The sequence below is a fragment of the Bos indicus x Bos taurus genome, chromosome 10, assembly GCF_003369695.1.
Source record: "Bos indicus x Bos taurus breed Angus x Brahman F1 hybrid chromosome 10, Bos_hybrid_MaternalHap_v2.0, whole genome shotgun sequence".
Classification (NCBI taxonomy): domain Eukaryota; kingdom Metazoa; phylum Chordata; class Mammalia; order Artiodactyla; family Bovidae; genus Bos; species Bos indicus x Bos taurus.
This window is the reverse complement of record NC_040085.1, coordinates 59,480,580-59,600,113: the sequence shown is the minus strand read 5'-3', so window position 1 is coordinate 59,600,113 and position 119,534 is coordinate 59,480,580. Positions and strand designations below refer to the sequence as shown.

The window sequence follows — 119,534 nt, the reverse complement described above, 5'->3', positions numbered from 1 at the left end:
GCACTGATTACCTTCAGATATTTCCTCAAAAAATAAGGATTAGACTCCATCACTGAAACTAAACTGGGAAATTAAGGCTTGTCAGGTGGTCTGGCATTCCCATCTCTTTCAGAATTTTCCATAGTTTATTGTGATCCATACAGTCAAAGGCTTTGGCATAGTCAATAAAACAGAAATAGATGTTTTTCTGGAACTCTCTTGCTTTTTTTGATGATCCAGCAGATGTTGGCAATTTGATCTCTGGTTCTTCTGCCTTTTTTTAAACCAGCTTAAACATCTGGAAGTTCACAGTTCATGTATTGCTGAAGCCTGGCTTGGAGAATTTTAAGCATCACTTTACTAGCGTGTGAGATGAGTGCAATTGTGCGGTAGTTTGAGCATTCCTTGGCATTGTCTTTCTTTGGAACTGGAATGAAAACTGACCTTTTCCAGTCCTGTGGCCACTGCTGAGTTTTCCAAATTTGCTGGCCTATTGAGTACAGCACTTTCACAGCATCATCTTTTAGTATTTGAAATAGCTCAACTGGAATTCCATCACCTCCAATAACGTTGTTTGTAGTGATGCTTCCTAAGGCCCACTTGACTTCACATTCCAGGATGTCTGGCTCTAAGTGAGTGATCATACCATCATGATTATCCTGGTCATGAAGATCTTTTTTGTACAGTTCTTCTGTGTATTCTTGCCACCTCTTCTTAATATCTTCTGCTTCTGTTAGGTCCCTACTATTTCTGTCCTTTATTGAGCCCATCTTTGCATGAAATGTTCTCTTGGTATCTCTAATTTTCTTGAAGAGATCTCTAGTCTTTCCCATTCTATTGTTTTCCTCTATTTCTTTGAATTGATTGCTGAGGAAGGCTTTCTTATCCCTCCTTGCTATTCTTTGGAACTCTGCATTCAAATGGGTATATCTTTCCTTTTCTCCTTTGCTTTTTGCTTCCCTTTTTTCACAGCTATTTGTAAGGCCTCCTCAGAAACCTGTATGCAGGTCAGGAAGCAACAGTTAGAACTGGACATGGAACAACAGGCTGGTTCCAAATAGGAAAAGGAGTACATCAAGGTTACATATTGTCAACTTGCTTATTTAACTTATATGCAGAGTACATCATGAGAAACGCTGGGCTGGAAGAAGCATAAGCTGGAATCAAGATTGCCAGGAGAAATATTAATAACCTCAGATATGCAGATGACACCACCCTTATGGCAGAAAGTGAAGAGGAACTAAAAAGCCTCTTGATGAAAGTGAAAGAGGAGAGTGAAATCCGTTGTCTTAAACCTCAACATTCAGAAAACTAAGATCATGGCATCTGGTCCCATCACTTCATGGCAAATAGATGGGGAAACAGTGGCTGACTTAATTTTTCTGAGCTCCAAAATCACTGCAGATTTCCTAAAGGAGATCAGTCCTGGGTGTTCATTGGAAGGACTGATGTTGAAGCTGAAACTCCAATACTTTGGCCACCTGATGCGAAGAGCTGACTCATTTGAAAAGACCCTGATGCTGGGAAAGATTGAGGGCAGGAAGAGAAGGGGACGACAGAGGATGAGATGGTTGGATGGCATCACTGACTCAATGGAAATGGGTTGGAGTGGACTCCAGGAGTTGGTGATGGACAAGGAGGCCTGGCGTGCTGCGGTTCATGGGGTTTCAAAGAGTCGGACATGACTGAGCGACTGAACTGAACTGAAGGCTTGTCAGGTGACAGGGACTCTACATGGAGGTGCTGTCACCCTGTGCCCTGGATTGATGTAAGTCTCACTTGAAGAAACCTAATAACGATAAATAACATTTTCCTTCCTGGCTCACCATGTGAGCCTCCAGGAATGTAATTCTTGTGCAGGAGCCAGGCATTAACTTGCCTCTCTCAAAATCAGGATGACTTTGCTCCTGAGGGGTGGTCATAAGACACCTTCAGGTTTTTAAGGAAATATCATCAGTTGATCATGTAGCCTTCAGATGATTATGAAGATCAGTCCAAAAAGAGGCTGCCCTGGATTACTGGGAGGGGTCTCCCCCGGAGTCAACGGACTCACTATTTATGTGCATCCTTGCAGGTATTATCCCTATAAGGGATATCATTGAATTAGAAAAGGCTGTGTAAAATTTGTCCTAGAATTTAGCTACACGCTGGGGTTGAAATTGAGCTGTAGTTGCAGGTAGACCTCTATGGCCTGTGCTCTTTCAATGTAGAATGCTGCTGCTGACCTTGCTGGCATGAGGTTGTGTGCTAGGCAGTCTGACCTTATTATGGCAGGTCTGGGATAACATCACAACAGGTTAGTTTAGGAAGTCCAGGTGGGAATAGAGAGAGCTGGAGGTACAGGTTCACAAAGTTGGCCAACTAATAGTGGTCCAGGGCACTTCCCTGAAGGTCCAGTGGTTAAGAATCCACCTTGCTATGCAGCGGATGTGGGTCCAATCCCTGGTCAGGGGTGCAAGATCCCACATGCCTCTGAGCAATTAAGCAAGCCCATATGCTGCAAATAAGACCTGATTCAGCCAAATAAACAAATAATTTTTAAAAAAGGAAACAACTAGTAATGAGCCCAGGACTCTTTCTTTTGCCCTGTAGCAAGGCCAAGCACAGTGAATATGTTGAAACCTTGCCCCCTGACCTGGCTGTCCTCCTACAGACTGTGTTTATATGCTAAGGCTGAATAGCTCTCTGAGTCTGCCTTTAGGTATTTGTAGATATGCAACTCATCACGCGGTGGCTGGATACTTGAGAAAAGAGACTAGAAACATAGGAATGCAATCTATAGTTTTAGTAAAGGCATTTGTTCTAAGGTATAGAGAGAATTAGATAGTGGGTGAATTCAATGGGCCAGGAAGTAAGGAGTACACAGGCATTCCTCTAGTATGTGGTTAAATCCATTCTTCTATAGCAACTGGACTAGAGGAGTTATGGTAAAAGAGTAGACATGTATTTGGGAAAACTTGAAACTGATCTCCGAAACATGGCTACAGATTAGAGATCCTGGTCTGAGATGATGGACTTGGGGGAACCAGTGAGTTGGAAGATCTTTGACAAGATCCATCTGTGTTATCGAGAAGTTATAGGGATCTTAAGCAATAGATGTGGCCATTTGGCAGAGAAAGCAATGGCACCCCACTCCAGTACTCTTGCCTGGAAAATCCCATGGACGGAGGAGCCGGTAGGCTGCAGTCCTTGGTGTCGATAAGAGTCGGGGACGACTGAGCGACTTCATTTTCACTTTTCACTTTCATGCATTGGAGAAGGAAATGGCAACCCACTCCAGTATTCTTGCCTGGAGAATCCCAGGGACAGAGGAGCCTAGTGGGCTGCCATCTATGGGGTTGCACAGAGTCGGACACGACTGAAATGACTTAGCAGCAGCAGTGGCCATTTGGATGCTATTAACCAAAACCAGGTTGGCATTGTGGCCCTGGCCTGGGCAAAGTGAACAGAGAATACTTGTTTTCTTCTTCTCTCTGGAAATCTGTTGGAAGGTCACCTCAGAAAGTTCTCAGCACCAAGGAGGTCATTGCAGTAGAAATTAGTAGGCAGAAAGTAGAACCTGACAGAATACTTCCTGGAAGCCCCCATCCTACACCCAAGAGGGCTGTGAAAAAAATTCTGAACGTTATTATTTCCAAGCAGGGAGCTGGAAGTGAGAGCAGGGACTGCCATGGCTCATGTGTTGCATGGTGAGGGGACACTATAGCTAAGGCTGCAAAGGGCAGGCCCAAACCCAGGACCAGGCTGAAGTACGAGGAGGGCCAGGGCTACCCAGTTAGCTGAGGAAGACTGACAGCCTTCCCTTAAATAGTCTTGCTGCATTGCCAAGTCTTGCTGCATTGAAGATACAGACAAGTATACAAGCAGTCACTTCAGTTGTGTCTGACTCTTTGCAATCCTATGGAATATAGCCCACCAACCTCCTCAGCCCATGAGATTCTCCAGGCAATAATACTGGAGTGAGTTGCCATACCCTCTTCCAGGGGATCTTCCCAACCCAGGGATTGAACCCACGTCTCTTTTGTCTCCTGCACTGCAGGTGATTCTTTACTTCTTAGCCGCTGGGGAAGCCCTTCTTGGCCACCCTGATCATCCTTTTTAAAACGAAGGTCCTCCCACCCCCTGAGCCCCCGACATGCTTCAGCCTGCTCTAGCTTTTCCGTGGCAGTTTTCACCTTCCAACATACTATGTCATCTACTTCTTTATGGGGAATATGGTTAACAGTCCATCTGCTCACTCCCCTAGAGCAGGAAACTTTTTTTTTCACTGATGTATCCGAAACACCTGGTACATCATCAGTTCAGTTCAGTTGCTCAGTCGTGTCCGACTCTTTGCGACCCCATGAATCGCAGTACGCCAGGCCTCCCTGTCCATCACCAACTCCCGGAGTTCACTCAAACTCACGTCCATCAAGTCAGTGATGCCATCCAGCCATCTCATCCTCTGTTGTCCCCTTCTCCTCCTGCCCCCAATCCCTCCCAGCATCAGAGTCTTTTCCAATGAGTCAACTCTTTGCATGAGGTGGCCAAAGTACTGGAGTTTCAGCTTTAGCATCATTCCCTCATAGGTGCTTTAAAAATATCTGTTGAACAAGTAAGGAACTTTAAAAAAATACTTGACTTGTCCAAGCCCATCCAGGCTGCTATAACAAAATATCACAGACTAAATTGGTTATAAACAACAGAAATTTATTGTTCACAGTTCCAGGGCCTGGAAGCCCGAGACCAGAGGGCCAGTATGTCTCAGTGAGGGCCTTCTTCTGATGACAGAATTGTAGTTGTGTCCTCACACGGCCTGAGGGACAAGGGCGCTCTCTCAGGCCTTTTTTATATGAGTATTAATTTCATTCACAAGGGCTCTGCCTTCATGACCTGCTCACCTCCCAAATGCCCCAACTCCTAATACTATCACTTTGGGGGTTTGACATTTCAACATATGAATTGAGGCGGGGGCAGGGAGCACAAACATTCAGAGTACAGCATGGTTCATGTTGTTCGGTCCCAGTCGTGTCTGACTCTTTGAGACCCTGTGGACTGCAGCATGCCAGGCTCCTCTGTCCGCCACTGTCTCCCTTTGCTCAAGTTCACATCCATTGAGTTGGTAATGCTATCTAACCATCTCATCCTCTGCCACCCCATTCTCCTTTTGCCTTCCAACTTTCCTGGCATCAGGGTTGTCAGTGCTATATAAGTGTTAGTTCTCAAGGGAAATAAAGTCCTAGAGGAAAAGAAAGAAGAAAAAATAAATTTTGAACATAAATATAAAATTCTCGTTGTTAAATTAGCAGACCTAACCCTTCCTTAATTCACTTTAATTTAGGAGAAGCCAGTTGGTAAAGTTATATTTTCACACAATTGAAGAGTTTTGTTTCTTACAAGCATAAACAGCAATTCATTTAACAGAATGTCTAGACAGCAGTTCCTCTGGATCTGCTTTAATGACATATTTTAATTAGTAGATACTGGCATATAAACAAGAACAGAGTCAAAGCCCTTCATCACATTCCTTTTCAGATACAGAGGGAAAGCAGATACCTTAAAAACATCATCTCTACAGCAACACAAATTGTGTTAGTTTGCTAGGGCTGCCATAGCAATGCAGCACAGATTGAGTGGCTTAAACAGGAATGTCTTTCTTACAATTCTGGAAGCCAAAGTCTGAGATCAAGGTGTCATCCAGGTTAGTTTCTTTTGAGGCTTTTCTTCTTGGCTTGTAAGTGGCTGTCTTCTCCCTGTCTTCACATGAGCTTTCTTCATGTGTGTCTGGTTTCAGATTTCCTCTTGTAAGGATACCAGTCATACTGGATTAGGACCCACTCTCATTTTAACTTAATTACCCACTTAAAAGACTATCTCCAGGTACAGTCCTATTCTGAGGTACTGCAGGTTAGGGATTCAACATATAAATTTGGGAAGGGCATAGCTCATAACAATAGTAAAATTTAAAAAGAAAAATATTTGTATTGACAAAGGATAAAATTAAGCAAGATCTTTCCTTTGCTAAGCTTAATTGGGCAAAGAATATAAGATATCATGCAGGTCTCTTTTGAAATCTGTTCAAGGTAGTCAACTTCAAAGTACATATTTGGAACAAACTGAAAAATTTCTCCAATGTTTTTTGCCTATAACTGTACACTGTACCTGATGCTGCTGCTGCTAAGTCACTTTAGTCGTGTCCAACTCTGTGTGACCCCATAGACGTCAGCCCACCAGGCTCCCCCGTCCCTGGGATTCTCCAGGCAAGAACACTGGAGTGGGTTGCCATTTCTTTCTCCAATGCATAAAAGTGAAAGTGAAAGGGAAGTCGCTCAGTCGTGTCCAACTCTTAGCGACCCCATGGACTGCAGCCTACCAGGCTCCTCCATCCATGGGATTTTCCAGACAGGAGTGCTGGAGTGGGGTGCCATTGCCTTCTCCTAAGCAATGCTAATTTTTAGGAGCATTATTTGAGCAGCTTCTGAAATTTTAAAGGAAGGACTGTCATTTGAGGAAGAGAATGCTTTTTGTAAATGCCATATAGCTTTTTCTCTATTAAAAAAAATAAAGAAAATAGATGATTTTCAAATATCTCTGTTTCCAGAATTTATACACTTTCATAAGAAATCAGACATTTTTAAGTTATTTTTTGATTCAAGAATTGTGGTTGTCTTTTTTAAAGTCATTATTAGTAAGTAGCATATATTTTGGAGAAGGCAATGGCACCCCGATCCAGTACTCTTGTCTGGAAAATCCCATGGATGGAGGAGCCTGGTGGGCTGCAGTCCATGGGGTCGCTAGGAGTCAGACACGACTGAGCGACTTCACTTTCACTTTTCACTTTCAAGCATTGGAGAAGGAAATGGCAACCCACTCCAGTGTTCTTGCCTGGAGAATCCCAGGGATGGGGGAGCCTGTTGGGCTGCTGTCTATGGGGTTGCACAGAGTCGGACACGACTGAAGCGACTTAGCAGCAGCAGCAGCAGCATATATTTAGCTCTCTAACCATTAGAGGTCTGTAATCTCTAGAGTAATTGTGTATACCTCCCAAAGATAAAAGGAAATGACATAATAACTATACAATGACAGTAAATCCCTATTTGATCTGTCTGCCCTATCCAGTCCCCTCTCTGGGAATTGTCCTTTTCCCCACTTCATATGGTTACATAGGGAGCAATTGCCAGTGTTGCTCCATCATCTGAAATATTGACACCTGTGCAAATTGACCCAGTGATCTGGCATCCAGATCAAAGTCTATACAGGTGTCAAGAAACAAAAAGACAATCCCATAATAGGAGAAAATATTTGCAAATCATATATCTGACACAAGGGGCTTGTATCCAAAATATATAAGGAGCTCTCATAATCAACAAATGTCCCATGGGAAATAGAGTTGAATAGAGATTTCTTCAAAGAAGTTGTTCAAATAGCCAATAAACACATGAAAAAATATCAAACATCATTAGCCATCAGGGAAATGCAAGTCAAAACCACAAAGAAATGCCATTTCACACCCACCAGTATGACTGTAATAAAAAAGACAACAAATAATAAGAGTTAGCAAGGATGTGGAGAAATTGGAACCCTTGTAAATTGCTGGTGGGATTGAAAAATGGTGCAGCCACTCAGGAAAACATGGATGAACCTCAAAAACATGATACTAACTGAAAGAACCAAGACACAAAAGGTCATATATGATTCTATTTATACAAAACATCCAGATTAGGCAGATTTTAGAGACAGAAACAGATTAGTGGTTGCAAGGAGCTGGGCGTAGAGAGGAATGACTACTAATGGGTATAAGGTTTCCTTTTGGAATTATGAGAATGTTCTGCAATTAGATATTGGTGACTGAGGTATAATTTTGTGAATATACAATAGATTCTCCTTTTTTGTGGTAGTTCTATTCTGTAAAGTTGCCACAAACACTGGATTAGTGACTACTGAGTATTGCTCGTAAGGGAAATATAGGATTGAGTTCCCAAAGTTTCTGGTCATAACATTTTCATCTATTAGTCTTACAAAAGCTTGTTTTGTGTGTGTTTCTGCTTAAAGACACCTTACTTAATATAGATTTCTTATAATTAATTTTATTTAATATTCGGAGAAGGCAATGGCACCCCATTCCAGTACTCTTGCCTGGAAAATCCCATGGATGGAGGAGCCTTATTTAATATTACTTTATACTAAAACATTGGCCAGGAAGAGTTTAACATTTTCTTCACCCTGGATAATGTGACAGTCCATTTCTTTGGCTTTCCATGTCACAACTATGCTACCTAATATAGTTTGTGCTTTTTTTAAAGTTGGTTATCATCTCACGAATCTACCAATTTGGCCACTTTTCTGTCACCTCATCACACACTATAAGTGTTACATCAGTACTTGGCAGATTTCCTCTTCCTTTGTCTGGAGGTACAGCATTGTTGTTTAATTAACATTGACCTCATAACCAAGAGCACTATAACTCATGCCTGAAAAACAATTATCTAACACGTGTTTTCTCTGTCATCTCCCTCCCAGCCTTCCTGTGTTTAGAAACACTAGCCAGCACGTCAGCACTTTGAGCACTCCATAGCTGAAGGCCATTCTAAACAGCAATATCACCAAAAAAAGCACAAAAGTGTTAAAAATGTGCCCTCAATAGACTACAGGAAAGGTACTTGGCTTCTAGTATGAGAGTGTGTGTTCAGCAATTCAGATTTTTCACCATTCTTCTCAGGTCCATGAATGAGCAACTAGATCAAAAACCACCGAGTTTTACACTTTAAAAGTGAACTTGACAGTATTGTTGAACCCAAGTTTACATGCCTGAAGCATGGTAAACCCAAATAAACCAAAGCATCAGAGTTTGGAGCAGAGAAAGGTTTATTGCAGGGCCAAACAAGAAGACTGGGTAGGTCAGGCTCAAAAAGCCCAAACTCCCCAGTGGTTTTCAGGGAAGATTTATAGGGAAAACTTGTGGGGATGTCTGCAGGATGTGTTATCTTTCTCTGATTGGCAGGCTGGTGAGGAGGTAAAGAGCCATATTCCAGGAATCTCTATCATCATCCTTCTGGTTCCTAGCAGTCTGGGGTCCAAAGCTTGTGTGTTCAGCCTGAGGTTACAATCCTCAATCTGGGTGGGGGCCTTAGTTCCTGTAGAAGAACTCAAAGATACGAATCAGATGGTTATGTGCATTTCTTGAGGAAGAATCAGGACCCTGCCTCATCACTGTACTATGGTGTCATGTATGGATGTGAGAGTTGGACCATGAAGAAGGCTGAGCCCCAAAGAACTGATGCTTTCAAACTGTGGTGCTGGAGAAGACTCTTGAGAGTCCCTTGGACTGCAAGGAGATCCAACCAGTCCATTCTGAAGATCAGCCCTGGGATTTCTTTGGAAGGTATGATGCTAAAGCTGAAACGCCAATACTTTGGCCACCTGATGCAAAGAGCTGACTCATTTGAAAAACCCTGATGCTGGGAAAGATTGAAGGTGAGAGGAAAAGGGGACGACAGAAGATGAGATTGTTGGATGGCATCACTGACCCAATGGACATGGGTTTGGGTGGACTCCAGGAGATAGGAAAGGACAGGGAAGCCTGGCATGCTGCAGTCCATGGGGTTGCAGAGTCGGACATGACTTAGCAACTGAACAACAACAAAAAATTGTTTCTTGACTACCTTTCCTTTGTTTTTGCATTTCCTCACTCCCCTAATTACCAACTTCTTGAATCTGCCTTTGGAACTCAGGAAGGTTGAAGCCTCTCCCTACAAACAAATAACAGGGAATATGAAAAGGCTTTTGTACAGTAAGTCCCCTACATACAAATAAGTTCCATTCCGAGAGTGAATTTATAGGTTCAATTTGTTTGTAAATCCTTCAAAGTTAGTCTAGGTACTCAACTAACACAATTGGCTATATAGTACTGTATTGTAATAGGTTTATAATATTTTCACACATATGATACACAAAAAACAAATAAATACAAAAAATAAAGAAAACATTTTTAACCTCACAGTGCAACACCTTGAAAAGTACAGTAGTACAGTACAACAGCTGGTATACAGGAGCCAGCATCTAGTGAACAGGAAAGAAGAGTTACTGACTGAGGGAGAGGAGTCAGGAGATGGTAGAGTTGAAGGATTGTCAGCAATAGAAGATGGAAGATAGACTGCAATTTCACTCATACCTGATGCTGATGGAATGCACGTTCACATCTTTGAAAGCTTGCAACTTGAAGTTTCATGTGTAGGGGACTTACTGTACCTGGGAGGGCCCGATAGGGTCCTGCTCAGCTTCAATAATATGTGAATTTTAAAGTTATGTCTCATTAAAGCTGTTTTGTCTTGATTTTTTTACTTAAAAAAATACCAAGTATGTAAGTGGGCAGTTCTACACATAACACATAGAACTCATGATATATAGCTTTTTTTTTCTCCCATGTATCCTGTGAAACAGAAAAATACCATTCTATTCCATAAAAAAAGAATGAGATTGACTAGCAGAGAGAAATAGACAAAAAAGAAACCCAGAAAGAGGACTTTCTGGGCTGTTTACAGTGCTCCAGACCCTGATTTCTATTCTTTGGAGGCCTGCTTGCCCAGTTCTTTCTTTGATCCCACTGTAAGCAATGCTCCCTTCTTCCTTAAGCTGGCTCAGGTAGATTCTATTTCTTGAAACCAAAATAATTCAAATTAATATAATAACTTTTTTAGAGTTTGTATATATAGTTTATTGTTCTTATTCAATCACTAAGTTGTGTCCAACTCTGCGACCCCATGAACTGCAGCATACCAGGCTTCTGTCCTTCACTATCTCCCGGAGTTTGCTCAAGCTCATGTTCTTTGAGTTGGTGATGCCATCCAACCATCTCATCCTCTGTTGCCCCCTTCTCCTCCTGCCCTCAGTCTTTCCCAGCAACAGGGTCTTTTCCAATGAGTCAACTCTTCACATCAGGTGGCCAAATTATTGGAGCTTCAGCTTCAGCATCAGTCCTTCCAATGAATATTCAGGGTTGATTTCCTTTATGACTGACTGGTTTAATCTCCTTTCTGTTCAAGGGACTCTCAAGAGTCTATATAGTATATATATATAGTTTTTTAGAGTTTATATATAGTATTAGAGTTTATATATATGATATATTATTTATAAATAATAATTTTTCTGGAATCTTTTGATCAAATGATGAGTGAGTTTAATTAGGTCAACTAGAACTTGAATGAATATTGAGATGGCTGTGAACCATAAGACTGAAATTCATGAGAGCAAGCTGGCATCTTGGTTTGGTCTATTCAGTCTAGTCCTACCATCCATTCCCTGTATGAGAAATGTTGAATACTGTAAGGTATTCCTGGCACCGCAGTGTATTAGGATCCCTAGAACAAGCTCTCTTCAGGAGAAGTAACAACTTGATTTGTGGTCCTGACTCTATCACAATGAGACATCAGTAAAAGGAGGCAATCAGAAAAACAATCAGTCCTTAAGGCCTCTTGCAGCTCTGATATTTTTTGTTATATAAATTAAACGTACTTCTTAAAATAGTTCACACACTATAGATTATCTTACTAAACCCTCCTTTATGGCCATCACAGAAGGTAAATGTCAACTCAGGCTGACTCAGCCCAGCGCATCCAGATCAAGTTACAGTGTCCAAACAAGCTCTATTCCAGCTCTCAGCTGAGTTAACAAATCCCTATAAAAGATTATAACTGATAATTTAAGTGATATTTTTGCAGAGAGACCTTGGGGCATTTTAATCTTAATAATACAAGAAAGGGATTGTAAGCCTCTTTTCCCCTCTCTCCTCACAAATATTCAAACTCTTCACTGTCCAAGAGCCCAAATGAGATTTCCCAGGTGATTTGAACCATTAGTATACAGCAACCTGGGAGGGTCTGGGTGGAGCAGTGGTTCTCAGAGTTTCAGTTCAGTTCAGTCACTCAGTCGTGTCTGACTCTGTGCGACCCCGTGGACTGCAGCACGCCAGGCCTCCCTGTCCATCACCAACTCCCGGAGTCTACCCAAACTCAGGTCCATTGAGTCAATGATGCCATCCAACCATCTCATCCTCTGTTGTCCCCTTTTTCTCCCACCTCAATCTTTCCCAGCATCAGGATCTTTTCAAATGAGTCAGCTCTTCGCATTAGGTGGCCAAAGTATTGGAGTTTCAGCTTCAACATTAGTCCTTCCAAGGAACACCCAGGACTGATTTCCTTTAGGATAGACTGGTTGGATCTCCTTGTAGTCTGAGGGACTCTCAAGAGTCTTCTCCAACACCACAGTTCAAAAGCATCAATTCTTGGGCGCTCAGCTTTCTTTATAGTCCAACTCTCACATCCATACATGACCATTGGAAAAACCATAGCCTTGACTAGACGGACCTTTGTTGGCAAAGTAATGTCTCTGCTTTTTAATATGCTGTCTAGGTTGGTCATAGCTTTCCTGCCAAGGAGCAAGCATCTTTTAATTTCGTGGCTGCAGTCACCATCCGCAGTGATTTTGGAGCCCCACAAAATTAAGTCTGTTGCTGTTTTCGCTGTTTCCCCATCTATTTGCCATGAAGTGACAGGACCAGATGCCATGATCTTAGTTTTCTGAATGTTGAGCTTTAAGCCAACTTTTTCACTCTCCACTTTCACTTTCATCTAGAAGCTCTTTAGTTCTTCACTTTCTGCCATAAGGGTGGTGTCATCTGCATATCTGAGGTTATTGATATTTCTCCCACAATCTTGATTCCAGCTTGTGCTTCATCCAGTCCAGTGTTTCTCATGATGTACTCTGCATATAAGTTAAATATGACAATATACAGCCTTGATGTACTCCTTTTCCTATTTGGAACCAGTCTGTTGTTCCATGTCCAGTTCTAACTGTTGCTTCCTGACCTGCATACAGGTTTCTCAAGAGGCAGGTGGTCTGGTATTCCCATCTCTTTCAGAATTTTCCACAGTTGATTGTGGTCCACACAGTCAAAGGCTTTGGCATTGTCAATAAAGCAGAAATAGATGTTTTTCTGGAACTCTCTTGCTTTTTTGATGATCCACTAATATTGGCAACTTGATCTCTGGTTCCTCTACCTTTTCTAAAACCAGCTTGAACATCTGGAAGTTCACGGTTCACGTATTGCTGAAGCCTGGCTTGGAGAATTTTGAGCATTACTTTGCTAGTGAGTGAGATGAGTGCAATTGTGCGGTAGTTTCAGTGTTCTTTGGCATTGCCTTTCTTGCAGCTCTCAGAGTTTAGCCTGTAGCAGAATACCCTGGAGAGCTTGTTAAAAAACAGATTGCTAGGCTCCACCCCAGAGTCTCTGATTCAGCAGGTCCCAGAAGGGTCAGAAATTTTACATTTCTAGCCGGTTCCCAAGCAACATGGAGTCTAGGTTATTAGTTCAGAAACAAACTTTGAGAACCATGGAGGAAAAATTCTCACAGAGGCGATGTTTGGAGTCAGATGTTTTTGCCCCTGAGAGGTTGTCAATTTGGGGAATTGTTGTAACAGACATTTCAGAGCCTCCATGTTGGTTTTCACTTGACCTTCATCTTTCCTGTTTTTAGCTTTCCTTGTGCCTCAGCTGGTAAAGAATCTGCCCCCAGTGTGGGAGACCTGGGTCCGATCCTTGGGTTGGGAAGATCCCCTGGAGAAGGTAAAGGCTAACCACTCCAGTATTCTGTCCTAGAGAATTCCATGGACTGTATAGTCCATGGAGCTGCAAAGAGTCAGACACAACTGAGAGACTTTCACTTCACTTCATCTTTCCTATTTTTAGCTTTTCTAGAGAGATAGGGAGCTTCTCTTAAGAGCTTTCTAAAGCATTATGTATATCTCCTGTCAAAGTCCCATGACATGACATTCCTGAAGCATCTGCCTGATTGATAAGTAATGTGAGAATAGTTCCTTAATGAAATTGGTACATTCAAGCCTTACATGAATATTTTATGCTGTATCCTTTATCAAGGGTGACTTATCTTAGAGATGCAATTTTCTGGTACTCCTTGATGAGTGCCTAATATGCACAAGGTACCAGATTAAGGGCTATGAATGCATGCCTACATGTACTGGCCACAATGTACTTATCATGGCTCTGTAGAACTCAGGGTACAAAGTAGAAGATGGCCTGTGGCATTAAGAGAGCCTGGGCAAAATTCTATCAAGGTCTAGAAGTGATCTCAACTGGTTTGGGTTTGGTTTTTCTTAAGGTTGTGAGCTTCTGGAAATTTGTCACTCTGTCACTTTAGTGCTTTTATGTCTAGTGCTTTTGTGGTACTATGAGGGCTTCCAGGTGGCTCAGTGGATGATGAATCCACCTGCAATGTAGGAGGCATGAATTCAATCCCTGGGTTGGGACGATCCCCTAGAGGAGGGCATGGAAACCCACTCCAGTATTCTTGCCTGGAGAATCCCATGGACAGAGGAGCCTGGTTGTCTACAGTCATAAGGTCGCAAAGAGTTGGACCCAACTGAAGCAACTGAGCACACACGTACATGGTACTATGAATGATTACTCTAACATTAGTGGTATAACATTGTCTCTCTAAAAAATATAGAGATGGCAGCATAGGACCAAAGAAAACAAAGGGCCACTTATGGAATAAGAACCAGGAAGTGCTAGTAAGGTGACTGGCCACCCTTAATGGTTCAGTGGAACTCCCTTCCCTAACCTTGTCTCTTCTTCTTCCATCTCTCTCTCTCACACACCTCCAACCACACTGTCCCTTTTCAGCCTACCCATGGGCTAACCAAGCTGGACAATTTGCAGTTTTAGAAAGGACAGAGAAAAAGAGCACGAAAATAGCTCGCTCACCTTATCATTTGCAGCTGTTGGAACAAACATCCTTGAAATTCCACTGGGATCTGCATTTATTTTTAGTCTTAGAATCAGGTGGTCTGGTATTCCCATCTCTTTCAGAATTTTCCACAGTTTATTATGATCCACACAGTCAAAGGCTTTGGCATAGTCAATAAAGCAGAAATAGATGTTTTTCTGGAACTCTCTTGCTTTTTTGATGATCCAGCAGATGCTGGCAATTTGATCTCTGGTTCCTCTGCCTTTTCTAATTCCAGCTTGAATATCTGGGAGTTCACGGTTCACGTATTGCTGAAGCCTGGCTTGGAGAATTTTGAGCATTACTTTGCTAGCGTGTGAGATGAGTGCAATTGTGCGGTAGTTTGAGCATTTTTGGCATTGCCTTTCTTTGGGATTGGAATAAAAACTGACCTTTTCCAGTCCTGTGGCCACTGCTGAGTTTTCCAAATTTGCAGACATATGTGGATCACAATAAACTGTGGAAAATTCTGAAAGAGATGGGAATACCAGACCACCTGACCTGCCTCTTGAGAAACCTGTATGCAGGTCAGGAAGCAACAGTTAGAAGCGGACATGGAACAACAGACTGGTTCCAAATAGGAAAAGGAGTACATCAAGGCTGTATATTGTCACCCTGCTTATTTAACTTATATGCAGAGTACATCATGAGAAACGATGGGCTGGAAGAAGCACAAGCGGGAATCAAGAATGCCGGGAGAAATCTCAATAACCTCAGATATGCAGATGACACCACCCTTATGGCAGAAAGTGAAGAAGAACTAAAGAGCTTCTTGATAAAAGTGAAAGAGGAGAGTGAAAAAGTTGGCTTAAAGCTCAACATTCAGAAAACTAAGATCATGGCATCTGGTCCCGTCATTTCATGGCAAATAGGTGGGGGAACAGTGGAAACAGTGGCTGACTTTATTTTTCTGGGCTCCAAAATCACTGCAGATGGTGACTGCAGCCATGAAATTAAAAGATGCTTGCTCCTTGGAAGGAAAGTTATGACCAACCTAAACAGCATATTAAATAGCAGAGACATCACTTTGTCAACAAAAGTCTGTCTAATCAAGGGTATGGTTTTTCCAGTGGTCATGTATGGATGTGAGACTTGGACTATAAAGAAAGCTGAGTACCAAAGAATTGATACTTTTGAACTGTGGTGTTGGAGAAGACTCTTGAGAGTCCCTTGGACTACAAGGAGATCCAACCAGTCTATCCTAAAGGAAATCAGTCCTGGGTGTTCCTTGGAAGGACTGATGTTGAAGCTGAAACTCCAATACTTTGGCCACCTGATGCGAAGAGCTGACTCATTTGAAAAGACCCTGATGCTGGGAAAGATTGAGGGCAGGAGGAGAAGGGGATGACAGAGGATGAGATGATTGGATGGCATCACCAACTCAATGGACATGGGTTTGGATGGACCCCGGGAGTTGGTGATGGACAGGGAGGCCTGGCATGCTGCAGTTCATGGGGTTGCAAAGAGTCAAACACAACTGAGCAACTGAACTTAACTGAACTGAAATAACTTTATGCAAAGCAATCTCTAGAGTATTTCAAAACATATAAATGAGAATGTGTGTGAAATCCAAACTGTGACATAACTTTCTACTCAATATGTATTTAGTTAGGTTAGATACAAGTTTCTGCTCATACTTAAAATTGAGTTGGAAGATATCTTAAACTTTTAAAATTAAAATATAACTGACATAAAATTATCTTAGTTTCAGGTATACAAATAATGATTCAATGTAGGTATAGATTGCAAAATGATCATGGCAGTAAGTCTAGTTAATACACATCACCACACATTTTTTTCTTGTGTTGAGAACTTTAAAGACTTGCTTAGTTACTTTCAAATATACCATACAGCATTATTAACTATAGTCACCATGCTATACATTACATCCCCAGCATTTACTTATTTTGTAACTGGAATTTTATACCTTTGACCCTCTTCACCTCTTCTGCCCATCCCCCACTCCTACCTCCAGAAACCACCAATCTGTCCTCTATAATCTAAGAGTTAGTTGGGTTTTTTTGTTTTTTCAGATTCCACATAAAAGTAAGATCATATGGAATTTGTCTTTCTTTTTCTGACTTACCTCATGAAAAGTATCTTAAATTTTTAGCAGCAAGTGGGGAACAAAATGTACCTATATCCAAATTATTATAATAATAAAGAAAAATTTAAATGTATTCTCAATACATGTGCACGCATGCTCAGTCATGTCCAACTCTTTGTGACCCCCTGAACTGTAGCCCACCAGGTTCCTCTGTCCATGGGAGTTTTCAGGTAAGAATGCTAGAGTGCATTGCCATTTCCTTCTCCACTCAATACACAAGGCTATGATTTTGTTTTCTAAAAAAGATTTATTCTAAGTATATTTCTTTTCAAAAGTCAGAGCAAAAGAGACTGTGATAAATACTATTAGTCTTTTTTTTTTCCAGCCATGCCTGCAGCTGGTGGGATCTTTGTTCCTAGATTAGGGATTGAACCCAGGTCCCAGAAGTGGAAGTGCCAAGTCCTAATGACTGGACTGTCAGAGAATTCTCTGTTTTATTTTTTAAACCAAGTGAATGATCTTTCAGTTTCCTTTTAATTCTAAATCCTGAGAGACTGCACCAATGTACCCCTAACCTTTTATCTAAATGATTTTTTGAGGCATTTATGATCTTACCTCCTAACTGCTGCTGTTGATTAGGCATACTGTTCCATTCAGAGCTAAGTTTCCCTCTTATACAAGATCTAAGAAAAAATATATTGAAATTATTTATAGAGCTGTGTCAATGGATTTGAGGCTATAGTAACATTAGCTGAAATATGTGTGATATAATAGAAAGCACAATAGTAAGTTCTGGTATTAACTAGCTGTAAGACTTTGAAGAGCTAGCTTACTTCAAATCTCTGGGTTTTAGTCTCTTCATCTATGAAATAGAGTGACTGGACTTGATAAGTAGCTCTGAACTAGAATCACCTAGGAGCTTCTCAAAAGCGTCCATGCCCAACCCCCATGCCTAAGCTCTTATACTCCAGACCACCCCAGCCAAAGCCCAGCAGGTATGTTCTGAAAAAGCTTTCAAGGTCATTTGGGATGGTCTTCTGGATCCTCCCTCTTCTAAAGATTCTCCAAGGCTATAAAATATCTTTTTTTTATCACTTTATCTCTAAGCGAAGCCAAGTAAGAGAAACACTTAAAGCCCCTCAATAAAAATTTGGATATTTATTAATATTTTAAAAGATGACTTCCTGTCTTATTTTGATTGAAACCTTAGAATTTCAAGCTCCCAGAAACCATTATAAATGTAGCTACCCCCATAGCTTTAAAAATGAGACTGGATTCTATATTGTTCTAAAACTGCCCAAACTTTATTGACCTCAACGTTTGGCTTATTTTCATACTGGAAAGTCCTCTCTCCCTCTTTTTTTCTTAACTTTGTTAGGAAAAAGGGAAAAAAGAAGTATCCTTTCTAGCTTAGAGTCATTTAATTATAATCAAAACATTTGTTAAGTACCTTTTGTGTCTGATATAATGCTAGAAGATACATGCTGCTGCTGCTGCTGCTAAGTCCCTTCAGTCGTGTCCGACTCTGTGCGACCCCATAGATGGCAGCCCACCAGGCTCCCCCGTCCCTGGGTCTCCAGGCAAGAACACTGGAGTGGGTTGCCATTTCCTTCGCCAATGCATGAAAGTGAAAAGTGAAAGTAAAGTCGCTCAGTCGTGCCCGACTCTTGGCGACCCCATGACTGCAGCCTACCAGACTCCTCCATCCATGGGATTTTCCAGGCAAGAGTACTGGAGTGGGGTGCCATTGTATTCTCCTAGAAGATACATAAAGCAAGTTAAAAAGAAATCATTGCTGCTCTCTGAAAATACATTCCAAAATCAGTAGCATTAAAAGCAAACTGTTAAGGTTTATGGTTTCATGACTCAAGGTATAGAATATTCTCTTGATCCATCATGTACTTCTTATTTTGTAAAATACTTGTGTCTTTTTTGCCACATACTCAGAATGCATTTTCATTCTGATTCAATAAATAAACTAAAAAACAGACTGGATCCCTTGTCTTCTGAAGCACCTTGAGTTCAGGAAATGTGGATAATCATTGTAGTTTCAGTGCCTAGCACCCTGCCAAGCACAAAGTAGATGCCCAATAAATGCTGGACTACATGAATAAATGGATGTGTTACCTCCTTCCTCGGGCCAATTCTCCAAGGCAAGGGTAGAAAAAGCAACTGAGGTGGCAGGTTGCCTCGACTACTCTGAATCTTCACACAGGGCACTGGGAGAGTGAGCGGCCATCTTTCCTGGATCTAAGTTTCTCATTTCTGAAGTTTCCTTCCTAAGAGTTATGTGGTGCGAAGACCCTGTGAGACACTGTGGCTACACAACCACATGATTGATTATTTTCATTGACTTTGTCTTTTAATTCTTTAATTAATTGCCTCCTGATTTTTGAGGCTGCCTCAACCTTGCTTGTTTTGTTTTTTAAATATTGAAGTTTATTTATTATTATGAGAATTAAAAAAAAATAATTCTAGGGGTTACTTTACAATGTTGTGTTAGTTTCTGCTATCAGATCAGATCAGATCAGGTCAGTTGCTCAGTCGTGTCCGACTCTTTGCAACCCCATGAATTGCAGGACGCCAGGCCTCCCTGTCCATCACCAACTCCCGGAGTTCACCCAGACTCACATCCATCAAGTCAGTGATGCCATCCAGCCATCTCATCCTCTGTCGTCCCCTTCTCCTCTTGCCCCTAATCCCTCCCAGCATCAGAGTCTTTTCCAATGAGTCAACTCTTTGCATGAGGTGGCCAAAGTACTGGAGTTTCAGCTTTAGCATCATTCCTTCCAAAGAAATCCCAGGGCTGAACTCATTCAGAATGGACTGGTTGGGTCTCCTTGCAGTCCAAGGGACTCTCAAGAGTCTTCTCCAACACCACAGTTCAAAAGCATCAATTCTTTGGCGCTCAGCCTTCTTCACAGTCCAACTCTCACATCCATACATGACCACAGGAAAAACCATAGCCTTGACTAGACGGACCTTTGTTGGCAAAGTAATGTCTCTGCTTTTGAATATGCTATCTAGGTTGGTCATAACTTTCCTTCCAAGGAGTAAGCGTCTTTTAATTTCACGGCTGCAGTCACCATCTGCAGTGATTTTGGAGCCCAGAAAAATAAAGTCTGACACTGTTTCCACTGTTTCCCCATCTATTTGCCATGAAGTGATGGGACCGGATGCCATGATCTTTGTTTTCTGAATGCTGAGCTTTAAGCCAACTTTTTCACTCTCCACTTTCACTTTCATCAAGAGGCTTTTGAGTTCCTCCTCACTTTCTGCCATAAGGGTGGTTTCATCTGCATATCTGAGGTTATTGAGATTTCTCCTGGCATTCTTGATTCCAGCTTGTGTTTCTTCCAGTCCAGTGTTTCTCATGATGTACTCTGCATATAAGTTAAATAAGCAGGGTGACAATATACAGCCTTGACGAACTCCTTTTCCTATTTGGAACCAGTCTGTTGTTCCATGTCCACTTCTAACTGTTGCTTCCTCACCTCATACAAATTTCTCAAGAGGCAGATCAGGTGGTCTGGTATTCCCATCTCTTTCAGAATTTTCCACAGTTGATTGTGATCCACACAGTCAAAGGCTTTGGCATAGTCAATAAAGCAGAAATAGATGTTCTTCTGGAACTCTCTTGCTTTTTCCATGATCCAGTGGGTGTTGGCAATTTGATTACTCAGCCATAAAAAAGAATGAAAATTGAGTCATTTGTAGAGACATGGATAGACCTAGAATCCATCCTATGGAGTGAAGTAAGTCAGAAAAACAATTAATCATATATTAACGCATATGTGCTATATATATGAAATCTATAAAAATGGTGTTGATGAACCTATTTGCAAGGCAGGAATAGAAACATGGACGTAGAGACCGGAGTGTGGACACAAGGGTGGGGAAAGGGCAATGAATGGGGAGATTGGGATTGACATATATACACTACCATGTGTAAAATAGACAGCTAGTGGGAACTTGCTCTATAGCACAGGGAGCTCAGCCTGGTGCTGTGTGGTAAACATGCTTAGTTTTATAGCAACTGCAGTGGTGACAGCTTCCAAACAGTTCATCGCTGCTAACTGCTGTTCACACTTACTCAGCTTTGTATACCTGGCATCTCACAGAACACCTGCATTGAGGATCAGTAGGGTTCATTGCAGAGGCTGCTGTATCTAAAAAATACACATGCTTGGGTCCCAGCTAAATCAGGTTCTGATTTAATTGGTCTTGAGAGCCACCTCACATCAGAGTGTCTAAAATTTTGACAGTTGATCAGAAGGTGCAGCCAAGCACCTATGGGACAGACTTCACACACTTATTCACTGCCCTTATTAAGAGGGAGATGAGTTGTTCATCAGAAACCATGAGGTGGCTAGAATTTTTCCTAGCTTCCTTCTAGGATCTTTCCCTTTGATGGAGTCAGAATTCAAAGTGTAGAAATAGGGGTTGCTACAGCGAGAAATGGGCTTTTCTTGTGGCCCAGATGGTAAAGAATCTGCCGGGATTATGGGAGACCTGGGTTCGATCCTTGGGTCAGGAAGATCCCCTGGAGAAGGGAATGGCAACCCACTCCAGTATTCTTGCCTGGAGAATTCCATGGACAGAGGAGCCTGGCTGGCTACAGTCCACGGGGTTGCAAAGTGTCAGACACGACTGAGTGACTAACACAAAGAGAAATGGGCACCATTGTCACCCCTTTATGCACACCGCTCAATGGCTCACGTTGATCCTGAAGTAAGACTCAAAATTCTTATACTGTCATGCAAATCCCCTACCAGGACCCCACCCTGGCTTTCTCACCTCAACTGGTGCTCCCTCACCTTCTCTAGAGCAGCCTTCTTTCAGCTCTCAACTGCCATGCCTCTCCTCACTTCAGACCATCCCAGCTGTTGTACCCTCTTCCTGGAATACTGCCCACTCCTCATCCTGACTCCCAGCCAACCCATTCACTCATCCATTTGCCTCAATAACTCATATGCAGTGTTGAGGCTCACGATTAAATGTTCCTTGGTCAGGGGAGAATGTTTTCTTTGACCTTCAGACCAGAGATTATTCTCAGCACATAGGATGACACTCTTAAGGCTATCATCAATTATTTATTTGGTTAATTGTTCAATTTCTGTCTTCTCTCTGCAGGGATGGGATGGAATCTGGCTGGCTCACCCTTCAGGGGCTCTGTGATCAAATCATTCTGTAACCCTTGGCATATTATTTAACCTCGCCAAGCTTCAAGTTTCTAATTAGTGAAGTGTTTATGTCAATAGCGCCCATGTCATAGGACTGTATAGGAATTAAATGAGGTCGTTCATGCAGAGGCTAGTGATCTGATGCCAATCACATAATAAATGATAAGAAAAATGTTAAGTATGTTTATTTTGTGGGGAAGATGTCGGGCTTTCCCGGTGACTCAGATGGTAAAGAATCTGCCTGCAAAGAGGGAGACCCAGGTTCGATCCCTGGGTCGGGAAGATCCCCTGGAAAGGGAATGGCTACCCACTTCAGTATTCTTGCCTGGAGAATTCCATGGAGAAAGGAGCCTGGTGGGCAGAAGCCTGATAGGCTGCAGTCCATGGGGTTGCAAAGAGTCAGACACAACTGAGTGACTTTCATACTTTTTAGCTTAGATATGGTTCCACATGACCTCTTAGGGTTCCTTCCAAATCTCCTCTTACAATTGTGTGATATCACACAGTTTTGGAGTTTGTGCTGTGCTGTGCTAAGTTGATTCAGTCATGTCCAACTCTGTTGTACCCTTTGGACTGTAGCCCACCAGGCTCCTCTATGGGATTCTCCAGGTAAGAATACTGGAGTGGGTTGCCATTCCCTACTCCAGGGGATCTTCCTGACCCAGGGATAGAAACCACATCTCTTATGTCTCCTGCATTGGCAGGCGGGTTCTTTACCACTAGTGCCCCCTGGGAAGCCCCGTTGGCATTTAGGGACTAAATAAGAGCTCTTTTCCTCCTTTCCAAAATATGCAACCAAATAAGAAAGAAAACATGAGATAGAAAAATAAACACCTGTTAACTTTATAACAGGCAAAGCAGATGGGACAAGGTGATTTTAGCTGCAAAGCCAAAGGAGTTTATAAGACCCTTCCCAAAATCCATTCATGCCAACTCTGAAATAGCAGACCTCATCTTAGGTGCAGAGCTGCCTCAGTGAGCAGACCACAGAGAAGAGCAGAAGATACGGGTGTCCCAGAGACAGACTGGCCCAGAAAGATAAAACCCCAAAGGGCCAGAGCCAAGCCCAGTCACCAATCAGGTTAAGTTATCCAATCTCCCTGGGAGAGGGGAGGATGGGGGACAAAGATAAAAGGAGTCCTGACGTACCTATTCCTCCTGACGAGGAAGTGGACCAACCATCCCTGCATGGAAACATGAGGCATGGGAAATAAATACTGTCTCTTTCACAACATAGAATTTTTTAAAGCTCGTTTTTTAAAATAATATTTATTTTTATTTACTTATTTATTTTGCTGTTCTAGGTCTTAGTTGTGGTGTGCAGAATCTTTTTTTTTTTTTTTTTTCGGTAACTTTAAATGTTTTATTTTGTATTGGGTTATAGCCAATTAACAATGTTGTGGTAGTTTTAGGTGAACAGTGAAGGGACTCAGCCATACATACACATGTATCCATTCCCCCAAACCCCTTCCCAAGGAATTTTTTTTTTCACTTCTGGTGTGAAAACTCTTAGTTGCAGCACGGAGGCTATAGTTCCTTGACCAGGGATAGAACCTAGGCCTCCTGCGTTAGCAGCACAAAGTATTAAACCACCGAACCACCAGGGGGGTCCTCAGTGCTAGTTGAATGACATTTTCCACAAAATAATTGGAAACTTTACTTTGAAAAAAGTCAGTTCCTAGTGCACTACAGGAGGCATGTAAAAAGAAGTTTGGTGAATAACTGGTTTTGGTTGTCTTTTAACTAAGTTGGTGTTTCTGCGTATCTATAGATATAACATTATTTGAAGACAGCATCAAAAGTCTAAAGTTGAGGCCTTTCATGAAGTTCAGGCCCAAGCAGATGCTGCACCGTTACTCTTGCCCCTTCTTTGAGAGAGAACCTGATTTTCAGATGAATGCAAATCTGTGACAAGGTTTTCACCTGTTAATATCAAAATAGGAAAAATAAGTTATATAACTTTTTTTTCCACTAAAATTAAATGCTTGTGAGACCTTATCAAGACTTATCACATAGTTTTGAAAATCATAGACTCTAAAGAAATGAATTCAAACTGTACCCTTACTGTGTTACTTTGGATACATTACCTCTTTGTACCTCAATATCCTCATCCATAAAATGGGAATAATAATAGTATCTATCCCACAAGGTTGTATGAACAAAATAGTACATTCAAATGGCTGAAAACAGTACCTTGCATATAATATGTTCAATAGTTTCATTGACTGTTATTCACTTTGAAAGATCAGTCTTTATTCTGAAATTATATCCACTCTTTTATTTTGGTATTCAAATGTCTTTATTCATGAAATGATAGCAATAGTTTGTAGTCAATCTCTTTTTCAATTTTCTTACTTGACAAATTTGCAAAAAAGTTGGCAATCTTATATTAGTCCTTCCAATCTTGTTTTTAAATTTAACTGACTCGTGAAAAAAAATCTAGAAATCACTAAACTATAGTACCCTGACTCCACTTTCCTTTTTTGAAGTCCTTAGAAAGCATCACTACAAACAAAGCTAGTGGAGGTGATGGAATTCCAGTTGAGCTATTTCAAATCCTGAAAGATGATGCTGTGAAAGTGCTGCACTCAATATGCCAGCAAATTTGGAAAACTCAGCAGTGGCCACAGGACTGGGAAAGGTCAGTTTTCATTCCAATCCCAAAGAAAGGCAATGCCAAAGATGCTCAAACTACCACACAATTGCACTCATCTCACACGCTAGTAAAGTAATGCTCAAAATTCTCCAAGACAGGCTTCAGCAATACGTGAACCGTGAACTTCCAGATGTTCAAGCTGGTTTTAGAAAAGGCAGAGGAAGCAGAGATCAAATTGCCAACATCTGCTGGATCATGGAAAAAACAAGAGAGTTCCAGAAAAACATCTATTTCTGCTTTATTGACTATGCCAAAGCCTTTGACTGTGTGGATCATAATAAACTGTGGAAAATTCTGAAAGAGATGGGAATACCAGACCACCTGATCTGCCTCTTGAGAAATTTGTATGCAGGTGAGGAAGCAACAGTTAGAACTGGACATGGAACAACAGACAGGCTCCAAATAGGAAAAGGAGTACGTCAAGGCTGTATATTATCACCCTGCTTATTTAACTTATACGCAGAGTACATCATGAGAAATGCTGGGCTGGAAGAAACACAAGCTGGAATCAAGAATGCCAGGAGAAATCTCAATAACCTCAGATATGCAGATGACACCACCCTTATGGCAGAAAGTGAAGAGGAACTAAAAAGCCTCAAAGTGAAAGAGGAGAGTGAAAAAGTTGGCTTAAAGCTCAACATTCAGAAAACTAAGATCATGGCATCCGGTCCCATCACTTCATGGCAAATAGATGGGGAAACAGTGAAAACAGTGACAGACTTTATTTTTTTTGGGCTCCAAAATCACTGCAGATGGTGACTGCAGCCATGAAATTGAAAGGCGCTTACTCCTTGGAAGGAAAGTTATGACCAACCTAGATAGCATATTCAAAAGCAGAGACATTACTTTGCCAACAAAGGTTCGTCTAGTCAAGGCTATGGTTTTTCCTGTGGTCATGTATGGATGTGAGAGTTGGACTGTGAAGAAGGCTGAACGCCGAAGAATTGATGCTTTTGAACTGTGGTGTTGGAGAAGACTCTTGAGAGTCCCTTGGACTGCAAGGGGATCCAACCAGTCCATTATAAAGGAGATCAGCCCTGGATGCTCTTTGGAAGGAATGATGCTAAAGCTGAAACTCCAGTACTTTGGCCACCTCATGCGAAGAGTTGACTCATTGGAAAAGCCCCTGATGCTGGGAGGGATTAGGGGCAGGAGGAGAAGGGGACGACAGAGGATGAGATGGCTGGATGAAATCACTGACTTGATGGATGTGAGTCTGGGTGAACTCTGGGAGTTGGTGATGGACAGGGAGGCCTGGCGTCCTGCAATTCATGGGGTTGCAAAGAGTCGCACACGACTGAGCGACTGAACTGAAGGTAAAAGGATAGAGAAATATATTTTTAAATTAAATAACAGAATATTACCAACTCTCCTGCCCCTTTATCTACATAACTTATCTTTGTTGCAAATTACCAAAGACCCATTGCATATTACCCAAAGGTCTGTGAAATTGTCTGTGTGTTTAACAGGCTTAACTCATGGACAATTATTTTGCCTATCTGTGTTGCTTGGCAACACGCAGAGGTGAATTTATGATAAACACTACTCAGTGTTGATGATGTCTGTGGAAATAGTGATTCTCAAGTTTTCTGTCACCCAATCTGAGGCAGTGGAGGCACTGAATGAACAAACTCCTCATAAGCAAATTGACTGAAAGACAGCAGAAGATACCAAGTGAAAACAAACCTCATTTCTCTCCAGGCCTGACTTTATGAAATTGCCATCACCATAATGCTCACTGCTGCTGCTGCTGCTGCTAAGTCACTTCAGTCGTGTCCGACTCTGTGCGAACCTAGTGGGAGGTAAACTCTTTTTTTGTTTGTTTTTCCTCCAGTATTATTGAGATATAATTGACATACAACACTGTATAAATTTAAGAGGTACAGCATAATGATTTGATTTCCATACATCATGAAGTGATTATCCCAGTAAGGTTAATGAACATCTATCATCTCATGTCCCTAGCTCAGTTGGTAAAGAATCTGCCTGCAATGCAGGAGACCTGGGTTCGATTCCTGGGTTGGGAAGATCCCCTGGAGAAGGAAATGGCAACCCACTCCAGTATTCTTGCCTGGAGAATCCCATGGACAGAGGAGCCTGGGAGGCTATAGTCCATGGGGTTGCAAAGAGTCAGACACAACTTAGCGACTAAACCACCAACCATCATCTCATATGGATATCTTAGCAATCCTCTCTTAAATTTTGTCTCTGATGCATTCTTTTTCTTTTCTAAGGGATTGTTATTGTTCAATCACTAAGTTGTGTCTGATTACTTGCAACCCCATAGACTACAGCATGCCAGACTTCTCTGTCCTTCACTACCTCTTGCAGTTTGCTCATACTCATGTCCATTGAGTTGGTAATGCCATCCAACCATCTCAACCTCTGTCCCCCTTCTCCTCCTGCCCTCAATCCTTCTAGCATCACGGTCTTTTCCATTGAGTTGGCTCTTCACATCAGGTGAACAAAGTATTAGAGCTTCAGCATCACTACATTCAATGAGTATTCAGCGTTGATTTCCTTTAGACTTGGCTGGCTTGCTCTCCTTGCTGTCCAAGTGACTCTCAAGAGTCTTCTCCAGCACCACAATTCAAAAGCATCAATTCTTTGGGACTCAGCCTTCTTTATGGTCCAACTCTCACATCATACATGACTACTGGAAAAACCATAGCTTTAGGGAAAACCCCATCAAAAATTTAGATCTTCTCACACAAAAACACAAATATTGTATGATTCCACAATGTGCATGTGTGCATGCTAAGTTGCTTCAGTTGTGCCCAACTCTTTGCGACCCTATGGACTGTAGCCTGCCAGGCTTATCTGTCCATGGGATTCTCTGGGCAAGAATACTGGAGTGGGTTACCATGTCCTCCTCCAGGGGATATTTCAAACCCAAGGATCAAACCCGTGTCTCTTACATCTCCTGCATTGGCAGGTGTGTTCTTTACCACTGCTGCCACCTGGAAGCCCATGATTCCACAATAGAGGTAGTCAAGTTCATAGAGACTAAACTCTTATTCTGAAATAAGTTGGTAATTAAATAAGGGAAGGAGAGCCTATTTAGTATGGAAGTGAGAATCCATGTCAGCAATAACACCCAGAAGTTCTATAAATTCTCTTGAGATAAATTTGCGAAGTTCAGGACACTTTCCCAAGACCCCCTATTTGCTTACACTGCAGCACTACAGCTTAAAACTGTGATTGATCCTAGCCATAACCACACTTAAGGAGTAATGTTTATTACAAACATAGAAGCCTTTCCTCAAAACCAATGTGTGAAAATTTCCATTTGTATGAAAATAAGCTGGTTTCCTCCAGCGAACTCTGGGCATCTGGCACATCTTCACCAGTGGGCAGAGGATGATGCCAAAGCAGCAGCCTCTTGTCGGAACTCTTGATCTGCCTCCCCAGATGGCCTTCTTGGAGAGGAAAAGAGAGATAAGGGAGATACCTGACTTCTGAGAATATGACAAGTGACAGTTTCTATCAGTATTTATTGCTACTTGGCAAAATAAGGGAAGTCTAAATGCAGGCTTCTGTGAAACATGCTGGCAATCATAGACCATCCTGAGCTGTGCCTTTGAATCCAGGAAAGTAAGCATTTCATCTCTCATAGCCAGATAACAAGCCTTATGAGCTATTGGAATTTGAACCTTCCTTCCCTGAAATAAGGGCTTCCCTGCTGGCTCAGTCAATAAAGAATTTGCCTGCAATGTGGGAGACCTGGGTTTGATCCCTGGGTGGGGAAGATCCCCTGGAGAAGGGAAAGGCTACCCACTCCAGTATTCTGGACTGGAGAATCCCACGGACAGAGGAGCCTGGTAGGCTATAGTCCATGGGGTCGCAAAGAGCTGGACACGACTGAGAGACTAACACTTCACTGAAATAAAAGCTATCATTTATTGACCAAAAGATTTATATGCATTGTCTTTAATTGTTACAATTACCTTTCAGATGAGTATTGCTACCTCTGTTTTCTGTCTGAAGGAAACCAAAGCTGAGGAAGATTTGGTCATCTTGCATAAGAGCACACAGCTGGTAAACCAAGGGCTCAAAACCTCAACTCAGGGGTGTCTGGCTCCAAGGCTCAGGCTCTGGCCGCTGAGCTAATGGACTGCTTGCTCTCTTAGCAAGTCTGGGTAAAGTAAGGTTGCTCTCTTCAAGACTGGACCGGGACCATGTTTGTGAACCTTTCTAATTAACCTCTGTTCTGAAATGTTTCTCAGAAAGGACAACACCATTCTTAAGTATTTGGCCAGCTTGTTTCTTCCTGTCATTTTCCCCAAATCTAAAGCTTGGAATGATGTGTTTTTATTTCCATTTCCTCTTTGGTCTGAAGTTGATTCATCTTCAGTTCAGTTCAGTTCAGTTGCTCAGTCGTGTCCGACTCTTTGTGACCCCATGAATCGCAGCACGCCAGGCCTCCCTGTCCATCACCAACTCCCGGAGTTCACCCAGACTCATGTCCATTGAGTCAGTGATGCCATCCAGCCATCTCATCCTCTGTCATCCGCTTTTCCTCCTGCCCCCAATCCCTCCCAGCATCAGAGTCTTTTCCAATGAGTCAACTCTTCACATGAGGTGGCCAAAGTACTGGAGTTTCAGCTTTAGCTTCATTCCTTCCAAAGAGCACCCAGGGATGATCTCCTTTAGAATGGACTGGTTGGGTCTCCTTGCAGTCCAAGGGACTCTCAAGAGTCTTCTCCAACACCACAGTTCAAAAGCATCAATTCTTCAGCGTTCAGCTTTCTTCACAGTCCAACTCTCACATCCATACATGACTACTAGAAAAACCATAGCCTTGACTAGACGGACCTTTGTTGGCAAAGTAATGTCTCTGCTTTTGAATATGCTATCTAGGTTGGTCATAACTTTCCTTCCAAGGAGTAAGCGTCTTTTAATTTCGTGGCTGCAGTCACCATCTGCAGTGATTTTGGAGCCCAAAAAAATAAAGTCTGCCACTGTTTTCACTGTTTCCCCATCTATTTCCCATGAAGTGATGGGACCGGATGCCATGATCTTAGTTTTCTGAATGTTGAGCTTTAAGCCAACTTTTTCACTCTCCTCTTTCACTTTCATCAAGAGGCTTTTCAGTTCCTCTTCACTTTCTCTCACTAAAGTGAGTGATAGAGTGACTTACTTGGGAGAGCCTTCCAAGCAAGTTTTGTCAGTTTTCAGTCAACAATCATTTTTGCTAATAATTCTTAAGAAGCACCTGATTCTAAATGTGTGTTCTTCTGACAATCACCTGGAAAAATGGAGGTGAAAAAATTGTTTTATTTCAATGAACTAACCATCTGTGATGGTGTGTGCTTGGTCATGTCCTAATCTTTGCAACCCCGTGGACTGGAGCCTGCCAGGCTCCTCTGTCCATGAGACTTCCCAGGCAAGAATAACTGGAGTGGGTTGCCATTTTCTACTCCAGGGGATCTTCCTGGCCCAGGGATTTAATTTGTGTCTCCTGCATTTCCTGCATTGGCAGGCAGATTCTTTACCACAGCACCACCTTGGAAGCCCAACCATCAGTGATGACATGACTACAAATAAACTATTGAAAAGAGGTTTTTATAGAATTACAATTAGTACCCCAAATATAGCATCTTTTTCAATATATAAAGACAAGTAGAGGAAATTCAATTAGCTTAAATGTCTTTATTTGGTTTCTGCTCTCAATCCTGACCTCCATCACTGTAACAAACTCAGTCAAGGTCCTTGTGTCTGGACAACAATATATCAAAGGGAGGTCCTAGGGCTCAACACACACATCCAGAATCTGACCAAGGGTAAAGACCTGAGATCAGGAAAGCTAGAGACTGGTGCCAAAGTTCAGAATAATAGCCAATCAGCTGAGGGTTGACTAAGCCAATGCAGAGGTGTTGGGACAAGCTAAGTCACATAAGGAGACACTAATCAGGTGTAGGCAGATCAGGCAAAACAGTGGGAGCCAGAGAACATTCTAGGTGTGTACTGAGAACATTGCCTGTGTACTGACCCTGACCCAAGAAACTGGGCCAAAGGTTGAAGGGAAGGATCCAACTATGATGGAAGATCTTAGAGGTAAGACCGTGTTCTGGACTGAATGTTTATGTCCCCCTAAAATTCATATGTTGAGATTCTGATCCCTAAAGTGATCATATTAGGAGATGGTGGTACGTGATTAGGTCATGAAGGTAGAGCCCTAGTGAATGGGATTAGTGCCCTTATAAAAGAGGCCCAAGAGGGACTTCCCTGGTGGTCCAATGCAATGCACAAGATGCAGGTTCAATTCTTGATTAGAGAACTAAGACTCCACAGGCCTCAGAGCAACTAAGCCCATGAGCTGCAGCTAGAGAGTCTGTGCGCCACAATGAAAGATCCCACATGATGCAAGAGTTCCCTCATGTCTCAACTAAGACTTGACACAGCCAAATGAATTAATTACTTCTTAAAAAAAGGAAACAAGAAAATAGGGCAAAAGTTTCAGAAGGATAGAAGCAAAAATTGAGAGCCTCTGTCTCATGACACATAAGTCACATGGGCTTGGATGCCATGTAGAAGAACTGTCTTTCGGGACCCCAGTACCTGGAACTCCTGCTGGGGCAGTGCCCCCTACCCTTATCCTCCAGAGGCTTTGCCAATGTGAACCGATGCATGAAGTTGGCCAGGATTGTATTTCATTTAGCAAGAGCTACAATATAACATTTCTTTCAGACTCTTAAATTCTGAAAATTCCTTTTCAAGAACACTAAAGCCTGAACACTGGAAAGGAAAGAGTCAGAGCAGCTGGAAGTGTAATATAAAACATAGTAAGATAAGAGAAGAATGAAAAAATGAGAGACGCATAGAGATAATAATTAAGATCATGTAAGCAGTCACTAAGCCATATCCAATATCTCCCTAGCCCTCAGGACACTCTCACTGTTTCAATAGCTTTAGTTCCCTCTGGGTTAACGTAACAGATCAGTTTAATTGCTTACATCATGGTTAGTGCTAACAATGGCTGGCCAGATGCCCTCCATTCGGCAAAAGAGTCAAAAATCTTACATAGTCACAGATATCAAATTTGGGAATAGGTAAATTAATCACAGAGGATCATAGTGAGACACAACCTTAGCTCATTTTCCTCCTATTGCAGATGAGAAAAGTCAGACCCTGTGAGGCTGAAAGGGTTGCCAGAGGTCACAGGTCTAGTTAGTGGCAGATCTGAGTCTAAAATCCCAGTTGTTTTCTAATTTCTTGTCCCATACTTATTCCACTCTTTCATTCCCACATGCTATCATTCGCTCCACATCTTGGAATACACATGCTTTCCCTGATCTCTGTCAGTAGTACCAACTTTTATCCTTCCATTTCTGTGAAGGACCCTCCTAAGGACTGCTGGGATCCACAAGGCCGACTGCACCCACCTACAAAAAGAAAGAGGAAGTTGCTATAGCCCAAATACTACTTTTGCACACCTAGCACTCTGCCTGGAAAAGTTCTGAAAAATACTTCCATGTAATAGTAATAAACAATAATAATAAAACAGTCAATTAGCTCTCCAGTCATTTGAGTACAGCTGTCGGGCCAGATGACAGCAGGGTAAAGGGTAAGCCATCATTGCATAACCACGTCCATGGTAAGCTGTAGAGAACATGGTTAAAGCATAGGAAGTAAACAGAAGAAATCTGAGCAGGAAAATGGGCTTTGCTCAATATTATTGCCCATCAAATTGAATTGCTTTTCAGTTAATTCTGTGAAAGAAGGAATAATATTTATGTTCATTTGGAGAAAGTCATCTAAGAGGTTGCAATATCTTTTAAAATATGTATCTGAAAACTCTTTGTTCTTGGAGTAAAGCCAAACTTCACGAACTCTCATTAAGGTAGGCTATCTTTGCAATGAAGCAGGACCATTAAAAATGGATAGCATTGACATTTTAAGGAGGCTGAGAAAAATTGTTCCTCATGGGTCATAAACATTGAGAAAAAAAAATGCAAAGCACTTTCTGAAAATGGAAATGCCCTAATTCTTGATGCTGGTGCCTCCTAGCTTTTGTGGAAAGACAACATTTCTTTAGAAGGACACCTTTGCTCAATTTGAGAAATGTGTTCGGGGCTGCTCTCTTGTGATATCCACTTACACAGAGCCTCATGATACATTAGCATCACTGATCAAGCAACGAGGTCTACTGAGAGACGGTATAATGGATGGAAGCAGTCGGTACATAATTCAGTCCTTCCTCATGGGTTTTTCCAGAGTTAGATTTCCAACAACATACCAGCACACACCATCTTTGGAACTGTTCCCTCGTCTTTACAATTGTTGTAGACAATCTCATCTTCTTTAATCCATCCTTTTCCCCAATTTTATTTTTTTTTATGCAAAATCTAATTTTATTTTATTTTTAAACTTTACAATATTGTATTGGTTTTGCCAAATATCAAAATGAATCTGCCACAGGTATACATGTGTTCCCCATCAAGGAGTGGGCTGAAATGATGTTACTCTTCTGCTGAAAAAAATATTCTATCAGTGTGTTCCTAGTATTACAGAATAAATTCTAGCCACACAAGGACAGTACTTGAGAGCCTCTATGATCTAGCACAAACAAACTTTGCTTGGCACAAAGTGGAAAGTAGTTATTGTTTTACCTTATATTTGGTTTTGTTAATGTGCCAAATGAAACTTTTATCCAATTCTTTTAAGCATTTTTAAGCTTTTATTCCCCCTTCAGCTAATTTTCTGTTCGTAGATTTTGCCCAGTTTTTTGATGGGAGCTTATTAGCTTTTCCAATCTACAAATAGGAACTCTTTATATGATTTATAACCTCATGTCAGTCATCTTTATGACAACTTTTCCAGTTTGTTGATGATATTAACTTATGGGTGAATTTAGAGAGTCAAAGCATTTACTGCTTAATTGATAGGGCCAGAGTTTGTCTTCCACACAACTCATGTCTAGAATCTCTTTTTGGAAACTTCCTCTCTCACCTTCTGTCCTTCCTGTTTTCTACCAGATTTATATGGGAACTACTATGGAGTATTTTCTGGCTCCAGACCTTTCATACACTGACATTGATTGGTCTTATGAGTTTCAACTCTTTGTGCCTTTACCAATTTGATAAACTATTGTAAATTTATAGAGTTAATGGGGGAAAAGTTATCCTTTTTCCTTCTGGATGGTAGAGCTTCCTCTGTGCCCACAATGCCCTAGCTGGGCCTGGGTCCTACTATTTTTCAACCCTAGATTATTAGTGTGATATAGTAGAAAATATGGTCTCTGCCCACTCTCCCCCTTGCCCCCTGCCTCAGTTCCTGGCACTGAGCTCCTGAAACCCTTGTAATCTCCTGGGTGATAGAAGTGCCTTTTGCTTTAATAAAGAGATTGTGATTCAGCTCCTGGGTGTCTTCTGGATGAGGCCTGGCTACCCTAAAAACTGAGTCTTAATTAGAAGTTTAGTGTTTTCAGACCTGCCCCTACCCCTTCATTCTCTTGAGAAGAGAGAAGGAATGAAAATGGAGTTAGTGATTGATCTTGCCTCTGTGGTGATGTCTCCATAAAATCCCAAATGTACAGGATTAAGAGAGCTTCCCAGTTGGTGAACACATGGAGATGCAGGGAGAGGGCGTGGGAGCTCCAGGCCCCTTGCCACATCCCTTGCCCTTTGTTTCTCTTCATCTGTTCGCTTGTATCCTTTGTCATATCCTTTAATAAACTGGTAAACGTTTCCTTGAGTTCTATGAGCCATTCGAGCAAATCAATCAAAATCAAGGGGGAACTTCCCTGGTGGTCCAGTAGTGAAGAATCCACCTTGCAGTGCAGAAGACTCAGGTTCATTCCTTGGTCAGGGAACTAAGATCTCACGTGTTGCAGAGCAACTAAGCCCGTGCACCGAGACAACTGAGTCTGCAAGCTCCAGATCCCATGCCACAACTAGAGAGTCTGTGCACCGCAAGGAAAAATCCTGCATAATGCAAGGAAGATCCTGTGTGCTGCAACTAAGACCCAACAAGGCCAAAATAAAATAAATAAATATATCTTTAAAAAAAAAACAAAACAAGGAGCAATTGTAAGAATCTCAGATTTGAAGCCAAATTAGACAGAAGTGGTGAATGCCCTGGAGACCGGCTTCTTGCAGTCTGCATCTGAAGTGTGGGGGGTGGGACATCTTGTGGGATGGAGCTCTTAACTTGCAGGATCTGACACTATCTCCAGGTAGAGAGTGTCAGAACTGAGTTAAAGTGTCACCCAACTGGTGTCATGGAGAATTTCTCGGTGTGGGGGAAAACCTCCATACATTCAGGGGCCAGAAGTGCCTAAAGTGAAGTTTCTGTGTGAAGATAAAGGGGACACAGTGGGGAGAAAGGCAGTAGGGAAGAACTGGGTTTTTCCCTACATAAGAGGAAGGGGCAAGTTGAGGGCTTTCCTATGTGGTGAGAAAGTTGTCATTTAAGAGTTGCAGTTTCTTTTGTACCCAGAAATGAGACTTCTTTCTTTGCCTTTGTAGGAGACTATTCCTTTGTTCTTGGGAGAAACCATTAAGATACTTGACCTTTTTAGTATATTAACTTGACCACAGATGCTAGATGTTCTGATCACATACTGTTCTGTGCTAGTGGATTCTAAGCTTTATCTTCCTCTTATGTGTTGGGAAGGGGAAAGACAGGGAGAAGAGGGGAGCTGACAGTTGTCCTTGGGGACTGGAAATTAAAGGGAGAGAATGAAGGGGAAGTTTTGTGACTCTAGGCAGAGTCTTTAAGTTGCAGGTGGAAGGTGTGGCTCAGAGCCCGGAAGAGGGCTGATATCTCCTCCCCCTAATTCAGCCCCACGCTGTTCTCGGACCTGAATGGTGGAGGCTCTGGAAGAGTCCAAAGACAATGACTTGGTAAAGCTACCACCAATAATCAGGAAGGGACAGAACATTAGCAAGGTGACAATAAGGTCCCTTCAAGATTCCTGGAGGTCAGTAAGGGCATGTGGGTAGACACAGTGTTACCAGAGCAGTTGAAATGGAACATGGTGGGCGAGGATGATTATTGCAGTGGACAGAACAAATTGTAAGCAGATGTAAGCCATCCTTCTGGGGGTAACAGGAAACACTGGAGAAATGACTGACTAGCAGTTAAGTAAGTAGGAGCTCAAGTTATAATCTGGACATTAAAAACTTAATATGACCTCATTTATGCTTTAGTCAAAAGCCTGGCCATACCAGTTGTATACATTTTAAGGATACATATACAAGAATAATACTCCTACCTTTATTATATAACTCAAGAAAGTGCTTCAAATTATGGGCATATATCAGACAAGATAGGAAAGGAGAACCCACCACAGCAGGCTATTGAAGAAATATTTTGAATTAGCTTGAGCTTTGCAATGTCCTTCCCATCAAAACTGAACAAAGAGGATAAGCCCCTGGTGGGACATTATGAGAAAGATGATAATATCTGTAGAGTATTTTTAAGTTATGCAGGTAACATACAAATGTATGCTTATATAAAGTTTAATTAATATAGAACTTAAGGTCCAACTTCATTTTCTCTCCACCACAGAAGTAACAATGTGGGTAATTTACAGCTTATCCTTTTAAACTTTACCGATTATTTACACATATGTAGGTGAATATATGGTTTCCCAGGTGGCCCAGTGGTAAAGAATCTGACTGCCAATGCAGGAGACAAGAGTTTGATCCCTGGGTTGGGAAGAACCCCTGGAGGAGGAAGTGGCAACCCACTCCGATATTCTTGCCTGGGAAATCCTATGGACAGAGAAGCTTGGTGGGCTACAATGCATGGGGTCACAAAAGTGTCAGACACAACTTAGCAATAAAACAACCACAAAGGTGAATATACACAAACATGTATCTATACACATATATAGAGTGTGGGTTTATTTGTGTTTTTAATGTAAAAATGCAATCAAACCATAGGTCATTCTTCTGTAACTCATTATTTTAACTTAGTGATATGACTTAGAGATCTTTCTGTGCAGTACCTTCTTTGCAATTGCTCTTTGCATAATATTCTATAGTTTCACAGGTGTAGAATAGATTATTTAACCATTCTTCTACTTTTATTTCAATACCAAAATACTTCCTATTCTTGGTTGCTTTTTTGTTTTGTTTGCTCTTACTGTGTTGTTTTCAAAACAGAGATAATATACTATGTCTCTGTTTGTAAGCATTTAGAAAAGATAATCTCTCTCCCATCTCTCCCACCCCCCGCCAAAAAAAGTTCTGTAGAAAACCTGTGACTTTTCTGAGAAATTTAGGAAAAGACTATCCAAGTAAAGTATTACAAAAATATATTTATCATCTAAAATTCTAAAGATGAAAATAAGTAATTCCATTTGCTAAATAATGTTCTATTTCCTTGTTTACATATAAAGAAACTTATCAATAACTGTTTCATTTTACCAAGACCATGGACCATGTAACTAATCTACTGGAAAGTTCAGAACCAAATTGTGGTCCATCTCTGTTTCACAAATATATCAGACTTAATCTAGTTTTAGTTCCTGACTTCTTATTTTTCTAAACTCACTTTTACCCTTTATCCAATTTTTTCACTTATACTCGTTGTTTTGAATGCACTTTTAGAAATCATTTTAAATTCTTTTTGAATAGGTGAGAGGGTGAACAGATAATTGGAAGGGTGGAGAATGGAAACAGTTGAATGAGCTCACTTTTTTGAGCTGCCTCTGCAGATATCATTTTTGTTTTCTAACAAATAACTGCCCTTACTGTAGTAAACATTTTTGCAAAGCCTCCTTTGTACCATATGCTTTTCAGTATTTGGAATGTTGAACTCCTGAATCTGTATTTATGATTTTACATTTACCATTTTCACTTACATATACAAGAGTTGTCCAAGTAAAAATTAATCTAGACATTGTTTATATATATATATATGTTCAACAAAGTTGTTTAAACACTTGATTGCATACTCACTGTCTGTAGTGGGTTGAATAGTGTCTCCTCTAAAATTCTTGTCCACCTGGAACATTAGAATGTGACCTTTTTTGGAAATAGAGTCTTTGCAGATACAATGATTTAAGATGAGGTCATACTGGATTCGAGTGGGACCTAAATCCAAAGACCAGTGTCTTATAAAAAGAGGAGAGGACACACAGCAACAGACACACACAAGGGAGAAGCCCACATGAAGATGGAGTGATTGGACTGATGCAGCTATAAACCCAAAGACTGCCAGCAACCGGTGGGAGCTAGGAGAAGCATGGAACAGTTTCTCCCTTAGAGCTTCCAGAAGGAAGCTGCCCTGACAAGACCCTGACTTTGAACTTCTAGCATTCAAAATTAGGAGAGAATAAGTTTCTACTGTTTTAAGCCACACAGTTTGTGAAATCAACTACAGCAGCCCTAGGAAATGAATTGGAGAAGGGAATGGCAACCCACTCCAGCATTCTTGCCTGGAGAATTCCATGGACAGAGGAGCAACTAACACAACACTTTAGGAAATGAACACACAATCCTTCTATACCTTCATTAAAATTATCTCAAGAGCACCTGTGGATTATAGTTTCTAACCTGGAAATACAGTAATATGAGTGCCAAGGTTTACAATTTCCAATTTGAGAAGTGTGGTGATACAAATAACCTGATGAAGAACTCTTTGTTCACCATCACTGCTAATTAAGTATTAGGTTGAATCCGAACTGCCAAACATAAGAAGCGAAGAAAGAAAGAATATAATGACAAGGCCACTGTCACGCATTTCTTTTTTTTTTTTTCTCTCTTTGCACTAGGTCTTTGTTGCTGTGCATGGGCTTTCTCTAGCTGCCTCAAGCCGGGGCTCCTCTTCTTGTGGCATGTGGGCTTCTCTTGCTGCAGAGCACAGGCTCTAGGGTGCAGGCTTCTGTAGCTGCAGCACACAGGCTCGGTAGTTGAAGTTCCTGGGCTCTAGAACCCACAGGCTTCAGTAACTGCAGCAGACAGGCTCTGTAGTTGTGGCTTGCAGGCTCTACAGCACAGGGCTCAGACGCTATGGCACAGGAGCTTAGTTGCTCCACAGCATATGGGATCTTCCTGGACCAGGGATTGAATCTGTGTTCCCTGCATTGGCAGACAGATTCTTATCCACTGCACCGTGAGAGAAGTTCTATACTCATTTCTCGTATTTAAAATAGAGGTTGTTAATCTTGAAGTTTATATTTCTGAAGAAATTTGCTTTCCTACCATCCTATTTTAATTTATTAATGACCTCACACTAGCAACTGTTTAGCATGTTTCAAAAAGCCAATAGGAAAGCTGTGAAAGAGCTAGTGAATCTAGAATTACATATTGTTCAAACTGAAACCTTATATGTTAAATGCTGATTTGTGATATAAGGATAAATATACTTTCTTAAGCAGCAGTTGCAAAAACAGTGAATTGATTCTGCCATTCAGTCCTTTAAAAACTCAGCAAATCACCCAGAGTTACTCTAATGGAAATCTCTACTGAAACATAGCTTCTTTCTTCTCTGCTTTTTCTCTTGTCCTATGAAAACCAGAATAAACTACACACATACAAGATTCTGCTTTAAGATTAGGCTGATTCTTTCTCAGCCTAATATTATGCCTATTAATTATTTTGCATTGAAGACCCATATGAGTTATACATTATATACTTTGTGAATAAATAAGTACTTTCACTTTATCCTCAGGGTGAGCTAGGAAAGAATCCTAAAGCACCAAAGTCATCAAATGCATCTCTAATGGATACATAATGTGGACCTCACAGCAGCCTATGGTTATAGCCCAACTCAGTTTTATATAATGAAAGATCAGGGAGACAGCCAATCTCCTCTTTCTGATATAAATAAGTTGATGATGATTTTGTGGCTGCCACCATTAAGTATGCAATACTGTATTGATCTACCTTTTCTTTCATTTGGATACATACCTTCAATATAAACTTTTTCATTTTAACATATACCTTCAATACTGTTGACCTTTATGTCCAGAAGAAATATTTTTAAAATTTATGAGGTTTTGATAAGTATAGTTTTGTGGGTAGACCTCTTACAAATCGTTAAGTAAATGGATTTAGTAATTCTACATCTTAAGTGTGACTTCAATTAAACATAAAAACAACCATCAGTAAAATAGCTCTAGATAATAAATATTTGTTGAATGAATAAACAAAAGGATGAATGACTTTATTCATTATGTATTTTTGTTATTTCTGCTTGCCTAGCTGCCTTTTGATTGTAACTCAGCTTCCTGTATTGATTTGCCTTTAAGGAAATAGTGACTCTTGTGGTCATTCTGGAATTACAGTTATTTTCCTCACAGGAACTAAAGAGTTGGCATTCTGGGTTTATCTAAAGATACCTCTAGATGTTGCAATGTGGCTGCAGTCTGAATCTGCCTGCAATGTGGGAGACCCAGGTTCAGTCCCTGGGTTGGGAAGATCCCCTGGAGAAGGGAATAGCAACCCACTCCAGTATCCTTGCCTGGAGAATCCCATGGACAGAGAAACCTGGTGGGCTGAAGTCCATGGGGTCGTAGAGTCGGACACGACTGAGCGACTAACGCTTTCTAGATGTTGACTTCTTCACTGTAGGGTCTAGCATAGTGCCTGAAACTCTATAGACATCTTATACATGTTCAAATGAATATTTCCTGCTTCAGGCTAGTTATCGTTGCATTTAGTCTGTAACCAAAGACACTCTCTGCTATGGTCTGAATGTTTGTGTCTCTCCAAAATTCATGTGTTGAAATCTTAATCCCCAAGGTGATGATGTTAGGATGTGGGATCTTTGAAAGATGACTAGGTCATGAAAACCCTTATAAAGAAGGCTCACAGAGCTCCTCAGCCTCTTCCAAAAGTGAAGACCCGGTGAAAAGATAACCATCTATGAAGCAGGAAACTCTCACCAGACACAGAATCTGTCAGCATCATGATCTTGAACTTACCAGCCTCCTGATCTATAAGAAATAGTTTATTATATTTTGTCATAGCACCCTGACCGGACCAAGACATGCACATTTTAAGAAATGAAATAAATTCTAATCCTAAAAATAAAAAATAAAATATAAATTTTAATGCACCGGATGTCTTATCAAATAGGAAATGCAGAGGTCGAAGGGTACGGTTATATCACTTTCTTCACTCTAAATATTCTGTCATATACTTTGGACAAAGTTATTTCAAGTGGAAGTGTGGGTTGTTGACTCAATAAATTATATGGCATGAGTCTAACTCTAATAATTTTACACAGATGAAAATGAATTAAAATGGACAGTAGGGACAACCTTTAAGAGAGAAGAAAAGGGAACATGGCCACGAAATTGCACCATGTAACTTCTGAGAGGTGGAGAGGGGCAGATGCCTGTTACTGCGAGATAGCCCCTGCCCTGTGCCCCACAGTGAAGGGAGGACGGCAAGATGTGCAGAGGAGACGCTTCAGTCTCTTATACTACACACCAGCTGGCTCTTCCTCTTTTCCTTTCCCCCAGACCTGGCTCCACATCTGCCCAGTTACTGTGGCACCATGAGTCCACAAATACCAAAAGTCTGAATCGATCATACTTATTTGGCTTATGTGAAGAAGCTTTGGTCTTGGGTAATTATTAAAATAAAATAGAATGCTTTACATAGAACCATGGAAGTTCAGATACTGCTGTGCGAATCACATACACTAATAAGGTAGAATGGTAAGGAGTCACCTGACACCTGTTTCAACAGGTGGGGACTGGAACAGAGGAACACTTCCCCCTCAAGATTATATGATCTGAAAAGATGGTCTAGAAAGCAAAGGTAGGATAGTGGTAGCAGGTAGAATCAGATAAAAGATGACTTCTTAAAGCAGAAAACGCTGAATAGAGCAGCTTTGTGGCTTTGGCCTCAATATGGCTAAGGAATAACAATGAAATAAACACATACAGTTATGTGAAATTAGATATTACACTTTCAAATATCTTTTACTCACTGTCAGCCTGAAGTTGACTACATGTTCTTTCCTAGAACCAGCTCATTTCCAAAGGGCAGAGGCAATCTCAACTCCCACAAATACTGGTTGGCATGTGCCTTCACCAAAGTCTAAATCAAAATAGAAAGGTCAGGAAATAACCTGAGGTTCCCTGTTCCTCCTGCCAACTGGATTGTGATTTTTTTCATCATCTCTGAGGATCAACATCTTTAAGAAATATCATGCAACCTAAAAGACTGTGGCCTTATGCAATGATCCCCAACAAGATAATCTTCTCAATATAACCTAAAAAGCATAACACTGAAACAATAGAAACATTCATTCAATACAGAGGAGGGAACAATTTTCTTTCTTTTTTCTCCCAGAGGATAATACTCACTAGTGGGAACTGCGCTGTCCTCAAGAGTTAGACTTTGATACTCTGATCAGAGTGCTGTACAGGTAGTCCATCAAGAAATCTAAAGATGGGGTGGGCTTCTGGTGGTCCATTGGTTAAGAATCCACCTGCCAATGCAGGGAACATAGGTTTGATCCCTGCTCTGGGAAGACCCCATTGCTGCATGTCAACTAAGCCTGTGTGCCACAGCTACTGAACCCCAAATGCCTAGAGTCCATGCTCCATAAAAGAATCCAAGAGAAACCTGTGCACAGTAGCTCTCACTCACTGCAACTAGAGAAAGCCCATGCACAGCAACAAAGAACCAGAGCAACCAACATTAAATAAATAAAAACATAAATAAGTCCTTTTTTAAAAAAGAAAAGAAACCTAAGGGGATAGGGATATTTTAAATGTTGTGATATGCCTTATATTAAACGAGCTTTATAGTACTTTGCTCAAACAAACCTGTCCACATCAGGACTCAGAGACCCCACAGAGACTGAGACAGAACTATGTTTGAATGTCTCCTGTGGAGGTGCAGGTCAGCAGTGGACTGCTGCAGGGGCAGGGGCTCTGGGTGCAGTAGACCTGGGTATGGCATAAGCCCTCATGGAGGAGCTTGCCATTAACCCCACCAAAGAACCTCCAGAATTTGCACAGGACTGCGGAAACAGACTCTGGGAGGGCACAAACAAAATCTTGTGTGCACCAGGACCCAGGAGAAAGGAGCAGTGACCCCACAAGAGACTAATCCAGACTTGCTTGTGAGTGTACAGGAGTCTCCAGCAGAGGCATGGGTTGGCGGTGGCCTGCTGCAGGGTTGGGGCCACTGAGAACACAGCCCTGCCCAAGAACAGAAAGCTGGACTAAAGATTTACTGAGCATGCCCCACCCCCCCCCCATCAGAATAAGACCCAGTTTCCCCCTCAGTCTCTCCAATCAGGAAGCTTCCATAAGCCTCTTATCCTTCTCCATCAGAGGGCAGACAGAATGAAAACCACAATCACATTAAACTAACCAATCTCACATGGACCACAGCCTTGTCTAACTCAATAAAACCATTAAAGCCATGAAGCCATGCCATGTAAGGCCATCCAAGATGGACAGGTCATGGTGGAAAGTTCTAACAAAACGTGGTCCACTGGAGAAGGGAATGGCAAACCACTTCAGTATCCTTGCCTTGAGAACCCCATAACAGTATGAAAGGCAAAAAGATATGACACTGAAAGATGAACTCCTCAGGTCGATAGGTGCCCAATATGCTATTGGACATCAGTGGAGAAATAACTCCAGAAAGAATGAAGAGACAGAGCCAAAGCAATACCCAGGTGTGGACATGACTGGTGATGGAAGGAAAGTCCAATGCTGTAAAGAACAATATTGCATCGGAACCTGGAATGTTAGGTCCATGAATCAAGGCAAATTAGAAGTGGTCAAACAGGAGATGGCAAGAGTGAACATCAACATTTTAGGAATCAGGGAACTAAAATGGACTGGAATGGGTGAATTTAACTCAGATGACAACTATTGCTACTACTGTGGGCAAGAATCCCTTTGAAGAAATGGAGTGGCCATCATAGTCAACAAGAGTCAAAAATGCAGTACTTGGATGCAATCTCAAAAACCATAGAATGATCTCTGTTCATTTCCAAAGCAAACCATTCAATATCACAGTAATGCAAGTCTATGCCCCAACCAATAATGCTGAAGAAGCTGAAGTTGAATGGTTCTATGAAGACCTCCAAGACCTTCTAGAACACCCAAAAAAGATGTCCTTTTCGTTATAGGGGACTGGAATGCAAAAGTAGGAAGTCAAGAAATACCTGGAGTAACAGACAAATTTGGCTTTGGAGTACAGAATGAAGTAGGGCAAAGGCTAATAAGAGTTTTGCCAAGAGAAGGCACTGGTCATAGCAAACACCCTCTTCCAACAACACAAGAGAAGACTCTACACATGGACATCACCAGATGGTCAATACCGAAATCAGATTGATTATATTCTTTGCAGCCAAAGATGGAGAAGCTCTATACAGTCAGCAAAAACAAGACCAGGAGCTGACTGTGGCTCGGATCATGAACTCCTTATTGCCAAATTCAGACTTGAAGAAAGTAGGGAAAACCATTAGACCATTCAGGTATGACCTAAATCAAATCCCTTACAATTATACAATTAGTAGAAGTGACAAATAGATTCAAGGAATTAGATCTAATAGAGTGCCTGAAGAACTATGGACGGAGGTTCATAACATTATACAGAAGACAGGGATCAAGACGACCCCAAGAAAAAGAAATGCAAAAAGGCAAAATGGTTGTCTGAGGAGGCCTTACAAATAGCTGAGAAAAGAACAGAAGTGAAAGGCAAAGGAGAAAAGGAAAGATATACCCATTTGAATGCAGAGTTCCAAAGAATAGCAAGGAGAGATAAGAAAGCCTTCCTGCACAATCAATGCAAAGAAATAGAGAAAAGCAATAGAATGGGAAAGACTAGAGATCTCTTCAAGAAAATTAGAGGTATCAAAGGAATATTTCATGCAAAGATGGGCTCAATAAAGGACAGAAATGGTATGGACCTAACAGAAGCAAAAGATATTAAGAAGAGGAGGCAAGAATACACAGAAGAATTATGCAAAAAAGATCTTCATGACCCAGATAAACCACAATGATGTGATCACTCACCTAGAGCCAGACATCCTGGAAATCAAAGTCAAGTGGGCCTTAGGAAGCATCACTATGAACAAAGCTAATGGAGGTAATGGAATTCCACCTGAGCTATTTCAAATCCTAAAAGATGACATTGTGAAAGTGCTGCACTCAATATGCCAGAAACTTTGGAAAACTCAGCAGTGACCACAGTACTGGAAAAGGTCAGTTTTCATTCCAATCCCTAAGAAAAGCAATGCCAAAGAATGCTCAAACTACTGCACAATTGCACTCATCTCACACGCTAGCAAAGTAATGCTCAAAATTCTCCAAGCCAGCCTTCAACAGTAAGTGAACCATGAACATCCAGATGTTCAAGCTGAATTTAGAAAAGGCAGAGGAACCAGAGATCAAATTGCAAACATCACTGGATCATCGAAAAAGCAAGAGAGTTCCAGAAAAACATCTACTACTGCTTTATTGACTATGACAAAGCCTTTGACTGTGTAGATCACAATAAACTGTGGAAAATTCTTAAAGAGATGGAAATACCAGACCACCTGACCTGCCTCCTGAGAAATCTGTATGCAGGTCAGGAAGCAACAGTTAGAACTGGACATGGAACAACAGACTGGTTCCAAATAGGAAAATGAGTGTATATTGTCACCCTGCTTATTTAACTTATATGCAGACTACATCATGAGAAATGCTGGACTGGATGAAGTACAAGCTTGAATCAAGATTGCCGGGAGAAATATCAATAACCTCAGATATGCAGATGACACCACTCTTACGGCAGAAAGTGAGGAAGAACTAAAGAGCCTCTTGATGAAAGTGAAAGAGGAAAGTGAAAAAGTTGGCTTAAAACTCAACATCTAGAAAACTAAGATCAAAGCATCTGGTCCCATCACTTCATGGCAAATAGATGGGAAAACAATGGAAACAGTGAGAGACTTTATTTTGGGGGGCTCCGAAATCACTGTAGATGGTGACTGCAGCCATGAAATTAAAAGACACTTACTCCTTGAAAGAAAAGTTATGACCAACCTAGACAGCATATTAAAAAGCAGAGACATTACTTTGCCAACAAAGGTTCATCTAGTCAAAACTATGGTTTTTCCAGTAGTCCTGTGTGGATGTGAGGGTTGGACTGTAAAGAAAGCTGAGCACAGAAGAATTGATACTTTTGAACTGTGGTGTTGGAAAAGACTCTTGAGAGTCCCTTGGATTACAAGGAGATCAAACCAGTCCATCCTGAAGAAAATCAGTCCTGAATATTCATTGGAAGGACTGATGTTGAAGCTGAAACTCCAATATTTTGGCCACCCGATACGAAGAAGTGACTCACTAGAAAAGATCCTAATGCTGGGAAAGACTGAAGGTGGGAGGAGAATGGGACAACAGAGGATGAGATGGTTGGATGGCATCACTGACTCAATCGACATGAGTTTGAGTAAGCTGTGGAAGTTGGTGATGGACAGGGAGGCCTGGTGTGCTTCAGTCCAATGGGTCACAAAGAGTTGGACACAACTGAGTGACTGAACTGAACTTACAGCACTTTGCTCAGGCTTCCCAGGTGGCACTAGCAGTAAAGAGCCCACCTGCCAGTGCAGGAGATGTAACAGACTTGGATTCAATCCCTAGATCATGAAGATCCCCTGGAGGAGGGCATGGCAACCCACTCCAGTATTCTTGCCTGGAGAATCCCTTGGACAGAGGAGCTTGGCAGGCTGCAGTCCATTGGGTGGCAAAAAGTCAGACACAACTGAAGCGACTTAGCACACACACACATAGTACTTTGCACCCTGTACTATACCATGTATGTTTCCTTGTATGTATCTCCCACTAGGCAGTAAGATCCTTGAAGGAACTGAGTCTCTCCCATTATCTTTGAATTAGAATCTAGCACATCTAGATTCTGGTGCATAGGTGACATCAAAATACTGTAGAATTAATGCTATAATGGATAACAAATAGATCAAAGCTCAGACCTTATTTCAGATTCTGAAAACTGTCCATAGAAAAGACTGGGGAAGAAACTGACACACAGGGGTACTCAGAAAGCAACATAAACAGAAACAAGTGCTCTGATCTTACATGCTCTGAGTCAGGGCTGCAATGTCCAGCTGGTTTTTCATTGTGCAAGATTATCCAGCCAAGGGCACAAATTGGGGCAGATACCTTTCGTATGTTCTATTTACCAAGCCATGAACCCCAACAGTACTTTGTATCTGCCCATGGGAAACAATGCCATTTTTAAAGAGAATTTAAATTATCTTTTAAATAATTAAAATGTCCTTTAAATAATGACAGGTTAGATCTCAAGGGCAAGAAAAAATTCTCTATCAGTCTGATTCCACCACAGATGGAGGTGGGGGTAGGGGGAAGAAACTGAATATTGGGACTTCCCTGGCAATCCAGTGGTTAGGACTTCACCTTCCAATGCAGGGGTTGCAGGTTCAATTCCTGGTCAGGGAACTAAGATCCAACATTCCTCAAGGCCAAAAAAAACAAAACATAAAATAGGAGCAATGAGTAACAAATTCCATAAATGGTGCACACCAAAAAATCTTAAAACAAAAAGTTGAATATTGTCTGATCTTGAGAATACTGATGTTGGAGATTGTTTTTCTCTGGATTCTCAACACAGGGTGATTGGCTTTATAAGCATTTTTTTTTTTTTTTTGTAGTGTCAAAGAATCACGTAGGGGAGCTTCAGCATTCAGCCTGTTCCAGAAAATGAGCCACAGAATCAGAGATGCATAGATAACAGGAAGAAAACTTGAAGGTTACAGAATCACATTGCTATGAGACTTTTTTCAAGAGATCACTTAGTCCAATAATTACTTAATCTTACAGATGAGGAAACCAGAAAAATGGAGGTTAAGTAACTAGCCCTAGCTAGTTATCAAAACTAATTCTAGAACCTGACTTTCTGGTTTTCGATTTAGTAATCTATCGTAACTGGCTGGACTTGACATTATTATAATCAACATTGTGCATCCACTGTGGGAGAGATTGAGACATACAGACTTGGTCTCCAACAGGGGCCTCACGAGGTTGAGAAAACAGGAAATAAGTATTGAAAGACAATAATACCAGACGGCATATGAAAGCAGATCTAGACCTGGGTTTGAGTGGGAGTGGAGACGCCACATTAGGAATCAGTGGGCAAGGAATGGAGTGTCCTCGCGTGGGCCAATTCTGAAGGGACCAGAGCCAGGTGGCTGATAGGGTCCACCCAGGGCTGCAGGCAGGCCTAAGGTCACAGAAGCAGTGTCAGGAGAATCCAATTTCCCGGGGCCCTCTCAAAGGGTAGCTTAAGCCTTGGCTCATGACCCAGATTGCAAGGATGAATCCGGTAAAGCTTCTCCACACCTGGGCTCTGACCCGCAGAAGGGCGGGGGCCGAGGCAGCAGCACCGCAGGGAAATGGGAGCGGAGGGGAGGAGAATTGAAAAATCCTGAGCTGACCGGGATCCCACGGCGGGAGAAGCAACCGGCGCCGCGCCTGCCCTGTGCGGGTTGAGAAGGGGTTTCCGGGACGGCGCGCGCGGCCGGCGGGGCGGGGCCCAGGGGCAAGCACCGCCTACGTCGGGCTGCGTGACAATGGGGCGGGCGGCGGCACGCGGCTGCGGAGGTTGGGGGACTCAGGGTGGGTGGAGCCGCCGCTGCCTCTACCGCCGCAGCCCCCTTCGGGATTTGAAAGATTAAAAACTCCGGGTGGAGAGGGCCGCGACGTTGAATGTGTGGCGGAAGCGTTGGGGACCACGGCTCGGCGCCGAGCCGGGCGGCCGGCGGCGTCTCCACAGCATGAATTACCCGGGCCATGGGTCTCCGCGGAGCTCCGAGCGTAACGGCGGCCGGGGCGGCGACGGCGCCGCCTGGGAGCTGGGCTCGGACACGGAACCCGCGTTCGGGGGCAGCGTCTGCCGCTTCGACCACCTGCCAGTCGGGGAGCCTGGCGATGACGAGGTGCCCCTGGCCCTGCTGCGCGGGGAGCCCGGGCTGCACTTGGCGCCGGGAGCGGAGGACCACAACCATCACCTGGCGCTGGACCCCTGCCTCAGTGACGATAACTATGACTTCAGCTCGGCCGAGTCGGGCTCCTCGCTGCGCTACTACAGCGAGGGCGAGAGTGGAGGCGGCGGCAGCTCCTCGTCGCTGCACCCGCCTCAGCAGCCGCTGGTCCCGTCGAACTCGGGGGGCGGCGGGGCGGCTGGAGGAGGCCCCGGTGAGAGGAAGCGCACCCGGCCCGGCGGCGCGGCCGCCCGGCACAGATACGAGGTGGTGACGGAGCTGGGCCCGGAGGAGGTGCGCTGGTTCTACAAGGAGGACAAGAAGACCTGGAAGCCCTTCATCGGCTACGACTCGCTCCGCATCGAGCTTGCCTTCCGAACGCTACTGCAGGCCACGGGGGCCCGAGCCCGGGCCCAAGACCCGGACGGCGACCATGTGTGCGGCCCGGCCTCACCCGCGGGTCCGGCCTCCAGCTCCGTGGAGGACGAAGACGAGGACCGCGTCTGCGGCTTCTGCCCGCGCATTGCGGGGCACGGGCGCGAGATGGAGGAGCTGGTGAACATCGAGCGGGTGTGTGTGCGGGGCGGCCTCTACGAGGTGGATGTGACCCAAGGAGAATGCTACCCGGTGTACTGGAACCGTGAGTAGCCGGCCGGGGGAGGGAGCGGGACGGGCTGCCTCTGCAGGGGCCGACACGCACCCGGGTGGGTTTGGAACTTAACTGCGGGGAGAGCGAGGCGCGTGAGGCCTGGCGATTGGTCCGAACAGGATGGAGACCGTGCAGGCAAGCGCCGGCAGGTGAAGGATAAAGCGAGCAGATGGCAAAAGCCCAGTCGCCTGGGGTCAGAAGGAGAGGATACTGCCGAGGTAGCGCCTCCTGGGTAAGCCGGGTGCTGCAGCCATCCCCTGGAGGTGATCCAGGAATGGATGGCCAACCCGAGAGGTTTAATTTCGTGATTCCTACCTGAGCTTTGTCCATCCAGGGATCTGATTCGGTCTCATTTACCCTGCACTGCTTATGATTTAAATACCGGTTTGGCTTCTGGACTGGAAATGTTTGAGAGAATCTGAATAACGGTTCCGTTATGGATTTGGGAAAGAAAATCAATCCCTGGCGGGAAGGGAAGGGATAGAGGTTGTTCTCACCGGTACGTTCAGGAGAGGTGGAAAAGCACTGCTCGAAGCAGTTGTGACAAGTGGGTCCGCTCACACTCTATGTGGAATACTCATATTTCTCTCCCAGGTCCTTGCTTACGTATTTTCATTTTTGCCTCTTAACCTTGAAAAGTTACAAGGCTTGGGCCTTGGTTTTTCTCATCTGTAAAATAGGGATAATTGTATCTGTGTCGTAGGGTTGTTACGGAAATTAAATGAGGTAATATGCTTAAGGGCCTGGGAACTGTGTTTGGCACACATGTGACTAGTAAGTCCTTATTCCTTAGATAACAATGCAGTTAGGTTTGCAATTAGATTAAGGAGGAAGACGGTCAGAAATATCCGCCATTGCATGTAACATGTTTTATATGTAAAATAAATATTCGATGGTACATAAGCTATTGGCGCCCAGTAATTTGTAATATATAGCTGTAATTTTTATGGGCCCAGTGCCCTAGGTCAGATGTCTTCCTTCACTGTCACTAGCCTTAGGTCTTCCATACACCTTATAACATTCTGCCTTGTATTAATTACATGTATTGATGACTTAGCTTCTTTTCTGTATGTTTAGCATCTAATGGGGAAAATCCATCATCTTTATCTTCATGTTCTCATTGAGCCTAGTGCAGAAAATTTTTTAAAAACAGATATTGAATTGTATATTGTGATTCTAATGTTAAAATATTCACATGTTAAGCATGAGTCACTAAGACAGCAATTACAACACGTATCAAATCACCAAATAAAACAAGCATAGCAGGAAATTCAGTTTCTTACTTCCCTTTGATGACATTGAAGGCATTTGTTACCACTTTCATAAAGCCAGATTCATCTAGGACCCACCATGTCACTCACTCACTTCTTTTAATTATAAGCTCACAGAGGACAAGATATGCTTGCATTCACTCATTCGTTCATCTTTTTCCTTTTTACCAGTATTTGTGCACCACACAGTACTCTTGTGAAGGCAATAGGAAAGGTGGAAGAAAGGACAGTCCTTACCTTTGAGGAGCTTCCCACTAAGTCTTTTTCTTCAAATGACCTAGACATCATGATAGATTTTTATCTTTTGAAGACAGAAGGACAAGGACTTATTGGAGTCAGAAAGTGGGATAAATGCAGGGCATTCTTGGAGAGGGGGCTGGAAACCAAGAGATGAATCTTACTCTTTTAGGTCAACTGAAGTATAGTTACCAAGAATACTGTGTGCTCTTTTGATTTATGATAAGATTGTTAATGCTTGCATAGTGCTTGACTGTCTACAAAGCGACTTTTCGCATTCATTATTTCATAGTGATAGCAAATGAGTGCTAATGTCTTTATATGAAGAAGCAGAGTTCAGCGAAGTTAATGAACTTGTCCAAGGTCACCCAGCTGGAACGTGGTAAAACAGAAAGGCATTCCAGCTAGATGGGATAACATGTGCAGTGATACAGAAGCATGAAACTGCATGGCATTTTGAAGAAACTAGGCCTGTACCTGCAGGGGTCAAAACACAGAGCCTAGCTTTGGAATTTGACCACCACAGAGATAGAGGTGTTTGATCAGAGACGAGAGTTTGTGAAGGAAGCCCCTGCCTTGTGAGTGCTACGTTTAGGAGAGTAGCTAGAAAAGGAGGAGGGCGGATTTGCAGTGCTCAGGAATTTGGACTTTACCCTGTTGAGCGTCAGGGAACCAAACCCTTGAAGGCTGTCTATTTCTTAAGTGACTAGGGACCACATAAAGGCTGAATTGGACAGGTAGAGAAGATCATTAGAATGCTAGTGTCATAAATCGAGCAACAGTAAGGGCCTACAAAAATTAACCTGAAAGGAAAAGTGGTCTTAGTCCTCTCAAATCATCTTTCCTAGATCAGATCACCAGTAGACTAGTTATAGCTTATAAATTAATTTTTGTTTGGCATAACAGCAACACTTATTTTGACTCAATTTTTGCATTTTCTAGATAGCTTTCTGCAAGATACAATCCAGTATGTGTCCCAAGGCTTAATATTATTTACGACGAAAATGCAATAGTGCTTTTTGTCCATGATTTACTACTTCTCACAAAATCCCATGTAACTTCCTTCTAATTGGTTTTTCAGGTCTCGGTGTATTATTATATAAGTTTTCACACTGTCTAAGGAGAGTTCAATCCCACTATGATTTCTTCAGCCTTTTCAAATGGAAAAATTTATAAATTTTGCAGCTTTTGACCTTTCTCTTATTTTACTTTTTAAACCTTTCTGGAAATTTTCTGACCACTGATAAAAAGTTTTAAAAAGTCCAGTAAGTTCCTACATACCATGGTGATAGGATTCCAGTGACTTTTGTGACCTAATTGAGTCACTTTATCTGGGTATTGAAGCCAATAAGTTAGCTATAAAGAAAGCTGTTAATTTATTTTCACTCTTCCTTTCTGATAGATAAAATTTGAACCAATTTGGAGTACATGAATTGGAAGGGGAATAGAAGTTTTGTCTACCATAGCTTAGAAGCCCATATTATTACATGTGAAAAGAAGTATTACTTATAGGAAGCTTATTTTTGTTTTATTGACTGTTTAGATGTTTTTCTGACTGCATGTGGACCTTTTAGATAAAAATTGATCATTGCTGAGTAATGGCTGAGTAAACTCCCTCACTCCCCATGTTTTAACTAAGCTCTTTGTAGCCTCTTTATAGGCTTGTTTTGAGAATTATTATAACATGCTTAGAACAATGGTGGCGCAAGCACTAGGTGTTAACTGTATCTGTGTGGATCTAAGAAAGCAATATTGGAGAAGGCAGTGGCACCCCACTCCAGTACTCTTGCCTGGAAAATCCCATGGATGGAGGAGCCTAGTACGCTGCAGTCCATGGGGTTGCTAAGAGTCAGACACGACTGAGCGACTTCACTTTCACTTTTCACTTTCATGCATTGGAGAAGGAAATGGCAACCCACTCCAGTGTTCTTGCCTGGAGAATCCCAGGGATGGGGGAGCCTGGTGGGCTGCCGTCTATGGGGTCGCACAGAGTCGGACACGACTGAAGTGACTTAGCAAGAAAGCAATATACCTTACTTGTAGAAACTTTTGGTTAGTAAGACTGGGTATTCAAATTGTTAAGTTTGTTTTCACTGGTCTTTACCTCATCACAGGTGAAAATTTTTTTAATTTAAAAATCATTTATTGTTAATCAGCTACCGCAATACAAAATAAAAAGTTTAAAGAAAAAAAAGGAAAAAAATCTTTTGAATTCTCATCTTCAGATTATCTGGAAAAAGAAAGATGTAAGTTGCTATGAACCTGGCATCTCAATTAAATTCTGATTATTTTTTAATTTTTATTGGAGTATAATTGCTTTAGCGTGTTATGTTAGTTTCTACTGCACAGCAAAGTGAGTCAGCTGTACATATATGTATATGTATATCCTATAAATGTGTGTCAGGAATAATAGCAGGAAAGTGGCCAAAGCATTTAGTAGTAGTTATGGGAAGGCATTTAGAACATCATAGAGATTTTTGATGAGTTAAGAATAGTTTTAAAGCAATTCTGGTAGCAGTGATGTGTGCAGCATGCACTAGGGAATATATATTACTAATTTCCATTCACTAACTAAAGTTATTTTAATTGACCAAATGTTTTTATGAATGTGTAGTTTCCAGAAACAGTTATTAATTATAAGCCACAGCTTCCCTTACCCCACCCTCCCCTCTTTTTCTGTACTTATAAGACCTACATGCATTATTATCCTAAACCATTTGTAGTTTCAGATACTTCAGAAATTAATCGGTCTTTATGATACATTGAAGAGAAAATATTATTATCCCAATAAAAAGGTAGAAAAATTAGGGCTTTTTCTGCAAGTACCCAAATTATATGGTGTTTATTAATTTGGCACAGCTGTAACCGTCTTTTAGGTCTTTTTTATTTAAGGGTTAATAACCTTGATAAGTAATAATCCTTTATGAAGCACACGGCATCATGAGAAAGTAAAAAGAGTCCAAGCTGTTAGAAGGTAATCTTTCTTGATCAGTTTCTGCCTCCAGTAAAGCAGAACTATAGGGACTAGACACGCCTGACTCTGAAAAACTATCAGAGAATTGCATTATCTCCCACTCGTTCAGCCTGGAAAGCAGCCTTGGGTATCATTGGAATTCTATTTGTTCAGGTTTTTAGAACCCTGGCAAAAGTCTTCTGAGAGCTCCATTCCAGATTAAGCCTGCTTTAGACCATTTTTCAATGACCTACTGAAACAGCACAAAGATAATGAATGAATAGTGGGTGACTTGTACGGAGGGCAGAACTTGGCACTACCCGATGGAGGCATTCAGGACTTTTCTTTCCCTTTGCACTATGCCATTAGTTTAAAAACTGATATCAGCTATTGATCCACCTTGTTTGTGTACAGCTCAAATGTGATATTGCATGTTCTGCAAGTTACTTTATATAAATGTTCAGAGTGATTAGTATGTTTTTCTTTCTTCCATCTGTCATCACCGTCTTCTCTTCTTTCTTCCTTTACTATTTTGCCCTTGAAAAGACTTTTTGTACTCTTTGTTCTCCCAAATTATATCTTCCCTAGTGGCTCAAACAGTAAAGACTCTGCCTGTGATTCAGGAGATGCAGGTTCAATCCCTGGGTTAGGAAGATCCCCTGGAGAAGGACATGGCAGCCCTCTCCAGTATTCTTGCCTGGAGAATCCCATGGACAGAAGAGCCTGGTGGGCTACAATCCGTGGGGTCCCAAATCTCTTCCAAATTGTATTTCCTGGGTCTTTTATCCTCACATCACACCCTCTAATTTCTGTTTTGCTAAGATCTTTGATGTCTGAAACCCTAGGGCTGATTCTTTTCTGTAGAGAACAAGGAAAAGCTGGATATGCTGTGGTGATCGTGAAATCCTCTGAGAATTACGGTCACTGGGTGAGAAGAGCAGGGGCATTAAAAGGAGAGAGGGAAATGCAGCCTGTGTTCACAGGAAGCCTAAGATGAAGATTACTGGCAGAAGAGATGCGGAGGGCAGGCAGTTCCAGAACCCCTGATTGTTGGGGAATCTGATCCAAGACCTTTATCTTTTCATGAGTCTGATGAAATTTAAACTGTGCCCTTTATCAAGAAGAACTTCAACACTGACGAAAGGTATAGATACAGTCTCTTCTTTTTTTGCCACAATATATTCCTAAAAGCTCAGTTAAAAAGTAAAACAGAGAAAAACATTTTTATAGCCACTGTATATAACCTACAATTCTACTTTTTGAGTTTGCCTTGGTAAAGGGAGATTGTGCTTAAAAAAAGATGTTGAATCACTGACAGAAGAGTGGATTAATGGGATGAAAAGCATAATGCAGATACTTTTTTATATCCCTGATTTAGGGGACAGGTGAAATTCAAAGTGGTGAAAAGTAGAAATTGCTTGTGCCAGAGAACTAAGGGAAGTTGGTAGAAATATTGATACAGGCATATAAAATTCTATATTGTTGTATTCTATATTCTGTATTGCTTTCTAATTTTGCCAGATTACCATACATAAGAATAAACTATACAATCATTAATATTTGTTCTAAACACTTGTTACATTTAGCTATATAGGTAATCTTTATATTTATTACACTTGTATAGTCAAATAAACTCTCTTGACTGACTATTGGAGGCAAGGCTGGCCTTTGGAAATTATAATGTTAGTAGTATTTCTGTACCCCAGGACCTCAGATATCTGGACTCTAAGAAATATAAATTCCATCTGAATAGATGGCTTTTCCAAATAGCCATCTATTGAGAGTTAAGCTTTTATTTGCAAAAGTATAATTTTAACTGTGTGAATGGAAAACTCTAATATTACTCTTCCCTCTTTGGCTACTTCTTAGAGAACCATCATTCTGAACATTGATGCAGATAGTCCTTGGGAAACATGATACAGAACAAAGAACTGGATGAACTGTGCTAAAACATAAGATTCTAAATCACATGTCATAGAAGGAGCTGCAAAAATAACTTTAGGTGAAGTACAAGGAACAGAGTTGAAATTACTTCTGAGCCTTGATATACATAGATAAATGCAATCTCGCATTGTATTTTACTACTTACTACAGATGATCAACTTTCAGTTAATATTTTAGACACGAGTGCATTATTTTCTTCTTATTCTATAGAATTGCTAATAGGCAGGTCCCTCAGGTGTATCTCATTTCTACCTGATTCACCTAGGATAGATCGTCAGGAAAGTTTGCATTTTAACAACCAACACATTTTAATGTTAAGTACCCCCTGGTGGCTCAGATGGTAAAGAATCTGCCTACAGTGCGGGAGATCCCTGGTTCAGGAGATCCCTGGTTCGATCCCTATGCTGGGAAGATCCCCTGGAGAATAGAATGGCAACCCACTCCAATATTCTTGCCTGGAGAATCCCATGGACAGAGGAGCCTGGTGGGCTACAGTCCATAGGGTCAAAAAGAGTTGGACACGACTGAGCAACTAACACACACAAACCATTTATTCCACTGAACTCTGGGAGTTGGTGATGGACCAGGAGGCCTGGCGTGCTGCAGTCCATGGGGTTGCAAAGAGTCAGACACGACAGAGCAACTGAACTATTAAACTTAACTGTTATACTAATTAAGACATAAGAAATATATTCTTTAAAACCCCTATGGCCTTGTTTCTTAAAAGAAGCAAATAGTATTTAAGGTATAATTATATTGTCCAGAGTTTCTTACCCCTGTGAAATGGATTTAAACTCAGTGAGTCATAAATATTAACAGTAGCTTTTGCCTAAATTAAATTAGTATTCTTAATGTAATTGTTACTTTCAGGTGGGATCCCCAATGTGTTTTGAGGTTTTAGGTATTTCTTTCATATGGTAGAATTTTTTATGATTGCTCGCAACTAATGAAATTTTGGAGTTGCAACATTTGTAGCCAAGCTAAATGATGATTAGGACAGTGACTGTTTAGTCACCTTTGTCCTACAGTATTCCTCTAGAACATAGTTCCTGTCTAGTGAATGAGCAAGTGTTCAAGTATTAGAATGGAAGGCAGCGTCTTGTTATTTAGTTCTTAATTTACTACTTTTCATTCTATTTACCAATTAAACATAATTAGTTTCATACATAATGTTTTTACTCTGTCACCCATGTTTTGAGAAAGTTTGTTAACTTTAATATTGATTTTAATGTGAATTATCTCATATATGTACAAAAGTCTAGATTACATAACCAACAATTAGTATTCTCCCTTGCTTAGCTTATTAAACATTACAGGTATAATCAAAATCTCGTCTGTGACATCTCCCATTCCCTTTTCTTCAGTCCAAAAATAATCCCTCTCCCAAATTTGTGGTTTATTCTCTATGAAACATCAGAAATAGCAGGTGCAGGTAGCAGCCACCGTCCCTAGGACTGAGATAGAGCACCCAAGGAAAAGGCCGTTACCGCTCAGTGCTGAGATTCTGACCCAGAGAGTGTGGCAGCGGTCTCATGTGCTGCCCCTCTGGGACTGCTGGAGATCACCAGTGCTGGGGGAAGGCTTCCTTTGGAACTCGCCACAGGCTGCCTGCAGGGGTGTAGGAGAAGTAGTTCAAGGGAGGTGCCTGGCAGGTGATATTCCACCGTGGAACTACCTGGAGAGTTGTGGTCCTGGCTGAAGCTGACCGTGGGAAGGTGCCACTGCTGTTAGCACCTGGGCGCTGCTAAAAAATACAGTCCACACACTGTAAGAATTCAGAAGGTGAGCACACTGAAACCAGAGAGAAACCCCTTCCTCTTCTGTTACAAAGGACAGTTTGGTAGAAGTAGTTCATCAATATGTTAGCCACATAATGGTTTAAGTGGGCCTCTGTGGGGTTGATCTGAGACCCTAGCCATCATTTACAGCATTAATTCTATGAAAAGTATATTCAGAGTGTATAGTACTGGATAGTAGGTTTACAACAAGCCGTACTAAATGACAACATATTTTTCTTAATCTTCCACCTCTTCGTTTTCTAGCCTCGTCTCTCATATCTCCTTCACTTTTCCTTGTGTCTTCTACTTTTCTTATCTCTCTTGTCCTTGCTTATCTCTTTTTCCACTGAATAGCAGCACTCTGCCATTCCTATTTTCCCTTACTCTGTGACCTCCTTCCTCTTTAAGTTCTGTGTGGTCAAATTTTCCCTGGAAGTTTCTAGAGTCATGAATTATAGGCATGCTTTGGACCCTAAGTGGGTAAAGCTGTAAGGACATAGCTAAGCTGGAGGAAAAGTGCCAAGACTTTCTGTCTGTGCATATCATACATTGAGGAGTACAATACGGGTTGAAATAGTTCTTGAAAATAGTCCTTTAGGAATCTTATAATTGTTCCGTCTGCCTTCTGGTATAAGTGTAGCTTTTTAATACATAAAATGTTTATTGCCAGAATTCCTCTACCCACACATAAGAGAGTCACTCAGGCTTGCTTAATGAAGTGTTCATAGTGGAAAATGTGCCTTGCAATTGTTTTCTTGTCAAGGAAGACCCACATTTTTTCTTTTGGGTCCAGTAAAGACCTGCCTTTTATCATGATTACCTAAGAGTTATAATCACCTGGTTGTTTTCTTCCAGGCAAGTGGTCATGATAAGTACTAATCTTTATATTAAGTTTAAATTGACTCTTGATAAGTGTTGTTATAAATGAAACATAATACCTTTGTTAATCTAGTTATAGCCTATTAATCCATTAGCCCTTTGAAAAATTTGTCTCTGATCCCTGGCTATGTATCTAGGTCTTTCTATTCCATTAACTACTAAGTGAAGTGACATTTTAAGTATATATCTGTGCAAGTCCCTATCAGCATGAGGTTCTACTGCTTACGATTTTTAAAAGCCAGAATAACAGTGGCTTTAAACACAAAAGGGTCCGTTTCTCTAAAACAGAGGCTATACCTAAAAGAAGTATAGATACCTAGAGTTCAGAGCTATGTGGCAGCTCCACTGTAATTGGGAATGGAGGTCCCTTCTGCTACTCAGCTTTTCATTTGTGACTTGATCTAAGAGAGCTTCAGAAGCTCAAGACATAGGAAGCAGAAAAGATAAGAGGGGAAGGTCAAAGAGCTATACCACCAGTAAACTCTGCTGTATCCTATCACCCAGATTCAATCACATGACCAAACCCAGTTGCCCAAGAAAACTAGAAATAGTCTTTTTATTGAGCATACTACTGCCCTGGATAAATTGGTGTTCTGCTACAAGAAAGAGAGAGAGAATAGATATAGGATAGGCATCTAGCAGTTTCTTCCAAAATATGTGATCTTTTTTTTTTTTTTTTTTTTGCTGAAGATATAAAGATTCTCCTGAGAATAAAAGAGATTATAAGGAATCAGTTCATGTAATTAGGGAAGTTGGCAAGTCTAGAATCTGCAGAGATGTCCCAATTCAAATCCATAGGCCAACTGGCCACTGTTAAAACCAGGAAGAGCCAGTATCCCTGTTCAAAGATCACCAAAAAGAAGAACTTAATATTCCAGCTTGGTGGCTGTCAGATAGAATTCCTTCTTATTTGAGGGAGGGTGAGCCTTTTGTTCTAGTCAGGCCTTCAACTGACTGGATGAGGCTGCCTACCTGCATTATGAAGGTCAGTCTCCTTTCCTCAAGTCTATGGATTGAAATGTTAATCTCACCCAAAAACATCCTCATGTTGACATGTACAGACTGCTGTATTTAAGATAGATAACCAGCAAGGACCTACTGAATAGCACAGGGAAATCTCAATATTCTGTAATAACCTAAATGGGAAAGGAGTTTATAAAAGAATAGATAGATGTGTACGTATAACTGATTCACTTTGTTGTACACCTGAAACTATCACAACATTGCTAACAAACTGTACTCAAATATGAAATATAAATAAATAAAAACGAAAACACCTTCACAGAAACACCCAGAACATTTGACCAAATATCTGGGTACCTTTTGGCCCAGTCACGTTGATGCCTAAGATTAACCACACCAGGACTTTCCTAGTGGTCCAGTGGTTAAGAATCCTCCTGTCAATATGGGGGACAGGTTCAATCCCTGGTCCGGGGAGATTCCACATGATATGGGGCGACTATGCCCATATGCCACAACTACTGAACTCAAACTGTAGAGCTTGCGTGTTTGCAACTACTGAGCCTAAGTGCCCTAGAGCCCATGCTCTGCAATAAGAAAAGCCAGTGCAATGAGAAGCCTGAACACCACAACTAGGGGAGCTAGCCCCTGCTTGCTGCAACTAGAGAAAGCCCATACACAGCAACAAAGACCCAGCACAGCCAAAAATAAATATAAATAAGTAAATTTTTTTTTAATTTAAAAAGATTAATTACACTGAATATAAAACTGTGCATGCTCAATCGTGTCCAACTCTGCAGCCCCATGGACTGTAGCCCGCCAGGCTCCTCTGTCCATGGAATTCCCAGGCAAGAATACTGAAGTGGGATTCCTACGCCAGGGGATCTTCCCAACCCAGGGATTGAACCCACATCTTTGCATCTGCTGCATTGGCAAGTGTATTCTTTACCACTAGCACCATCTGGGAACCCTCGATATAAAACTAAAACCATGTATATATAGACATGCCAAACATTATCAGTTCATTTCAGTCACTCAGTTGTGTCCAACTCTTTGCGACCCCATGGACTGCAGCACACCAGGCTTCCCTGTCCATCACCAACTCCCGGAGCTTCCTCAAACTCATATCTATTGAGTCGATGATGCCATCCAACCATCTCATCCTCTGTCATCCCCTTCTCCTCCTATCTTCAATCTTTCCCAGCATCAGGGTCTTTTCCAGTGAGTCAGTTCTTTGTATCAGGTAGCCGAAGTGTTGGAGTTTCAGCTTAAGCATCAGTCCTTCCAATGAATATTCAAGACTGATTTCCTTCAAGATTGACTGATTTGATCTCCTTGCAGTCCAAGGGGCTCTCAAGAGTCTTCTCCAACACCACAGTTCAAAAGCATCAATTCTTCGGTGTTCAGCTCTCTTATAGACCAACTCTCACACCCATACGTGACTACTGGAAAAACCATAGCTTTGACTATACAGACCTTTGTTGGCAAAGTATTGCCTCTGCTTTATAAATGCTGTCTAGATTGGTCATAGCTTTTCTTCCAAGGAGCAAACATCTTTTAATTTCATGGCTGCAGTCAACATCTGCAGTGATTTTGGAGCCCAAAAAAATAAAGTCTGTCATTGTTTCCATTGTTTCTTCATTTGTTTGCCATGAAGTGATGGGACCGGATGCCATGATCTTTATTTTTTGAATGTTGAGTTCTAAGCCAGCTTTTTCACTCTCCTCTTTCACTTTCATCAAGAGGCTCTTTAGTTCTTCTTCGTGTTCTGCCATAAGGGTGGTGTCATCTGCGTATCTGACGCCAAACATTATAGACGTTTATAATGTAGAAGGAGAAAGTTCCTTATAGTCCCACTTCCCCAAGATACCTGTTAATAATAGCTTAGGGTATTTTTCTCCACTTATTTTCAGTACATTTACCAATGTATACTTTTATAAAACAGGATTATACTATTTATAACTGTATATGCACATGCACAAATATATATGCATGTAGTATTATGATTTAATTTTTCATTTAAATTTGAGACGTTATTCCATGTCTTCTGAATATTATTTCACTATGGATTATTATCCATTCATATTTTGATGTATTTAATGAATATTTTTAATACCTACTGAGCCAAGCATCATTTATATATTCAATCATCTGTTGGTAGAAATTATAGGTCATTTTGTTTGATTTTATTTGTTTTCTATTATAAAATGAGATAAATGCCTTTGTAGTATATATTAGGCATTTTTGTAAGAGTTTCTATAAAGTGTATTTCTAGAATTGGTCTATAAAAGATACATGTGTTTTTAGGTTTTAAAAAGTACTGCTAGGCCAGAGTTTTTCAGTCTCAGCATTATTGACATTTTGGGCCAGATAACTCATTGTTGCACCTTAGGTTGGGGGTAGCTGTTCTCTTTACCAACATCCCCTGGCCTAGATACCAGTAGTACCACACCCCAAAACCTGATGAGTAAGGGGTGAATTTGAGGGTGACTTAGAAGATAAATAGTACTCATTGTGTGTCCAATCATAGTTGTAAGGCACATATAAAGAGGAGACATCCTGGATGATCCCAGATTTCTGTCTTGCTGCTGCTGCTGCTGCTAAGTCACTTCAGTTGTGTCCGACTCTGTGCAACCCCAGAGACAGCAGGTCACCAGGTGACCTGCTAAATACTGTCAGTACACCACTTGTCATGATACGGAATAGAGATGGAATAACAGATTTGTATTCTGTTTTGTTTCTTCCAGGAACTTCCTGTGTCCCATGGCTTTTTGTGATTCTGGTAGCTATTAATTGTTCTACTAGGAGTCGTTTGGAGAAGGCAATGGCACCCCACTCCAGTACTCTTGCCTGGAAAATCCCATGGACAGAGGAGCCTGGAAGGCTGCAGTCCATGGGGTCGCTGAGGGTCGGACACGACTGAGCGACTTCACTTTCACTTTTCACTTTCATGCATTGGAGAAGGCAATGGCAACCCACTCCAGTGTTCTTGCCTGGAGAATCCCAGGGACGGGGCAGCCTGGTGGGCTACCGTCTCTGGGGTCGCACAGAGTCGGACACGACTGAAGCGACTTAGCAGCAGCAGGAGTCGTCTAATTGGCAGTTGAATGTTTGAGTTTAGAGTTTGAGACAGAGGCCTGAACCAAAAAGATGTAGTACTTGACCACATATTGGTGGAATTTAAAGCTTAGGTGTAAAGCTCCTAAAATATCCATCCAGAAGAATAAATGCTTAGATTTATTAGGCTTAAGAGGAGAAAAGTTTGGGGATGTAGATGTGTGCTAAAATTTGTTTTACTCTTTTTGACTCTGCTTTTTAACTTCCATGTTTTTTATGGAGAAGCATGTTTGGCTCTGGTTTGTAAGTCTTATTATAGCCTAGCAGTGTAAAATTTCCCAAATTATTTCTTTTAAAATTACAGCTGAATAGACTGAATTTCTTATTTAGGGAGAGAGCTAAAAAGGGACTTCTCCTGTTTAAGAATATAGGTTGCATTGTATGGTAGAGAGTTTGAATGAACTTTGGAGTCAAACTTTGGTTGGAATCTTGGTTCTCATAATACTTAACAGTGTGCCTCTAAGCAAATTATTTAGGTTCACTGAGACTCATTTTACGCATTTGTAAAACTGGGGACATCATTGCTATCTTTAAGATTAAGTGAGATGAGCTTATGGATCTGGAGGATAATGGAAGCTATCCAAATGTTAATCTCCACACATTTTCCCCAAAAGCCACATACATTTAAACCATACATAGGTGACACATCCAACATTACTACAGGATGGACGATACCATAAATTTTAAGTTAGCTGTAATTAAAGAAACAGCAAGTTACAACAGCTCTTGTTACTGCTATAAACCTCTGAATCTGGAGAGTGCAGCAAGGAGAGGCTTAGGTCAGTTCAGTCTCTCTGTCATGCCCATCTTTTGCGTTTGCTGCATTGGCAAGTGTATTCTTTACCACTAGCGCCATCTGGGAAGCCCCAATATAAAATTAAAACCATGTATATATATAGACATGCCAAACATTATCAGTTCAGTTCAGTCGCTCAGTCGTGTCTGACTCTTTCTGGCCCCATGGACTGCAACACGCCAGGCTTCCCTGTCCATCACCAGCTCCCAGAGCTTGCTCAAACTCAGGTCCATCGAGTCAGTGATGCCATCCAGCCATCTCATCCTCTGTCATCCCCTTCTCCTCCTGCCCCCAATCCCTCCCAGCATCAGGGTCTTCTCAAATGAGTCAGCTCTTCACATGAGGTGGCCAAAGTATTGGAGTTTCGGCTTCAACATCAGTCCTTCCAATGAACACCCAGGACTGATCGCCTTTAGGATAGACTGGTTGGATCTCTTTGCAGTCCAAGGGACTCTCAAGAGTCTTCTCCAACACCACAGTTCAAAAGCATCAATTCTTCTGCATTCAGCTTTCTTTATAGTTCAACTCTCATTTCCATACATGACTACTGGAAAAACCATAGCTTTGACTATACAGACCTTTGTTGGAAAAGTCTCTGCTTTTTAAGAGACAGTGAAAGAAGAGAGATCAGAGGTTAAAATGAAGCAGAAAACCACTCACAGAAAGAAAATGTCCCCCACACATCAAGCAAAATATGACCATAGACTTGAAGCTTGGTAATTAATAACACTTAACTGTGAAGAAAGCTGAGCACCGAAGAATTGATGCTTTTGAACTGTGGTGTTGGAGAAGACTCTTGAGAGTCCCTTGGACTGCAAGGATATCCAACCAGTCCATTCTAAAGGAGGTCAGTCCTGGGTGTTCTTTGGAAGGAATGATGCTGAAGCTGAAACTCCAATACTTTGGTCATCTCATACAAAGAGTTTACTCATGGGAAAAGACTCTGATGCTGGGAGGGATTGGGGGCAGGAGGAAAAGGGGACGACAGAGGATGAGATGGCTGGACGGCATCACCGACTTGATGGAAGTGAGTCTGAGTGAACTCCGGGAGTTGGTGATGGGCAGGGAGGCCTGGTGTGCTGCGATTCATGGGGTTGCAAAGAGTCGGACACGACTGAGCGGCTGAACTCAACTGAACTGTGAACTGAACTGTAGGGAGGGTGTGTGAAAGCGAGAGGGACAGAAATAGCAGCATCAGAGAAACATTGCAGGTGGGAGAGGAGAAAAGGATACTGCGCTTTGGAGCTGTGACAATAAGAGGAAAGAAGTAAGGAGAAAATGAAGGGTCCTGGAGAAATGAAAGAAAAACAAGAAACACCAGTCCAGTCTTCACTTAACCACTGCCACCCCTGCCACCACTATAGGAGCTGCTCTTAATAATGTGCAGCAGCAGACACTCTGAAACTAAGAAGTCTGTCCCTAAAATACTCACGAACAGAAATAAATGCCATACAAAGCTACTGCAAGAGGAATGCAGGAAGTGTGAATCAGTACATTTCCACTGATTATAGTTCTTCCCCAAAAAGCAAACACAAAACAAGAGAGACCGTACATGTAACACTCCAACCAAATGTTCTGAAATTTATGGGCATACTAATAGGGACATTAATGAAAGTTATGTTGATGTAAGGGGCACTGATAAAAGAAAGGAAAACAACCAAAAGAATGAAAATGAGATGAAAGAAGTGAAAAGCTTCAGAGAGAAAGTCCTTAAAATACAATATAGGCAAAGGAAGCCCCAGTGTGTTTATAACTAGATTGACTGCAGAAGAAATCAGTGGAACAGAACTAAATATTAAACCATAGTCCAAGGAAACTTTTAAGAAATAAGAGGAAAACTGAAATCTACAAATTAAAAGGACCCACCTTGGCAGACAGATCCAAAACAATGAACTTTGAGACATAGACTGTTAGACTTTAGAGACTAGAAAAACTGTTTTAGATTTTGAAGGTAAATTTTTTTCTGGACCCTAGGTGGGGGAAAAAAACTCATATTACTAATTTAAAAATTAGATTTGCATCTGACTTCTCTAGAAATGATATACAAAGGAAGGCTGCAGTGAAACAGCATTTTTTAAAACTCAAGGAAGCACAGTTCAAGCTTGCCAACCTGTCCTTCAAGTATAGAGGCTATAGAAAAACAATGAGAATCTAATAGATTATAGATCCAAGACTAAAACAGTGGTGGGGATATGGGTACAATTGTTATATGTAAGTGAGTCAGGAGACAAAGGAAAAATAGAATAAGATCATTCCCTATTGTAAATAGTAAGTGGGAATTTTGGATATCATTTAAAATGGACACACTGCATAGTAAAGGTTTGAGTAAACAAAAAAGGGATTTAGGACGCTCAAAAATGCATAAATAAACACATGAATGTGTAAAAGTCACCACTAGAACCAAAAATGCAAATATTCCTGAATACCAAAGGAAGACTTTTTTGAAAAGCAAAATCATCAACTGGAGAAAGAGTTGAAATAATAAAAATGGTGATTATAGACAAATATTTCAAACATACCAGTTATATCAATAAGCATAAGTGGGTTTAACTCACGTGTCAAAAGAAAAACACATCTAAAATAGTGAAAAAGGTTAAAAATAAAGAGATGTGCAAAAACATCACAGGAATATGGAAACAATAAGAAAGCAGTTGTAATCTTGATAGACAAAGTAGAATCTAGTAAAAAAAAAAATCATCAAACACAGCAGTGTACTTTATGTTAAAACCCCATAATTCTCAATGAATTTATATTTTTGAATATCCACCAAATACAGCAAACACCTGACTATTGCAGAATTGCTACAGGAGAATAAAGGATAATGCAAGAAAAAATAGAAACACATAATATTTAGTACATGTACTAATGTACTGATGTACTTTTATACCAGTACATCAGTCTGGTATAAGTGATTCATGATCATCTAATAAATTTTCTGTTTCAAAGTAGAAATTGGCCATTGGTTTCTTTTAACGGGAATGGGAAATGATATTTAGAGATCACAATCTTCATATCAGAATTGCTCACTTAAACAGGGTTGGTCTTTCTTTTCTAAGTCTTTTCAGTACACAAAGGATATATATGTATTTTTTTTTAAGAGAAAATATACATTGTTTCATGCTGACATTTTTAGTTGAAATTTAAAATACAGGTTTATTTCTTTCACTTTTATATTTGTATTTCTTTTTACTTTTGCTAGAAAATCTTAGTTTCTAATGATATTAACAAGATTAATTATTCATCTTAATACCTGCACTTTGAAATTAACAATACCAATATTACTACAATCATTAGCAATTAGTATAGCTACTGCAAAAGGTTTAAGATGTATTTGGAGTTCCTTCTGTCCATAGGGTTATATCCTAATATATATATACAAATTATTGTCTTTTGAATCCACTTGAAGTAATTTTTCTATGTGTAGTTAAACCACCAACTCTCTTTATTTTTAGGCTTTTGTTGTTTTGCTTTGCTTTTGGGTTTTTTTTATTAAGGAATTCAGGATAACTTAGATGACAGTCATGGTTTATAAATAACAACTAAAAGTATTAAGTTTTGGAGATAGTGTTTAATCAAAAAAGCGTTCAGTTTTTCAAAAAAAATTTTCTCAATTTTTTCCTGAAATGGGTGAGGAACTTATTGTAATTAACAGTTTCATTTGTTTCTGTATGCTCACTGGGAGCCCTTGATCTCTAAAGCAGCCCTAAAGAATGTACCACACTACTACAATATACTATTTCTAAACTATTTGTGGGTATTGATCTCAAGTATTTTCTAAGACATTCGAATTATCAATAGAGTCTTGCATGAAGTTTGTCAACCACTTGGCCTACTGATTTGGTTACTTGGGGCCTCAGTTATATAGATAACTGCTCCTCTCCCTTTCTAACATCAGGTAACTTTTATGTTTAATATTTAATACAAGTAAAATTATATGTTGTAAAAAAATTATATACTATGGCTTGAAATCTGAAATTTAAAACTTTAAATGATTCTATTGGGTCACAAAAGTCTGTTTTTGCCATAGCAGTAGCAAAATATAAACTTGTAGTTATTATGTCACTTCTTGGGAGGTTGGATCATAAAGCATAATTCTGTGGTTTCTCTTTTCAGAGTCTGATAAAATACCAGTAATGCGTGGACAGTGGTTTATTGATGGTACCTGGCAGCCACTAGAAGAAGAAGAAAGTAATTTAATTGAGCAAGAACATCTTAGCCGTTTTAGAGGACAGCAGATGCAGGAAAGTTTTGATATTGAAGTGTCGAAACCCATAGATGGAAAAGATGGTAAGACCAATTAATACATTTAATATGTTTTATAAACAAGTAAGTTATTGACAAAACTTAGAGTGGCTCCTAAGTTTGAAATAGTAATTCAGAAGTGTTAAAATGTATATGATTTCTGGTTATTTCAAACATTTGATTGTTATTTTAGAACAAAAATTGCTATAAATTTCTCAACTATTTCCATTTTACTTAACATGTACTTTCACTGATATGACACTAACATGATTTACCGTAAATGTACAAATTGTTGTAATATACTTTATGAATTAGTCCTTTTGAGTAGCTTTTTAGTTACGAAAGAAAATTGAACTTATAAAAAAATCCCTTGTTATTCTACTGAAAGAGTACTTTTGCTAATATTTTAATGTTGGTTCTCCTGAAGTTTAAAAAAGCTTTAATTTCCTTTGTGTAAGTCCTGTCTAGCTGTCTTGATATTGATAACCATATCAATTTTTAATTTGAAACAATCTACTCCTTATATTTCCTTATTCAGCATTTGGATTTTCTTTTTTTTGACAATAGTTTAAAATACTTATATACTAGCCAAGATGATCATGTTTCATTATGTGTCTGATCTTGAGTAAAATTCAAAATGTGTGGTCAAGTTAAAAATACTTCTATTGTTCATTTACTGCAGGCAGTGGGATCAACTATTCTGGTGAGTATAACAGTATAGGTAGATTAGAATTTTTAGATTTCTCTTTGTTTAACTAAAAGTGTTTCTTCATCCATGTTTGCCTTTGTTTGGGAAGTTTCTTGGCAAGCCCTACTTAAGCGAGTAAATTAGACTATGAATTAGTGACTTTTCTCCCTCCCCTTGTAAAACATCTATAAAGCAGAAAAATTCAATTATTGATCAAGTAATTCACAGGATCCAGCTTGGAAGAAATGAATTATGTAGTTGGAAGTAATTGTTTATATAACATCAGTTCAGTTCAGTCACTCAGTCATGTCCAATTCTTTGCAACCCCATGGACTGCAGCACGCCAGGCTTCCCTGTCTTTCACCATCTCCCAGAGCTTGCTCAAACTCATGTCCATTAACAATAAGCTTAAAATTGGGTGTTTTTTATATCTTTAAAACTCTACATAACTGAGGAAAATGCTGGCTTCTAAGTAAATCGGTGATTAAATCTAAGAAATGTTTATTATATGCCAGATACCATACTCTAGGAATTTTAAATATTTCATTTTCCTAATCCCTAGAGTCAAATATGTTCTTATTTCACTGTAAAATTCAAGCTCAAGGTTCTTAAATATCAGTATATAAGAACAGCTCAGTGTCTATAAGGCAGAGCTGTGTCTACATTCCTGAAGACTGCCATAAAGACAATACTTTGATTAAAGCACAAATATCAAATTTTGTATATGTCTGATCTTTTATTGGTGACTGACATGTTTTAGAACTTCTCATCACCATTCTAAATAGTCACAAAAACCTACTTCATAGTATTTGAACGGCTGAACTTTTTTCATAATTTCATATCTATTGCAAAAGACTGAATTCTAGATTTTTTCCTTTCTATTAATTCTCCTTAAGTCTTCTCTCAAAAATGGCAATTCACCTTAACAACCCAGTTTATACTCCCAGATTCTTTACTATTAATGCATGGGAAAAACCCAAGAGCTTCAAGGGAGAAAAGGATGAGTATGAAAAATAAAAATGAGTATATTGTCCCCCTTTCTCATACTACGTTCAAAGCATTTTTTTTCCACTTGCTAATTCGCCCTGTGGAAGTTAGTCATTAGCTCTGTTTGATCTCTAGATCCCATCTACTTGGAATCTGAAATGTTAAATGGAGCAGCATACTCAAATTTTCTTCAAAGTGCTCTAATTTTATGAGCCAGTCATTTAAGTCTGATAAAAGAACATGGTTTATTTGTATGAAAAAATTTTTCAGCATGTCTTTGGGCTTGTCAATCTAGGATATTACTGTATTTTTTGATAGCTTTAAAGATACAGATTGGGTGGTAAAATTCTAATTAGTAATAATAGAAAATTGTTAAAGTATAGAACACTTTGGTATTGTAATCTTTCAAATTGATGATCTTTTGAGGTTCATTAGAAGAAAAATTGATTTTTTTAATATATTGTGACATAAAACATCAGGATGTTTTATTATCAACAAAGTTCAATTCATTGTATGTACTGTTGTCATGAATTTCCAGCCATTTTGTTATTCAGTATTACATAGAACATACATTTATGTATTAAAATGTGACTTTTGACTTTGAAGATTATGGGAAATTCTGTAGTACATTTGAAAATTATCACTGGTCTTGAGGAAAGAACATTTGCTGTCCAAAAAGCTAGGTTGTTGGAAAAATAACTCAAATTTGCAATACAAAAATAAAAAAGTATTATCTTTTGATTATTTTGCTTCTTACCTTTAAGTTTCTGAAATTTCCTATTTTATTAATTTTAGGGGGAAAATAGTTTTTCCACTTAAATTTTCTTATTGTACCTAAGTAAAGCCTTGACTCTTCATATTGCTAGAAGATTTTGAAGATTCTTTGTGCAAATAGTACTATGCTCATTACTTTTGTAAAAAAAAAAAAAACACAGGGTTTTGTCCTTCAAGGAGTTTTAAACCACTGGGGATGACAAAGCCTGCAGATGAGAAGTTACAGAGAATAAATACAAGATAACAAAGTAGACAGTGCATATTATACATTCTTGAAAAAGAGATATAGAATTGGCAATCACAGTGCAGTGGAGTTACTCAAATGAGACTTTCTGAGAAAGTATCATATTTAATAATTTAAAATTTAAAAAAAAAAACCTATTCAGGAACTCTTTTTAAGTTCTCTGGGGAATTCCTAAGAAGCTTAACAGAGTTCTTGCCTTGAAGTGAAAGTGAAAGTCCCTCAGTCGTGTCCAGCTCTTTTTGACCCCATGGACTATACAGTCGATGGAATTCTCCAGGCCAGAATACTGGAGTAGGTAGCCTTTCCCTTCTCCAGGGGATCTTTCCAACCCAGGGATCAAACCCAGGTCTCTCTGCATAAAGCAGATTCTTCACCAGCTGAGCCACAAGGAAAGTCCCTCTTTCCTTGAAGGACATTCAAATAAAATCTTAATTCCTTTTCCTTCTGACCTTATCTGTATCTTGGTTAGTGTAGTTATTGACACAAATACACTGAATATATTTATTATCTTCTTATTAATTATCCTACTAATCTTAAACACTGAATTAAATTGAAGTTTAGCATAACTTATTTATCTTTCAAAGAAAGATAAACCCCCCAAAGTATAATCGTATTTTGTGGTTTAAATTTCATTTTCTCTGAGTTAAAAAATGATTCTCTTCCAACCCCACCTCCGAGGCTAGGATACATTTATCTGGCAGCCTAACAAATGAAAGCTAGAAGTTCACTGGGGATTAAAGTTATTGTAGAGTTAGTGTTAGTTGCTCAGTTACGTCCAACTCTTTGCAACCCCATGGACTGTAGCCCACCAGGCTCCTCTGTCTGTGGAATTGCCAGGCAAGAATACTGGAATGGGTTACCATTTCCTTCTGGGGATCTTCCCAACCCAGGGATTGAACCCTGGTCTCCTGCCTTACAGGCAGGTTCTTTACCATCTGAGCCACCAGGGAAGTGCTTGAGTCATAAAATAAAGGCAGGGCTTCAAATAAGTTACTTTGTAAATATTTAAAAGTCCTAGAGTAGTATCTCCCTCATTTTATAATTTATCTATCCAAGCAGTAATCAGTAAAAAATGGTTGAACTAAATGAATTAGTCCTACAACTGCTCTGGTCAAAAACTGTATAACCTCAATCCAATTACAAGAAAACATCAGACAAATTCAAATTGAGGAACATTTTACAAAATAACTCACTAGTATTCTTTGGAAATGTCAACGTCATAATTAACCGGATGGAGTCAGGATACTTTTAATAGTGTTTATCAAATCACCATAATGTAAACTTTAAATTTCTTATAATTTTGTCAATTGTACCTCAGTAAAGCTGAAAAAAAAATTTTTTTAAGTGTCAAAGCCATGGAAGACAAGGAAAGATTAAAGAATTCATCACAATTTAGAGGAAACTAAGGAAACATAGCATCAAAATGCAACATGGTATCTTGGATTGGATCCAAAGACAGAAAAGGACTTTAGTAGAAAAGCTGGAAAATTCTGAATAAAGTCAGTATTTTAGCTGATAGTATTATATCAACCTTAATTTCTTAGTTTTGATCATTGTACTGTATAGTTACGCTAACATTAGGAGAAGCTGGATGAAGGATATATATGATAGTGATAACTCTCTGTACTATTTTTGCAGCTTTTCTGTAGGTTGAAAATTATTCCACAATAAAAAGATGTTATTTTTTTTTCTTAAGGCCAGTAGAGAAATTAAAATAGTAAATATATATATATATATATATATAAAACAAAAGAAACAACAGAAGGAGAAATAAATACAGATAAAACAAAGAAAATGAATGGGAAATGATAGACCTCAATTCACCCGTATCAAAAACTATAGTAAATGTAAGTGAAGTAACACTCCAGTTGAAAGGCAGAGATTGACAGATTTGTTTGGAATGCACAATCCAACTATATGTGTCTACAAGAGTCATGAAGTGAAAGAAAGTGAAAGTGAAAGTTGCTCAGTTGTGTCCTACTCTTTGGGACCCCATGAACTATAGAGTCCATGGACTTCTCCAAGCCAGAATACTGGAGTGGGTAGCCATTCCCTCCTCCAGGGAATCTTCCTAACCCAGGGATTGAACCCAGGGGTCCTCTTTGCAGGCAGATTCTTTACCAGCTGAGCCACAAGGGAAGTCCACGAATACTGGAGTGGGTAGCCTATTCTTTTTCCAGCAGATCTTCCCAACCCAGAAATGTGAAATGGAACCGGGGTCTTCTGCATTGCAGGCAGATTCTTTACCAACTGAGCTATCAGGGACTCAATATAAAATCACACATAGGCTAAAAGTTTAAAAATTTAAAAAAAAGGACTTTTTACTGTTCAAGCTAAGTTGGGATGCTATGACAGCACAAGTGTTGGTGGATCCCCAGGGATTTATAGCATTTAACAATTCGGCATGTAGTCTATATACCTATCCTATTGCGGGATAAGGATATCCCAAACTGAATATATCATTTCCAAAGTCTAAGGCCAGGAAGGGGAGAGAGGAAGGGAGAATGCGGAAAAGGAAGGAAGGAGTAATAACCCTTTCTCACCAGCTTTTCTTTTCCTGTTTGGTGGCTAACAGGATTCCCATCTTCTAGCTTTTAATTATTAATCAGTTTTTACAAATGTATGTATTTAGTTCTGTGAGATCCAAGAAGATTGACAGGAGTTTTCTCATTCTAGTTGGCAGATATGAGACGTGAAAATCTCCTTTCCCTGAAGTTGAGATTATCCAGGTTGCCAGCTTTTGCAAAGGGAAAAGTTATAAAGTTATTCTATTATAGGGAGTAGTATACTTCAGCAACCTCCTTTTTGATACTCTGCTTTCAGAATTATATAATGAAGGCCATTTCTGTAAGACATGAATTATAGTAAGGAAATTTATTGAAAACACTGTGTCTTAGTACTTAAAATCTTTTTCCTTGCTGTGTAAGACTTTACTACATAAATGAAAAGTTTTATTAAATGTTAGCATTTAATTAGAATTTTCAGTTGTATTTTGAGTTTGTGCATACTTTTGCTAACAAACACAATGTGAGAATTCTTAACTAAAACTTTATTTTAGTGATCCTTGTTGGAAGGATCAAAGGACAAAAAGGATCACCTTTTTGTGTCTACTTGTGGTGGTACTTAATTCTTTGCTTTGGGTTGAAAAAAATTAAACTCTCCATGCTACAGGATGTTGTAACAAAGCAAATGCTTTTCAAGTGAAAATAAGAATTAAATATGAGAAGAAGGTTAATAAGCATGTTTTTAATTTTGTGAAAATGTTTTGAATATGTTTCTCTGATTTTAGTATATTGGGATATTTGTCTTGTTGTTAATCCTTACATTAGTATTCCTTTAGGTAAAAGCTTTCATTTTTATATAGACTAGCTTTTAGAAAGTGTTTACATAATTTTAAAGTGTGATCGGGTGGTCCATATGTTTCCCTCTAGTTATTTCTTAGTGAGGGCATCGTTAGTTTTGCTAGTAGACTTGTAAGTCTAGGCTTTGTTTGAGCAGTAAAGTCTCAAGTATATTTCAGATTTGATCTACTTGGATATGTTAGCTTTTTCCTAATGATTTTTTTTCCTGCAAGTGGTATATCTACCCCTTAGTAAGTGACCAGAAAGCACATGAAAGAAGAAATATGTTCAGTGCAGAAAATTGTTTTGGTTGTCATTTTCCACCCTTCTGTGACAGCGAAAGATTTTTATAATCCTGATGTTACAACTCAGCTTGTAATTATTGTCTGTACTTTTTTTATAATCACCTAATTACATATAAAGTTATGAAATGCCTTGTAAGCATTTCTCAATTACCTTTATCACATGTGTCTTTAAATTTACTTTATATGTAAGATTTTTTTTTAATTTCTAGTACTATACAGTTGGAATTAAGTATTTTTGTATTTGAGCAGTATTTAATCTTTGAATGTCACATTAATGTAGAAGAGAGTGAGGATGAAAATCAAACATGTGAAGTATATACATTGCTCAGTTGTGCCTGACTTTTTGCGACCCCATGGACTATACACAGTTCATGGAATTCTCCAGGCCAGAATATTGGAGTGAGTAGCCGTTCCCTTCTCCAGGGGATCTTCCCAACCCAGGGATCGAACCCAGGTCTCCCACATTGCAGGCGGATTCTTAACCAGCTGAACCACCAGGGAAACCCAAGAATACTGGAGTGGTAGCCTATCCCTTCTCCAGCAGATCTTCCCAACCCAGGAATCGAACCAGAGTCGCCTGCATTGCAGGTGGATTCTTTACCAGCTGAGCTACCAGGGAATCAAATTTGAACTAAATCATAAAGATTCTGTGATTCATTAACTGGACTGTAGAGAAACTGATTGTAAGATTTAATTCTTAGTGGATTTTTTTTAATAATTGCTTATTTTAAAATGTGAAGAAATTTGTTGATGTATAACTAGCAATATTTGACAGGGAAAGTGTTGATTTTAAGGTTATTTACTGATTTGCCAAATATCAAGTCTGTCTGGCTTTACTCGGTTGTCTGTTTTATACTTACAAGATGTCACAGCATACATTTTTAATAACTTTTTCTTGTAATTCTGTCACTAATAAATCTTTCATTATTTTATCACTAAAAATCAGTTCAAAGTAGAGCTTTCAGTTTAATTTTTTTGAAAAGTTTCATGTTTTCATTTTTGAAAATATTTTAACAACTTTGTTGAATAGAATTGTGAAAAGAATATTTCTACAGGAAGGCTCTATTATGCTTCAGGGAGGGAAAGCATCTAGTAGAATGTGTACTATGGTACCTTCTCAGGAAAGCTGCATTAGATGTTTAATATTGTTTATTGAATTTTCAATTTGCATATCAGATGTTGGCTGTGTCATAATCACAAATTTGTTGAGAGTAAATAACCTTAGTATTGTAAAGATGGGGATTTATTATTCTCTTATGCATACAAAAATGCCGTGTTTTGTTTTTTATTCTATCTATACAAAGATGTTAAAAATGGTGATCATGTAGGTGTCTTTGATATATTTAGATATCATTTGCCTTTTTACTTTGAGTAAAAGTAGAAGCATATATTTGATAAACATTATTAAACTAATATTTTGCTTCACTGATTTTTAATTGGAATTTATATAAAGCATTTAGAATAATGTTTGTCAAATACAACTAATTTTTTAAAGTTAATACAACAAAAAGGCAAAATGGTAAACCTCATTTAAAATTTACTTTGAAGCTCAGTGTTTTTGCTTTCTTAGTTGTCTACCACCTCCCTCCCTTCTCCCTCCCTTCTCTGTTCAAATGGAGAGGATATAAGGAGAGTACAGATGCAGCAGGTCTTAAACGAAAGCGTTCCCAAGGTACAGTAATTGTAGTTTTATTTCTCCTTGTAGATATATTCCTGGCTTGTAGCTTTCAGTTGCATCTATAGCATTCAGTTGTACTTAGAGCATAGAAATTATTAGTTTTATAGAAATGTATCCAGTGTGTTATTTTGGTTAGTATTAATTATAAGTGGTATAAACATTTGCAAACCATGTATGTAGTTCAGCAATAGGATATTTGCCAATATTAACATGCTTTAAGACAATGTGAATGGTTTAGAGAGAAACAAAATTTTGTTGACTTAACACTGTTAATATCTTGGTCTTATAGTTTTAATGTTTTAAGAATATGTTGCTCAGAACTGTTTTAACAAAAATGCAGTTTTGAAACATTGGATTAAAAGGCTTAAAGTACTGACTTAAGAATCAGACATAGATTTAGGAAAGTAAATAACTTAAACTCTTGCAAAAGATTTTTTAATTATGGAAAGTTCTTTTAGTTAAAAGACTGAGTTTTTACACTGGGTTTGTGTTTTGTTTTGTTTGCAAGAGAAGGTATTATTCAGGTTTGTTATGTTAATTGCATCTTGGTCTTGTGTTCAATGTTAGTAGTAATGTGTCCTGGTAGGTCAGGAAGGTATAAATTGGTTTTTCATAAATTTTTGAAATGGCATTTTTAACCATAACTCCGAAGTACATTTTCTTGGCAAGGATTTGCTTTTCTTTGTATTCTAGTAAGAAATACCTTTTCACAAAAAGTGTCTTATGGTCTTAGATCTTCACCAGGACTCTATCCTCAACAGAAGAGTCAGACTCTGTCACTAGCTAGTTTTGTGGCAAGTCACTTAATCCCTTTCTTTATACCTCTATGTGTTTATATATAATGGGACATAATATTTTGCTTTAAGAGTATTTTAAAGACATAAATTAGGCACAATGATTTGAAGGTGACTGGTTTTATAAAGGTATGTGAATTTTTCTTACCTCTATATAAGAGATAAAGAGAAAAGTTTAAGTCCTTCAGACTGTAAGAATTATCAAAAGATGAATTGGTGGACATGTTTTGAGAATTACCTTAATCTGTTGCTTCCACAAACATTACTAAATTTGTGATACATGTCAAACAGTATGCTAGGACTGTGTTTGGTGGTAGTGATACAAAGTGATTAAGGTATAGTCCCTGCCTCACAGAGTTTTATTCCCAGAGAATATAGGTTTGGCTTTTTTTTTTTTCTTTAGAGCTCATTTCACCAAGCATACCTCATTACAGAAATGAAATAACCATACTAATTTGAACATAATAGTAGGAAAAAACTGATTTCTTTTTAAAAGCTCTTTCAACTTTGGGGTTCTGTTAGGGTGAGCAGTATCCAGTGATAATTGGCTTTAATACCCATTCCCAAAATACCTTATATTCTAATAAATTAGGTTATTCTCTTCCCAGTTTAAAGATAATTTTTTTTTTCACCTGAGTCTTGTTTTATCTTATGCTGAGTAGTTTCCACAGAACAAAAAGTAAAGTCAACAGAAGAAATGGAACTTAAGTTTCTATATCAAAGGTACTGAGGACTTTCATGAAGGTGTATATCCCTTAGACCTAAGGAATGATCAGATAACCTGGGAAAGCAGTTCTTTAATAATCAAAGCATATTTCCTAAAGAGGTTAAAATTATGGTAGTTAAGCCAGTTTTATTCCATGTTGTTCTAACAAGTTCCCTTTTCCTATAGCATGTTTAATAATTTATAAAATAAAGTCCCTGTCCGTGACTTGTTTCACATTGATATATGTTTCAATAAAAGTTTTTTGTTGAACTGAGTTAAAATATTCATTCCAAAAAATCTGTGTATTTTCACTTAAATGAAGTTTGTCTTGGAGAACTTCAGATTTTTCCTTTTTGCAACAGCTATTCATAGTTTCAAATTGAGTCGAAACCACGTGGACTGGCACAGTGTGGATGAAGTATATCTTTATAGTGATGCAACAACATCCAAAATTGCAAGAACAGTTACTCAAAAACTGGGATTTTCTAAAGGTATTTGTTAAATATTATTAGAGTTTGTCAAAATGTTGGGACTCTGACTTTTTCTCTTATATTTAAAATAGACAATTCAGATTTTATTTTCAGTATATTTTAAATATGTATTAAGTTTAATACAGTTTCTACCATGTTAAACTAACTTTAATTAAAGTGACTGAGTTGACGTGTATTCATTAATAAATAATTATATATTAGGAATGATCTGGCAAGATTATTAAATATGTTTTTTTACTTCTCAAAGCACAAAAGCAGTCAGACCTGAGACAGTGATGTGAAATAAAACATAGCGGTTGAAATTGTGTCAGTTGAAACGACAATTGACAAGCAATTGAAACAGTGTCAGGAAAAGTGAAGACTGGAAATTTTTCTTTGGATTTAGTGAAATGTAGATCATTGGTGACTTAGATGAATTTCTGGGACAGAGACAGATGGGCATGAGTTGAAGTTTAAGTAGAACCTGAAGAAATGGAGGCATTGAGAATAGACAAATCTTTAAACAAAACAAAATTGACTAAAAGGAAGAAAAGAGGGACTGATACCTGGAAAAGATGTGAGTGCATGTCAAAAAATATTTTTTCAAAAATTTTTTCTGTCTGATAATTTTTTACTATCTTTTTAAATTCTTTGATAATAGATGTGCTTACACATTTATTTGTTCATTAGTTGTATTTGTTTTGTGGATTATCACACCTTTAGCCCATTTTGCTATTTGGATGATTCATTTCACTTTTTGATTAATAAGTTCTTTAATTAACTTACTGTGTGTCATGTTTTGCAAGATGTTTTCCCATTTGTCATTCTTCTTTTATCTTTGCTTCATAATATTTTCTTACAGAGATGTTTTTAATTTTTATGTATTCAGTTCATCTTTTTTTCTTTTTGCCTTGTTTCTGGCTTCACTGTCATGTCTAGTTCAGTCCTTTTTATTAGAGCTAATCATTCTATATCTTACAAATTTTATCCCCCCTATTTTTTTCAATATAGTGAAAATGCTATCTCTGTAATAAGTAATAAGCTTAGAACCATGATTTTCCCACAGCATCAAGTAGTGGGACCAGACTTCATAGAGGTTATGTAGAAGAAGCGACATTAGAAGACAAGCCATCTCAGACTACCCATATCGTATTTGTTGTGCATGGCATTGGACAGAAAATGGACCAAGGAAGAATTATCAAAAATACTGCCATGTGAGTGTTTTGATGACTACATTCTCCATCTAGTCAGAGTCCAAACTTTTGTCCAGGGTATAATATAGTTTAATCATTAGTCCACATGTTTCTCCGGTGCCAGCTATTCTGTTTCAGTTGTAGATGAAGCTTTTGGACCAAATTTTGAGAATGATCATATCTAGGTGATGATATAATATTTATTTGATTTTTTTCCCTCTTAACATGGAGAAGTGAAGGGATAAGAAAGCCTTTTTACTTAATGTATTATTAGTTTACATTAAAGTTGAAAGCAAGAAAAAAGTCTAGTTTTAAGTTTCTGTGTTAATCTCTGCATTGCAGAAACTGAGAATACTGTATAATTCTGAAAAAGCTAAGAATTGTGTAAGTTGCCAGTTAGCAGCTTAACTTGTCCAATTAATTATAACCAGAGGAAACTGAACCCTAAATTTTATAGAGAACAAACAGTGGGTGTTTTGCCAACATGCTAGGCAGGTTATTTACCTCAGTTATTTGTATTCAGCTTTATTCTAAAAGCTTGTTAAGATGTTGTTGGGAGAAGGAATGTTCATATATGAGTTTCAAAAATATTTAGGACAGTGTGAAAAGGAAATTTTAGAGTTATGGGTTCTGCCACAAACTTGGCTCTCAACTTGCAGCCAGTATAAAGAAAAATCTGATCAGATTTATAATGTGAGAAAAAATCAAGTGTTGAGAACACAATTTATCAGGTTCTGAAATTTCAAGTAAATGTGTTTCTTGAGTCCTAATAAAGCAAATCCTGTATGATACCAGGAACTATGTCCTCAGCAATTTCTCTATAATAATACAATGTTGAGTTCTATTTTACTTTTTATTGTAACACCTTTTAATGCCAGCTTATGGGTTAAATTAAAAGTACAGTTCAATTTGAAAAAAACAAAAAATCTTTGTCAGACACTGCCAGGTCATTCTGATCCTTGTCATTCTCTGTAGCTTGTATTACAGAGATCTCTTCCCTCTGATTCTGATTTTCTTTTCTGATGATTTGTACTTCCCACAATATTTACATTCTTGGGGCAAGATGCTAATCTTCTCCTTGGTTACCTAAGGAATCTGAGAAGTAGGTTTAGTAACATGTTCTCTCTGGAGCTGTTCATATTTGAAAAGGTACCAACTTGATTTCTTTGGGTGCAAGTGAGGGAAAACTTAACTCAGAAGGAGGATTTAGTAGTCCATAAAACTGAGAAGTCTAAGATTTGCCAAACAAGTTATCAGAATCCAGTTTCTATCTGTTCTACACGCCTTCATTTTTTAGCTATTTTCAGACATCTCCTGTGGTTCTAGATGTGGTTTATATCATCTTGTATTTGAGTTCAGGAAGAAGACAGTTAGTCTTTTTTTCCAGAAGTCCCTGCTAGTCTATGCATTTTAATGACTGGTAGTATCACCTGCAACTGCCTGAATCTGTACACGACCATGATCTGATCTGCTGTACTCACCGTCTTTCCATGACACCACCCTTATGGCAGAAAGTGAAGAGGAACTAAAGAGCCTCTTGATGAAGGTGAAAGAGGAGAGTGAAAAAGTTGGCTTAAAGTTCAACATTCAGAAAACTAAGATCATGGCATCCAGTGCCATCACTTCATGGCAAATAAATGGGGAAACAGTGTCAGACTTTATTTTTCTGGGCTCCAAAATCACTGCAGATGGTGATTGCAGCCATGAAATTAAAAGACGCTTACTCCTTGGAAGGAAAAGTTATGACCAACCTAGACAGCATATTAAAAAGCAGAGACATTACTTTGCCAACAAAGGTCCGTCTAGTCAAGGCTATGGTTTTTCCAGTGGTCGTGTATGGATGTAAGAGTTGGACTGTGAAGAAAGCTGAGCGCCAAAGAATTGATGCTTTTAAACTGTGGTGGTGGAGAAGAATCTTGAAAGTCCCTTGGACTGCAAGGAGATCCAACCAGTCCATTCTAAAGGAGATCAGTCATTAAGAAATTGCAATTCAAAACCACAGGGAGATACCACTTCCTATTGACTACAATGACTCTTATCAAAAAGATAGAAAATAGCAAATATTAGCAAGGATGTAAAAAAAAATAAGAACCCTCATATGTTGTTGATGGGATTGTAAAATAGTACAGCTGCTTTAGAAAACAGTTTGGCACTTTCCTCAGAAAAGTTAAATGTGGAGTTAACATGTGAGCCAGCAATTCTACTTCTAGGTGTATACCCAAGAGAATTGAAAGCATGTATCTGCAGAAAAACTTCTTAATATTCACTGCAGAATTATTTATAATAGCCCCCCCAAAAAAACTAAATGTCCATCTACTGGTGAATGAATAAACAGAAGTGATATATTTATACAATAGAATCATTCAGCCTTAAAAAGCAAAGAAAAACTGATTCATGATACAACATGGATGATCCTTGAAACATTATGCTAAGTGAAAGAAGCCAGACACAAAAGACCGTATATTATAGATGTTATTTATCTGAAAAATCCAAAATAGGCAAGTTCATGGAGACAAAGTTGATTTATGGTGTCAGGGCCTAGAGGGAAGAATTACGGGATTTGACTACTCTGGGTAGAGTGTTTCTTATGGGAATAATGAAAGTGTTCTGAACTTAGACAGTGGTGTTGGTTATACAACTTAATGATACTAAAAGCAACTGAATTGTTTAAAAATAAATAAATAAGTAAAAGCTACCGAGGTCATATCTAAAAGAATACAGAAGTAAATTTGAAGAGACTCACTGACCAGAAAGGAAACGATTTAAGCATCAGTAAAGATAATAACTACAATGGTTTAGAACAGTTCAAATATGTTTTAAATCTATGAGTTAGTAATAATGTCAAAAAATATAAGACCTCTTAACAACTCAGTATTTAGTTGTTAATAAAAGAGAAGACTTAACCATTTATCCTGCTTTTTCTCAGTTCATACAGAAATTATTTGATTGTATCACAAAGCAGCAAGCAAGTATTTGATGTGGGAGAATTTCTCTTTCCTGAAGTGTAAGGAGTAGTGAGATTTAAAAAGCACTTTTTTGCAACCATAGTAAATTAGTGGAGCTAAGCAGTGATCACAGCATTTGCTAGTATCACCAGAAAAAGAGAAAACCAGATATGTGTGTGTGTGTGTGTGTGTATATATATGGAGTAGTAGTCTAGCCAAAACAGTAGAACTTGAATCTGATAAGACCCCTGTATCTCACCACCAAATAGGCAACAAGAAGCACTAATTAAGGAACTCTATGGGGATGCAGTCATTAAAAATTAGACTGAGAAACTCTGCAGGACATAAAAATAATTACAAAGCCAAAAAAAGAAAGAGAAGGATCTATAGATTAAAAGACACTTAAGAGACATCTAACATTTGCAATGCATGGGCTGTATTTGGAGCTCAGTTCAAAAGTTTAAAAAAATATTTTGCTGTACCTTAATTTTCAAAGTAGAATTTAAAAACCTATATTGTGTGGAGAAATAGATGAAATAAGACAGGCCACAATGTGCTAATTATTTAGAGGTAGGGTATTTTATTAGGAGGGCATAGCAGTCCACTCCAGTATTCTTGCCAGGAGAATACCATGGACAGAGGAGCCTGGCCGGCTACAGTCCATAGGGTCACAGAATCGGACATGACTGAAGCAACTTAACACACACACACAGGGTATTTTATTATATATTATTCTCTCCACTAAAGACTTATAATTATTTAGAATATAGTATCAAATCTTGAAATATTTGCAATCAGAGATGACAAATTTAAGAAAACAGTTTTGAAATGAAGGTGTCTTAGTATTACAGACTATTGTATAATGTAGCAGTAATTTAAACGTAATTGGACAGAGTTATAAGCAATTTGGAAGTGTTATGATTGAAGGCATTTTATACCATGTAAATGCATATGTGAAGTTGCTCTGATAGAGTTTTGTTTTGGTTTGGTTTTTTTAAGGATGAGAGAGGCTGCAAGAAAAATAGAAGAAAGGCATTTTTCCAACCATGCAACACATGTTGAATTTCTGCCTGTTGAGTGGCGGTCAAAACTTACTCTTGATGGAGGTACATTTTGTTTAAAAATTAAATGATTTAGTCAATGGAAATGAAGTGTTTTTAATTTATTTGTCTTGATGTATACTCACTCTTTGTTCTAGATTATTTAGGAAAATAAAATCCATTTTTTAAAAAAACAAGTAATTATATTGACTTAACATCATTTTGGACCACCATATAGATTTCTCTGATAGTACAGTTTTCATGAATGCCCTAAAGTTTTTGACAGAAAAATGACTTGTCAATACTTTTAAAGCATTTGTTGTACAATTTCATATGAGCTTACAGTTTCTTCCTGATAATTTTCCTCCCTTGTATTTGGAAGATAAAATCTTAGGTTTTTTGTTTTATTGTCATTCCTGCATTCCTTGGGCTGATGAATTTTACTCTAACACAGAGAAATTACATAAAATATGCATCTTTACAATAAGTTTTGCCCTTTGAATATTAAAACCATTAAAATAGAATGTTTAGGTTGATGCTTTTGAACTGTGGTACTGGAGAAGATTCTTGAGAATCTCTTGGACAGCAAGGAGATCAAACCAGTTCATCCTAAAGGAAATCAGTCCTGAATATTCATTGAAAGGACTGATGCTGAAGCTGAAGCTCCAATACATCATAAAAAACAATGAAATTTTGCCATTTGCACTGACATGAATGCACTTGCAGAATATTATGCTAAATGAAATAAGACAAAGACAAATACTATATGATATCACTTATATATGGAATCTTTAAAAAAAGCAAACTTGTGAATATAACAAAAAGAAACAGAACAAACAGGTGGTTACCAGGAAGAGAGGGACAAGAAAGGGGATTGAGAAGTACAAACTACTGCATATAAAATAAATAAGCTGCAAGGGTACATTGTATAAAACAAGGACAATAGATAATATTTTACAATAACTCTAAATGGAGTATAACCATTAAAAATTTTTGAATTACTATGTTCATCTAAAGCTTATTGTACATCAGCTGAACATCAATAAAATTTTTCTAATTTTATTAAATAGCTTGTTCCTGATTTAAAGGAAATGTTTTCAATCTTTCAGCACCAATAAGTACATTGATGTTTGTGGTAGTTAAATACCCTTCATCATTTTTCAGTTAACAAATAGTAAAATTTCAAGAAGGTAAGTTTCATCAGATTCAAAGGTAGTCTTGAATATTTAAACTTTAATATGAAACACTGAGGGAATGTATTTTTTTCACTGTTTTTTTCCCTAAAATTATCTTCTCAGTTCATTTTTTTTTTTAACTTGTAGACACTGTTGATTCCATTACTCCAGACAAAGTGCGAGGTTTAAGGGATATGTTAAACAGCAGTGCAATGGACATAATGTATTATACTAGCCCACTGTATAGAGATGAAGTAAGTATCATGATTATCTTGTTGCTTATTGGTTATTTTTTAGAGTGATAGCATGTGTGTCCTGAATTTTAACATTTTATGTTCTCTTTTGTTTTACAAGCAAATAAGAAATTATAGCCTCTGTTTCATAGTGCATTTGATAGTCTTAAGCTGCCCATTGGGACCCTTAATGTTGTAACATGATAACAATATTGTAACATGATAATAATATTGTAACATGATAATCTTGGAAGTGAGAGTTTGGTTAGAAAATAGCTCTGTGAAAATATGTCAGTTTTCATAAATCTGATTAATATCTTTGAGGATTGTCCTCACAAAAGTTTTAGACACTTAGAGTTTTGTATATAATAGGCCTACTTTTATTGTATCATTTCTATAGTGGATTTGTATAGATCTCAAATGGTAATGGTGCTCATCCATCATAAAAGTAACCCTAAAGGAGGTGAGGGAGTGAAAGTTTAATCAGAGGGATGAGAGAATTTCTATGAATGCAATTCATCACTTCATTGGTAAGAGAAAAAGAATTCGGTTTCATGGAAATAGCAGTATTAAGTACCTAACATGCATTAACTTGTTTAATTCTTACCTATGAAGTCAGTGTGATTAGTATCTTCATCTGAAGGATGAAGAAACTAGTACAAGGAGTAATTACCAGTAGAGCAGCTGCGCTGCTCCAAGCCAATCCATTGCGAATTTTGTTCATTCACATTCATTCGCTAACTTTATCCATGATATCTTTTGTATATCTATAGAAGCATGTTTGCTTAGTTGCCATAGGAGCTTCCTTCTCTTCCAACTACCATTCCCTTAGGATTTTTCTTTATTTCTCTTTCTGTATCCCCCATTGCCATATGATGTATTTGAAAACAGTAAAAGCAGCTTCGGGCTTCTCAAATGGTGCAGTGATAAAGAATCCGCCTGTCAATGCAGGAGATGGAGGTTTGATCCCTGGATCAGGAAAATCCCCTGGAATAGGAAATGGCAACCAGCTCCAGTATTCTTTCCTGGAAAATTCCATGGTCAGAGGAGCCTGGCAGGCTACTGTCCATGGGATTGCAAAGAATTGGACATTACTGAGCAACTGAGCACATACACACAAGAGCTGTAAGCAGAACTGCTCTTCTGGACTTTGTTGTTCAGTCACTCAGTCATGGCTGACTCTTTGCAACCTCACGGACTGCAACACTCCAGGTTTCTCTGTCCTTCACTGTCTCCCTGAGCTTGCTCAAACTCAAGTCCTTTGAGTCGATGATGCCATCCAACCATCTCATCCTCTGGACTTAATTCTGATCAAAAAGGAAGGCCTAGTCGGTAAAGTAGAATTCTAATAATTTCCATGTTTATAGGCCTTTATAGTGTACAGTGGGTATTGAACTATAGTATTGCAAGTAAACCAGTGAGAGAAGGAAAAGGGAAAGAAAAGGGCTGAAAGCATATTACTGTACACACACACACACACACACACACACACACAGTTGGTAGTATCCCTAAGAAGGTATCCTGAGTCTTCAAGATTAACATGCTCTGAGTCATGTCCTCTAAAAGTAGCACATGCTTTTTTAAAAGTTGGCATTAATATCCAGAAAAACTAAAAAGGGAAAACTGTCAAATTCAAACCTCTGGCCATTGGCAAATGATGACTGAGAAAGTGATCACCTTTTATTTTGCTCTTGTATCTTCAAAGATATTCTCCTCAGAATGGAATTGAGTAAAACAGATATTCAGTAGGAGAAGGGAACTGATAGCTAATGTAAGTGAAATGGAAGGAGAACACCCAGGGCTTTAAATTAGTTGGTTTTTTGATCCAGTTGAATTTAATGGAAAAGCACTGAGAACTTGTGTCTGAGATTCATCAGCAATCTTCAGCAGTGTTTCTGAAACATACCTTTTTAGAACAATCAGTTATGGTGCCCGTTAAAAATACCCCCATGGGAGGCATTGGAGTTGAGGATATTAATGTGAATATATGACTTTGAAAAGAAGTGGGTGTATGTGGATAACATCTATATATTTAAGCATACATGTTTAAATATATATATATGTTTATGCATGTATTATGCATGTTATGTTATGCATAATATATGCATGTATTTCCTATCTCTGTCCACTGAAAGGACTAAGAAGCAGACACCCCAACTTAATGAACACACCTAGCACCCAGATCTTTGCCTAGTACTGTTACTCCCCACTAAGAAAAAGTAGAGTTTCTTGGGAAAATGGCTTCCAGGACTAGGGCAGGATAGGTTCAAGTCAAAGCCAAAAGAACTTGTTTTGACAGAAGGTGGAAAACTGCTCAAAAGAACGATGAGGCAAGACGCATGGACATAGAATGACTTAAAGAAGCAGATCCCACTGACCAAATCTGGAAGAATTTGAACACCAAAATAATTTAGTATTATTACTTATTGTAGGCTTCTCAGGTGGTTCAGTGGTAAAGAATCCACCTGCAATGCAGGAGACTTGGGTTCAATCCCTGGATTGGGAAGATTCCCTGGAGAAGGAAATGGCAACCCCTCCAGTCTTCTTGCCTGGAGAACCCCATGGACAGAGGAGCCTGGTGGGCTATACAGTCCATGGGGTCACAAAGAGTCAGACATGACTTAGCAACTAAACAGCTATTACTTATTGTAAGGAATTATTAGTATATTTTATAGAATTATAATAAGGTTAATGTACTTAAGAATTTTAAATCACTGAAAAGTTTGTAAGTCCTTATCGCTTATAAATAGATAAACAAATTGGGAAGAAGAGAGGTCCTTTGCTTACAGTAGAATGCCCAGAGCTTACTAGTAAGTATGGAAGGAAAGCTGGAGTTGGAAAGGTCTCATTTTGCAGCCATCATGATAGGATCAAGCAGGAGAGAACTGGGCAAAAGTCATCAGTGAATGCTAAAATGAGGATGGTTGACATTTGAATCAGTTCTAATGAGGTGTATTAAACTGGAGCCTATTATACAGAGTGAAGTAAGCCAGAAAGAAAAACACCAATACAGTATGCTGCTAAGTCACTTCAGTCGTGTCTGACTCTGTGCGACCCCACAGATGGCAGCCCACCAGGCTCCCCCGTCCCTGGGATTCTCCAGGCAAGAACACTGGAGTGGGTTGCCATTTCCTTCTCCAATGCATGAGAGTGAAAAGTGAAAGTGAAGTCGTCAGTCGTGTCCGACTCTTAGCAACCCCATGGACTGCAGCCCACCAGGCTCCTCCATCCATGGGATTTTCCAGGCAAGAGTACTGGAGTGGGGAGCCATTGCCTTCTCCGCAATACAGTATACTAACGCATATATATGGAATTTAAAAAGATGGTAACAATAACCCTGTGTGCGAGACAGCAAAGGAGACACAGACGTCTAGAACAGTCTTTTGGACTCTGTGGGAGAGGGTGAGGGTGGGATGATTTGGGAGAATGACATTGAAACATGTATAATATCATATGTGAAACAAATCGCCAGCCCAGGTTCAATGCATGATACAGGATGCTCAGGACTGGTGCATTGGGATAACCCAGAGGGATGGTATAGGGAGAGAGGGATGGTATGGGTTCAGGATGGGGAACATGCGTGCACTCGTGGCAGATTCATGTTGATGTATGGCAAAACCAATACAATATTGTAAAGTAATTAGCCTCCAATTAAAATAAATAAATTTATGTTAAAATAAAATGAGGGTAGTTGTTTGATGCAGAACAGAGTTTTTGCATAAAGTGTATCCTCTCGACTGCTTTTAGTTTAAAAATAATGAAGGATTTGCCTGGCAGTTTTGTGGTTAAGACTCCATGTTTTCACTGCAAGGGACGTGGGTTTAATCCCTGGTTGGGGAACTTAAGATCTCACATGCTGCACAACCAAGGGAAAAAAACATCTTTAAACAACACTAACTAAATCATGTCACTCCCTGGGTTAAACTCTTGGTTGACTCTCATTAGAATAAAACCATAATTAAAGAAAAAAAACAGAATGGCTTTTAAAAAATAAAGAAAGGTATACAGTGGAAAAATCCAGCAACACCTTTATGGGTTGTTTCTAAGGGACATCCAGAGGAGGACAGAGCATAATTTATGCAGCATTCCAATTAGAAGGGAACGTCAGACGAATGTAAAATGAGGAAGTTGTAATTTAAAAGTAGGAATTGAGACTGTATTATTTTAAAATGTTAATATAATAAGGAAAAGAATGGCTGTGGAAAATGTTTCAGATAGAGAAGATTAGAGAGACATGATAGTTAATTTTAACTTCTCATACTAAACTATATACTTTACTGGATCAGAGGAAACACTACAAAGGATATTATAAGATCAACTGACAAAATCTGAGTGGGACTAGATTAGATGAAATATGTGACTGTGAATTATGAACTTGATAACAGCACTGTGCTTGTTATGAAATATACACTGGAGTATTTAGGGGTAAAAGACCATGAAATACATAACATGTGGGTCACAAAAAAGTTGTGTGTGTGTTAATAGAAACAGAACAAATGATAAGGCAAATGGGAAAATGTTCACATTAGGTGAATCTTGGATAAAGCCTGTGAAAGATCTTTGTATAGTTTTTTATTTTGCAACGCTTTATAAATTTGAAATTACTCCCAAATGAAAAGTTGTGTGTGTTAATAGAAACAGAACAAATGATAAGGCAAATAGAAAAATGTTCACATTAGGTGAATCTTGGATAAAGCCTGTGCAAGATCTTTGTATAGTTTTTTATTTTGCAACGCTTTATAAATTTGAAATTACTCCCAAATGAAAAGTTACGAAAAAGAAACTAAAAAAAATACTTTTGCAGTTTCCTTCTCTGGAGATCCTGACTCAGTGGGTCTGAGATAGAGCCTGGGAATTTGTGTTGTTGACAGTTCCGCAGGTGGTACCATCAGAAAAGTTTGACAAACATTTCTTAAGTCATTGTGAAGAATGAAAGAAAATAAAAAAGACTTAGTGAGAAGTGGGTAAAAATTGTTCTTATTCTTTAAAAAGGAAAGCTGACTCTGCAAATCAAAGTTCATTTAGCACAAGGTTGGTGTTAGGCAGGGCTTCCCTGATAGCTCAGTTGGTAAAGAATCTGCCTGCAATGCGGGAGACCTGGGTTCAATCCCTGGTTTGGGAAGATCCCCTGGAGAAGGGGAAGGCTAACCAGTCCAGTATTCTGGCCTGGAGAATTCCATGAACTGTTTGGTCCATGGGGTCGCAAAGAGTCAGACATGACTAAGCGACTTTCACTCCTTGGTGTTAGGCAATATCTAGACTGAATTATTTTTCAATAGTGTATGTTTCCTGAGGGAAGTAATGACAAATAACAGCCAGCAAAGATTCTGTAGGATTAAGGCCTGTCTGGTGAATTAACCTTGTTAGGTTTATTTGATAGGCACAAGAGCCTTTTTCCTCTTCCTCAGCCTTTGTAGTCAAATAGATGCAGTTTTAAAATCTGCCACTTAACTAGCTTACATAAAATTTCTCAATTTCTCAGCTTCCTCACTTAAAATGGACATAAACTACACAATTGATAAAGATTGTCATGGGGCTTCCCCCATGGCTCAGCAGTAAAGAATTTGCCTGCAATGCAGGAGACACGGGTTAGATCCCTGGGTCAGGAAGCTCCGCTGGAGGAGGGCATGGCAACCCACTCCAGTATTCTTGCCTGGAGCATCCCATGGACAGAGGAGCCTGGTGGGCTACAGGGTCCATAGGGTCACAAAGAGTCGGACACAACAAAGCGACTTAGTACACAAAGATTGTCATGAGGATCAAAGATATTATGATATAGTTTCCAGTACAGTTCTTTGAGCTTAGATTTTCAAGTTGTAATTAAGTACATATCTGTCTTTATGTATTTCAAGGGCTACCATTTAAAAAAAGGAATAGATTTACTCTGTTAATTCTAGAAAGTAAAATAAGGAAAATATGGAAAGGAACATGTTTGATTACTCAATGAAGAACTGTGAAATAACTGTAGTTGCCTTAAAAATACAGAAGTGTTAAAAGGAAAAAACTTGTAGATAATGTAAGCTGATGGATTTTAACTAAACTTACTGTGTTAATCATTTCACAGTATATATCTGTATCAAATCATTACATTGTACACCTGAAACTTACACAGTGTATATCTCAACTATATCTTGGTAAAACTGAGGGAAAAAATTTTTTTTTAAATAGAAGTGACCACTTCTGGATAAAGGTACTCACTGAGGTAGATGTTGAGCTCTTTAACCCTTTACCATGGGTGTTACTGAAGGGACTTTTATCTTCACAGGAGTTTGAATTAAATCATCTCTGAGGCCACTTTTCACTCAGATTTCTTCAGTGCTCATGGGAGGACCCTAATTAGTGACTGTGCACTAAAAAGTTGTGCTTTGGGGAAAATTTGTATATACTGAACAGTACTTCTCAGGTCACACTTTCTGAGGACCAATTTTTGTTTTTGTTTTTTTAAAGGAACTAACTCCAATCTATCAAGACATCATTAGAGAGCCTTTGGCTCTTTTGTTCAACCCTAAATAAAGTAACATGGAAACTCCAGAGAGAACTGTTACCTCTTTGGTGCAACAGAACTCTCTTTTCAACGGATTTTTAAAAATGAAGAGCTAAAAAAGAGAATTGTCATGGTCCTATCTTGCCATTGCTATTTGAAAATTGTTTAATTGCTATATATGACTACAACTCTAAATTACTTATTCTCATTAAAATTTCCTGAAGGAGAGAGAAAGACAAATGACTAATTATGTTCTTCAGCCATATTTTAGGTGTTTAGAATCTCTCTTGAAACTGCTGGATTTTTTTTCCTTTTTGGTTGACTTTCTTGATAAATTTTAATTTTTGAGCAATGGTTATGAAAATTAGAAACTTAAACTTTTGAAGAGCCATCTAATGCTTTCTCTGTGTGAGAGTTTAGCTAAATTGATTAGATAATATTATAGAGTTAATAAAATTAAGATAACAGGGTATATCATTAATCTTGGTTCAGATATCCCAAATGAATATAGTTGGTCACAAAGGGATGCTAGCTGGAGAAATATAAATGGATCAGAAAGGAGAAGGGGAAAAACAAACCCTAATTAGAGTAGACTTTTTGGACATAACATCAAGGTGAATTTCTTCTTTTGCTGCTGAGTGGATGATTTATAAAGACATTTAAAGGTAGTGCAAGGCTGTTTTGCACGAAAAGTTGTCTTTCAAAATTGTAATATATTGACCACACACGTTCCTAAATGTGTAAGCTGCAGACAGAGATTTTAAGTTCTACTATATCTGGGTATGTTCTAATAAGAAAACACAAAGATTGTTTCTAGTCACATAGAAGATTATTAAAACAGATGAAAACATCAGCTCTTCAGAAACTATGCATTCTCTGTTTCAGTCCATGGTGAAATACTTTAGTGTTGAATAAGACTTTCTCTTTGTTGGATATTTACTTTTTATGACTGCTAGATTAAGGAAGTTATTGGTATAATGAGTGATGCTTTAAATTTTTAAAATATGAAATAGCTTAATCACTGGTAGAGGAACTGGTAGATCGTTTCATTTTTTACTATTTAATTTTAATGGGGGTGGCATTTTAAAAAAAACAAAAAGATTGGGTTATCTTTTGCCAAAGTACCTAGGTATTTATCTTTTAGTGTTTCTAGTTCTCATGCCTGGAAAATCCCATGGACGGAGGGGCCTGGTGGGCTGCAGTCCATGGGGTCGCTAGGAGTCAGACATGACTGAGCGACTTCACTTTATTTTTTCACTATCATGCATTGGAGAAGGAAGTGGCAACCCACTCCAGTGTTCTCGCCTGGAGAATCCCAGGGATGGGGGAGCCTGGTGGGCTGCAGTCTATGGGGTCGCACAGAGTCGGACACAACTGAAGCGACTTAGCAGCAGCAGCAGCAGACTTCATGGTAGGAGTTTTAAAATCGAGCCCTTCAAAAGTAAACACTATCAACAAATGTTGCTTTTAAAGAAATGTATTTTATTAAAAAATTAGCTTTTTCAGTACCTCCCTTCATGTAGATTATCAATTAAGAAAATTACAAAGTTTTAAGGGTTGGTTCATATTCTTATCAAAGCCAAGTCCAAAGCATTACATTATAGCTCCCTTTGAACAAAGCATGTAATTTCACATCATACTGCCTACTTTTTAAATTCTGTTGACTAGAATTACCTACAGCCCATGTCATGGGATATTTTTATAGGCATTTACCACTAATGTGTGATCCCCAGAACTGCTGAATCTGAAACTCTAGGATGGAACCTAGCAATCTATATTTAACAAGCCCTCCAGACCATGTACATGGTTTCAGTAGCTTTAACAAGGACCTCAGTATTGTACAGTAGAGGTCTGTGAGGTTAGCAACCAGAACATTGCACCTTCATTCATGTCACTGCCAACCCAGCCAAGCATGAATGCGCAAATAATTTCCAGTTTGATTCTGCTAAAGAATGTTCAATGAACCAAATGGAGGCAACTTGTCTCTTGAAACAAAATAACAAGATATGGAAGCAATTAGTAATTAACGTTTGTATGTCTGAATAACAGCTGACATATTAAAAAGAAGTGAAATGAGAAGTTGAGTATCAGGAAGTTTATAACCAAATAGTAGTAAGCAGTGATAGGAAGAGGAGAGGACTACCTTAAAAATCAGGTCAGGGCCCTGTATGAATGAATTTGAGTAACAAAAGAACCTTGTTCTTCTCACTTCATAGAATACTTCAGTAATATTTATTAAAGCTAAATTTCCAAAGAAAGCAGTTTTATAAATAAAAATGGCTAAGATACTTCCCACATTATTAACTTCTAAACCTTAAAAAATTCCTACTTGCTTAAAATAGAACTTTTTTAAAGTATTTTAAAATACTTTTTATTACCAATGTGATGGGAATTTTGGGATATCAAGTACATCAACGTAACCATTTTCCTTAGTTATACAGTGACTTTTCATTATGTTACTGTTATCTAAATGCAGAAAGTAATAATGTATATAATATGTTGCATTTATAATATTTTAGTAACCCTGTTATCATAAACTCAGATATTCTTTTCCTAAATTTACTGCGGCTTAAAAAGTACAAGGTACAAGACTTTAGAATAACATATAACTCCGTTACAATGAAGAAAAAATATCCAGAGGCTTTTTGGAAATCTTACTAGAATCTACATGGAACTTATTTTTTTAACGCATGAAACTGTTGGCTTAAGTAGTTGGTTTAAGGACTGAAAGAATCTTTGTGGGTAACATCTGTCTTTGTTCTTTAGTGTTGCTATGGATTATAATATTATGTACATCTTTACATTGGGAAGATCCTCTGGAGAAGGGAAAGGCTACCCACTCCAGTATTCTGGCCTGGAGAATTCCATGGACTGTATAGTCCATGGGGTTGCAAAGAGTCTGACATGACTGAGTGACTCACTTTTACCTTACATCATTTCCTGTAGGGTTCTGAAGCAGCTGAGGTAATTTTAATAACCTAGATATATCTGGCTAGTAATAGATTTTTCTTTCTTAGCGTATTTGAGTTTAGAAGTAACCTTTATAGAAGTGATTATTCTAATTTGATATTTTCTGATTTCAAACAGCTAGTTAAAGGCCTTCAGCAAGAGCTCAATCGATTATATTCCCTTTTCTGTTCCCGGAATCCAAACTTTGAGGAAAAAGGGGGTAAAGTCTCAATAGTGTCACATTCCTTGGGATGTGTGATCACTTATGACATAATGACTGGCTGGAATCCAGTTCGACTCTATGAACAGTTGCTGCAGAAGGAAGAAGAGTTGCCTGATGAACGATGGATGAGCTACGAAGAACGTCATCTTCTTGATGAACTCTATATAACAAAACGACGGTAAAAAATCTCTTAAAAGAAATTAAAATGTCTTCATGGAATCACTGGACTTCTTAGTAGAAAACTTCAGATTTTTCATAATAAAGAAAAAATACATTGTTTAGGGTACAGAATAGAATAGTCAAAGATTGTTGAATAATATGCCTAATCAAGCAAGAGACTATTAATTTTGATACTAATTACATGTGTTTTCTGTAGCATAAAATTACCATCTTCCTCTTTTTGCTTCTCTTTTTTTCTTCACAGTTAATTAGAAATGAAATCTAAAACTTATTCCATGCTGAGTCACTGTGTAGAATCTGATGGGCCTCCACCTTATTAGTATTCTGAAAATAATTTTAAAGCCCTTTTTTCTTGGCAAATATATTTTAGACAGATTTTATAATTATTTAATCATTTACATCCTTTCTGATACTATCTTTTTTAGTTGGATGCATTATCTATTTTTTTCTTCTGATACAACTGGTAGATAGGTTAATTGAACAAAATATAAAACATAAATCAGGTAGATAGGTTAATTGAACAAAATATAAAACATAAATCAGGTAGAAAGAAGAGTATAAAAATCATGCATAATCTCATGTGAGAACTGTTAATGTGTTAGAATATTTTCTTTAAAAAATAGTAAATATATATACTATTGTATCAGATGCACTCGAGATTATAAGTATCCATTAAGTTAATAAGCCCCTGATTCTGTTAATCCTAGAATATGCCTGATACTGTCTTTTAATTCTTTGCTACATTCCTATCTACATCTCTAATTACATGCTCTTGTTCTTTTGATGGTCATTCAACTGACTCTAAGAGATCTGTGAAACATCACTCATTTTGATAGCATTATATAAAACAGCCAATTTAGTTAAGTTAAACTTTTACTCAGGAAGAATTGAATTTATTTTCGTCATATAGAAATTGTCTAAGGATTTCATTAGAATTTTATTAATAAGTACCATAGGGAAAACACATAACTTTTATAGTATCAAAGTAGCTAATAGTTGTGAAAGAAAATGTCATGTTGCAAACTTTAGCACTGTATTTTTTGTTTGTTTTTTGTTTTTGTAACGCTGTATTTTAGACAAATTCAAGTAAAATGTTTTTAAAAGGTTTAGAAAATGAACTGAACCTTCTTAAATTTGTTCCACTGTTTATTAAATGTAAGTACATACAGAGCATTGTATTAGGAAAAAGTTGAAATAACCTGTGTTCATCAACAGAGAAAGGCTAAACTGGGTTTATCTATATGATATGGGCAATTAAAGTTGTTATAAAGACTGAAGTAGGTTAGGAGGCAATGAAGTGAAAAGATTGCTAAGATTCATTATTAACTGTAGAAAAAGGAAAGCCATAGAAAAGGGTGTGGTATGAACATTTGGTGTGGTTTTTTTAAAGTGTGTATATGCTTGTATGTGCCTCACATTTTACTAAAGATTCCCCCCTCCAAAACCTATTAACAGCATGTATTGGAAGAATGGGGTACTTTTACTAATTATTTTGTAAACTTGTATAGACTTTCTGTACTACAGCAAGTTCATTTATTAAATACTGTCAAGGATTAATTTGAGGAATTGGATGATTTCTTTATGTTTAGTAGACTAGTGAGCATTTAATACTTACGAAATCATGAATATGAATGTGTACGTAATCTCATACTCCTCCCTAGGCTACGAGAAATTGAAGAACGGCTACATGGATTGAAAGCATCATCTATGACACAAACACCTGCCTTAAAATTTAAGGTAAGGAAAGACAGATCAGATTTTCATTGTTCATCTCAATTTTTTGTCAAGCATCATTTGAAGCATGACATTAGGGATCAAATGAAATCCTAATTATTCTTTGAAATGAGTCTTTTTTTGAACCCTTACAGTGTGTTGGACCCTGCTGGTTTCTAGATTCTACTAAGAAAAGAATGGACAAGGCTCAAAATACATAACACAGCATTACTGGGGTTATTATATAGAATAATATATAGGCACAAGAAGGAGGTTTAATTTTGCCTATAAAGGTTTATAAATGAATGACATTTGTACTTAATCTCTGTAAATTGGATATTGCCAAGTAGAGGAAAGAAGAAATGCTCTGTTCTTAAAAGAAACAGCATAAACCAAGGTGTGGAGGGATATAACCCATAGTATGTCCAAAAATAGAGACAGATCTGGGAAATATCTAGTATTTAAAATTAAACGTTTGTGACCAACTAGTTGTATATGGTAAGGAAAATACCTGGAAGTATATCAGTGATGATTCCACAGATGGAAAGCTGGCGTGTCAGCTGAAGTGTGTGACAGAAGCACAAGATGTGCATGTAATGCAGTTAGTTTGGAGCAAGGTGAGCAAGCCAGTTCAGCTAGAAGATACAAGATGCAGGGCATGGGGGCTGTGGGAAAGTAGGAAGAGAACCTAGATTTGATGGGATAGTGGAAAGCTTTTCATGGTTTTTGAGCATCAGAATAGATCTGTCTTAGCAGTGGTTTAAAGAATAAAAAGTAGCAGAGAGACATTGACATTGGCCTATTGGAAAGGACACAGCTTATAGCTGAATAACAGCTTATTTGCAGTGTTAAATGGAGCATGACATAAGTCTCCTAATACTCATTTCCAGTTGAATATATGCCCATGTCTAGTGTACTGTGTTATCTCTTCTTGATACCTGTTTGTTTTATCATAGGAACTTAACATACGTGTTACATGCTAGAATGATGCAGACATACTTATTCAATCTATTTCTCTGACTTATAAAGTTTTTTTTTTAACTTAAACATTTATAAGCCGTATAAAAAAGTTATAAGATACATTCAAAACCCATAAGAGCATGGTCTTTGGAGTCACCCCCACCTGGAATTTGAGTTCCATATCTACCACCATTATTATATATGATCAATGTTAAATATGTAGAATTGCTCTGATAGGAAAAATGAACTCTTCTATTTCATGTCCTGGGTTTTGTTGAGTATTATCCACTAAGTATATTAGAATCTCAAAATTCAGTTATCACCTTACTAGAATTTATGCCCTTGTCAACCACAAATTGGGACTTGCCATCTACCTCCATAAGGATTAAATCATGTGCTGCTGCAGCTGCTAACCTTCAGCAGCCCCCTGAAAGGAGTTCAGGGTGAAGAGCAGAAATGAGGCATTCTGTACTCAGGGCGGGGGGCGGGAGGGATTTGGGGGGTGGTTGGGAAGACTGGCAGGCAGGTATTTTCCAGAGCCAATTTTATGAGCACAATTCTTGTATCTCCTCATGTCTTTAAAAGCACTAAAATCATTCATAGTGATGACTGTTGCTCGTGACTAGCAGAAACCTTCTGGGAAAATATGTGCTTGATTGCATGTATTCCTCCTTCACCAAAATCACATGTATACTGACCTTCCCCCCTGCACCTTTGGAACAGTTTCTCAGAGCTGCCTCAGGTGCTGTCTCCCAGGATGCGGTCCTCATATTGCCCCAAATAAAACCTACCTCACAACTTTCCTGTTGCGTGTTTTTTTAAGTCGACACCCTATAGTTGGTATATCTTTCTAATAATATGAATTTTTACTTATGTAATTACTTATAGAGAAAAATATATAGATAACTGAAATTTAAAATTCCCAGGTGGCACTAGCGGTAAAGAACCCATCTGCCAAAGCAGGAGACGTAAGAGATGCTGGTTTGATCTCTGGGTCGGGAAAATCCCCTGGAGAACGAAATGGTCACCCACTCCAGTATTCATGCCTGGAGAATCCCATGGACAGGAGAGCCTGGCAGGCTACAGTCCATGGGGTTGCAAAGAGTCGGACACAAATGACTTAGCATGCATGCTCAAAAAGGAATATGTAATACATTGGCAAATTTATTTAGAACTTCAGAGTTCTAAAAGAAACAGAAGTCTTATATGCCTGTTGACTGGCAGATGGCTTTACTTTCAGAATAAAATATTAGATTTGTCACATGTGACCACTGAACTTTAAAAAGAGTAAAAAAAGTATCAACAAACATTGATCTGGAGAGTGAAAGACTTCGATTGTGATCATGAGGCTTTGCCACTAACTAGTTATGTAATATTAGCCAGATTACTTAATATCTCTGAATTCCTCTGTTCATTGATCTCTATACAGAGTACTTAGACTAAATGTCTAAAGTATTTTTTCTTCACCCACAAAATTCTTTTGACAGCTGTAGATAACACTAAAGCAGTCATTACTCTTACTGGAGAGATAAGGAATTCCTTTGTGTTTGTCAACCAAACTGCAAATCAATCATAAACAAAGAAAAGTTGTTTAATCCATGGGTTTAGCAAGTTAACAAACACTTATGAAGTGCCTGACCAGTGTAGAAACCATTTTGCCAGGGTGTACGTGTGCATGCACACATGCATGTGTATATCAAGCAGAAAGGATTTACAGAGCTTTCTCTTCTATCTTAACTATTTTTGTATCTTTATCTTTTATTCTTTTCTCACTTTATAGAAGAAGTAATGAGAGTAATCCTTTCAGAATTGATGCTTTCATCCCTGTCACTGTTATTCCAGATGCTTTTTCTTATATTTTTTATTTTTCTTAATACAGTTCTTCAGCCTTCAAACATCTTTAAGTTACTCCATTCTTTAAAAACAAAAATTTCTTAAACTTTATTTAGCTTTAAGCTACCATTTCAAAATATATATTCATTCATATATACTTTCTCACTTGGAAAAAAAATCTCCAAGGGCATGGGAAGAGATTAAAGATATGTAAGATTGGGGGCAGGGACACTGTTACAGTATAGTCCAGAGGAGAAGTGATGAAGTGAAATGTTAGAATCTGTTGGAATGACTTCTTAGATGTTGGAGATAAGAGGGAGGAATGAATTTGTGATATCTTGAATCAAGATATGGAACATAGAGAGGTAAAGTGGGTTTAGGAGGGAAAGCTATCATGTTCTGTATGTAATCCAGTACTCATGACTACCCTGTTTTTCTTGAAGCCCTCTCCTCCCTTGACTTCCATGCTGCTGCATTATCCTGGTTCTCTTTCTTCTTTAACCCTCTCTTCTGTAGTTTTACCTACTCATCAGATGCAGATGTTCCTTGTAGTTCTATCTAAAGCCACTTTATTCTATGTGATTCCTAAGCAGTTTTATCCATTCTCTCAATGTTATATATCACTTCTATAATGGTGACACATAGACTTAGATGATGACATATTCAATTCTATATCTCCTGTCCTAAATTCTCAGTTACCTGTTAGGTACGTTACAGATACCTCAAACTAATTATGAACAAAAACGTGGTTTACTTAATTTTCCAGTTCATTCACAAGCTACTACCAGATTTACTCACCTCCTAAAATGTGGGTCAAATCCTGTTGTCTTTCACTACCTGTAAAATAAATTATGCCCTGTTTTCTTAGTCAAATAGTCAAGGTTCTGTACATTTCTCATTCCAGTTACATTTTCCCCATAGCCAGTCTTCAACCATATCAGATTGTTTCTCTCCTCTAAATTAAGCCAAGTTCTTTTCCGCCTCTGCTTTAGGTCATGTGGTTCTATCAGTATGGAATATCTTTCCAGCCCCAGTGTATCCCAACCCCAACTTTGGAAATCCTCTTCATCTCTTATGGCCAGTGCACATCCTTTATCTACTCACCTGTAGCACACTTTCCCTCTCTTATGCACTATTTTACTCTGTCTCCTCTGCAGGATTATAAACTCTTGGGTGTAGAAGCTCAGCCTTATTGGTCTATATATGTTTCAGAATACCTAATATTACTTTACACAAAATAGTAGCTTAATAAGTCTTCCTTCTCCTTATTCTCATTCTTCATTTTCTATTACATTTAAAGGTACTAAAGCTGCTCCTGGATAGTTTAAAATAATTAATGGTGGTTATATATTTAACAAGTAATACAAATACAATCTAGACACAACTCATTTAAAATTACATATTTTGGAAATAATTTTATTATTTGTATTTTACCATATATTACATTATGTCCAAATTCTTTGAAAAACAGTTCACCATTTTTTAAATTTAGGGTGACTTTATCATTGTAGGTTGAAAATTTCTTCTGTATGGGATCCCCACTAGCAGTTTTTTTGGCACTGCGTGGCATCCGCCCAGGAAACACTGGAAGTCAAGACCATATTTTGCCCAGAGAGATTTGTAACCGATTACTAAACATTTTCCATCCAACAGATCCAGTGGTGAGTTGTAAATATGGATATCTGTGTCTCAATATTAAATTTTTCCTAAGAGAATCTGTAAGAAATCTTGCAAGGTACTGCTGAATTGATGAGAAAGTATTCATTTACAGACATCTCTTATTTTATTGCACTTGACAGATAATGCAGTTTTGTTTTTTATTTTTTACAAAGAAGTTTTGTGGCAACCCTGCATTGAGTAAGTCTATTGATGCCATTTTTCCAACAGCATTATTTTTTAATTAAGGTATATATTTTGCTATTTAGACATAATGTTGTGGCATATTTAACAGACTTTTAAGTATAGTGGAAACTTAACTTTTATATGCATTGGGAAACCAAAAAAATTGTGTGATTCACTTTATTGCGGTGATCTGGAAGCAAACATGCAGTACCTCTGAGGTATGCTTTATCTATTACGCTTGATAAGTTCATATTTTTTAAATATTTTTCTTTGGTTTAGGGATTAGAAAGTAAAATACCTTAAAGATGTTCTGTTTATGTTGTATTTGTAGAATGAAAGCATAATGTAAAAGTACTATCCAGTTAATGGATCCAGTTAATCCAAAGGACAGGAGTCTTCTGAACTTTCAAACCTTAACCAGTTGTAATTCCAATAATGTAGTAGCCATAAAATTTAAAAATCCACTTTAAATACTTTGTTCTCTAAAGCATGTTGCAACATTGAAATGTGTGTAGTAGATCCTCTTAAAATTGAGAATATTTAAATACTGTGTATTAAACATGGAAAAGTGAAAGAATTTATTTTAGTCTGGTAGAATTACAACATTTTGGATTTTTGCATTCTCTGTTATGTTTGTAAATTTTTCTAATGTAAATAAATTTAAATTTTTGTAAATAAAAATAAATTTTTCTAATGTAAATAAGGATCTTGCATCCAGGTGAACAGTTTAATGTGAAGTAAGATTTTTGGATGAGAAAAATTCTTCATTAAATCATATTGGGGACAAGTATTAAATATAACTAAATTTAAGACAAACTATTTTAAATAGCATTTATTTTCTGAAAAACAGCTTTATATGACTCTAAAGTCTTTCAAAAGATCTTTGGCTAGTACCAAATAAATATAACATTGACTGAACGCTAGAATTTTAGAAAATTTTCCATATGTTAAAAAAATCAAAACTACTATATTTAAGAAATAAATTTCACTGAAATGGAATCTAGTGTTAAATTCAAATACTGACTGTACAATCTTGGCCAGGTCACTTCTGAGACTATCTATTTTTTATCTATATGATGCAGATGATAATATTTACCTCAAGGTTGTTAGGATTAAGTAAAATATATGCAAAACACTTAATTAGACCTTAAGTGTATTGTTACATCCATTCATTTTACTGATTTTCCTATAACTTGAAAGTGAACTTAAGATTGTAGGTGAACTGTGAGCTATATTTTGTATAATCTTAAACTTTATTATACAGTTGACCCTTGAACAGCTCTGGGGTTGGGGTACCAACCTTGTGCTCAGTCAAGAATTGGTGTGTAATCTGATAGTCAGCTCTCCATATCTACAGTTTCGTATCCACAGATTCAACCAATTGCAGACCATGTAGTGCTTTAATATCTATTTATGGAAAAAAAACACACACGTATAAGTGGACCCATGCAGTTCACTCCTGTGTTGTTTAAGGGTCAGCTGTATTATGGAGGATTACAAACTCATTATTACAAATTATTTGTTATTCATTTTACAATTTTTCTGTGCTTTTTTTTTTTTTTTAATAGTTATGTCAGGACTGTGCTAGGCAGTTTTTCTAAACTTATCTATTCTTCCCAACATCCTTCTGAGGTAGTAGAAATTAGAAAGTATTATTTCTTTTCTACAGCTTAAGAAACTGAGGCTCTGAGACTTTGTGACTTGGTGAGTGTCATATAGTTAATAAGTGACAGAGGCCAGAATATGAATGCAGGGAATTATATGCCAAGTCCATTGCCTTTTCTGCTATATCGTCCCTATTTCACCTTAGACAAATGGTCTTATATCATCATCTCATGTACTACATTAATCTGCTTGAAAATAGGGTCAACTGAGAGCTTAGATGTTAAAAATTGAGCTTATTTACTGTGTTCCAAGTTACTGTTTACTGCTTCAGTTTTGTTCATGAGACTTAATATAATCTAATTGCTAGATGTTATCAGAACATAATAAAAATGAATATTCCTCTGAAAAACAAGGTCTTCCCTGTAGTTCAAACTTCCCTGTAGCTACAAGGTCTTCCCTTGTAGCTCATGCCCACAGGCAGGAGACCGGGGTTCAATCCCTGGGAAGATCCTCTGGAGAAGGGAGTGGCAACCCACTCCCAATATTCTTGCTTGGAGAATCCCACGGACAGAGGAGACTTGCAGGCTACAGCCCTTGGGGTCGCAAAGAGTCAGACACGACTGAGCAACTAATATTACTGAAAAACTAATTTAAAGGGCACTATTAGCCTAGACTAACTCTAATTTTTTTGTAGTCTCATCATTAAGGATATATTACTAACAGTGAAGAAATAGGAATACATGTTAGGAATGTCAGGTTTTTAATCATTTCCTAAGGTCCTCTGAGCACACAGTAGAATCAGAATGAACAGTTTACTAAAACCTAAGCATTGTGCCTTAATGTTTTGTTTCTTTGAATTTTTTTACATCAAGGCTTATAGATTAGAACCATTAATACTGAAACACTACAGCAACATTTCACCTGTGCAGATCCACTGGTATAATACATCCAATCCTCTACCTTATGAGTATATGAAGCCAAGCTTTCTTCACCCAGCGAAAGATCCTACCTCAATTTCAGAGAATGAAGGCATCTCAACAATACCAAGCCCTGTGACTTCGCCAGTCTTGTCTCGCCGACACTATGGGGAATCTATAACAAATATAGGCAAAGCAAGCATATTAGGTAATTTCTCTTCGGTATTCCTCATCAATGAACTTAAGCAATTTTATATAGTCATTAAATTTTAGGTACCTGGAAATACTCTATATATTACAAAACATCTGAGAGTTAATGTATAGAGTTAACTACTCTCCTTATATTTGAAGGCAAAAGCCCTAAATTCTCTAGTTAGATCAGATCCTGTAGTTAGAGAATATAAGAAACCTTGATGCACACACACCCCAAAAGGTGGAGGCATCAAGTTCCTCATTTTAACCTTGGCCCCATCACTTGCTGTGAAATCTGGAGAAGTCACGTAGTTTTTAATGCTCGTCTCCCTCATCTGTGAAATGAGGGTGTGCTTGAGTACTAAGGGTGCCCTTGCCAACCCATTCTCTGATCTGTGTCCTAAAAGTCTCTCAAATCGTGTCCTCCTTGAGAGCAACAAGGATATTGAATTTCTCTTTGTGTGGTCTCCAGTTTCACCCACAGTGTTTGGTGTGGCGCTGGAGCTCAGTTGTGTGCCACTTAATTTGTCCTTTGCTTTTGGTTACAAGTTGCCTTAATATAAAATGCCACAAGATGGCACTGTAAGCAGGCTCTATCTGCTGGATTCATTGATATTCATCATAGAGATTGTTTATTCACAGCTTTTTATAACAGATCCACTTCACTTCCGGAGTAGGCATACCAATAGTAAATATATGCCCATATGAATGGCATGGTTCTTTTTATTAATATTTTTAATCTTATAAAATACTTTAAAAAACAAAGATCACTTGAATAAAATAGAATCTTTTTTTCTTTGTAAGCTATATTCCTGCAGTTTGTACAACTCTCATTCTGTTCAACACTATTTTTACTTAGAAACCTACAATATAAATTGCAAATTTTTTGTGTTCCCACCCTGGAAAAACATGACTAGGGCTTAGTCTCTCTGCCAACTGACTGTAATTATGGGTGGTGCTCTTTAGCCTGGTACGTGGTGTAATTCAGCAGAATGACTGGCCTGTTTTGTGAAATGCAGGGGCTGCAAGCATTGGAAAGGGACTTGGAGGAATGTTGTTCTCAAGATTTGGACGTTCATCTGCATCACAGCCATCTGAGACATCAAGGGACTCCATAGAAGACGAGAAGAAGCCAGTTGCCTCCCCGCCCATGACCACCGTGGCAACGCAGACCCTTCCACACAGCAGTTCTGGCTTTCTTGACTCTGCATGTTAGTTCATACTCTTCTTTCCAGGTTTATACTGTGTCCTTTTTAAACTGGAGGAAGACAAAGAGCATTAAGATATTAACACTAGCAGTCCACTCTGTAATCTAAAGTACGCCCTAGCTTTTAAAGAAAAAAGTGCTTTTCTTTACTTACATTTTCAGGAATAATTTGCAGGTAAATGCAGTTTTATTCTCTGCATGGGTGAATTAAGTTAAGAACATTAGTAAGTGCCTTGTCTCACAGAGATCTTACACATCAAGGATAAAACAAATCTCTTTGTGGTAAGCACTCCCATAAAAGTAGTTTTTTTGTTTTTATTTTTAAACATGGTCTTCTCAGCTTTAAAAATTCATTTAGTTGCTGCAGATCTATGCTGTATCTACTCTTGATACCGTTTTTAAAATGCTCTGCCAAAACCATCCTGGTACTAATCCCATAGCTCCCTTTATCAACCTAATTATAAAGCCTTCAAAACTTTAATTGTATTAGATCCACTCTGTGGTTCCCATCCTGTCCCTACTACCTTGTGTAAAGTAGATACTCAAGAAATGAATGAAAGAATGGGTAATTATACTGGACTTAGCAATAGAATGATGCTTTATTTAATTTTTTCCAGTGGATTTATAAGGTCTAAAATCTTAAATAGTTGTGAAACACTAAAACACTTAGTGTATATTTACTTCTGAGGGTCTAAACTTAAAGCTTATTTATAAATGTCCAGTAAAGTAAAACCAATGAGTCCTAGTTTCCATTGACTTATATAAGGAAATGTAGATTCTGAAACTAGTTACTTCCTTTCCGTAACTATAGCAAGAAGAAAATTTTATTTTCATTCTCTAAAAATGTTTAAACAGTTCATTTCAGATGCTTAGCTTTGTTTTCTTACCGTGTCTGCTGCTCTGAATTTTAAAATGAACAGCATTCATTGCCGTTCATAAAAAATTAAAAAGGAAATTGAGATGTGACAGTCCTAGAGGCTGGATCTTTCTCCATAGTCAGCCCCAATCCACGATGAATTATCCTAGCCATTGCTGAGTTGGACATTCCTATTTGGGCCAATTCCATTTTTTAAACTTAATCCTATGCCTGACTCTGAATACTAGAAATTTTATAATTTCAAGCCTTTGAACACTGCCTAAAAAATTCATTTTAGGTTTTGATATTTGTACAAAATTCGTATTTTTATGAGTTACTCTATGATCTATTGCTTAATAACAGAAATGAGATTGTGAAAATATAAAATTTTGTTGTAACATACAGATGTCAAAAGAAAACTATAAACTTCTGAAGAAAAATAACTTTAAATAATTTTGTAAGATGGCGGGTAAAAAGCCACAATTACTTGTAATGTTAATGCACAGCAATGATGCTAGTAAACATGAGGGTGAATAAGGGAACAAGAAAAGCAGGGTCAAATTTGAGCCCCAGAGAAGGGGTAAGGAAGATACCAGAATTCTATAGGATCTGAGGGAAAAAACTGTCTTTTAGTGTTTTTGCTATTTAACATAGAAATTTGAAAGTGATAATGATAATAAAGAAGAAACTTATTTCTTCTTCCAGGACATGTGAAGGTAGAAATGCTTAGTTTTATTGCGTTATAATATTTTAACAAAATACGTTTTCTGTCATTCTTGCATATAAATTCTTTGTTGGTTCTAATGGTAAATTCCCTACCAACTATAGACTCAGCTAACTGAGCTAACATGATTTCTTAGTTTCGTGTTTTCATCTTTAGATACAGATTTTAAAAGTCCAACTTTTGACATTGGACAACTGCTGTAGAAGAATTAAGCCTTTTAAATCAAATCCTCTAGATTTACCTTTGACTTGCTTCAGTAATATACTCTTCTCTGTAATCCTGGTTTAGATAAATTTCTTAAATCATAATTGCTATTTTGGCTGTATCTTGCAAATCATAAAACCGTTCTTCCTTAAATCTTCTTTCTGGAATTTGATCACTGTGATTAGGTGATTCTGGCTTCCTTCTTGCTCACATTGATTGCCTCAGTTCTTCTCGATAACCTTCATTCTAAGGCTACCGACTTTGATTCTCCTGCTTTTTGAGGGTAAGATGAACACAGACTGAATTCGTGATCAATCAGGGTTTCTCACTTTGAAGAGTTAGTGTTGTCAATTGAAACTACTTCATTGACATCAATTTGAAGCATCTTATATAGCTGCTTTTCATTTCTTTTGAAAAGTATAGGCTTATTTCTGGTGGTTTTACTGTTTCTTTTCTTGTACCCCCTTGTGTTTGTAACATATCATGTAAAGAATTTGTTTCTTTTAGCACTGTTTTGCCTCTAGGTTAGAACTTAAATGAACTATAAATTTGGGGGATGTTTGAGCGTTAACAGATTATGACATTGTATTTCAAAATTAATTATGCTTACATTTTCCATGACAGAGCTCTTTACAGAAACCTAATTGTGTACTTCTTTTTGTTTGCTAGGTTTAATCAGCTTATTTGGGAGTACTGTTCTAACTTTTGGCCACTGCATCACTGAAGGCCATTTGTAACCATCAGCCAACACTTTAAAGCATCTTGTGTTTTGTTTTTTTTTTTTCCACAGATTTCAGACTTCAAGAATCGTTCTTTAATCTCCCACAACTTCTTTTTCCGGAAAATGTAATACAGAATAAAGATAATACCCTCGGTATGGTATATGTCAGGAATAGCATTCAGAACGCTGTGAAAACGGTCTACTTAGATTTCTTCTGCTCACTGAAAACTTGTTCAGTTTTTCTATGAGAGCAGCTTGAATGTTACCATTAACAGACTATTTCAAATGTATTCTCTTCCTGTATTTCCTAATCTTAAATGGTAGTGGTCCTGAAACCGGAGTATTCATTAGTTACTTAGTGTGCTAAAGTATATCATACTCCTATGTGCTTCCAAAGAAGGAACTCTTTAGAGAGAGAAGAAAAGCATTAGGCCATTTTCTTTCTTCTCTGTTGCCCTCCAGCCTTCAGAGAGCTTCACTGTTCTTTTCATGTAATATATTTAAATATAAAAGGATTTCATAGTATAAAGAGTTTAATCATTCCTAGTTATTTCAGATATTAATAACACTATCCCTAGGGCTGTTAGTATGCCACAGATGATACCTGGTTTCAACACAAATATTTAATGGTCTTTAGAGGTATAGGCTTGCTTTGAAAAAAATTATTGGCTACAAGAGATATTTTCAATCTCCTGATTTTCAGCAGATTCAAAATGTATTAGTAAAAATTAATCTTAGCAGTTTAAAATTATTTTTATCTTAACTTCTCATTCCTTTTTTTCTATATCTCCTTTCTCTTTCCTTTTTTAAAAATAATGGATTTTGTCTTTAACCAAAAAAGTAAGTTACAAGTTTCTCCTTGTGTTTTCAAACCGTATCTGATTTTGCAATTTCCATGTTTATAATTGCTAATTTTCATGCATTTTTTCTTCTTTCAAAAAAAAAATTCTTAACTAGATATAGCTCCCAAAACAGGGTGTCAGCATAACAAGCTGATTTGGGTTTTTAGCCCCGTGACAGCAGTTTGTGATGATCTAATTCAGTGAACTCCTCTCAAGAAATGATTTTTATAAGTGCTGTCTCTAGTCCCTGCTCATGTAATAGTCACTTCTGTAAAGAAATAACTGACTTGTGCTTTTTGAATATTAGAGAAAGGAAAATTAATCCGTTAATCTATTTGTCCTACATTCAAGTAGTCCTTTTATCCACTCCCTTAAAGCCATCCCAGCTACCTAAGCAGTTAGACCACTTGTCATAACTACACCACATTGATTCAGATGGTAATATGTATATGGCTTCTATTTTCTCTTCTCCTGTTTTTATTCATTCAACAGTTTTACCATGAGGCAAGTAGATAGTCACTAGAAGAGGCACCAGGATGAACCAATTTCAGTGCTGCCCATAAAGATGTTAAATGCTTATGTGGAAACTTAAGTATATTTTAGAGGGAGTATATTCTTGTAGGGAAGGTGGATAACTACAGAAATAATATAATATATGGTAGAATGTGATGAACCTCATGACAGAGATTCTAAGGAGAGAAAATGTTTTCACCTGGAGAAATGAAAAAAAAAGGTTTTGTGGAAGTAGGACTTAAATAAGCAGAGATGAAGAGACATTGCAGAGAAAAGAAACAGCACAGCACAAGCGAAAACACAGAGATGGGAAGCACAGGTTATGCAGAGATCTAGAAGTTAGTTCTGAGAAGAACCAAGGATGAGTAGAAGGGAGTAGTTTTGAATATGCTGAGGAACATTTCTCCAACCAGATAGTAGAGGATCCAGCAGATCTGGCCATCCCCAGAAGTTCCTTTGTATTCTTATGAGCCTGTGTTTCCCCAAATAGCCCATCTGTTGTCAAATGTTAGGTGTCTGAATGTCTTTCAGAGTAGATTAGTGTTGGGAAATTTGGAGATCAGAAAATGGCAACTAATTATAAAGCTCATTATGGAGTTTTTGCTATTTTTTTTAAAATAAAGGATTTTTAGAGAATGTTTTTAAATATATTTGGAGCTATGATAAGTCACAAAATGTAAATATTCCTTGACTATCAAACATCTAACTACATAAAATATATGGTTGCTCTCAGGCAGAGGAAAAATAAGATATAATTTATCAAGAACTCTGAGCATATATTGCAAATGATTCTTTTGTCAGTCATTTGGAAACCCAGTTTCCTTTACTAGTACTTTCTACTTAGTACTAGATACTAAGGTTTTCTTAGTTAAGACACTCCCTTTAAATAGAAGAAACTTGTCCAGTTGGTAAAATGGTTACTTTATTCATGTATTTTACTTTTTAACACCATATTCCAGGTTTGACAAGCCCTGTGCACAAAAGAACACTCTACTGAAGGCAGAGTGCTGAGGAAACTCTGCCTTCAGCCTGGGTAGATGGCAGACATTTGCTTGGAGAATAAGGAAGGAAATGTGCCCATATGCATGACTCCCCCAAAAAGAAAATAAAAGGTGAAAGTGAAGTCGCTCAGTCATGTCCGACTCTTTGTGACTCCCATGGACTGTAGCCTACCGGGTTCCTCTGTCCATGGGATTTTCCAGGCAAGAATACTGGAGTGGGTTGCCATTTCCTTCAACCCATGTTTTAAAACAGTGAAAGCAAATTATTGATGATTGTTAAAAGCCAGCAAATTTTTTTTTTTTCATTTTTACCTCTCCTCAACTTTGAGGAATCTTAAATTCTCTTTTTGTAGATATAGGAATATTAACTCGTAGGCACTCCAGAGAAAAGGATTGAGTGATTTTATGTTCTCCTTTTTCTTGACCTAATTCAGTGAAAGAAACTAGGAACATACTAACCTGTCTAGTGCCACCCCTTCTTGATACAATAATAATGAGAAGGCTGGTCCAAGGCAACTCCGTGTAGATTTGGGCCGTCTTTGGCCAAGAGCACATCTCACAGCACATGTAGCATAGTACTACCATGTAGTGACCTCACACCGTTGGGAATTCTGTGATCTACTTAAAGAAAAAGATGAGACATTGGCCCACCTACATCCATCCATCCACCCACCTGTAAAACCAACACGAATATGGTGTCAGCTGCAAACCAGACTGCCTGGGGTAAACCTTTTAAGGAAGATGAGAGACTGTAAAATAGGTTCATCGAGTACAAGCTGGTTACCTAAATTTCCATTTTGATGGGGACAACCTACAGATAAATAGGGAGGGGATGGGGTAAGCCAATCTAGTTAATGACACTTATTAAAAATCCTGTAGGTGATAAGAAGGACAGGGACACATAATGAGGCAATAAGTTCATCATTTGAGTTTGTAGTATACGAAAGGCAGTGTTGCACAGTGATAGCACAATAAGAATACATTTCAGGGACATAAAATCAAAGTGGAGCCGAGTAACACTGGTTGTAACAGGAAAAATCTCCCTTTAACTTTAGAATAACAGTTGTTTAAGACTGTTGGCCTAGGAAGGCATTCTACAGTGGCCTTTAAAAGGAATTCTTAGAAATAACATGGTATGGGCTTCACCAATTTTAATGTGTGTTTCCCATCTCTTCGTTTTTCCTCTTATTTCTCCTTTTTTTCTTCATAAGTGACTTCACCTTGACTCCTCTTCAAGGAGTCAAGTTGTGTTTAAGAATTCATTTCTTCTTTTCATCTTCTTGTCTCTTGTGCCAGAATGTACCTACAAATTTTAACACAAATGTCCCATGGAATACGAAAGATAAAAGATTGACATTCCTGTCCCACAGTTCATCATGTGGATTTCAACTATTTCTGACTTCTTATGGACTAGCTTATAATTTAAATGAGAAAAATAGCAGTTTTGTAAAAGGTCTATGTCAATATATTTCATAGTGCTTTATAACCTGACTGGGTATTTATACTATTTGAGTGTAAATAAACCTTATCTAAAAATTTTTAGACAAGATCCATGGACATTCTTTGTCAGAAAAGCACGATTGAATAGAAAAATAACTATAAAGGCATTTTTAAATCACCAAATGGTATTGTTTAAACAGTAGCTAAACATTTATATGAAATCATGCTCTAAAATGATATGATTTCCTTTATGCAATTTCCAAAGCAAAACCCAACTTTTTCTCCAACCTCCTTAATTTTTGCCAATTTTTACTTTTTATACCTGCTAGCACGCTGAACAAAAGAGCAGATTTTGAGTCTGAACGGTAGTGATTTTTATTTTTAAGACAGACCCTTCAAAATACTGTATGGCTTATTGACAGCTTTTGAGGGATTCCTGAAGATGAAATTATCATTTGTCTAAGTGTTTTATCTCTTAAGGATTTGTTAGATTAACCAATTGCAGTGGTATAGCCTTGGATTTGGTAAGGTGATTTTTCTCACGTGTTACAAGGATTTTCTGTGTGTTTTAGAAAAAACTTAATTGAACTTACTGAGCTATTTGAGGACAGCACGGTTGTAAATGAAGTCCTTCCTCTCAAGGGCTACCACTGCTCCTCCCACTCTCACTTCCCCGCCAGTGGATTCTTGAGCACGGGCGGTCCCAGGTGCCTGTTTGGCCCAGCTGACAGCATGGAGAGGAGTATGTTGTGGCCCTTTGAGGAATTCAGCATAGTGGGGAGAAAAGCATCGTAGGACTGTAGTAGATGTTATTCCAACGTGTTCCCCTGAGCCAGCTAACGTAAAGAGCCTCACCTGTGAAGGAGCCTTTGCGTGCACTGTTGCACTCCTGCTGACATTATTGCATCTAAGGCTGACCCGTCATTCTGCAAGAAGACTATTTGCTGTATCTTTCAGGTTAGGCACAAATTTTAAATAGGAAAGCCAGGATTTGAGGCCAGTTTCTTTATTCCAAATATACTCTATGGTACCAGGTGAGATTTTTGTTTTCTTACTTTATTATTCCATACTGACCTGAGCATACAAAGGAGAGGATTCACCAGACAGAATCCTGAGCTACTGAGGCTCTTGAGTGTTTTCTTCCCATAAGATGAGAGTGGAAAGTCACTTTTTAAAAAATAGTAACAATAATTAGGAGAGTCACTAATGTTTGGTAAATTTTTATTCTCCAAATCTAGTAAGTCTGTGTAGAAACAATCTTACTGTGATACTTACTCATTTGTTTGACTTCTTTTTAGTGGAACTGGATCACAGAATTGACTTTGAACTCAGAGAAGGCCTTGTGGAGAGCCGCTATTGGTCAGCTGTCACGTCGCATACTGCCTATTGGTCATCCTTGGATGTTGCCCTCTTCCTGTTAACCTTCATGTACAAACATGAGCACGATAATAATGTGAAACCCAGTTTAGATCCAGTCTGAACCCTTGAAGGACATTAATGGCCCAAAACTGATTTTTTCTTGTTAAATATGTGTGTCAAGATATGAAAGTTTCAGGTTTAAGTATGTTTCAGTTTTGTTTAGGGCAAGAAATATTTGAATTTGAAAGCACTTTATTTTATTTAAAAAAGCAAAACAAATGTTCAGTTCAAAAGAAGTTATTTATAATTTTCATCATTTTAATTATGAGTCTGACAGAACCCCCTGCAGAGAATCAAGGAGGACCTGGAATTGAGGAAGATTTGGGAACCTGCAAGTTTATAAATCACAATCTAATTTCTCCCAAATATAAAGGCATATTAATGGGTTGAACCTAATGTATTAACCAAAGTATGTTATAAATCTAAAATGATCAAGGTCCAGGATATTCTATGTAAAGATCACAAGGTGGTATCATTGTTTTAGATTTGTATGAAAACTTATATTTCCACAATTTCTTTGAAACATGAGTATAACAAGTTTAAAATGTTTTGAATTTAACTTGTTTAACTCTCTAATGCCGAGAGAAACATTTGAACTACTGTATTTATAGTTTATTACCTCTGACTAATTGCTTTGTGTCAATGTATGAAACATTACATTTTTTTAAAATTTCTTTGAACAATTTAAGAACCACATTTATTTTCTATAATGTTAAGACCCTTTTTTCTCAGAACTCCATCTTTGTACTCTTCAGATGAATATATAGACACTGTGGCATAATTTCAGTATTTTTTCCATTAAAAACTTGTAGTTTCACACAAATAACACTAGTTCAATTATTTTGAAAAAGAAAGGGAACTTTTTATGATGTCACATGCACCTCAAAGAAAACTGAAGTTTTCTACTTGACACAGAATACTCCAGAATAGGTACATTTAGTAAACTTTATTGGAAAATTAGTCAACTTCTCTGGAGTAGGGAGTATAACTATTTTAATTAAGTATATAAGCATCTGTGTGCCAAACAATTAACATATAAAAAGGGGATAGAGTGCCCTAACAAATTTTTTAAGTGTTTTGAGGAATTGTAGTTGCAACATAGACACAATGTTCAGGATTCTGAGGCATCGAAAGAGTTTCCTTGGCTGTCATTTTTTCCACAGTGCTTTTCATCTGAGGAGCTCAAAGTGCTGTGTGATTAAATAATCTATGTAGAAGTTCCTTGAGGTAAGTGAATGAGTGTTATTCTCATGTTACATGTTAACACACTAAGGCACCAAAATATATAAAGTGCCTTGAATTAGATGACATAGCAAACCAGGAGAGCTCAGATTGAAGACAGGCCATATTCTTTTATGTGCTGTTCATTGACTTATAATTCACACGTGACCTTTTATTTTGCAAATAATAACAAGTTGCCATTCATAATTTGGAGAAATGACTGAAACCAGTCCTTCACCCTACTGGTCATACACATTCTTGGGTTCTCACGCACAAAGGAGAAGTTACTTAGAAGGAATCAGTAGCCATTTCTGCCACAGCCAACCCTCACTTCTGAGAGGCTTCTACTGGGTTCTCCTTAAGGTGCTGTATTTGCTTATCTTAGCTTCACAGACATCATTGTCAAACTAGGAGCAAAGTTGGTCAGTTATACATCTCACCTTCCTTCTTTAGAAGATATAGAATCTTTGGCTTACTTGTAGGCTTTACTTAGTTGGCCTTTCATTGAATTTGCACAACATAAAGCACTTCTTAGTGTTTAAAAAGATCCTAAGGCTTCATGGCCAAATATGTGACTCACTAAAAAACTCTTGCTATAAAAGGCTTTTGATGCTATCTTAGCAAAGCTGAAGCAATGTCTTTCAAATCTAGAGATTCCTGTGAACTCAGGTCATTCTCATACCCTGTTTATTTCATAGTTCTATTTAGTTTTCAGGAGAATTAAACTTCCATCTCATATACTGTTTCATTAAAGGTACATGAGCCTTTAGGTCTTAAGACAGTCAAATGCCTCAGAGCTTTAAGGGATTCATTCTTAACCACTAGAATGTTAAGAGCCCCTTTCACCTCAGGGGAGTGAAAACCTATCAAACCTTTTAATTTGATATTCAGTAAAAGGAAAAGTATACTCCCATAGCTATAGGAAGATATCAGCTTCCATTTTTTCATGTTGGGGAAAAAATCCAATTTAGCCACATGGAAGTTATTTGAATTCTTGAAAAGAGCAATATTCAAAACCACCTTTTCGAAATGAGATATTCTGGATTATTGGACAGGTGTTTTCAATTCATTATTTCATAAATATGGCGTTTTTTATTTCACAGTACTCTTCTTGTTTCCATGTCTCTGCATGTTATCATGGAATGTACTTGTATATACTCAAGTAATATACAGAGTATGTGTAATTCTAGCTTGATTTAGAAGCTAAGTCAGTTACTGAGTAACATTTTGCAACTTTATTCCTGCAAGTACTAAATTGGCCAAAAAGTTCTGTTTTTGATACATTAAAATTTTATTCTCTACTTTGTGTACCTGCTCTGATGATTCTTCTGAGTACTGGTCAGACCATTCAAACAATTTTAATCCAGTTCAGCCCCTAAGAATTATTTATACTTAGAATAAGGAGGATGTTTTGTTAGTTCATAACTTTATTTTTGACAGTAATTATACTTGTGTTATAATCCAGTGTTACAGATATTAGCACTTACTACAAAATATTCTCGGTTTCCTGGTAACTAATTTATACTTCAGAAGTAAGCCTTAGGAATCTTTTATTTTACTTCTGATAGGTAGCATCTGTCAGCCTTTGGGAATTCTCACACTGAACATGTTGTTTAGAAGGTCTCAGATGGTGACATGTAAGCATTCATCTCATTTTCTTTGTTTCCTCATTGGGGCTGAAGTATTCTGATCTTATTCTGGCATTGTCTTCCCCTAAAGAGTAAACAGGAAAAGAAACCATCAGTGGAGTGTCACAGCCAATTCCATGACTCCTTCCAGTGATGACACTTTGAGCCCCTTAAGGTAGAACTAGACCAAACCTAGAGAGTTCGCTGTAAGGCCTACAGTAGAGGAAAAATAATTGAGTTCCTTTCTAATTAATAAGGTGGTTAATATTTCTGTCTTCTCAGCCACAATGAGTAGGGCATTCGGACAATTGAGAAAACTAATTTGAGTGCATGTCTTAGAACTGTTTGTATAATCTTTTGTTAGCTTGGAAATGAGGCTAAGGAAGATATGTGATACTAAAGAAGAATCAAGGCCGAGCTAAAAAGAGGATGTAGCAGTCCTTCACTGGAGAAAGAACTAGAACTTGACCAGACAAGTCTGAGTGTTGGATAGTTGACTTCTGTGGTTATTCTCAGGTCTTTTATCCGGATTCTGCTTGTCATCCTGCTTGAATACTTCTGCCTCAGGCCTCTGCCAGTAATCTGCTGGTCCTCTGACTGAATTTGAAACACATGCAGGGACTTCCCTGGCGGTCCAGTGGTTAAGGCTCCATGCTTCCAATGCGGGGGTGTGGGTTTGATTAAGATTGCCACCAAAAAATGCATTAAGTATTTTTATGGCTAGGTATGGGCAATACATACTGTTTCCTGGCATTTTATAATAACTTACCTTCCTAGAAAAACTTTTGTTGTATATACAGCAGATTTGGCAGGAAGCATCCCCACTGAACTCTTAACTCTGTTAGTTCTAGGATGGGTCTAAGAACCTTGCAACCCACGCTGTCTCCATTTGCATTAGTCAAGGGGAAAGGAAGTTGCCAAGGAAATACTTGTAGTATTGAGCTTGGAACAGTGTACAGAATGGCAGGATATAAAATTTCATCTCGAAGCTCGTTTAGTAAATGTTAGTACTGGCGTGATAACAGCCTGGATTATATGCATCCTGTTTCAGTCCTCATTGGATATTTGCAATAATTTTCAGAGGATCTTAAAATTTCAGTGTTTATACAGATTTTAGAGGTCATCTCATCCAACCATGTTTTAGTTTGATGTGAGCATTTAAATAGCATAAAGGTCTTGAAAAATAAAGGTGAGGGACAGCATGTTAGGTTCACCCCAAAGACCTTGAAAGACTAAATACTTGGCAGTAGAGGAGGGAGGTTATGGTCTCTCTACAGAAAAATGTCATTGACCATAGTGGAATTCTGAAGCCAGAAGGGGTGTAGAGACCATCATTTTCCAAAATATGTTATGCAGACTTTAATAGATGTTGGTTCAGAAAATAAGTTTGGGAAATGCCAGATTTAGAAAACTTTTACAGCAGGACTTCAGAAGCCTTCAGTGTATTAAATGCAATGTGAATCTGGTGCTCAGGGGTGGAGAAGGGAAGTTTTTCCAAACTTAACTTAACCATAGTTAATGGCAACCCATTCCAGTATTCTTGCCTGGAGAATTCCATGGACCGAGGAGCCTGGCGGGCTACAGTCCATAGGGTCACACAGAGTCAGACATGACTGAAGCCACTTAATATTCAGCACAGCATTTATATGAATATACTTAGGAAAATGCTGTCACACTTAATTCTTACAGCGATGTATCCTTTTGTTTGACAAGTGACACTCTAAGATCAGATGGCCAGCCAGTGATAGGAGTCAGTGCCTATTTCCTTCCCATAATACATCAGGAGCCCCTAAAGGGCAGAATCCTCACACCCACCCACCTCCCTGGGCCGGGGGATGGGGGGGTGGGGTGTGGGGGGGATGCCTCTTTCTCATCCCCTCCCCTAGCTCCAGCTGTAATCTGATGCTGATGCTTTAGGAGCTGCAAGATCTCCATGGAGGACTATAGGCTTGAGTTCCCCAGTTGGTTGCCTTTGTTCCCAGGCTCTTGTGAAAGAGTGCCTTACCTGGGCTGGATATACTTCCTTTCATGTGTCAGATTCAAAATACCCAGGAAAAAAAAAGCAAAAGAATGAAAAAATTAAGGAAAAAAAAAACAAAATGCCCAGGAAACATAGTTTTTCATTGTGGTGATAAATGCAAACTTGGTAGGGAAACAAGTTGCACACTGTTAAATAATATTTAATATTGCTTTTATGTCTTTCAAACTGTGCATATATTGACCTTTTATCAAGTCATATCAAGTAGAGCCCTTCTAAAACTGTCCCATCATAGGTTAACTAATAGAAATTTTAAAATTCAAGTATTATATTTTGGGGAGACTAGGAGATGAGTTTCTGGTATGTGTGTCTTTTCCCCCAAAACAGTCTTCTTGGCAGGTAGTTAGCATGTACTGTTCCTTGGCCTTTGTGTTGGATTACAAGTGGAAGTGCACTTAGCATTGTCCATCGCCTTATGGTTTTTCATTTATGTGTCACGGGCAACTTCCTTCCCATCCTACCACTGTCAGGCTATGTTGGGAAGCTATTCTTTAGGGAGGTTACATCTGGTCTTCTGCTGGAGTAAGATAAAAAACAAGTATGTTAATACATGACCTTTAATCCTTTCTCCTAGAAGACATCAAATATCTGTGCAGCACTCATATCTTCCCTTGACAACACCCACACTCACTACTGTCTCTGCTTGATCTCCAAAAATATTTGATTCCTTGTGAGCTTTGTGATAAACAAAAATATAACCATTTTGAGGGTCTAAGGCTGTCATAATAAATCCAAACTCTGCCAACAAGAATCTGGGTTTTTTGCTTTGTTTTACTTTTGGCACTAGGCATTCCCTGGTGGCTCAGCTGGTAAAGAATCTGCCTGAGTGTGGGAGACCTTGGGAAGATCTCCTAGAGAAGGGAATGGCTACCCACTCCAGTACCTGGAAAATTCAATGGAGTGTATGGTCCATGGGGTTACAAAGAGTCACACGTGACTGAGCGGCTTTCACATTTCTCAGCGGGAGGTAACACTATGACTCTTGGACTCTTAGGTTGTTGCCTTTCAGCTTCTGTGACTCTTGTGTTCACGCTCCCTAAGTGCTGTCAGTGACTGCAGTAACACAGAAGGTGGGCTTTTTCATTTTCTTTTCTTCATTGCCTCTCATTTTCAGTAGTCAAGGCAGGTTGGTTTTCTCAGTGTTCAGTTTTACTGAAGCATTTTTCTTGTTTGATCTGAGCAGTGGCCAGTTCGGATGGCAAAAAGTACATAACTTTCATTTTAGAATTTTTCCAGTCTTGATTTTTCTCATTTGGAACTTGTGCATTCATTCACCTTTGATAATTTCAAGGAAGTGAGAGGTAAGTAGTAGAACTCTCTCCCGGGTTACACTTTTTCCCTAGATGAATTGATGCATTCGTTATCTCATTCACCAAGCACAAGTCATTGTGCCCTCTATTAGACAACCTCAAAGAGTAGGCTCTTCTAAGCATTCTTGGGAACATGGTCCTCCTCATCTTTGTTTATGGTAATCCAGAAAGTCCATGAAGAGTGCAGATATTAAAATCTACCTAGTCATGAAATGAATTATGACAAACAATGTCAGGGAATATATAGTAAAAAAAAAAAAAAAATCTGCTGGTGAACAATGGCCACCACCCCACCTCTTACTAGGAGGATTAATAGCCACTGTGGCACACTGGCTCCCTCAAACATGAGAGGGAAAAGTTGGTTTGTTTTGATCCTGTAAAATCTGTTCACAGCTTCTCAATCCAGGGTCAAGATGACCATAGTTCTCAAGCTTTTGGGCTAACCTGAATATGTGATAACTGATAGAAGATTAATGCCAAGAAGCCATGCAGATTGGGATCAACCACTACAACATTTCCAGTTAACTTCCCATTTCCTCACACTTTAGTTCATACCAGACCGATTGAAAAATAGGGTTTGAGGTATAAGAATCCAGGAATTTTCGTGCTAGACAAAAGTAATTCCCTCGAGTGGTATTAACTTTAGATTGGGAAATAAAAGGGCCAAGATGAATGGACTACATACATTAATAGAATTGAAATGGGACAGTGTTCGAACTGAAGAAAAAGCAAGTGTGGGGAAAGAAAGCTACTTGATGCCTGGTCAAAATAGTCTTGACAGCTTAGTTCATTTTCTGAGAAAGGTGGATGATACTGTGGCATGGATCTGATCACAACATTTCTTGAACTGAAGACCTGTGCTGGCTCCATTTATCTTTGGAGGCTCCCTGTGACCTAGCCCAAGCTGGATCTCCTTCCTGAGTTCTATCTTTAGCAGCATTTCTGTCACAGCAGACTATGCAGCATTCACCTAAGAATGCATGTGTTTTAGTTACTGTAGTGGTGACTTGCTGTTTTGATCTGCCCAACATCCTAATTCTCCTCCTTTGGGGTGGGCACTTGCTATCTACCTCTACAAGGATTAAATCACATGCTGCTACAGCTGCTGGTTTTCAGCACCCTCTGAAAGAGTTCAGGGTGGAGAACAGAAACGAAGCATTCTGTGCTCCAGGAAAAACTGGCAGGACAGATCTTTAGAAAATATATTTTCAGGAGCTGATTTTATGAGCCCAATTCTCGTATCTTCTTAGATCTAGAAAAGCACTAAAATCCTTCATGGTGATACCTATTCCTCGTGACTAGCAAACGCTTCACAAAACTAGCAGAAACCTTCTGGAAAAATACGTGTTTGAGTGTATGTATTCTCCCTTCACCAAAATCACATATATACTGGCCTTCTCCCCTCCCTCTTTGAAGCAGTTTCTTAGAGCTATCTCCTGGGCTGCAGTCCTCATTTTACCCCAAATAAAACGACTTGCAACTCTCACTTTATACATTTTTTTAAGTCGACATGGTCCTCTCTTCCCCATCTCTA

General features: G+C 38.6%; 1 protein-coding gene across 8 annotated transcripts; it reads left to right on the top strand.

Moving 5' to 3' along the window:
- The first annotated feature begins 48,179 nt into the window (after positions 1 to 48,179).
- On the top strand, positions 48,180 to 114,325 carry DDHD1 (DDHD domain containing 1). Of its 8 annotated transcripts, XM_027554121.1 has the most exons (15): positions 48,180 to 49,219; positions 67,277 to 67,450; positions 68,088 to 68,108; positions 75,315 to 75,416; positions 77,285 to 77,413; positions 78,459 to 78,606; positions 82,530 to 82,636; positions 83,893 to 83,999; positions 93,550 to 93,812; positions 95,476 to 95,551; positions 99,832 to 99,981; positions 102,640 to 102,892; positions 103,896 to 104,087; positions 106,658 to 106,741; positions 111,683 to 114,325. In XM_027554121.1, exons 1-15 carry the CDS (start codon positions 48,373 to 48,375, stop codon positions 111,862 to 111,864), a joined length of 2,835 nt encoding a protein of 944 aa, XP_027409922.1. In that variant the 5' UTR covers positions 48,180 to 48,372; the 3' UTR covers positions 111,865 to 114,325. The 8 variants fall into 8 exon arrangements, with proteins under 8 accessions (XP_027409922.1, XP_027409923.1, XP_027409925.1 ...); XM_027554122.1 differs by lacking the exon at positions 68,088 to 68,108; XM_027554124.1 differs by lacking the exon at positions 75,315 to 75,416 and having other exon boundaries at positions 48,181 to 49,219.
- Positions 114,326 to 119,534: the final 5,209 nt, after the last annotated feature.

Coding starts and splice junctions, on each gene's coding strand:
- DDHD1 (XM_027554121.1), top strand. CDS start 48,373: ATGAATTACCCGGGCCATGGGTCTCCGCGGAGCTCCGAGCGTAACGGC. Junction 95,552..99,831: donor CACCTGCCTTAAAATTTAAG/GTAAGGAAAGAC, acceptor TTATCATTGTAG/GTTGAAAATTTCTTCTGTAT. Junction 104,088..106,657: donor TGGCTTTCTTGACTCTGCAT/GTTAGTTCATAC, acceptor TTTTTTCCACAG/ATTTCAGACTTCAAGAATCG.